General features: G+C 37.6%; 12 protein-coding genes, 1 non-coding gene and 4 pseudogenes across 27 annotated transcripts in view; 6 read left to right on the top strand and 11 right to left on the bottom strand.

Annotated features, from left to right (window-relative positions):
- Positions 1-241, bottom strand: part of LOC137716447 (5'-adenylylsulfate reductase 3, chloroplastic) — a 3,049-nt gene extending 2,808 nt beyond the window's left edge. The window contains exon 1 of the mRNA XM_068455908.2: positions 1-241. This exon is cut by the window's left edge and continues 323 nt beyond it. The gene's annotated coding sequence lies outside the window, so the exon portion shown is untranslated.
- Positions 242-3,790: 3,549 nt separating this feature from the next.
- Positions 3,791-7,277, top strand: LOC137714200 (lactoylglutathione lyase GLX1-like). The gene is made up of 9 exons (XM_068453471.2): positions 3,791-3,893; positions 4,734-4,843; positions 4,958-5,085; positions 5,232-5,296; positions 5,394-5,612; positions 5,718-5,765; positions 6,080-6,190; positions 6,718-6,870; positions 7,124-7,277. The coding sequence occupies exons 1-9, from the start codon at positions 3,828-3,830 to the stop codon at positions 7,187-7,189; spliced, it is 966 nt and encodes a 321-aa protein (XP_068309572.2). The 5' UTR covers positions 3,791-3,827; the 3' UTR covers positions 7,190-7,277.
- Positions 7,278-16,353: 9,076 nt separating this feature from the next.
- LOC137715979 (uncharacterized) lies at positions 16,354-22,819 on the top strand. The gene is made up of 9 exons (XM_068455359.2): positions 16,354-16,968; positions 17,457-17,502; positions 17,647-17,725; positions 17,816-17,861; positions 17,959-18,057; positions 19,289-19,357; positions 19,449-19,782; positions 20,030-20,175; positions 20,278-22,819. Exons 1-9 carry the CDS (start codon positions 16,555-16,557, stop codon positions 22,243-22,245), a joined length of 3,201 nt encoding a protein of 1,066 aa, XP_068311460.2. The 5' UTR covers positions 16,354-16,554; the 3' UTR covers positions 22,246-22,819.
- A 6,451-nt stretch (positions 22,820-29,270) lies between these two features.
- On the bottom strand, positions 29,271-34,067 carry LOC137715127 (autophagy-related protein 8C-like). Of its 3 annotated transcripts, none has more exons than XM_068454356.2 (6): positions 32,022-34,067; positions 31,821-31,890; positions 31,099-31,154; positions 30,613-30,665; positions 29,678-29,796; positions 29,271-29,584 (listed from the first exon to the last, which is right to left on the bottom strand). In XM_068454356.2, the coding sequence occupies exons 2-6, from the start codon at positions 31,855-31,857 to the stop codon at positions 29,496-29,498; spliced, it is 354 nt and encodes a 117-aa protein (XP_068310457.1). In that variant the 5' UTR covers positions 31,858-31,890; positions 32,022-34,067; the 3' UTR covers positions 29,271-29,495. The 3 variants fall into 3 exon arrangements, with proteins under 3 accessions (XP_068310457.1, XP_068310459.1, XP_088546966.1); XM_068454358.2 differs by having other exon boundaries at positions 31,821-31,887; XM_088690840.1 differs by having other exon boundaries at positions 31,821-31,908; positions 32,023-34,067.
- A 5,255-nt stretch (positions 34,068-39,322) lies between these two features.
- On the bottom strand, positions 39,323-40,796 carry LOC137714149 (CASP-like protein 2D1). The gene is made up of 3 exons (XM_068453427.2): positions 40,540-40,796; positions 40,231-40,342; positions 39,323-39,719 (listed from the first exon to the last, which is right to left on the bottom strand). Exons 1-3 carry the CDS (start codon positions 40,677-40,679, stop codon positions 39,456-39,458), a joined length of 516 nt encoding a protein of 171 aa, XP_068309528.1. The 5' UTR covers positions 40,680-40,796; the 3' UTR covers positions 39,323-39,455.
- A 1,636-nt stretch (positions 40,797-42,432) lies between these two features.
- On the bottom strand, positions 42,433-47,710 carry LOC137715333 (putative beta-1,3-galactosyltransferase 2). The gene is made up of 11 exons (XM_068454623.2): positions 46,924-47,710; positions 46,034-46,127; positions 45,889-45,950; positions 45,601-45,812; positions 45,445-45,508; positions 44,778-44,850; positions 44,486-44,606; positions 44,163-44,250; positions 43,955-44,080; positions 43,756-43,865; positions 42,433-42,854 (listed from the first exon to the last, which is right to left on the bottom strand). The coding sequence occupies exons 1-11, from the start codon at positions 47,034-47,036 to the stop codon at positions 42,706-42,708; spliced, it is 1,212 nt and encodes a 403-aa protein (XP_068310724.2). The 5' UTR covers positions 47,037-47,710; the 3' UTR covers positions 42,433-42,705.
- Positions 47,711-52,799: 5,089 nt separating this feature from the next.
- Positions 52,800-54,308, bottom strand: LOC137716215 (protein S40-6). Of its 3 annotated transcripts, none has more exons than XM_068455635.2 (3): positions 54,174-54,308; positions 53,982-54,045; positions 52,800-53,770 (listed from the first exon to the last, which is right to left on the bottom strand). In XM_068455635.2, the coding sequence occupies exon 3, from the start codon at positions 53,751-53,753 to the stop codon at positions 53,139-53,141; it is 615 nt and encodes a 204-aa protein (XP_068311736.2). In that variant the 5' UTR covers positions 53,754-53,770; positions 53,982-54,045; positions 54,174-54,308; the 3' UTR covers positions 52,800-53,138. The 3 variants fall into 3 exon arrangements, with proteins under 3 accessions (XP_068311736.2, XP_068311735.2, XP_088546965.1); XM_068455634.2 differs by having other exon boundaries at positions 52,800-53,774; positions 54,174-54,301; XM_088690839.1 differs by lacking the exon at positions 54,174-54,308 and having other exon boundaries at positions 52,800-53,774; positions 53,982-54,167.
- Positions 54,309-73,590: 19,282 nt separating this feature from the next.
- Positions 73,591-74,658, bottom strand: LOC137714490 (ATP synthase gamma chain 1, chloroplastic-like; annotated as a pseudogene).
- Positions 74,659-81,416: 6,758 nt separating this feature from the next.
- On the top strand, positions 81,417-86,139 carry LOC137714158 (uncharacterized). Of its 5 annotated transcripts, XR_015960583.1 has the most exons (10): positions 81,419-81,833; positions 82,665-82,721; positions 82,960-83,012; positions 83,270-83,321; positions 84,057-84,122; positions 84,204-84,263; positions 84,520-84,560; positions 85,370-85,414; positions 85,643-86,019; positions 86,064-86,139. XR_015960583.1 is itself a non-coding variant. In XM_088690838.1 (9 exons), exons 1-9 carry the CDS (start codon positions 81,698-81,700, stop codon positions 85,704-85,706), a joined length of 576 nt encoding a protein of 191 aa, XP_088546964.1. In that variant the 5' UTR covers positions 81,418-81,697; the 3' UTR covers positions 85,707-86,139. The 5 variants fall into 5 exon arrangements, 4 of the variants coding, with proteins under 4 accessions (XP_088546961.1, XP_088546964.1, XP_088546962.1 ...); XM_088690838.1 differs by having other exon boundaries at positions 81,418-81,833; positions 84,520-84,555; positions 85,363-85,414; positions 85,643-86,139; XM_088690836.1 differs by having other exon boundaries at positions 85,643-86,139.
- Positions 86,140-86,399: 260 nt separating this feature from the next.
- On the top strand, positions 86,400-91,488 carry LOC137714491 (aconitate hydratase, cytoplasmic-like; annotated as a pseudogene). The gene is made up of 17 exons (XR_015960584.1): positions 86,400-86,468; positions 86,660-86,845; positions 87,043-87,204; positions 87,433-87,577; positions 87,665-87,807; positions 87,957-88,013; positions 88,103-88,182; positions 88,264-88,339; positions 88,646-88,831; positions 89,002-89,069; positions 89,143-89,261; positions 89,601-89,720; positions 89,930-90,028; positions 90,131-90,610; positions 90,699-90,797; positions 90,863-91,105; positions 91,264-91,488. The product of XR_015960584.1 is annotated as an aconitate hydratase, cytoplasmic-like (transcript).
- A 158-nt stretch (positions 91,489-91,646) lies between these two features.
- LOC137716184 (syntaxin-61) lies at positions 91,647-96,695 on the bottom strand. 4 transcript variants are annotated; one of them, XM_068455592.2, is made up of 8 exons: positions 96,457-96,695; positions 95,451-95,525; positions 95,041-95,154; positions 93,630-93,743; positions 93,098-93,282; positions 92,514-92,604; positions 92,218-92,283; positions 91,647-92,063 (listed from the first exon to the last, which is right to left on the bottom strand). In XM_068455592.2, exons 2-8 carry the CDS (start codon positions 95,502-95,504, stop codon positions 91,953-91,955), a joined length of 735 nt encoding a protein of 244 aa, XP_068311693.2. In that variant the 5' UTR covers positions 95,505-95,525; positions 96,457-96,695; the 3' UTR covers positions 91,647-91,952. The 4 variants fall into 4 exon arrangements, with proteins under 4 accessions (XP_068311693.2, XP_088546960.1, XP_088546958.1 ...); XM_088690834.1 differs by having other exon boundaries at positions 93,630-93,747; positions 95,451-95,520; positions 96,457-96,612; XM_088690832.1 differs by having other exon boundaries at positions 93,630-93,747; positions 96,457-96,611.
- A 547-nt stretch (positions 96,696-97,242) lies between these two features.
- Positions 97,243-101,948, top strand: LOC137716435 (AUGMIN subunit 4). Of its 2 annotated transcripts, XM_068455894.2 has the most exons (13): positions 97,243-97,593; positions 97,669-97,716; positions 97,826-97,897; positions 98,997-99,320; positions 99,540-99,639; positions 100,266-100,311; positions 100,680-100,773; positions 100,870-100,941; positions 101,093-101,151; positions 101,264-101,332; positions 101,410-101,461; positions 101,555-101,632; positions 101,712-101,948. In XM_068455894.2, the coding sequence occupies exons 1-13, from the start codon at positions 97,246-97,248 to the stop codon at positions 101,787-101,789; spliced, it is 1,440 nt and encodes a 479-aa protein (XP_068311995.2). In that variant the 5' UTR covers positions 97,243-97,245; the 3' UTR covers positions 101,790-101,948. The 2 variants fall into 2 exon arrangements, with proteins under 2 accessions (XP_068311995.2, XP_088546957.1); XM_088690831.1 differs by lacking the exon at positions 98,997-99,320.
- Positions 101,949-102,050: 102 nt separating this feature from the next.
- LOC137716436 (uncharacterized protein At4g14342) lies at positions 102,051-104,673 on the bottom strand. The gene is made up of 4 exons (XM_068455895.2): positions 104,262-104,673; positions 103,272-103,357; positions 103,047-103,170; positions 102,051-102,368 (listed from the first exon to the last, which is right to left on the bottom strand). Exons 1-4 carry the CDS (start codon positions 104,265-104,267, stop codon positions 102,321-102,323), a joined length of 264 nt encoding a protein of 87 aa, XP_068311996.1. The 5' UTR covers positions 104,268-104,673; the 3' UTR covers positions 102,051-102,320.
- Positions 104,674-112,184: 7,511 nt separating this feature from the next.
- Positions 112,185-113,483, top strand: LOC137715024 (protein translation factor SUI1 homolog pseudogene; annotated as a pseudogene). The gene is made up of 2 exons (XR_015960582.1): positions 112,185-112,308; positions 112,972-113,483. The product of XR_015960582.1 is annotated as a protein translation factor SUI1 homolog pseudogene (transcript).
- A 435-nt stretch (positions 113,484-113,918) lies between these two features.
- LOC137715023 (calcium-dependent protein kinase 2) lies at positions 113,919-118,314 on the bottom strand. The gene is made up of 8 exons (XM_068454226.2): positions 117,194-118,314; positions 115,785-115,928; positions 115,519-115,671; positions 115,305-115,420; positions 115,001-115,168; positions 114,788-114,915; positions 114,449-114,548; positions 113,919-114,370 (listed from the first exon to the last, which is right to left on the bottom strand). The coding sequence occupies exons 1-8, from the start codon at positions 117,942-117,944 to the stop codon at positions 114,296-114,298; spliced, it is 1,635 nt and encodes a 544-aa protein (XP_068310327.1). The 5' UTR covers positions 117,945-118,314; the 3' UTR covers positions 113,919-114,295.
- Positions 118,315-123,599: 5,285 nt separating this feature from the next.
- LOC137716541 (uncharacterized) lies at positions 123,600-126,892 on the bottom strand. The gene is made up of 4 exons (XR_015960379.1): positions 126,729-126,892; positions 124,862-125,929; positions 124,155-124,385; positions 123,600-123,984 (listed from the first exon to the last, which is right to left on the bottom strand). It is a non-coding gene; the product is annotated as an uncharacterized LOC137716541 (transcript).
- A 760-nt stretch (positions 126,893-127,652) lies between these two features.
- Positions 127,653-128,454, bottom strand: LOC148697838 (uncharacterized; annotated as a pseudogene).
- Positions 128,455-141,216: the final 12,762 nt, after the last annotated feature.

Here is a 141,216-nt window from a genome sequence, read left to right as displayed (position 1 = left end):
TCCATGGGCCTAGGATTAGCAACACCCAAAATCATAACTTTACAAAATATTTTGTAGACAAATTTTCAGTTATGATTTTGCTACAAATACGATATTCTTCTTCGTTTATAAATAGGAAATTGTACTTTCATTTTTTATATACAATTTAGCAAATCATAAAATGTATATGAAAAAATAGAAGTACAATTTTTAGTTATGAAAACACCCATATGAAAACATCCCTAACTGAAAATATGAGTACACTTTTTGGAATTCAATTTTCTTTCACTAAAACTCATCATGGTAAATTTTCCTAACAAAAACCCTAGTGACTAGGCTTCAACAAAACAATATCCATAATTAAGTTTGACTTGGCAAAATTTGTATCTTTAGATGTCCAAATTACGCCTTTGTTACTTATTATCTATATTTAGTCTACATTATTTAATTAATTACCTATATGAAAACACCCCTATGCTATTTGAAAAAATTTAATTGAATGAAATAATGTAGAATAAATATAGATAATAAGTAAAGGATATAAAGTCAATGTTATTAGGCGTAATTGGGAAATCCAAAGATGCAAATTTTGCCAAGTCAAACTTAATCATATATATGCTATATGAAATTTTCCTTTCTCTCCAAGGTGAGAGATTTTCTCTCAGAAACTGAAAGTCTTTCTCACTGTTTGTATGAGATTTTTACACCTAAGATTTTTCGGTGGCGCTGACCCCAGCTTCGACCGAAGTCAGCTATCGTGTCCTCTTCTCTCCTTTTTCCTTCTTTTTCCTTGCCTCTACTGTTGTTTCTCCCAAATTTTAACTTTGGTATGTCCAATTCCTTTACCCCCAAGGTTATTCCTCTTCCTGACTCTTTCTTGGTTCGATATGCAACCATGTTTCCTGTTAAGATTGTGTGTAGAGTTTTGGTGTTTACACTCGGGTGTTTCCAACACCATCACTTTCTCTTTGTTGTCTACCGGTTCCAGCAGCGTCGCTCATGGGTTTCCATAAAGTTTCATATTGGTAGTTAGCTTATCTCGCTTTGTTGCCGACTATCCCTTGTTTATGGTTGTGCTCAGGTAGCATATCAGGGTTGGAGGTGGCGTATGGTGAGGCAATACTCGGCGGTGGACAGGGAATCGTTTGGATTGACTGGAAATCTAATGGTGGAGATGACAGTGGAAGCTTCTCAACTACTGTGTACTTTTTTGGGTCATATTGTTTGTTGGGCTCTCTTTATGTTTGTCTTTAGTCTTAGGCCCTTTTTTTGTAAGTGTACTTGGGCCTTTGTGTGTTGGTTGTTTAATAAAATCTCCCTTTCAACAAAAAAAAAAAAAAAAAAAAAAAAACTAATTATAGATATTGCTTAGTTGGAGGGTTAGTCATTGAGTTTTTGTCAATAAAATTTACCATGATGGGTTTTAGTCAAGGAATTCCAAGGGGTGTACTTATATGCCTCGTTTAGTACGCCATATTAGACCTCGGATAGGAATAATAGTGCGGGAGACTTGTTTGGTGCAGTTTTGGATTAAATAGCCGAATCCTCTTTGTGAGGATCCCGGGGATCCGTGAATCATATTCGTTCATCATTTATCATGTGGTTAGAAATCATTTTAAATATTTTTATTTAAAATTAAATACAACAATATCTGACAAAAACAAACAGCTTGATGTACAATGAACAAACACGATTTACGAATTCCCAGAATCCTCCCCAAAAAATCCATAAAGGATCATATTGGTAAATAGCCAGCCGATTAAATATCTCGGGCCCACTCATTTAGTCCGGCTCACACCTGCTAAATATTTAATACTCACCAAAAGCTAAGGATATTTAAGCAGGTTCAAAAGCTAAAGCTAATTTGCGTTCTCTCTCCGGGAATCGGATCCTTTCCTAAGCAGGAGATCAGGATCCTTCTGACCCAACAACAAAGACCGTTGGATTTTGATCAAACAGTTACAAATATGCGCCTTTTCCTTTCACTTTTCCTATTCATTGCAAACTCCATTTGATGTGCTTTGTTCTTCTTCCTTCTCACGAATTTCATCTGCTATACTTGGTTTGTCTTCCTCCTATTTCTCCGCTCTCTTTCTGATCTCTATGTTGAAATTAGTTGATCTGTCTTTTTCCTTGCAAATTGATGTCTTTTCTTCATCAATTTATATCTTCAATTTATTTAGTAGTATTGTTTTGGTTGGTGAATCGAGGTGGGTTTTGGGAGATTGAAGAAATGAGGAAGTGGGTTCGCATGGGAGGGTGAGATTTGATGCGGGAGAAAGATGATGAAGAAAGGATGACTTTGAGAGTAGAAATTTTTCATTGTGACAAGAACATGGTGGTACATCACATGTTTTTATATAAGTGGTGAGAAATTTTATTTTTTAAGTTATTAACTTTTTAACACACAAATCCTACCATTTATATAATGATACGTGGTGTAACACCTCGTGTGCTAGTCACACTGAAAAGTCTCTCCTTTGAGAGAACCTGGGTTTCTTTCCTTCTTTTTTTAATGTTTATTTTTTCAATTTTGTTGGTGTAATGATGATCAATTTTTGTTTCTCTTCTGTTTCTTTGATTTTCTTCTTTTTTCCATTTTAACAGGAATAATTTTTTAATTTTCTAGAAATTATTGTTGTTTGACCTATTATTCGATGTACAAATAATTTGATATAGAATTAAATGCCCGACTAATTTAATGAGTATTATTCAATGATTATTTATCATATCCGACTAAAATAGTCAATATAATCTGAGCTAACAAACGGAACCATATTAGACCATATTTTCAGTTATTCTATTAGAGGGCTAAGAAAAAAGAAATTTGACAGACCATAGTTTCAGTTATTCTATTAGAGTGCTTAGAAAAAAGACATTTGGCAGAGAATTCATTGTATGTTGAATTTTTTATTCTCTTTTGATGACGGTACTGAATACTTCATAGTCGAGAAAATTCAAACAGAGAATTAATTAGGTAAAAAGTATACGTAATCTAGGGACAAATCTATGCCATCCTTTTCACTTTATGTAAAATCAATAGTTCTAAATTAAGTGCATCAACCTCAAAATCTCATATATATACATATATATATATATACATATATATATATATATATATATATATATATATAAAAGAGGCCTTTAAAGGAGGATATTTCAATTTTTATATAAAAACGATTAATTGTTGGACGCACATCACATCAAACTTCAACGATTTAAATCGTTTATTTTTTAAGTTACACCTCTAAGATCATCCTTGTAAAATATCAATTAATTCGGAAATATTTGAAACATCTAATTAAGATCAAAAAAATTAAGGAATACTTTGTTTTATAAGAAGCAATGAATTTTATTGTGATAATTAAATAGGCAAATAGTTTCGGATTGAATTGATTTTTTGTAACGATGATTTATGAATCAAGACTTACAAAATGTACGGTTCGAGTCATTGAAATTCGATATAGAGTAAGTCTCACAAGTAATACCTATTTTAGAAAAAAATTAAAGATCCATTTTCTTAAAGAGTAAATAACTAACCGTCTAACATGAATTGTGATCAACCTAGAGACAAATATCTAGCCAAGTCAAAGAGGGTACGAAAGAACCGCTCAACTTTATATTAAGTTTCATAATTTGGCCAAGATAGAATTATATACATAGCCACGATATCGACGGCCGAGGATTATTATATATGCAATATGGTCTACCCATTTTTCAATCGATGAAAAGTCAGAAAAACCCATGAGTTTATATATAGAGGACAAGAACATATCAGAATCTATACAAGTTTTGTAACTATCATCTCTTACATTAATTCTAACATTTTCCTCAGCGTCCAGAAAAATATGAATACGAAGATGGTGATCAAGTACGAGCAGTTGGTCTGTGCTATTCTTTTGTTCCTCTGTTTGGTAAGCTCTCTGTGTTTATGACCTAACTTGTATCTTTGTTTGTAAAATGTACAATGTCAAGATCATCATTTACATTTTTTTTTTCTAGTTTTTTGTAACTAAGCAACTTAATTATCCAGATTATTCATAATCGTCTTCTAATTAGAATCGTTAATCTTGTGGCGTACTTTTAGTCGAATAGGCTTGACGAATGTCGATATTATTGTTTGTTTAAAATTCTATTCTTCTGCGTTCTATAAAAATAATGGAGGAAATTAGAAAAATGGTCTCTGAACTATGATTGAATTGTAACTTTGATTTTTAAACTAGAAGTTCATTAGAATTGGTCCTTGAATTTAACAAAATGTGAAGCATTGGTCCCTCTATACCAACTCTGTGAGATTTTCTGTTAATTTAATGACGTGGTCTTTGTGGGATGCGGGTTCGGGGTTCGGGTCCGTGGGCTACAGATTGGTGTCCTGGGGAGTGGGCATTAGCGATTGGGGGTTGGAAGTGGGAGGTTGGTGGGGAGTACTGTATCAAAGATTGAAGGCGAAGGGTGGGCTACGAGGGTTGGTGGGATGAGGTAGGCCTGCACTTTCTGTTGCAAACACTTTTCACTAACGAGTAAACACTTTTAACTAAAATTTAACGGAATTGGTAACGAAGGACTATTCCTCCACATTTTATCAAGTTTAATGAATTTTTAATTTAGGGATCAAAACTACAATTAGATCATAGTTCAGGGATCATTCCTCCCATTTTCTCAAAATACTGATATCTACAATATTCAAAAATTAAATTATTTGAATTGTCTTGCTGTGTACATGTGTAACTGTGTATATATAATATACGGTTCAGTTTGTAGCTCGGGCAGTAGCCCATGATGATGTGTTAGAATGGATACAAAAAGATAATCATAGTTTCCTCCGTGCCAATATCCGAATTGGTGATCTCGATCGCACCATTAAGTACGTATTTACCTTGGCAAAGTATATTCTTGCATGCATGCAAATTTGTTTTAGTTTACGCTTGTTTAATATATAATTAATTAATTTTTTTTTTCTCATAATATTAATTGTCAGGTTTTACACAGAATTTTTTGGAATGAAAGTACTCAGTAAAAAAAATTTCCCAGCAGAAAAATACTCGAATGCAGTCGTTGGGTTTGGACCTGAAGAATCTCAGTTTGTCATAGGGCTCACAGACCATCGTATGTTAATTTCTTCACTCCAAAACTTTGTCTAATCGCTCAATATATATTTGGTAATTTGATCTTCTGGTAAGGAAGCATTGAACTCGAGAGCAGAAACCCTAATATTTTATGCATGTATGTACTCATACAATCTTAATTCACAGACAATGCAGTGGACAAGCTAGACATTGGGACAGCCTTTAGTCATTTTGGAATTTCAACCCAAGATGTGTGTATCATTTTGTTCATTAAACTTTCGCTTAAGCTTTTGAGGAGTACTAACCGTTGGGTAACATTTTCGTTTCTGCGAATTAATCAACCTGCAGATTTACAACACTGTTGAAAAAGTTCGAGCTAGTGGTGGTGTGATCACTCGTGAACCTGGGCCGCTCGTAGATGGGGGAGAGGGAACCGTTTTCGCCTTCATGAACGATCCCGACGGCTACAGTTTGGAGCTCCTCCAGAGGCCGCCAACTCCACAACCACTTTCTCATATATGTCTTAATGTTCTTGATTTAGATCGCTCTATTGAGTTCTACAACAAGGTTTATTTGCGTACTTTCTCATAAATAAATAAGCCCTTATTTGATCTTAGCTATGACCATCAGAATGCTTACACAATTGCATTTTTATGCTGAAACGCCATGCAGTCCTTGGGCATGAACCTACTACAAACGTTTGACTTCCCTCAAGAGCGGGTAAATATATATTTTTATTTTACCACTATAGTTCATTTGTATACTTTCTTTTATACAATGATATTTTTGGCGAAAATTTAGACCAAGTCACATTATGAACTAATTATAAATTGATTTAAAGTGAAAATTTGGACTAAGTTAAACAATAAGTCAGTCATAAATTGATATCAAATTCGTTACCAAGGACATTAAACCTATGTCTCACATATAAGTTGAGAAAAAAACTACTAAATTACAGTATTGTGATGGAATTATTTTTATACCTTAGAATCTAGGCAAAACAAATGTTATATTAACTATATCTTGTGGTGCAGTATACCGTAGGTATGGTGGGGTACGGATCCAATCTTACTCAAACAGTTGTTATCGAGCTGAAATACAATTATGATGTGACGGCATATAGAAGAGGAAATGGTTATGCACAGGTAAGCTACATATGCATGTATACTTTTCTTTCATTCAAAACACAGTCAAAGAAATTGCAAAGCATGTCGACTTTGACTCTCTTTGACTCTCTAATTCAAAATCCAAGGAATTTGGATTTTCTTGCTTTCTTGCTTTCTTGCTTTATGGCTTGAAGCAAAATCTTGAACCTGTCTTCAATAATATGTGATTACATCTCATTTGAATTGTCAAGTTATAATGTCTAGAAACCGGATCACGTTAACTCTACAAACACAAAAATCATACTTGCCTCGCCCTTTGATTTTCAGGCCCACCAAACCCTGTACTCTCTCTCTCTCTCTCTCTCTATTTGGCCATAATTTGGAAACTGGACTAAAGAATTTCTCTTGATTAAGAGTCATCATCCCGAATGAGATTAAATCGCACCTCTTCTCTTTTTTCCCCTTGTGTCTTGGGTTTTGTTGAGTAACTCCAATTAAAAATTAAGCCCCTGGTCATTGATTTCTATGTTCTAATTTTATTTTTTGTTCAAAAATTGTATTTGAAGGTTGCTATTGGCACTAATGATGTGTACAAGAGCGCAGCAGCTGTAAGACTGGTAATCAAGGAAGTTGGAGGGGAAATAATATTACCACCAGGTCCAATCCCAAAAATCGACACCAAAATCACTGGATTCCTTGATACAGATGGCTTTCAAACGGTAAGGAGCTAGAAAACCACATGAAAACTATGTTCTTTGATAATTTGATTCTGTCATGCTTTCGTTTTGCTATGTACATTGGAAAGAATTGAAACCTGAGTCTATCATAATCCTAACTCATTGCGTCACACTTTCAAATGACTTGAGTTACCCGCAAAGGCGACCTGAATCTCCTTTCATTACATAACTCAAAGATATGTTCTTTTTTATGGGCGCAAGCTTACAGAAACACTCTTCGTTGTTAACCCTGTAGGTGTTGGTAGACAATGAAGACTACCAGAAAAGAATTGAAGAAAGAGAGATGAAGCAAAATCCTTAGCATTTGGTATTGCTCGTGTATTTGTAATTTTTGTGTACTCTGCTCATGTAATTCTAGTTGAATAAAGAAGCCCTGATTCGAATGTGTATTTGTTTCTAGTCAATATTCAACTAACAATCCATCCAAGAAAAGAACCAGTAACTATACCTACTATAAGATCGTATTAACTTTCTCCGATTATAAGTCTCTGCATCCTTATTAGGTTTTCTCTTTTATGTTCTTTATTGTTTTTAGGTTAATGATTCATTTTGCCCTTACTATGACTGAGCAAACTTGGATTTTGTTCCTACCTTGTAAGTTTTCTTTCAAATCCCCTTCAACAGCTTTTTGAAGCTATCCTCAGTGCGTTCACCGCGAGGTATGATCTTTTAATTCAGAACAAAGTGCCAAGACTTCATAAGGATCCATGCGCTTAAAAATTCCCGGGTCGCAGGTTCTTCAATTTATACAAGATTGTTAAGATGGTATCATGAGCTAGATATGCTTGCACGATTGATTTTGGATGGTTCTTTCCGCTGCTCCGTTCAGTGAGAGTTTCTTGATTCTCTCTTTCGATTTCAGATTTATGTTGTGGCGAAAATTTAGGATTTTTTTTTTTTTTTTTTCGGATTTCGATTGTTTGTTTACAATCTTGGATCCATCTATGTTAAAGGCCAATGCCTCGATGAATCATTACATATCTTGCTTTTAGTTGAAGATTTGATTGTTATCTTGAAGGCCAATGCCAATTATTCTTATAGTGGTTGACGAATTAAGGTCGATAATCAATTGTTCATCACGATTGTAGATTCTTATTGTTAATTTCTACGATTTGGGAGATTTTTCTGCAATTTTATATCTAGGTTTTTCTGCTCATATTTCTGTGTTGGGCTCTCTTTGGCCCTATAGCCCTCCAAGAAATTAATATTTTAATGAACAGTGTCAGACCATTTTTACGTCTCAGATTTCGAGTGTCATGTATCTATCTGTGAGTAACTCTCCAGATTTCTTGTCGATATGTAATTTCAATAATTTTTCGAATAGGATTTCGACTGTCACGTGGCGAGATGTAATTGATTGTGGGAATTTTTTTTTATAGGATTTTTGTTTTCTTCCAATGTCCATAAATAGGGTGGATATTGGCCTATAATTCACACATTTTCAGCTTTGCCCTCTCCAATATCTCTTTCAATTCAAGTTTGCAATGAATTCCAACTTTGGATCCTCTTCGGGTTCCAATTGGTGGTCCTTTTCCAATTTTGAATTGGAAGATAAATGGGTGCAGATAAGGCGAGAAGATGAGGAGTCCGATGAAGAAAATGAAGCATGGCGTAATACATCATATATGGCAGCCATGGTTGGGGTCATGGCTTATCAGGCAACTGAAGAACAACCTCAATGCGGTGGCTCTATTGCTGGTCGTGGTTACAAGCCACAAAATAAAGAGATGGCGTATCAAAATCTGATGAACAACTATTTCAACCCTAACTTGATGTACAACGAAGAGGATTTCAGACGTCGCTTCCGGATGATGCGTCATGTCTTGTAGTGTGTACTACATGATGTCTAGCATGTCAATCTATACTTTCGACAGAAAATGGACAAAGCAGGCCACCCTGGTTTTTCACCGCATCAGAAGGTTATTATTGCACTCTGAATGCTGGCCTATGCTTCCCCAGCTGATGCGATGGATGATACATATGGTATGTTTGAGTCTACATGCCTTGATACTCTTGCTGAATTTTGTGAAACAGTTGTTCAGCTTTACAAAGAGGAGTACCTCTGCCAACCAAATCAAGCAGATCTAGAGCGGCTCATTCGCAAAGCTGAAGATCATGGCTTTCCGGGCATGATAGGGTCACTAGATTGCATCCATTGGCAGTGGAAGAATTGTCCCATTTAATGGCAATGAGGCTTTAGCGGAAAGATCGAGAAAGCCAACAATTGTGTTAGAAGTGGTTGCATCATTTGACACATGGATCTGACATGCTTCCTTTGGAGTCCTAGGATCCCAAAATGATATTACAGTTCTTGGTTGTTCACCCCTCTTCAATAACCTAGCGGAGGGTAAATCACCTCAACTTGACTACTACGTCAACATGCGTCAATACAACATGGCGTATTACTTGGCAGATGACATCTACCCAAAGTGGGTGACACTTGTCCAAGCAATTGCAAACCCTGCGAATGATGCTAAAAAGTGATTTACCTTACACCATGAAGCATACTAGAAAGATGTTGAGAGAACTTTCGGTATTCTACAAGCAAGGTGGAAGATCATTAAGGATCCAACAAGGGGGTGAAATCGAGAAAATTTGGACTTCATCCTGATGTCTTGCATCATATTACACAACATGATTGTCGAAGATGAGCGAGATGAGTATATTAATGAAGAGCTTGATGACAACCAAGAGGATCCAAATAGGTCAAGAAGGGTTTATGCAAAAATATATGATGGGCCTAATTTTCCTTTGAATCCAAGAACTGGTAATATCTCTTTGAATTAGTACATGAGGCGCCATAAGATGATACGTTCTCGTGCCACAAATAAGTACCTATAATATGATCTTGTTGTGGGCCAAAAGAAGCATGTAGTAGACGTTTAAGTTTTATGTTGTTAAATATTTTTAAAAATGTTGTTTAAGTTTCATGTTGTTAAATGTTTTTTTATGTTGTTTAATGTTACTTAATGTTATTTAATGTTGTTTAATATTATTTACTATTGTCACATCCCGGCCCGGGGGGATCATTTCCCGGGCCTGCTCTACCACCGTAGCACGATATTGTCCGCTTTGGGCTTACCATTCCCTTACGGTTTTGTTTTTGGGAACTCACGAGCAACTTCCCAGTGGGTCACCCATTATGGGATTGCTCTAGCCCCCTTCTCGCTTAACTTCAGAGTTCCTACGGAACCCGAAGCCAGTAAGCTCCCAAAAGGCCTCGTACTAGGTAGGGATGAGAATATACATTTAAGGATCATTCCCCTGGGCGATGTGGGATGTTACAATCCACCTCTCTTAGGGGCCTGACGTCCTCGTCGGCACACTTCCGGCCAGGGATTGGCTCTAATACCAATTGTCACATCCCAGCCCGGGGGTGGATCATTTCCCCGGCCTGCTCCACCACCGTAACACGATATTGTCCACTTTGGGCTTACCATTCCCTCACAGTTTTGTTTTTGGGAACTCATGAGCAACTTCCCCGTGGGTCACCCATCATGGGATTGCTCTAGCCCCCTTCTCGCTTAACTTCGGAGTTCCTATGGAACCCGAAGCCAGTGAGCTCCCAAAAGGCCTCGTGCTAGGTAGGGATAGGAATATACATTTAAGGATCACTCCCCTGGGCGATGTGGGATGTTACACTATTGTTTCATGTTACTTAATGTTATTTAATGTTGTTTAATGGCTTTGGAAGTTATAGGGAAAAAATAGCATTTAAAAAAAAAACTTAAATAAAAATTCAAATAAAATAGCTAGCTAACGTCAGCAACTAGTCGTTGGTTTCAAACATTTGGCCCGGTCCAGGGTTGGCTGGGTTGGACCAGCCGGTTGGCCATTTTCTCCTTGTTGGCCCGGTGGAGCCCACAAGCCATTTGCCCTAGCCCTCGGTTGGAAACAGCTTTCGTGTCCTTTTGGGCTATTTTCGACCCTATGACCCTCTGGCCAGATCGGTTGGAGATGGCCTTACATATCTTGTTTTTAGTTGAAGATTTAATTGTTATCTTGAAGGCCAATGCCAATTATTCTCATAATGGTTGACGAATTAAGGTCGAGAACCAATTGTTCACCAAGATTGTAGATTCTTATTGTTAATTTCTACGATTTGGGAGATTTTTCTGCAATTTTACAAATAGGTTTTTCTGCTCATATTTCTGTGTTGTGTCAATTTCTACTCAAGCATGATGACTGACTCGGTTAAACTTGAAAATCTTTTGGGAATGTTGACTATTAAGTTGAATGACGACAATGCCATCAAGTGGAATTTTCAATTTTGCTCTGTTTTTTGTGGCTATGATTTGTTTGATCATTTTACTGGTGAGTCTCATTGTTTTCCCAAGTTTGTTCTTACTCCTGAATAAGGGGTTGCCACTGAAATTAGTACTACATATAAAGCATGGATTAAAACTGATAAGTCTCTTTTGAGTATTCTTATTCCCACTTTAAGTGATGATGCCATGGAATATGTTGTTGGTTGTAAAACTACTCATGAATCTTGGACTGCCTTGCAAGATAGGTATATGTTTGTCTCTAGTGCTAGTGTGAATCATTTAAAGGCTAAGTTACACATTATTTAGAAAGGAAGTGATAATGTTGATAAGTATTTGTTGAGGCTAAAGACAATTAAAGACAAACTTATTGCAACTGGTGAAAAGATCACAAATATTGATTTGGTTATTGCTGCATTGAGTGGTTTGCCTATTGATTTTGATATGATTAGAATTGTGGTATTAACCAGAGAAAAACCTATTTCATTGAAAGAATTCATGGCTCAACTCTTAGGGGTTGAAAATACTATATGAACTAGGATGCATTCTCTTGTTCAAAGCATGACCAATATGTACGTTAATGGTTTAGTTCCATCTTCTTCTTATGTTAATTTTAAATATCAGTCAGTTTCACAGGTATTTAGTTCTTCTACTGGTTCTAGTTCTTCTGTGCCATTTCCACCCAACTTTGGCTTTGGTCTTGTTGCTCCTAATTCTTCTAATTTAGGTAGTTTAACTTCTTAGTCTTATCAACAATTTCCTCTTACTAATGCCAATGGTTTTAATGGGTATTTAAATCATTTTGTCAATCAGGCACCTAAGTATTTTTTGTAATAATGGCTATACTTCTTCTGAAAATAACTATGGCAATCAGTTTGGTAATAATTTTGGAGGTAATGGTTACAGAGGTAAAGGTAATGATGGTTATAAACATAAGTTCAATGGTAATAGATCTGGCAATTACTGGTATGTAACACTTCTAGTAAACAAAATGTAGTTCCTGAACGTTAGATTTGTTCAAGGAAGATGCATACTGCAGTGACTTATCTGTACAGAAATGAAACTACTCAGGTTGTGCAAGAATGTCAAATTTGTGGCAAGAGATGCCATATTGTCATTGATTGCAGACACATGGGTAACTATGCTTACCAAGGTGCTCATCCCCCTCATTCACTCAATGCTAACCATGCATTTCAGGATTATTCTTCTCAGTTTCAGTATCCTATTGCTCAATCTCTAGTTCAGTTTTCTTTACAAGGTCAGATATTGCATTTACGGTTAACACCGTGTGCCAATTTATGAATGCCCATACTGATGTTCATCTTGGTTTGGTAAAGAGAATTCTCAGGTTTTTACAAGGCACAATGAAGAATGGATTGACATTTACTTCTGGGAATGAGATTAATATTAAAGGTTATAGTGACTCTGATTGGGATGCAGATATTAATACCAGACGGTCTATCACAGTTTATGTCGCCTATCGTGGTGCCAATCCCATCTCATGGCAATCTAAGAAACCAAGTTCTGTTTCTCGTAGTTCCACTAAAGTAGAATATAAAGCTCTTGCACATGCTGCTAATATGTCATGGATTTGGTTGATTTTGAGTGATTTATGTGCTGTTGTTCCCAATCCACCTCTTTTACTATGTGACAATCAATTTGCCTTTGGCTTGAGCTTGAATCATATTCATCATTCAAGGATCAAGCATTTATAAACATATTTTCACTTTGTTCGAGAGCGTGTTCAAAAAGGAGACACAGATGTGCAGTATGTGCCTACATAAGACCAAATAGCAGATATACTTACAAAGGGTTTACATGGAACTAATTTTCTTCGACATTGTCACAATCTTAATATGGGGTACCCCGGTTAAGATTGAGGGGTATTGGATATACATGTGCCATATAAGGCAATTGTCATGTTAGCATTAGCTTCGGATATAAGCTACCATTGAACTATTGTATAAATAGGCTTTCCCTATCTTTTCATTTAGTTAAGTCAGTCATATTGTAAAACAGAATATTCAGAGAAATACATTTGAGCTCTCTTTTCTTCATCTCACAAGTTCAATTCATACAAGATTTTTAAGAGTATGATCTGCACTCCCCTCCCAACTACCTGATAGTGTTTCAAGCTAAATAGAGGAACGATAATCACCACTCACTACGCAAAACTCTCTTTAAGTTCTCTTTTTCTCTTAAACTGCTTTTCTGACTAGGCATCAGAGGCTCTTTGGTGTGCACCCTCCCCTTTTTTATAGGGTGCTCGTTAATTAAGGTAACAATGTTTATTCTTTTGTAGGTAGAATTTCGTCATATCAACTGTGTATGAAATTTGCATCCACAATAAATGTTACTGGAGTTAAATAATGAAGGAAAAAAAAACCCACCCATGTTCGTCTTCCCCCACCCCCCCCACCCTCTGCAACCCAGAAAGAAAAAAGAAGAAGAAGAAGAAGAAGAAGAAGAAGGAAAAAAAAAACCCATCTTCATCTTCGCTGACCCCCCCATTCCTTGCAACGCACCCCTTTTTTCCCCCTCTCGTCTTCCCTTCCCGTCTTCCCTTTCCCTCCACCTCCGCACCCACCCTCTTCCCTCCTCTACACACCCCACTCCTTAAATCCACACTCATTCCCCCTATTTTCTCCACCCGCGGAATCGGTGGAAGACAGGATCTGGGTTACAGAGAAAGGAGGATCGGGGAAGATGAAGATGGTTTTTTATTTTTGGGTTGCAGGTAGTGGGTGCAAGGGTGGGTGTGGAGGAGGAGGAAGAAATGGGTGGGTTGCAGGAAAAGGGGGTCGAGGAAGATGAAGATGGGTTTTATTTATTTATTTTTCTTCTTCTTTTTTTCTGGGTTGCAGGGGTGGGGGGAAGACGAACATGGGGTGGGTTTTTTATTTTTTTATTTTTTATAATTTTTTTATAATAATTTAATTTTTAATAATTGTTCTTTAATTAATTAATTATTATAATAATTTAAAAATATTAAATGATTTTTTTAGTTTTTAATAATATTTTATTAGTTTTTTTTAATAGAATGTATGCCACCTCACAAGCCACGTCAGCATTTAACTGAGGAATTGACAGACAACTGACGGAAGGTATGACATTGCAATAAATTCGAAGATACAGTATGACATTAAAACTTTTTAAAGACGACGTATGAAACTATTAATGACCTAATAGTTAAGGTAGTTTTATGTAATTTACCGAATAATTAATTATAAAAAAATAACAAAAATTGAACTCACGTCAAAATACATAACACATGAATACATAAATTTTTAAACTCATCTAACCATAAGTAATTCAGATTGTCGTGATCAGCATGGTGGTCAACAGTTGAACAAAGCACTCATTGAAATTCTTAACAAAACAAAATAAAATACGTATCCAACAACTTGTGAGGGCCCATAGCAGAAATTAGCTTCATAATTTCTCAATTATGTGGGACCATGTTACATATGTGGATACATAGTACTAACTCGTTGAATTTCAGGCGGCCTACACCAACTAATTTGTTATTCTTCAGTCTAAACCTATGGCCCACCATAAGTCCTCATCACCGTCTGATCAGTCATAGCAAATATATGAATTGTTATAAAATTACATCGCAGCGGTTGATCACATCAAATGGAAAACCATAATGAAATGACCGATGAATCCAAGCACTACATACAAGAAGAGCGGGAAAATCAAATTTCAATCGTCATTTTAGTTTAAGGATAAAATGGACATTGGGCTGAGGCAAGGTTTCTTTTTCCACATGGCTCATATTTTTTTTATTCTTTTCGATATTTTGAAAATTATGCCATCTCCAACCGAAGGAGGGTTAGATGACTCGTTTTAGCCATATAGCCCTCCAAGAGAATTAATATTTTAATGAATAGTGTTAGGTCATATTTCTTACCATCTCCAACTGAGGGGCCAGAGGACCATAGGCCAAACATAGCTCTGTGACAAAAAGCCATCTCCAAACGAGGAGCCATAATGCCATAAGGCCAAACATAATTTATTATTTTAATTTAATAACTGCTACAACTTAAATTTAAAAACTACAAAAACTTAAATTTAAAGTCTATAATCATCATCATCTTCATCATCCGCTATTATAGGAGTATAGTCAGAGGTAAACAACTGTCGTCGGACCATAATTTTCTTCTTTTTCCTATCAAAATAGGCCTTACTCATTGGAGTGTAATCTAAAGTGTTTCTTTGCATATTCCTATTATTCATCTCTTCTTGTATTTATTTGGTCCGTTCTTCATGTTTACGGTTCCTTTCTTCAACGACAATGACATTTTGTTTCGTCATGAATCGCAAAATAAACCGCCAGTTCCTGTTGGAGGAGTTTTATTGTGCGATGTCAATTTGTTTGCATTAATGTCATGTTTTGACATTGTACTCCTCCAATTACGTGGTCCTGAAGGGAAGGGGCAAATAATCCCTCTAACACCGTAGGTCCACCAACATGTTATTTTACACATAAATTAGCATTCTGAATTAGATTATGTCATCTTGTCATACCACAAGACAGAGAAAGAGGAATAGACAAATTATTTCATTTTTTGAACAAACGCTATTATCTATATTAAGGGAACAGAAGAGTGAGCTAAGTTTCACAATGACTAGCAATAATGTAATTCAAATTCACATTTCCTTTTAGTAAACAAACTCAACAGTAAATTCATCCTCTAATTTAGATCATGCAATTCATTTTTCATTAACTTACTATATTTATAGAAATTTTTTTATTTTTTATTTTTTCAATAAAAAGATACAACTAGCGTTAAGTCATGATTATCCATCCATTAAGAGCTTGTAGTGATTATAAGAAGTTTTACTCTGCTGTAACCACAATCAAACAAACTCATCAACTCGAAACATTAAATCAGAAACCTCTCCCATTTTTCAATTTCTGAAAATATATAATCCTTTTTTCTTCGCCATAATTCAAGTTGGAAACACACGTTTAAATTCCTTTGGTGAGTTCGCGGGGCGTGGAATCTCGCGCCAAAGACGAGCTAACAGTAATTGATAGGAAAGGGGCAAAGTGACAATTGACATAAAGCATCGCGGGTAGCACGCAAGGCCAATCCGGGCAACGGGCAGCACCAAACGCCGTCTTCCTCAGCCACTGACGCCGTTTCGGCCAAAAACTAGCAAAAAAAGGTAATCAATGATTTATTGACCTACTAGCACCCGAACCTGAGGCTCGGAGTCAGGCTCGGACCTCACATTTCGAAAAGTCCAAGCCACTGGCATCGAAAATAATGCAGGCAAAGCAAAAGATAGAGAGAGAAACAGAGCGTATTTTTAGAGAGAGAAAGAGAGAGAGACAGAAAGACAGATAGAGTGAGGGTTTTAGAGAGAGAGTAAGAGAGAGAAAAAGTGGGGGATGGGTCAGATCGTGAGGAGGAAGAAGAAGGGGAGGCCATCGAAGACAGATCTGGCACGCCGGTCCGTCGAGCTGCCGGCGAAGCCGACAAAGAAAGAGTCGGACGTCCGGCGGAGCCTGCGGCGGAGAAATGTTAAGTACAACATAGACTACGACGACTACGTGGACGAGGAAGACGAGGAAGAAGACGAGAGGAGGAGAGAGAAGAAGGTGAAGCTGGTGATGAAGCTCGACCAGGCCGGAAACCGTTCGGCGCGTGATTCCCACGCGCATGATTCTGGCGGCGATGAGGATGAGGAGGACGGCGAGAGTGAGAGGAAGCAGCAGAAGAGGCGCCGGATTAACGGCGGCGATGATTCCGATAAAGATGATGACGGAATTGATGACGACGATGACGGCGATGATGATTGTGAGGTATGTGTTTGTAGATAGGGTTTTAGCACCCATGCACGGATCTGATGATGAAAGAAGGAGAGCTCCTTTGAAATGGGGAGAGGGAGATTGTGTGCGCGCGAGTCCAGCTCAAAGTAGTGTTCTGATTGGTCCAGACTTCAATATTGCACACTCTCTCTCTCTTTCTCTCTCTCTCTCTCTCTCTCTCTAGCTTCTCTCTCACTCTTACACACACTCTCTCTTTCTCTCTCTGTGTCTGTTGATAATAACGGTCGGAGTCAACTGTCAAAAACCAACACGAATCTGATCACGCTCTCCCCACGTTCCTCTCCCTCTCTCTCTCTCTCTCACTCTCTCACACACTCTCTCTAGGTACGCATTGTCTGCTGTGCCTTATGTCTTTGTCTCTGTCACATTAAACCGCAGTCTTTCTTGCTTTTACATTTTAATTTCGTTGGACTGTTTATTTATTTCTTTGGGGTTGTCATGGCGCCTATGGATTTTGACAGGAACGGGGTCGAAAAGCCGACTCGAAGCGGCCTGATTCCCCTCCAGGTTTGTTTTTGGTTCGTTGCATTTCGATTTTTCGGGTTTCTGGGTGAATTGGATGTATGGGTTTTGGTTTTTGGTTTTTCGTTCGGAGTTTCTGATTTGTGAATTTGATATGGGGTTGTTGAATTGTTATTGGGTTTGTTTCAGGAACGCCGTCTGATCCTCATGCTGCGATTCCGTTGCCGGATAAGAAAACGTTGGAGTTGATTCTTGACAAGCTTCAAAAGTATGGATTTGCCCTCTGTTGTTAAATGTTGCTAATTTCAAAGCTAAATGCTTTTTTTTTTTTTCTGACGCTCACATCTCGTTGTGGCAGGAAAGACACTTACGGTGTATATGCAGAACCAGTTGATCCTGAAGAGGTGCGGTTAATTTTACGCCATGAAATTGTTCTGTGTTCGTTCAGAGCTCTTCGCTATTTCAGGGGTTAGAGTTTCATAAGGTGTTTTAATGTTGCAGCTTCCTGATTATCACGAGGTCATTGAGCGTCCAATGGACTTTGCCACGGTGAGAAAGCAGTTAGCAAACGGATTGTATTCTACCCTGGAACAATTTGAGGTGAGTGCTCATATGTTACTAACCACGTACTCTCATTAATCTTCAGGGGATTAAATAGGCTTTGTTGTAGAAACACTGCCTCAATATCCGACAACATTATAGGATCTTCTAAAAGTTAAGGGTGGGGGCTGAGGGGGCAGAATAATTTTTCTTCAACTTTTCCCTCCTTTTTAGTTTTTTGTTACGGTGATCACCTCTGTATATACTATTGTGGTGTTCGTTAATTAGTTCAGGGAATTTGGGTAGCAAAGTGAAAGAGGGAGTACTGAAAAAGTAATTTAGATACTAGTTGAAAACAAGTTGGGCAAACTGTGTTGTGCATATGTTAGAAGGAGGGCGAGAGAGATGGAGGATATTGGATTTAAAGCTCCTAAGTTTTAAGGTCGCAGGATGTGTATTCTGTGCAAATTGTTAGTGATAACACTTCACAATTGACCGGGGAAGTGGAGTCAGACCAGTGTTACTTGGGAATAAATTTTGGCTAAAATTTCACAGTATCTTCAATCTAATATAGGATTGCATTTTGCCTGATTTTTCCTTGGATGTGCAATTGAGGATAGAAATGTTGATATCCTTTTTTCTTTCTCTGTTCAACATAGCTTTTTTTTTTTTTTTTTTTTTTTTTTTTTTTTGGGGAAAGGGGGACACTGTAAAACATCTCACCTTTAGCACTCTCAGGGTTTGGAGCCAAATGTGATAGCTAATGTTTGCTTCAATGTTTGATAGAATTTGATGAAGAATTAGGATCACACCATCTCTTTTGCTAGCCCATTGCGGATTTCAGGCACATCATGCTTTTGGTTTATGTTGATCATTATATCCATTCTATTAGGTCGATGCTCTAGGTACAAAGAGTTGTACAAAATCTTTCGTACAAACTAAGATAACACTTCTCTCCCTCTCTCTCTCTCACACAATCTAAGATGACAACACTTTCTCAAGAGAACTAAAGAAATTTATGGAAGGATTTAATCTATGAAGATATTCTTGCTATATGCTTAAAAGGGGGGCGAGGGAGAGAAAAGTGCATAAATTCACATTTGAAATTGACTATTCTTGTAATTTAATAATTTTCTTACACTACTGTCTCTCTCTCTGTCTATCCTAAACACACATTTTCTCTCTTTAGAATGAATAATTAAATAATCTTCTTACTCTAGCTCATTTCCATGAAATTATGTTAAAAGAGGAGAGAAGTGTCTTGTTGGTAATCTGTTCCTCTTGGCTGCAGGGTGATGTCTTTTTAATATGTTCAAATGCAATGGAATACAATTCATCAGATACGATATACTATAAACAGGTAATTAGCTTTTGCTGTCTTATTATTCAAGTCGTCTTCTTCTGGTTTATCTTTTTTGTTTCTTACCACTGTCTTGTGATATTTTTGAAAGGCATGTTCAATACAAGAGCTGGCAAAGAGAAAATTTGATAGGCTGCGAAGCGAACATGAACGCTCGGAAAAGGAGCTCAAATTAGTGCAGAAAACAAAGTCCAATTCTTTGGTCAAGAAACAAACAAAGAAGCCTTTGTGTCGAACATTACAGGAACCCATTGGCTCTGATTTCTCCTCAGGTGCCACTCTTGCCACTGCTGTAGATGTCCAGAACACTTCCCTTCCAACACAAGGTAGTGGTTGTGAGAGACCTAGCAACATTGATGGACCTGTAGAGGGTAATTCCTCTTTGAATGAAGCTAATGTGGAGAAGCCAGAAGATATGTCATCAGGTGCACAAAACTGTTTGTTTTCCTTTTTGGTAATGTAGAATTACGATTTGACACAAAAATGAACATGTGGATCTCAATGTTCTTGTTAAAATAGTGGATTAATTAGCAAAGTTGGTTTCTTTCCCCTCTCCTTTGATAGACACGCATTATCTTATCTCAAAAAGGATCTGAAAAAACTTGGTCGTCATAATGTTGTAACATAGGAGAGGATTCACCTCTAATTATTTTATTCTTGTACTTTTTCTAGGGAAGGGTCTCCTATCGAAAGTTGGGAGGAAGCCATCCGTGGTTGATGAAAACCGCCGTGCAACCTACAACATATCCACTCAGCCCGTGGTCAGATTAGAATCTGTATTTACTACCTTTGACAGTGAAATCAAGCAATTTGTTGCAGTATGTAACAAGGAATCTAGTCTTCACATTTAATCTTTTATTTCCCTACTAGTTGGCTTTTGTACTAACTTATTTTAATAATATTTATCCATATCGAATCAGGTTGGGCTTCATGCAGAATATTCATACGCTAGGAGCCTTGCTCGGTTTTGTGGAAATCTTGGATCTGTTGCTTGGAAAGTTGCGTCAAAGAGGATCGAACAAGCACTACCTGATGGGTGTAAATTTGGCCGTGGCTGGGTTGGAGAATATGAGCCACTTCCAACCCCTGTATTACTGGTTGACAATAGTACCCAAAATCAATCTGCTTTGGCTTCAAAGTTTTATTCATGCCCGGAATTGAGAAAGGATGACAGAACTTTTAGGACTTCAGTTCCTGCTAAGGAGCACCCTGTTACCAGGCCTGTTACAAAAGAGAGACAGCACTCTGTTAGTGTGCCTACTTCAGGAGGGAGGCCATCTTTTCTTGGTTCTACTACTAGGGGGCATTACTCAGAAGGGAAACCGACTGTGATCCGTCCTATTGGAGCAAAACCTAATTCCACAGTTAATCCACAGAAAAACCTGCAATCTCGGTTTAGGGAGCCTGAGAAAAAGGTTCAAAAGGAAGTTGAGTTGAACTCCATACCCTCAGTTCATCCACAGAAAAACCCGCAATCCCGGTTTATGGAGCCCGAGAAGAAGGTTCAAAAGGCAGTGGAGTTGAACTCTATACCCTCAGTTAATCCACAGAATAAACTGCAATCCCGGTTTATCGAACCTGAGAAAAAGTTTCAAAAGGAAGTTGAGTTGAACTCCATATCCTCAGTTCATCCACAGAAAAACCTGCAATCCTGGTCTATCGAGCCTGAGAAGAAGGTTCAAAAGGCAGTTGAGTTGAACTCTATACCCTCAGTTAATCCACAGAATAAACTGCAATCCCGGTTTATTGAGCCTGAGAAGGAGGTTCAAAAGGAAGTTGAGTTGAACTCCATACCCTCAGTTCATCCACAGAAAAACCTGCAATCCCGGTTTATCGAGCCTGAGAAGAAGGTTCAAAAGGCAGTTGAGTTGAACTCTATACCCTCAGTTAAGCCACAGAAAAAACTGCAATCCCGGTTTGTCGAGCCTGAGAAGAAGGTTCAAAAGGAAGTTGAGTTGAACTCTATACCCTCAGTCAATCACAATAATGCCAATCTTGTTGCAGAAAAGCAATCATCAAGAAAATCGGAGGCAGAAGCTTCTAGGCCCAGAGATACAGTATCAAGGAACATGAATCTTCCACAACCTGCACCTTTTAAGATGCCGGATTCTAATGGAAATGTTAACCGAGGGTTGCCTAATGGGAAAAATGTGAGTGCTTCTCTGGACAACCGGATTAGTCCATCTGATAGTGCTCATAGTCAAATGGATAGGACAGCAGCTTTCTTTCCTCATGGACAGGTGCAGGGTCGTAGCGACTCTGTACAGTATTTGAAAAACTTGGCAGAAAAGAATCAAAAGCAACATAAATCGTCAAGTCAAAAGCAACATAAATCGTCAAGTCAATCATCAGTTGATACTCAACCTATTGGGTCATCGGTTCCATCAATAAGAAGAGATGATTCTGGCAATGCTGCAGCTGCTGCTGCCCGGGCTTGGATGTCTATAGGTGCTGGAGCATTTAATCAGCCTACAGAGGATCTCACTAAACCCAAAAGTCAGATATCTGCAGATTCATTATACAACCCAGCTAGGGATTTTCAGTCACAAATTTCACGAGTTCGTGGGGAGTTTCCAACGCAATTTCAAACTCAGAACAGTTTTTCATTTCCAACCTTTTTACAACAACCTGTTCGTATGGCGAATGAAGCACATTTTCAAGGCCGACCTACAGTTTTTCCTCAGTTACCATCAGCTGACTTATCTAGATTTCAGGCGCAATCACCTTGGCGGGGTCTCAGTCCAAATGCTCAGCCAAGACCAAAACAGAAACGGGAAAGCCTTCCTCCAGACTTGAATATTGGTTTCCAGTCCCCTGGGTCTCCGGTAAAACAGTCCTCTAGTCTTCTGGCCGACTCTCAGCAGCCAGACCTGGCGTTGCAACTCTGAGTCTAGATACGTATTCAGAGGAATTAAACAAAAGAGTAAAAGGATGAGATGTCTCTGGCTTCTGGCATCCGTCTCAGGGATTCACCTCATGTCTCTGGTGCCATGGTTGCATCCAGTGTGAGAATGCCAAGGATCTTGTTATGACAGAATGATTTTAGAGGTGATGTTTATCCATTTTTTACTTCAACAAGGAGTTGTCCACACGTAACGAAGGATTGTCTCTGGTTAGATTAGCTTGCTCGACCTGATATGATCAGCTCAAACTTAAGAAGCTATAGGTTTAACAGAACTTCATTTTCTGGCCCAGATAAGGAATAGAGACTTGCCGACGCAGGTGTTCGTCTTGGCAGGAGGAGGATCCATTTGAAGATTTATATCAAATCGCTTAGGAGCTGTTATATATCTGGTTGAGGCCTTGTACATTGTTACGGGTTGATGGGTAGAATTACTTTTGTAGAATTTAGTCATTTTATGTATGTAATTGCATTGAAAATTCCACTTTATACTACTGCTACGCTTATAATGTACATGTGAACTATTGTCTCTAAAATTCAATGTTTCTGTTTTATGTTCACGGTCAAGGGTTCTGCCAATAATCTCTCTCCACAACCGGCAAACTAATGAAATTTTGCGATCGGTGGTGTCACTGGGAGAGCATCTTGGTTTCAAGAGTCTTTGGGTTGATTTGGTATTGTTGTGTTTTGAAAAAAAATTGTTTTTGTTGTGCTGTGAGAATAAGATTATTTTTGCTGTTTCATGTTTTTAGCTTTTTTTCATCCAAAACTGTGAAAATAAACTATTTTTAAGTGTTTACCAAACATCTTTTTGAGGTCAGTTTTTTTTTTTATACGCATTTTTTATAATAGCATCTCAGTACCAAACCAGTACTTCTTATGTACACCATCGCTTTCATCTTACATATATATTAATACTAAATTTCGAAGGAAAGACCAATAAGTCGTTTGGGGAGCTCCAAATGAGGTATGCCGACTTATTTTTCAAGTACTACACATCTTATCGCAGTTATAAAATCTTTTGAGGTTTTGAGAAAGATTCGGTAGTACCTACCCGAAATAAAATTTTGGAAGAGATTCGACAAATCCCTAACAAACTTCAAGAAGAAGGTCCGGCAACTCTCTACTGAACGGCAAGAACATTCAGCATACCAGTGACAAACATTTTGCGCGACAAGCCATGATTTTCTCATAAAAAACTCGAAAATTTTCTGCTTTACGCATTACATAATAATCCATCACTCAGTACTAGAGTTTGGTGATATTCCTCTTCACTTATAAGGAGGTTTGAATCTCGTGGACGGTGAATTCGATACCAAATTAGATTGTCCATTATGTGACTTAGCTGAATTTTCCCCTCCCTTTAGTGTAAAATATATCGTTGTACTAAAAAAAAAAACATTACATGATAATCCAAATCTATAATTAGTCACAATCCAATCTCAAAATCAAATAGTACGAATTTAATTTAGTTATATCTCGATGTGCTTAATTGTGCTCGGCCATTAAGGGTGATTGATCCCCAATTTGATTTGGAATTAAAATTCTAAAATTATGTTTAAATGAGAAGAAGTTGTTGGATAGAAAGAGAGAAAAGTGGAAGTGTGAATAGAAACTCCCTTTACGTTTCAACATATGCAGTTTCTTTGGATTTTGCTTGAGCTATGTTATGAACAGAGTCATTGTCGTTTGACCAAAACAAATACTGAGATATTGACGAGGACAAAAAGATGGAGAAACATATTATTCTCTATGCCGACATGCAGACATTTTAGTCCACATCATTTTTTGAGCACTACGTAGTGTTTACATCAATATTTTAAAAGGTAAAGGTATAGGTAAGGTGTTTTATGGGTAGTTCTATCTAGGTGAAAGTCTTGAGGCATGAAGCGAAGCCTTACGGAATCTAGATTTTTTAATAAATATTATACATGTAATTGTATGTAGAATATAATACTTTATAGAACAAATTAATCAACAATCAAACAAGCAATCAAGACCAAATTGATATTAGAATACTAAAAAACTTACTTGAATTTTGAAACAAATTGTGGGGGTGTGGAGAATTTTGAAACAAATTGAAGTATGAGATTGTGGTTAAATTGAAATATGGTATTGGGGATTGGGAATTTGATTTTAAGATCTTTAATTTAAAAATAAATAAAAAATTTAAATCACTCTCCCTCCCTCCGCTCACACATTTTCTCTCACTCTTTCCCTCTCTCCTTCAATTTTAAAGACAAAAGTAAAACATTTCACACATTTCGTGTGTGGGCATATACTAGTATTTTAAGAAGGAAAAAAAAAAAAAAAAAAAAAGGTTGATCTATACAATGTCGTTTTGGGTCGAGTCTTTAAAAAAACCTTTCTTTTTCTTCTTTGCAGCTGTCTTCTTCATGAAGACGCAGCCACTACAACAGAAAGAAAATCAGATGACAATCACTGCAGCAGGAGAAAAAAAAAAAAAAAAAAAAAGACCAGAGGGCAGAGCCTTAGAGGCCAAGCCTTTGATTTCAAGGGGTGCCAGCAAATTTCAGGCAAGGATTTTGGGCACCTCAAGATGCCCTAAGGCGTGCCTCGACCATGTCTAGGTAAGTTTTCGCCTACTCCTACCACTGGGCAGTTGCGATTTTACTCCCACCCCACCTCCAAAGTTGATTAGGCGTACCTCGGGGTGCGTTTTTTAAAACAGTGTTTACGTATAAAACTTGATCACTTTTTTTTATTTTTTTTTATTTTATGAAAAATGTATTTTAAATAAACCAATTTTTGTTTAATGGTACATAACATTCAAACGTACCAAAAATTCATATAGTTGAGCATCAAAATAAAAAATTAATAATTGCGGAAATTAAATCTAACAGTTAAAACAGTCATGACATTCATATATAGCATTGAAACATGCTGAGAATTGTGCAGCATGAGAAGTCGGGGGATGTTCATACACATTCACATGATACCAGTCTGACTTTTCATTTCCTACTGCCTGACCTTGAATCTGCAAAACCAAACCCGCCATGTGCGATTTCACGGCAGAAATAAATGGATAATACATGCAGAATTGCTGGAGCATGGAATGATAAATTATACAAGAAATTTACAAATTAACCAAGTTATTATATTTTAGAATTTTAATCACCGGAAGGAGTTCGAGCGTTGCTCGAGGAGCTCTAACGAGAAGCCGACAATAGGAAAAACGGAAAAAATAAATATAATGATTCATACAGTTGGGGGAAAAAATGATGACATAGATCCTTAGAAACTAAATAAAAGTACTTAACAGTTAAGTACTTGAGCTGATTCTTCTGGTTCAAACAAACGAGACAAGAAGTTTTCCTGGATATACAAATTAATCCTTTTGCCATTAGAGGCTCTCCGTACTTGTACGGTACATTAGCTTGAGTTGTTGTGCCTATAAACTTTTAACCTTCTGAAAGAAAGGCGGGCGAACGAAATCCTCACGCTCGGTTTTCGCTTGTTCTTCATCGATCTATTGTTTCTGAGAACACAAACATCGCCATTGCATACGTAACGTTTGTTTCGGTGAGAGGCTTCTGAAAAGCAGCTGAAGATGTTTGGGAGAAAATGCAGAGTCATTGAATATACAGATAAGACTGCTAAAATTTAAACAACAGAGACTGATAAAGTTCTCTCTTTATTTTCTGAATGAATACAGACGGACTTATATACATGAATAGATTATAGTATTGGTCCCTCTGTGCACATATTACATGTCCTAATTAATATAATTAGGTATGAAAAATAATAAATAAATAATTAGGTCAATGTTGGATGGCTCTTCATCTAATTTTAGCAACACGCCACACGGCACGCGGTTGATTGCCATCCTCAAAATTCAAACAAATTGTTTTCCACAGACGTGTTGGTCTCATCTCCTCTCAAACTCTCTCAAGTATTGGGTGTCTTGCACATTGCTATTATTATTATTATTATTATTATTATTATTATATTATTTATTACAACCATAATTAGAAAAATAAATTGGTATTGAACTCGTTATTCATGATATTCAAGTTTAAAATCTCTCTCAAAAAAAATATATATAACACCATTGTATTAAGTGACTCACCTATTACTAATTGGTTTTGAGTGTCTGTAATGAGTTTTGAGTATGTTTTATTCTAAACCACTGTTCTAAAAATCCCCGCATAGCGCCGTCTAGGCGCTAGGCGGCTGGCCACCATCCCGATTTATGCCTGACGTTTGAAAATAAAGAAAGGGCACTTAGCTTGCTGAGGAGCCCACCTAGACCACCTAGGCAACCCGCCTAGACCGCCCAGACCAGTCTAGGTTGCGACTCACTTAAACAAAAAATAGATAACTTTCATTTTGCATTTTATTTTTTTAATAAATTGTAAAAGACTTGTTGAATACTTAAATGAACAGACATTATATGCTTGTTCTCCATGTTTTCACTATGTTCCAATACTTCATAATATATATGTCATTCTATTTTGTAGTTTATGATGTAATTATGTATATTTTAAGTATAAAGAGACACTTATTTACACAAAATATAATAGATTTACTTAAATCCGCTTAGTTCGCCTAGGCCCCACCTAGCCGCCTAGGCGCTAGGCCCCAGCCCACCGCCCGATTAGTGCCTAGCGCCTTTTAGAACTTTGTTCTAAACTCTCAAGACGTGATTTTTACGTCATATGTATTTATATATTTCATGTGATAGCACATGTATTAAACAATCTTAATTTTCTGTATTGTGTTTCTAGTATGCAGAAAATGAACTCTTTATATATTGGCTCTCTTGGTTTTTGCTAATGTTTATTTATATTAAAATATCACCGATCGACTTTGTCCTTTTTCTCTTAACTGCATAACCGGAATGGTAGAGTGTTGATAATGAATATCATAATGATGAGAGGAGGGATTTTTTTTTATTTTTTATTTTTTATTTTTATTTTATTTTTTTGGGAACAAAGGCAACATATATTCAACCACAAACATTACAGCATAAAGGGCCAAAATATACAACACAAAGGCCCAAAAATGAAACACGTAAACAAAGAACAGCAGCCCAACCAAAAGTTCAGACCAAAACAAAAGAAAACCCAGAAACTTCCGCTTCCGCTGCATCATCCACCACCACCGCCACTGCAACCACCAAAAAAGCAGATGTGCGTGTCGATCCATCCAAAATCTTGCCCCAAAATAAACCACGCCTCATCTATACCTGCAACCAAATCCAAGCTTCACCCTGAACATAGCTATAGACCACCAAGAACCTGCAGCCAACTGAAAGAAGCTCGTGGGAGTCCACGAGCAACACTGCCAACAAAGGCAGACAACAATGAGAGGGTGACGGTGCAAGGAACACCCAACCCAGTGGAAGCACCAAATCGATACACACCCACTCAAAACACCGCAACAAATCGTGGTCAAAGGTGACTGAAGCTCGAAAATTGGATGAAGATGGATGAGAGACAGCAGAGGGGAGAAAGGAAGGCAGATCAGCCAAAAAACCCAAGGAAGAAAACAGCGGATGGAAGAAGAGAAAGAGAGGAAGAAAAAAAACAAAAGAAAACCCATTGATCCCAGCTGTAGGTAGGATCGACAGCAATAGAAAGGGACTTGATTGGGAACCACTCACATAGAACGGTGAGAATCACCCTCAACCAGAGGGAAGGTCTCTCACAGGGAGCACCTCCACACGTTGTTAGCTTATTGGCTAAAGTTATGTAGAGGAGGAATTCTACATGAACTTATAAGTAAATTGGGTTACTCTTGGAGCAATAAAACTATTCCAATTAAAATACTCGTGAAGAAAGAGTCGTAATAAATGTAAAGAAGAGAGATCTACCACCCAATAGCAAAGGGTTTGAACCAAGAGATTTCAATATGAATGGGCTTATATTGCCAATTGATTTTTATGGTCGAACCTCAATTTCACGTCACCTAATTTATGTTGTTCATATGTGGCGTTTAAAAATACACCATATGTAAAGTATTCATTCTCAACATGTTTCTCATGCTCCTCTCGCAATGTCTCTTCTCTCATGTATTTATCACGTTTGAATTGTCTGCGACTTTTAATTTGTCTGTGTCACCCTAGTCTTTAAGACATGGTATTCTTCTCACCTGGCAAGTCTGTTAAGTTTTTCGTTTAAATTAAAACAACTTATATATTACGAGGGTAAATTATTACGTGACATTTCGTACTAATAAAATAAGGATATATTGATAAAACTCAAACATAGTTTAATTTTATTAGCGCGAGAAAGCTATCGTGACTATATATCTTCATATACCGTATAAGCTGTTGTCATAATGAGAGTTATGAGTCATGACCCAATGCCCACCCTGCAGGAACGTTTGCCCCCACATCTTCCAACCACCCAATTTCTAATATCCCAAAGCTTCACAAAATTCAACCACCCCATTGATCAACTCTTCTGAAGGAATCGTATCGTATTCTAATTATTTGTCTTTTACAATTTTAAGAGTATTTTTTTGTCGATCAAAGTAAATTTCATTAAAAGAAAAAACAAGTACAGAATAACGACAACTTAAAGGAGTCCAAGGTGGCCCAAAAAAAGCTCAACTCCACAAAATAAAAATTATAATGAAATAGGCTGAGACATGGCAAAGATCGCGGTAGAATGAGCCATGGCAACTTGCAAGGTCTGATGCCTTCCAAGTTCCGAGTTCAACTTTGTTATTGCTGCGCTTCGAAGAATCAGCCGTTACGGCATGTTTAATATTTTCAAGCACTTAAAAGAACATATTGAACATCTATCAGTAACTGGCTCGTAACTCAGATGGTTCAAAGCATTCAACAACTCTGTTCAATTCTCTAAACCGTCAGCATCCAACACAGTAACTAAAGCCCTGGGTTTCAGCAATGAACATTACAACAGAATTTTGAACACAAAATAGGCGGAACAAAAAACAACTCGTGCCATCGCTTCCTTCGGCATCCAAAACAAAATTCAATAGAAAAGTCAATCATATCATCAAACACAATTGAAACGATGATAATTTACTAGCTGAATTCATTGAAGGATTAACCATATAACATTTTCCAGAATAAAGTCATAGACTCAACAACAGTTAATAGTTATCATACGAAAAGCAACCACAAATTTGGGGCTACTTTGAGCCGCAGTATGCAGTAGCCGAATTTGAAATCCAAGAAGAATATACACCTTTCTTGCTTCTTAAAAGTCTTATTTACATAATGCCGAATTGACAGCATCAGAATTAACCGAATGTGTTTTCACCGCTGTAGGTCATGTAGAGGAAACCATCTTCGTCTTTGTTTTCCTCGTAGATAGCAGACATCATAGCAGCTGTAATACCACAAACCCAACTATGCGTTCAGGTATAGGGACCGACATGTTATTTACAGTATACATAAAACATTTTTGGAGTATTATTCTCACCAGTGGGTGGCAAAATGTTCTTCACAAATATAAATATGGCCTTCTCGGCACTGAGCTTAATCCTCTTCCGGACCACATAAACAAACTGCCCAACAGTCAAATCAGCAGGAACCAGATACCTGTTTCCATCATTTGACCATTACAAATAACCAATTCAATGAGATGACACAAATTACAAAGAATGTTTTACAGATAGTGAAAGAATACAAATCAAGTTAACAATATTTCAGCTTCAATCAAGCGTAGTTCTTCTTAATCGTATTGCTAGCATTATGATTTTAATTCATTTTCCCATTAACTACTTTAACCGTATGGTATAACTCGGGAAAAAAAATATTATCAAGCTATCAGGCGAGAATCTGAGAGGGCAAGGAATGGTATGTACGGTTAAGTTTAAGATCAACGATGCATTGCCGGTGGTCTACAGGAATCTCACACAGAATGAAAGAAAATCTCAGCAGCCACACAATAATATAAAGATTATAACTTCTCAGTTTGGTCACATCAGTAACTGAAGATAAACCAACTGTAAATACATATACTCAACACATACAAGTGCACAGACGTGTATTCTTATGACATAATGAATTTACAAAAGTATGTCCACACAGTCCCAAGTGTTAAAAGACAGATGTTTTCGAAACAATAACATTCTGAAAAATTGCAGGGTGCCTGAAAGCAAGGCACACAAACACATACACTTATGTACTTCAAAATGACAACCTTCTAAACATTGCAGAATGCTAGGAAGTACACCACACATAAGAAACTGAGTATGAAGCCTTGACCTTACCAAAGAAGTGTGTGCAATTGAAAACCTTATGGAAAATTGCATAACACAATCCAGCAAGCCTCACAGAGTAATTCAAATAACAGGAAAAAACACAATCAAGAACAAAGTATAGAGTGACTATGAAATATAAACAGAGACTGACTTTTTCTTGTCAATGTCTGGTATGTCACTTCTTTCAGCCTTCTCCACAATAACCTACACACACACACAATTAAAGAAGAATACAAATGTTACATAATTAAATAAGAACCATATACGACATAAATCACAGGAAAAAGGATCTTAAGAGTGTGATTATTTACAAGGCACAGCAGTTCAAGTCCAGAGCTAAATGAGTTTTACATGGAGAACTTATGACCCTTGATGAAGCTCCTTGAGAGAGGCACAACTCAAACACAAAAGCATGTGCTATTTTGGTAACGTTCAAGGCTAAAAATAGCTTTTTGGAATTGGATCTGATTTTTGTATTAATTAATATCTTCAGAAGTTAAATTTGATAATTTTCGAGAAAGAAGTTGAATTTGACAATCACATTGAGTTTAGGCTCTACAAGGCCTTAGCTTTAACTGCCTTCAGCATTGATAACACTGGTTCTTGATGGACTAGAAATGATACTCAATATTCATACCGGAATTCTGTCAGGATACTTCTCCCTGATCCGAGCAGCTTCTGCCTGCCGCCTTTCTGGTACCAAAATGAAGATAAAATGAAAACGTAACAAACAAATGAATAACTTGCAGAACTAGACAGTTTGATGCTGTCGTTCCATGACCATTCCTACGCATCCAAAGATAAATAGCTAAGCAAGCGACACTCTGCGTGGTTTGTTACTTCATACGCTTACATTTTCGTTCCCAGACTCCAATGACCATTCGTTTTCACCTGCTCAAAATTCTCACTTTTCATGCATACTCACCCTACAACTAATTGAATAAATTTATGACAAAGGAACGTCACACACGTATAATTTACAGATTCACATTCAAAATAGAAAGGCCTACGGCAATTTAATCACATAACCAAAGGTAATATTCGTACCATCTCAACTAAATCTTAAAACACCAGTAACCCAGATCATATAACTCATGATTATACACAGGAAGGACCAAGAATTGGGGAAAATAACTAAATTTCACATAAACCCCAAATCAAAGAGTTTTTTTTTTAACCTAATTGAATAAAGAACACAAATTTTCAATTAATGGTTCCTCTTGGCGAAATTGCAAGATACATATCGATCAACAAAATTCAGGGTCACTCAATCAAGCTCAATCACAATCACATCACTGCACATAACATCAGTACTTATTTGTGTGTGTGAGGGGAGAGAGAAAGAGAGAGAGAGAGAACCGAGCGGGTGTTCGAGCTTGAAGGAGCTTTTGGCCATGGAGGATTAGGTTTGACTGTTTCTGTAGCACTCCTTGAGTTCCGGTCAACCCAAAAAAAAAAAAAAAAAAAAAAAAAAAAAACCAAATTAGGGTTTCAGATCCAAAACGAGGGTAATAATAAAAATCACAACAAAAGCCCCTTTCTTTAATATAAGCTTCTTACCAGAAGATCTGAATGAGAAAGGAACAAAATTTGGGAAGGAGAGAAGGAAGGAGAGAGAGAGAGAGAAAGTGGAGAGGAGAGAGAAGCTTTGTGAATTGGGAAAGTGAGATGACAATACTCAAAGAACCAGAGCGTGACTCCACAACCACCCTTACCGACATCGCCCTGCGGCCCAGGATCAAAATGGTTGAGTTCTATTTGAACTGGGCTACACCGTGGTGGCCCAAGTTTCGTTTTGACCGAAATTACGGATTGGAATTAACTTGCTCCATAAGACCTTCTGTTCCTTTCCATCAAGTTCTTGGACAAAAGCGCTTTTGTTTGGATGTGGTAGGTGAGATGGGCACCGGGCGCTAGTGCGCTTAAGCGCTTTACATTTTTAAAAGCCTTCACTTTTTTTTTTTTTAAAAAAAGATGATTTCTATTAAAAGCATAGGCTTAAACTTTTATTTTAAGCTGGACATATGAGATCCGACCTACTTTACAACAAGAACAGAAAATATACTTATTATAGATTGACATACATCAATTCTTTCTTTTGGATTTATAAGTATATAATTTAACATTTCTGCATGGAATTTTTTTTTTAGTAATTAGGACCACTAATTCATAAGTTCGCATAACATTTAATATATGTTATTTCTAAATTTCTATGAGTGAGAATTTCAAAATAAAAAATACATAAAAAAACCTCAATCATGAGTGGCCACAAGAGTCATCATCACTATCGCGGATCCTGTCACCACCACATGCCCTTATGGCCCCTATCACTGCCACAGCCATCATCGCCGCTGCCATCACCCACCAACATTATCGTCGTCACCACCTCCACTACTATATGCATTTCATAACTGTTATCTTTCATTTATATGTTAATGAGTCTTATACACACATTAAATATTGTATTCAAATTTCATTGTTCTTTTAGGTTAATCAAACAAGAAAAATCACAAATTATGGAAAATAAATTTTTTTTTTTTTTTTATTTCCGTCACTTTGGAATTCCTTAATAATTCTAAATTTCCTCATCCAAACACTATATTAAGGAATTGAGACCAAATTAATAAGGAACAAACTAAAATGTTAGATAAGGAGGATTAGAAATGTCTTTTATGAGTGTTACAAAGGTATTTGAGAGGGATTTGCAAATTCCTATTTAAGTGTCATATATTAATCTATCTCACATGCTTTTGTAATACTCGTGAAGGGCATTTCCAATCCTCTCTATATAATTTTTTATGGTCTATTCCTTACGAAGTTGGCCTTAGTCTTTTGGGACTTGGAAATCCCTCACCAAACATACCTTAACAAAAATACTTGATTCCTTACATGTAAAGAGTCATTCCTACTGACATGACGACAAGACATCATTTCATCGTACAAACTTCATTATAGAAGTCATTCATTCTCCTTATCTTCAAATAAAGATCATGTTTATAAAAATTGATATAACTTGGAGACCAATTAGTCATCCATATATATTGAACAAATCTACAGTTATTGTAACCAATAATATCCTCATGATTAAGCATCAACTTGATTGATTCATAACTACACTGAATGATCACCAAGTCGAATAAAATTTTCCCGAGAAATAGCTTGGATTGAACATACAACAATTAGCATTTCACCAAACATATAACCTCCAAATGTGTTTTTCACAATCCAATGACCAAATATGTGTTTAATTAAAAGCCGAATCATATGTATACCACAAGAGACATCTAAATCAATTAACAAAAACACAAAGAAAACCCATCTGATGACTCGAATCTAAGTCCTCTCTTCTTCCACCTCCTTATCAGAAACAGAAGGTGGCTCAAACATGCTAAACACCCTATAAGCTGAGATCACAGCCAATACAAGAAAGCAGCAAAGAGCCAGGGCATGGAGAACCAATGCCACCTTCATTCTGTTTCAAAAGCGCTTTTGTTTGGGTATGGACGTGTGGTAGGTGAGATGGGCACTGGGCAGTAGTGCGCTTAGTGCTTTACATTTTTAGAAGCCCTTCACTTTTTTCTTCTTTTTTAAAAAAAAAAAAAAAAAAAAAAGGGTGATTTCTGTTAGAAACATAGGCTTAAACTTTTATTTTAGGGGTGTGATATTCACACACCCCATTTTACACTTTACATACCTTTTTAATTTTCAGCTATCGGATCAGATAAATTGAAGAAGATCAACGGACATAAATTATCAAGAGGTGTATGAGAAGTAACATGGGATGTGTGGATAGCACACCCCTTATTTTAACCTGGACACATGAGATCCGACCTACTTTAAAACAAGAAGCGAAAAATAAACTCATTATAGATTGACATACATCAATTCTTTTGTTTAGATTTATAAATATAGAATTTAACATTTATGCATGATTTTTTTTTTTTTTTTTTTAATTTAGAACCTCTAATTCACAAGTTCACATAACATTTAATATGTGTTATTTCTAAATTTCTATAAGTGAGAGTTTCTAATAATTAAAAAAAAAAAAAAAAATCAACCATGAGTGGCATAAGCGTCATCATCACCATCACGGATGCCGTCACCACCACATGCCTTTATGGTCCTTGCCGCTGCCACATCCATCACCACCGCTGCCACAACCCACCATCATTATCGTCGTTGCCACCTCCACTACTAATACATTTCATAACTGTTATCTTTCATTTATATGTTAATGAGTCTTATACACACATTAAATTCTATATTCAAATTTCATTGTTTTTTTTAGGTTAACCAAACAAGAAAAATCACAAATTATGGAAAATATATACTTTTTTGGGTAAAGTACAAAAAACTACCTCAACTATTGGTGTCACAACACTTTCATACCTCATCTTTTAAAATTGACAATGTCATACCTCATCTTACGAATTTGTGTCAATGTTATACCTTCCGTTAGCTTGGCGTGAATTTCTCAGTTAAATGTTGACGTGGCATGATTCAGGACCCATTTTCTATTAAAAAAATTAATAAAATACTATTAAAAACTAAAAAAAAAATATTTAATATTTTTTAAATATTAAAATAATAATAAAAAGTTAAAAAAAAAAAAAAAAAAAAAACCCTTCATCCCCTCCCACCCTCCCTCCCCCCCCCCCCCCCCCCCCCCGCGCATCCTTCTTTCTTCTCCCCCATCCCCCCCAACCCCTTGCTGCAAGCCTGCAACCCAAAAAACAAAAGAAGAAAAAGAAAAAAAAAAGAAAAAAAACTTTATCCCTTCCTTAGTAATTCTAAATTTCCTCATCCAAACACTATATTAAGGAATTGAGACCAAATTAATAAGGAATGGACTAAAATGTTAGATAAAGAGGATTAGAAATGTCTTTTATGAGTATTACAAAGGTAATTGAGAGGGATTTGCAAATTCCTATCTGGGAGGTGTTATTTATTAATCTATCTCAGATGTCTTTGTAATGCTCGTGAAGAGCATTTCTAATCCTCTATTGCTAATTTTTTTATGGTCTATTCTTTACAAAGTTGGCCTTAGTCTTTTGGGACTTGGAAATCCCTCACCAAACATACCTTAACAAAAATACTTGGTTCCTTACATGTAAAGAATCATTCATCCTAACTTGACGATGTGACATTATTTCATCGTACAAACTTCATAATATAAGTTATTCATTCTCTTTATCTTCATATAAAGATCATGTCTATAAAAATTGATATAACTTGGAGACCAATTAGTCATCTATATATATCGAACAAATCTATAGTTATTGTAACCAATAATATCCTCATGATTAATCATCAACTTGTTTGATTCATAACAACAACTAAGTGATCACCAAGTTGAATAAAATTTTCCCGAGAAATAGCTTGGATTGAACATACAACAATTAGCATTTCACCAAGCATATAACCTCCAAGTGTGTTTTTCACAATCCAATTATCAAATCCATGTTTAATTAAAAGTCGAATCATATGTGACACATCGACTCGGAATGTCCACTAGGACTTTGAATCGAGCTGTGCTGGCCGACACCTGGAAGGTGACGAAGCCATAAAGTGTAGTAATATGGAAAATGTGAATAAATTTAAAACTAAAAGTGCCTAAATACAAGAGTGCACTGTGAGTAGGAATGAACTCATTACACACGTGATGTCAAAGCATAAGTAAAGTATAGTAAGATAGAATAAGGATTATACCTTAAGGAGGCGTTTGTTTGCCCTCACTAACTGGGACTGGACTGGACTGGACTAGCTATTAGTCCAATACTGTGTTTGTTCCATGTTGGGACTAACATTAATGAGACTAAAGGGGACTAGCATGGACAAAACCCTTCACTAAGAGGTCTTAGTGAGACCCCCCAATAACCATGGGACTAGCTAAGACTATCCTCTATTTCTCGTCCTTGTCATGCTCAACGACCACTCCCGACAGACTCCTCATCATCGCCGGTCACCTAGATCAATCATTAACTTCCCGACTCTCTTTCAGATCCATTTCACAACCAATTTTCATATAAAATATACCAAATTGAAGCTGGGAGTGACAAGATTACGATTTTACTTGAATCGAGGCCAAAATGTGGTCGAATGTGGCCGGAAAATGGCCTGGAAGTCTCGGCTTGTTTGGGCTTCTTCAAATCCATGACAAATTCGAGCATGCAAAGCTAAGATCTCGGTCCAGGGATGGTGATGAATTTTTTGGCGGTGCTAACTTCATCCAATTTAATGAGGGTTGGCCAAAAAACACATCGGGAAACCTGCAACTCGTCGGGAAAATTGGAGCCATGAGGTTCCGTTCGAACAACGCATAGCTAGAGAGGGGGGGAGGACAGAGAAATAGAGACTGAAATCAATAAGGAGTTTGACCATGAATGAGAAAGAGACATGAATTGAGAGGTCTGAGAGGAAAAAAAGAGGGATAGGGTGGGACGATGAGAGAAGAGGAAAAGAGTGGGACGGAAATGGTAGGAAAAGATGGAGAAAAAGATAAGATCATAATAAAATATTAATAATTTATATATTAAATAAAATAATATTAGAATTTGTTATTATCCAACTTCTTAGTCCAATACTACACCAAACGCTTCATTAAGTTAGTCCAGTTTAGTCTAGTCTAAGCCAGTCCAGCTTAGTCCTTTAAGCTAATCCAGTCCGAGATAGTCCGGCGCAACAAACGCCCCCTAAAGGTACTGAGATTTGCCAAGAATCCTTGTTGATAAGATAGTTCAGCTGCTAAAACCTGGAGAGGCGAAAAATAAGGGTGAGTAGGCCTAAAAATAAAGTTTTATAAAAACCCTTCTGAAAACATTGTAACCCTTCGTCGTAAAACAAGTATAGTTTCCCGAAAATCATACTAAGTATAAGTATGAAATCAAATGCATGCCGACAATAAATCCAAAAATATGCCACAATAAAATATTTCAATGGCAATATGAATAAAATCATGTGCTCAACAATCTATATTAGCACGCAGTCAGAGTCACCTAATGTGACCTGTACGACAGGACTAAGTGTAATAATATACGCTCTAGTTCTACGATCATGTGAAGACTAGCGCTATGCATGTCACCTACTAGTCGAAGTCGCCTAATGTGACATGTACGATATGACTAGCACCTACTTGGATCCAAGGTGAGCATGGAGTGCGAGGTGAACATCACGTGAAGGATTGGCCTTGGCCTGGGGCGAGCACTAACACCGGTGCAACAATAATGAGCGAACTATATGAATATGAGTATGCCATAATGATGAAATAATTCCAATCAACATAATAAACTTACTGAACTTACATGCGCATCCCTTAGGATCATCTTGGTATTTCACAACAGTGCAACATTTCTCATAACATAATTTAATCATGGCATGAAGTGCATGAATCAATTCAAAAGCATTTGTGAAAACTATCAATCATACACACACACACACACATATATAAGAAGGAAAATACCCATTCACCTGAGGTCCGCGCTACAACTCCCTAGCACAAATATCTACAACTCCCTAGCACAAATATCGAGACGTCATGAACGATCGGCGCCTAGAACAATTATCAAATCATGTCTCAAAATTCTTACCGATAGAACACGCAACTTACATAAAACACATCCCCAAGGACGTTCTAGAATGATTTGAAACCTATTGACCAAAAGTCAACCGTTAGTCAAAGGTCTACGGTAGGGTCCACAACCTTACGTAACTCGATTCAAAAGGTCCACACCTCGGATTTCTAATCCATAACTTCCCAAGACTTTCAATAAGCTCCTAGAACAACATCCTAAAGTTTCGAAACGATCCAATGGTCGGATCTCAGCCAAACACAATTCAAATGGCAGTCCACGTTTTATTTTACGAACTTACAAATCCAATTCAGGAAGCTTCGTATTTCGGATTCCTGATCCGTAAGTTCCTATGATCCTTAAATATTACGTACTATAGTATATTAAAGTTTAGTGATGATCCAATGGTCAGATCGTCGATTGTTATAATATTTGAGTGGCAGAACTTAACGAAATTATACTCAAACAATGGAATTTTGTCAATCAGGTGTCAAATATGGAATGAGGCCATCCAAATTAACCTAGGATGGGTAGGTCGGGTCTTGACCCACGCGCCGGTTTCCAGTGATTGGAAACCCACTTTTTCAACTAACTCCAAATTCTGCCAAAATTTACAGGAAGATAGAGTTCAACAAGAGGAACAAGTTTTATACCTGCCACGAAATCCAAAAGTGGACGGAAGATGATCAATTTCACCAATAAAGCCGGCGGGTGCCCAAAGCTTCCCAGCGTCGATTCGTTGCCTACGGTGGTCCAACGGGGTCAAGGCTGGTCGGGATTTACTCCTGAGATGATGGGCTACAAAACCCAAGTGGTGGTGTAGGCCATCGCTTTGCCAATTCACCGAAAAAATGAAAAGGGTAGCCGGAGCACCATTGGTTAATCAAGGTGGTTGTTGGTTGAGTTTTGTAGAGGGGAGTGAAAGCTTCAAGAGGGTGGTGGTGGTGGCATCGAAAAATTCCACCGGAGTTGGTTGGAATTGGCAACGGAAAATGGGAGGTCACGCGAATGGGTAGACGGGAAGAAAAGGGCTACACTCTCTCTTCATCTGATTGGCTCTCTCTCTCCCCCTCTATTTAATTTGATTGGTTACAATTCCCACATGATGGGAGTTTAATTAGTTTATAAACTAAAATTTGAGTAAACAACTTCAAACGTCCGTAACTATACCATTATAATTCGGACTCGCAAATAGCTTTCGCCTATGCATTCGTAGCTTCAAGATCTATTCGGAAACATTAATTGTGACTTCGAACGGTCAACGAAAGTCAAACAACCTCACCTCTAAGGGCATTTTCGTAAAATCACTATTTTAAATTTTATAAAACTTAAAATTAAGAACGTGTTGTCACATATGTATACCACAAGAGACCTCTAAATTAATTAACAAAAATCACTTAAAGAAAACCCATCTAATGATTCGAATCTAAATCCTCTCTTCTTCCACCTCCTTCTCAGAAATAGAAGGCGGCTCAAACATGCTAAACACTCTATAAGCTGAGATCACAGCCAATACAAGAAAGCAGCAAAGAGCCAGGGCATGGAGAACCAATGCCACCTTCATTCTGCTGCAGAATTTCCCATAGGAAGTGCAGGCTTCACTCCAAGAGACTGTCCTGTCCCCTTTGTAAGCTAAAGACACTATCTCCATCACCGCTGCCCCAGATGTGACCATTAGATAAGCTACAATCTGCACCCAAAATTTGAAACGAGAAAGAAATATATTACACAAAATGATCGATGAGACATTTTTGGTCAAATTTGAGACGTGTGAGCTTGTTATTAGCATTTCAAAATAAAACTAAAGATTATACATTTATCAAATATAGAACCAGTATTGTGCTTAATTAGTGGGCTAAAACATTCTGATTATGCCTTCAACACAAAGCAAGACAACAAAAAGAAACAAGCACAAATTTATCTTTAAAAAACTCTATTGTGTGTGTATCTATTTTTCTGTTCCCCAAAACTTTCAAGAGAAATGAGCACAAATAAAAACTTTTAAACAGACAACAAAAGGCACTAAACTAGGGCTACTTGTTTGTTTAGTGTCTATCCAGTTCTATTTTCCTTGAACGTTTGCAACCGGTTTTATCTATGCATGTCTGTCAATTGTCAAACACACCTCCTATTTTTTGTCTAAAAGCCAAATGAAAAAGAAAAGAAATTGAATGGGGCCAAAAGGAAAAATGAAAATGAACCTGGTCAGAGACAAAGAAAAGCCAAGCTTTAGTCGCAAAGCATCTGATCCATGAGGACAAAGCTGCAAGAAAAGCATACACACCAGAAATGGTACTGATGAAAACGATGTACCTGCAGAAACAAAGACACTTCAAACGTCAATCAATAACTTAAAAATATAAACATCAACGCAACGAGCTTCCAGCTTAGTTGTTCAAGAACATTCACTCATGCACCCGAAGTTCTAAGTTTGAATCCCCGGATTTCAGTATCGCTTGTATCAAAAAACAGAAACAGTAATTATCCAAGTAAATGAATGGAGTTGTTACTTGAGGCCTGTGAAATTGGAGAATTTTAGGTTGCCATAGCTAGGGTTGTCTTGGTGGTTGGTGACAGTGAGCCAAATGGTTGCAATACTGAGAGGAATTACAGAGATCCTGAGGGAGGAGTCTATGAGCTTCAGCAACATGTTTGCAGGTAATGCAAGAGCAGCAGCAACATGAAACCCTTGGCAGGCTTGGCTGGTCTTATATTATACGAGTGTGTGGGAGAGTGAGATGAAGATGTTGGTGAGACTAGGACTAAAATGGTAATGTGGTAATAAATTCAAAACAATTAAGGAAGAAGCTAGATATGACTAATGTACCATTACTTTACTTTCCCTTTGTTTTGGAAAAATCATCAATGTGGATTTATTGGTCTTGTTATTATGAATTTTTTTTTTATTAATTAAGTAAATAAATAAATAAAATGTTTGGCTGACAAATTAGAGGTTTAGTTCTTGAATTAAAGATATGAGACTATTCATTTATGAACTTGTCATAATGTGAAGCAGAGATTCTTTTAAGTAATGCTGTTAAAACTTTCGTCCAAACTGAAAGGTTTCAAATAGAAAACGGAAGTTCTAATAATCACTCAAAACAACTAATATTCCATGTTGTGACAATTTCAAAGACCAACGTTCACTAACTTTTTATTTTTTATTTTTGATAAAGCTAGAACTCCAATTGAATCAAATTTTAGGAACTAATGCTCCAAATTTTCGGTGCGGATGGTGTCCTTGTCAGTGGAGAGAGGAAAGATAGTGGGGGCATTGCTTTTTCAGTGCAGCCGCAGCAAATCATGTCATCACGTTATGATGAATATCTAGAACAGATGGCGTGGCGGATTAAAAGTAGATTTGGCTGTGCTTTTCAAGCAAATGTTAACCCTTATTATAAGTGGACAGCAGAACAATTTTGATCATCATCTTTCCTTGTAATGGAGTATTACTATCTTATCGTATATAGTTTATGTGAGTAGAGAAATACAAAACGTTGTTTTTGACATTTCAACAACTACAAATCCACCCTAAACATGATCTCACCATGACATGTTTGATCTTTAAACTCTTCTCTGCTTCTTTTCCTTTTTCTATTAACTATCTTTTGCAGTGGAAAACATGATTTCCCACCAAGAATGCTCCAATTGATGGTGAAAAGAACTTATATGCAACGTGTTCACAATCACTGTAGCGTTCCAAGTGATTTATACAAGGTTACATAGTCTTGTATTAATGGCCAAAAACGCTACGAAAACAGTAAACTCATTTCATGAAAGTTTCAATTAATAATAACTTATTGACTTCTCCTACATTTTTTTTCTTTTGGAAAATTTCTCTGACCAATATGGTTGAGTTTTGTCACTTAATAAGTTAATATGCCTTTGGTCACTTTATTCACATGGTTCACCTACTCAAATTCACTGCAGTCTGGGGGAGTGGATGGGATATAAATATGGTGAGTTGCATTTGGTACAGAATGTAATTGCATATGAGCGCATCAACTAAGCCTAGTTTGGTAAACATACTTCAACTTTTTTTTCACATTTTTGGGTGAAAAAAAAAAACCAAAAACACAAAGCTGCAAAACCCAACTTTGAAAAACCAGTTTTTTTTCACATCTGTTTTACATAAAAGTTTCTCAAACACTATAATACTGCTTTTTTTTTTTTTTTTTTTTTTTTCAAAAGCACTTTTACAAAAAAATTTACCAAACAGTCTGCTACTTTATTTCACAGCTGCTTATTCTTACAGCACAGCAAAAACAGTTTTTTTTCAAATCATAGCAATACCAAACCGGCCCTCAACTAGTCAGTGGTCAGAGATGCCACATTGAAGCTTCATCACCAAGGAAAAAGATCGTAAACATTTCTTCTACAACATGAAAAAAAGATGGAAAAAATTCCAACAGGCACTTATTCTGGAACTTCATTAACATTGGAAGACTTACAATACAAATGTTCCCGGAAGCAATCAAAGAATGATTTTAACGACAATCTATCACCTCTTTCAAGTTTCGATATTGGGTATCTCACTCCTCGTCTAAAATGGAGCAGAATCCAGGAAATTGGACAGCTACTATCGTCGTGTTGAAAAAATTTTCTGTGTGGATTTTTATGATACAAGCTCACGCCATTTACATGTTCCTCCCGAGTTTGGAAGAACTTTTTGTCAATTAGAAAGCTGCATTCCACAAAGCATTCTCACCTTCTCCACAGCGCCTGTGGACCTCCTTGATCCTCTCCGAAGACTTGCAAATCCCACTGCAACTCCAATCAAATGAAGCAACACAGACGTTGCCTGCCTGAGCCTTCCACTCACAATCTGTGGTAACAATTAACAGCATTAAACTTGTAACTATGCGCTATGTCATGATAATATTTACTCCTGGCTTGAACTACCATTAACCTTTCTTCCAATTTTGTTTTCTTTGTAATTCTGGACATGAAAAGTTATCACGCATGAATGCGTAAACCCACACAAAACACACTGAACCACACTAGTAACATTGAAATAGCACCACAGGAATTAACACAGGCATCTCTCACCCACGTTATTTCGTGCATCATCAACCCTGACCTTGAAGTCTTAGACGTAAGTCATATGAGAATATACATCATAAATGTAAGTGAACTCTCATGGTAAGAAATGCTCAAACAATCGCAGGATCCAAACTAAGATCTCATGATATCTTAGATGAGCTGCTCGTCACCATGATCAGGTGTGTATTGCAACTGGTATCAGCTAAACATTAAGTGTAGCAATTAAGGGGCAGTAATCAAACCATGAAACAATTCTAAATGCTCTGGAAGTTAAAGTTAATCTGACATTACAATGAACAATAAAATGACTGATAACTCCCCATGGGGGCATACACAGCTACGCCTGATAGCATGTAACCCAGTTTATGTCACGACCACCAAACTATGCCCGTTCCCGGTGTGCTACATAGTTAAAATGTGTAACCAAAATAAATAATTCAACTTGTTTACTATAGGTGACAAAAATAAACACGACCATATAAAGAAAAGAATATCTTGGTCATCTATTGCCACTCTTAAGTAACAGAAACACAATGTTGGAGCTATGGAACATGTAACAGCCTATATAAAGCAGATGTTTGGCACCCGAACTTTTTGTCTCCAAAACTATTGCCATTGGAACCTCATTAAGACCAAGCAAGTTAAAAAGAAAAGGGGGAAAAAACAGATGGATATGAGATTACCAGGTGGTGTTCCACAACATAATCTCCGGTCATCAACCTGCTCGACATCCAATCCAATGAACCACGATCCCAAAGAAACATCCTCATTCACATACTTGTGTAGCACATGCCTAGATGATTAGCATAACATTAGAAATAAGTAAAGGGTAGACATAATTTGAGCAGCAGGACTTCTACCATATAGAATACAGAAACATACTGGTTGATTGATATGTAAGTAGCCAAGTCTTTTGAGATAGCATAGAGCTGGCCTGTGGCATGACGGAAATACTTGTTCCCTTCCTCACCAAATTTCCAATACTCGGGCTCATGATACCTTACTCCCCTGTCAATAAAAAAAATAAGGTAAGGGAGAGATTGCCAAAAATGTCCAGCTGGAAGAAATAAATTAAGCGTGCACAGCTCACTTTTGAGCAAGGACGGGACCAGATTTCATGCAACCAATATACACCCTCGGCTTTGGTCGATGCCTAGCTAAAGTTGCTCCAAGTGTTCCTGTAATTATATATGATGAATGAAATCAACATTGAGAGAAAAAAGGGAGAATGATAACAGCAAAAATTATTACACACTAGCTGGAGATCAGAATGTGCCAGTAAAAATGCCAACACAAGTGACTCCTTAAACAGGACTGATTTCGCCATTTCAGATGAGTTCTAGAATAGCCAATTTCCAGTTTGTAAACATTGAAAAGACATATTTTGAACAGAGAAGCCTGATGATTATATACCTATATTTACGTGTACATCATCGTCAACTTTAACATAGAAATCTGCATCCCATGAAGCAACAGCAGTGGCAAAAAATATTTTTGTCTTCGCTGACAATTCAAGGTAGCCCTCAACATGATCCTGCTTTCATCAAATTTATGAAGACAAAATCGATTAGCTTTTTCTCAGACCAACACATTATGAAGATACCTCATATGAAGACAAAATCGATTAGCTTTTTCATCAAATATATGCGTTCCTCTGCCAGATGAAAAAGATTAACTAAACTAGCTGAAAAGACAAAGGCTTTACCAGCCGCATAATGTCACCATGCCTATTCTCCTCTGCTTCAATAGCTCTATCAAGGATACCACCTGATGTAGCACTAGCAATCGATAAAAGAAAAACAAATCAGGCTTTATTTGTTAAAGGTTTTTATTTGTTTAAGAAAAGGAAAATATTTCAACGTTGAGGTGACTATGTATGATAAAATAAAAACGTAGACAATTGAGCGTAAATCCTGCGAACAACATTAACTTTGAAAGACAGAATAAATGTAGGTTTTTATTTGTTTAAGAAATGCAGGAGTCAAAATAAAATGCGTACGTATGCATATAAAGACCTATAACAGAAACATTGGAGCTGACAGTAATCTGGCATTACTATTGCTTTACATGATGGAGAGTAGGATTATAATGCAGGTGGTGGAGGGGAGGGGAAAATAAATTCACAATTCTAAGACACCAAACAATCAGAGAACAAAAAATATTGAACTCTATCAAAATAATTTCCAAAATGTTTCTAACAAAAAGTGCTCCAAGTAGATTGTTGTTTATCCCATGATAAAGATCCCAATGGGATAGAATCAAATTCCAGGATATTCTACTGAAAGACTGACACTTTCATGAAATTCATATCAGTAAAAACTTAAAACACCAAATCAAAAGTAAAACCAATATATTTGAGCTCAAATACCCACCTGTGACCTATTACAAAGCGAACTACAATGCCCTTTTCTTCCTCAAGCTTCTTTCTTTTATCGGCTATATAGTAAAGACAAAGTAGAAAGGAAATGTCAGAGGCATTCACATATAGTTAGAAAATATAAAGAAAGCAGGTTATCGATAAAAAAAACCTTGAGGCATCCAAGTAGAACGGACTGAATCCCTGCGCTTTCGACTGCTAAAAGCAGTATTTATTCCTACAACCATCAAATATTTTCTTTTCTTTCTTGTCTCAGGAATTTTTAAATTTTCTGCAACTGGTGAACCACTTAGAATAGATTCCTGCGCAGCCCTTGCAGCAGCTAATTCCATCTCCAAATTTGAAATTTTTTTATCCAGCATGCTGCAAATTTTACAAGTCATAAGACAGAACATCGAGTCAACTTCAACAAAAAGAGATGAGCTCCAGCATGGCTTACTGTATAGCACGATGAGTCTTTGAAACTTCCCCGTAAACATCCTTTGGTTCATTTTCTATATCCTTTTAAACAAAAAGAAAAGTAAAGATGAATAAACAAATAACAAAAAGGTAAAGAACCGGCTGTTTAGATAAATTGTACTTACGATTGTTGGATCACAACCAGAACCTAACTTCGGTGTTTCATCGTCAACCCTTGTTGTACTCGATATGTCTTCAATTTCAGGCACTGACCACATTCTGTTAGCAGAATTCATTTATTTTTTATCAGTATACACGTGCCATACTCACTTCTGGTAAAGTTCAAAGGAATAACATGTTTTGATGGGAATGTATGCACACTTTAGTAATCAGAATATGAAGAGTAAGCAGATAAACGACGTTAAAAACCAATATCCTAATTTAGAATTCATGTAGGACTCGCCCCATCACTACGTTTTCCGGCAATGAGAAGCAAAGGGAGGGAAAGAGAAGGACTAGGGAAGGAGGGCGGGCGGTGCAGTAGGTGATGTCGTAGTACTTAAGGAGGAAGGGACAACAGATTAATCTCTTGAACAAAACAATTAAGGCAAAACCTGATTACTAGAATGATGTCTGAATTGAAGCATTGGATCTGTTATATGAAATTCAGATCTATCCCAACCTCATCATTGTAAGGGACACAACAAACTTACCAATTCTGCCAAAAAAATAAGGGAACTCAACCAGGAAGCAGTTAATAATACTAATTAAATTTTAAACGAGTCTGTCATCATCATTAATCTCCACTTTGAAGATACTAACTAAACATTTAAAAAAATACAGCAATGATGCATTAATTACAAAAACCCAGAAAACGCTCAAAAATCCATCATCACTCATCAAATTCAAAACCCACCAAACCCCACATCCAGATTACAAAAATAATCCCAAATCCCAAATCTTTGAGCAAATTTAAGGGGGGAAGAGAGCTACCCACTTCACCAAACCAATCATTTTCTCTGGGATTTCAAAGAATAATCGAAGCTTTAAATATGTGGAAATTTAAATTATTTACCTATCAGAGAAGAGCATCCCAGCACAAAAGCAACCAATGCAAAACAAAAGGGTCCATTTCCGAGACACAAAAGCACTCTTCGATGCCTCTCCTTCTCTGCTCTTCCAAGACATTCTTCTCTCAAATCCGACCAATCAAGCTAAATCATTTACCAATCCCAAGTCAATGAAGTCAACGCACTCGTTTGACCCAAAATTCAGATCCAGAAATCCACGTTCCTTAAAAAACAGGAACACCCAAGTGGCTCCTCCGAGTGCTCAAACAATGGAGGTTCTGGTTTTGTCGGTGGGTTTCTGGGTGTTATGTTTGTAAATGCAGTTATAGAGAAGGTGGAGGTGGGAGAAAGGACCCAACAACCATGGCGTTTTCCGACTCAAAATTACGTAACTGACCTTAACACACCTTTCATATTCAATTTTATGTCCCAAGTTGTACGCTTGGTTTTCCATACTTTGATACGACTTCTTACCTACCCAATGATCTATGGAAGCATTTCTGCCTCAAAATATGGCAGACCAATTCCATTTGAGACTCAAGAGTCTTGAGTCATTTTTTGGCCTGATACAGAAGGTCTATGAGTCTACGTCTATGTGCATGAGCAGAACATTAGTAAGTTTGCCAATGACGAGAAAAACTTATATGAAACCGAGTGAGTACAATATTTTTCTCTGTCTCGCTTGGCTAGGGTTCGAGATGGCTGCATTTATTCTTGGAGAAAGGGAGAAGGGGATTTTATTCTTTAGAGCCCTGTTGAGACCCTATGAAAATTTCTTTCAATTGTGTTAGCGTTTTGGTAGGAAAGGTCTTTACTCTTAGTTTATGTGATAAGTCAATTGGGAAGAAGACTTGCGTAATATGTCATGTGATGATAGAGAAAAGAAAAAAAATATATTTATCCTTGATAAGTAGGTGATTAATATTATTAATATGTCGATGACACGAGACATAAATAAATTTTCAATGAAGTTACTCATTTTAAGTTAAAGCACACTAGCAATAGTAAACTTTTCAGGTCAATTAAATTGCTCATTGTCTAAGCCTCAGACTTCCTGACATCACAAGAACATTGCGCAAACCTTAAGAAAACATATATAAGAAAAGGTCGGCACGGTACACATAGCAATGGAAACAAAATTTGAATTGGGTTAAAACCGTGTTGTAAATTATTTTATGTCATCATACGTGACAATGTCTAAACAAATAGCATACTTTTTAAACTCGTAACAAATAATTACTAAATAATAACACTAATGAGACTAAAATTTAATTGCATACGAAATAATCTCACGTTCTAAAACCCAACTACCATTACACACCAGAAGGTGGCACGCACACGTGGAGGACGTGTAAAGAACATCATGATTCAAATAATGGATTGTACAGATCAACAGACCCCAACAAATGAATTGCCAGTACCTGCAACTATGCGAGTGCGTTTGTGTAGGGTTGTAACCTTCGTTTTAGGGTCGTAATGATTAATCGGAACCTCGAACTTTTGTTTAGATTCATAAATCATAAGTCCTAATCCTGGATGCATGTCTCTAAGACAAAGACAAGTTCATAGAAAGCTACGTACCTTCTATTTCTAAATTTCTATTTTGCCCTTTCCATTCTTCTCATTTGGTAATTGCAACGCTGTTGCGATATGATAAGCGTTGATGATGGATTATCTCTGCAAAAGATTAGCCAAATTGAAGTGATGAGATATAGGTCGATGAGAATGACTACAAACTTGGGAGTTGAGTATGGAAGATTGGAGCGTACTTGAGTTAGGCATCGGTCCATCTAATCTTCTAGACTATATCGATCAAAGTATGTCACACGCTAATTATCTAGTAGATAGTGATTATTTAATATTCGTGAATGCTTCAAATTTATTCTTTTCACAATTAAAAAAGCCAATTGAACAATGGCTTCTTCTTCATATGTGGCAGCATCGGTAAGCGACGACAACAGTTGTTTTTCTCTCTTTTGTGTTTTTTTTTTTTTTTTTTTTTTGTCGTTTTGATTTCTAACCGAGGCTCGTGATGCCAACTTAGAATTCATGAATGCTGCACTATTATTCTTCTCATCACTTGAAGGAAATGTGAATAGTTTTACGACCCTAGTCACAATTAATACAGAAAACTTATTATAAAAAGAAATCTCGATAGAATTAATTACAATATTTACATTCCTATTCTAACATTATTATCCATTTTGTGTTTAGATTGACCAGTCACATGTCACAATCATTCATTTCATTACAAACACAACCCTTCTTACCCCCCTCAGGTTAGGTGACAGGGAAACAAAAGGAACCACACAAAACTCAGTGACAAAGTAGGCAGAGTATGCCATGTACTTATAAATTGTGAGGCCTCCGCTCTCAGTCTTTGAGCCCATGCATGCCGCCCTGCCAACCACCGCGCCAGCCTTGTGCCGGGCCATGTGTGAGCTGAGCTCGTAGGCGGCCACCCCACCGCTACTAAGTAAACAAGCCATAAAGCTGCCGCAGCTGCTGCCTTGCACCGTAAGCATGCTGTTAGCTTTCATAGTTCCATTCATGAGTACATCTGCCCACCTGTCCGTCCATCTAGCCCAAGACAAGGTCCAGCCCCATAGTTCTGGTTAAACCGTTACGTCAATGGATCCGGCCTAAGCCGGTTCGGATCATTTTTGTGCTACACGCGTGTGTAGCTGTAGTGAGCAGCAAATAAAGAAGTTGAGAAGTTTGTGAGAATGATACAAGCATTTTTAAATAGTTGAAGAAAAAGAGATGGAAACAAATGATGAAGGAATGAGAAGTTTGGCACTCAAGAAATTAGAAATTTTCCAATGAAGAAAAGCTTAGCAAGGCTGATGCAATATCTTGTTTTCTTCATGTTTCAAACTCTTGATGTTGATACATATAAAAAGGCGAAAATTGTTTATTCTGTTGATTCATAATTATCAATTTATATGAATCGTATAATAATTTCATTGTACTGTACGCGTGTATCTATCGTGACAAAACCGCAACATATAAGGACATTGAAATAGTCATTCATTAATCTTTTGTGAATATGCAATCCAGCCCCAATGTTTCTTACGTTTCTTTTGATCTTTTTAAACCAAAGTGGTCAAGTTGTTTGACGAATGCAATAATAAATTACAAAAAGTAAAAGTAAGGGCACACACTTGTCTATATTTTAATATTTTAATTCCAAAAGTATGTCAATCATACTGTTACAGTAGCAAATTTCTGATTCCGTTTTTTTATATGTGCATGAACGATTGTGTTTGAAAATACTTCATCAGCAAAGATTTGAACTAAGAAAAGAAAGTTAATTTTCCTATCCTTACATAAGCAAATATGTCGACAGACCAGTGCTGTAAAGTGCAGGCAACAAGTAATAGATTAAAGAGGATTAAAGGGGGGAAGATCGCACTAAACATTAGAGCCATGCATGTGAATGTGATAGAGTCCTATTGCTAGTCCATATAAGGCTGCTAAGTTTGTTTTTATGTAATGTCCTATGAAATATTATAAATATTGTTCTCCAAGTGACCTGTAAAGCTTTATTTATTTCGTTATTTGTTTATTTCTCTCAAATATTTAGGGTTGAGTCCAAAATGATTATTCTTATTTTCCTCTCCCAGACATCCTTAGAGCTGTTATTTAAAGTAAAATAAGTAATCTCAATTACTGTTGTTCTAAATTATAACATAGGAGTTTTAAAAGGTTTACCTAAACATTCTTTAAAACTCAACTCAAGTCTCATTTAATTTATTGAAACTTAAAATTTGTTTAATTATCTGAAACTCAACTCGTCTCACTTCCCCTCTTATTATCAAAACTCTTTAACAAATCCGTTACAAGTTTGGTGGCGCTAATTGAACCTTTTGAATGTGTCCCTGAAAAATGTTGTAGAATTTCATTTTTCTTATTTTGAAATGAAAATTTTGAATGAAAATTCTTATTTTTACTAATTGTTTAACCATATGGCACTTATATGACACAAATCAACAACAATGGGTCTCATTTGTGCTACCTAAACGTTTTGACAAACTTATTAACTATTTTTGCAAAATTGGGAGTGAGACAAGAGTTGTATTTAAGATGATTAAGTAAGACTTAAGTTGAGTTTCAAAAGATGTATAATGATAGGATGTGTTGCACAATTGCTGAATTATAATAATAAAAAGAATAACGCTAGGATGTGTTGGGAAAATGACAAATATGAACACACAAAATCAATTCTCGCTCGGGTGTACGATTGATCATAGCATTTCTAATCTACCCTTGAGATGATCGTGATTTACTCATCAGAATTTGCCATATTGTAAAGAATGAAAGCAATATATTTTTGATCAATAAAGTGCAATCACTCATTGCCCAATAAACTAAGAATAAGTGACCAGTTGGCATGCTTATATAATAAGAGTGGAGATTTTAAATTTAGGAGACAAAATGTAACTCTTGGTCATAGGCCAAATGCCAAAAAGAGGTACGATGGTTAAACAGTTAAAAAACAAGACTAACGTTAAGAGCAGAGAGATTAAAAAAGCTCATTGAAACTTGTTTTCTAGCTTAACCAGTCAGAGATTGCACCATTTTTATTCATTTTTTAAGAAATAAAACAAAAAGAAACATAAAGAATTAGATTAAATTAAATAATTAATACCATGAATTTGGTAACAGGTCTCTTTCAATTCTCAGATTTATATGTGGTGAGGTCCTTCCTCCATATACTTTAGGAGCCAAGGACATAGAGTAACAATATTTGGATGCATTAAAAGGGTAGAAGGCAACTTGCTTTGGAGAGATTACAGAATGGATTTACTGTGCTAAGACAGCACATTAATTCTTTTAGGGCTTAATTAGATTAATAGTATTTGTGGTGATAGAGTAGTCAAAAGATAACTTATGTAGTAAAAAAATTAGGTTTAAACTTGTGTGGTGAAGTCAGTTAGGATTTGGGCCCAAAATTAAAGTTTCGTCAACTCTCCGTTAATTGTTAGCATGCGAGTCTCACACATGAGGCTAAAAATATAAAGTTAACCTCACATGTGTTGTTCCCGTGCCAACAATTAACAAAGAGTTAGTAAAACTTTTAATTTTAGACCTAAATCATAACAGATTTCACCATAGAGGTCGTAATTTTTTTACTACATAAACTATGTTCCAACTATCCTATTATCACATGAACTAATAATCCAATTAAGCTTTTTTATCACTAAATAGAGGGTTGATGTATATTGATGTCACGCAATTATGGAGTAAGAGAAATTTTTAAGTTGCAATTATGGAGTAAGAGAAATCATTTTTGAGTGTGGCCAGTGTACAAGGAGTATTCTAATACGGCTTTGCCCACCTAACCTTATTACTTCTTTTTTTTTTTTTTTGGAAAAACCTAACCTTATTACTTAAATAAAGATGAGATGGGGCCAAACCACGAAAATGTTTATATAATTTGAGCCAGTTTTGACCACATTCATAAAGGGAGAACGAGAAACTAAAGAGTTTACAAGATAATGTTAGTAGCATTATGATATAATACTCAGGATAATCATTTTAATTCTGACATAGTGATTTCATGATTTGTTGGTAAATTAATGAAACTCTTTCAATGGTCCAATTTTTACTCGACCAGAAAACGTAAATTAGTAATATCATGTTGTTTCTTGATCTACTTGGTGCTGTGCTTATGGCGTTTTGACCACAATTTTATATTGTTATTCAATGATAGTCTTCTTTTGGCCCAATCGAGATTTCCTAGTAGAGTCTGAGTATACATCTTACAATGATGACTCATACACAAGTAATAACCGCCTATAAATGAGGGAATACAAACGAGACGCTATTGATACCTACATCGAATAAGTAAACGTCATATTATGATGGTCAAAACCTATGAAAAATGGGAATTATGTGCAATTAAATTCATGGGGAAAGGGGAGATGAATTCCATGACAATTCTACAAACTTAAATTGGATTTTTTGCTCCCCTAAAACATGAACTACATGAAATTATCTGACAAAAAAACACCCTATACAATGACATGAAAATTAGAACATGGGAAAGGGGAGATGAATTCCGTGACAATTCTACAAACTTAAATTGGACTTCTTGCTCCCATAAAACATGAACTACATGAAATTATCTGACAAAAAAAACCCTATACAATGACACGAAAATGATAACATGACCTTCATAATTTGCATTGGATGAGAGAAGAAGGCCTATAAAATATCATAGTGACTCAAGAAATCCAGTTTTTGATAAAACAGCATTCCTCACTTTGCTGAGATCCCTCCCTTTGAGGGTCCTCCCTGCACCTTCACAAACAGAAAAAGAAGAAATCTGACTCCTTGCAAGCCTCCTAGCAAAAAACTCATGAGGGGGTTCCTTTGGATCATACTCCTCCTCCTCCACCACCTCATAATCATCACTGCTATCTCTGCCGCCATCATCCCTGCCTTCATCATCATCGTCACCGCCCTCATATTTTCGCCAAGAAACATTCTTGGAGGCCTTGTTTGGTTTCTGACCGTACAACTTGGACCAATCAGGAATGTTGACAGGTGCTGATTGCTGCACAATTTTGGCTTCATGATTGGTAGTATTGCTGCTGCTGCAGCTGCTGCCACTGGCGTAATTGTGGCTGCTGGGTTTTGGAATCATTCTTGCAGCAGTTGGGAGGTGCCTTGCTACAGAAACATTGGAACTTTTGGATCCAGCAGCCATGTCTTTACTATTGTTCCCATCTTTTAGAACCTCCCAAACATCTTCTTCCTCAAAGTCTCCATCTCTCAAGGCCCTCCAAACTCCACTGCCCTGCCTTAATAGGCCATACCTATTGTCCATTGCTTATTATTCCCTGCCTACCTATCCACAGAAATTGAAATACCAAAAAAATGAATAAAACTTGGAAACACAGAGATTACTTTCTATGCGAGCGATATTTGAATCTAGTCAAAACTATGGAGAGGGAGATTCGAACTCGGGTTCAGAAGAAGATTATGTAGAGAGATCCTCAAAGATTACTTCAGAGGGTTTAAAAATGTGTCTCAGTTGAGGGAAATAAGAATCTACCTTTCTATGATTGAGAACCGCCAGGCACCACAACTTTCCCAAGATTCCAATCAAAGGGGTATCTCTGCAACATGGGAAAGCAAACATCAAGTTAAAGAGAGAGTTTCTGAAGATGATTTTCTTTTCTTTTCTTTTCTTTCCCCAGAAAAATGAAAAGCTCAAGGAAGAAAATGGTTTTGACAAGAATCTTACCCGAGGGATGATTGAAAGAGTCCCACTTGGAAGGGGTAGAATTTATGGAGAAGTGAAGCAGCAGCCACAGGCCCACAGGTGCAAAAGGGCGGTGAAAAAGTGGCATGAATAAGACAGACCTCCTTTTGTAGGACTCCCAGTTGATGGTTTTCCATGAATTTACTTTTGGTTCCCAAGAACTTTTGACTTTGAATTCAAGAAGAAAGGGAAATAAAAACACAAAAAAAAAGATATTCCTCGTTAAGGGTGCGTGGTAACAAAGGTCTTTGAACTTTACTTGATATTTAGTGTTTGTCGCTCTTATATTAGTTTTTTTCATCCTCCAACTTAAATATGCGTTGCATGAATGGTCATTTCGTCAAATCCTTCTTTTCCGTCAAATTTAAGGCTATAGTGCTCTTTTTCACACAAAAACAAAACTAATTTATTTTAAAAAGAGAACTACTTGGCTCCTTAAGGTTAAAGATGAGTTGACTTTGTGGCAGCATTCACAAAATTTTGTGTTTATGATCATAATTGTTCATGTTATAAATCATTATGTAAAGATCATCTCGGCAAAAAACCCTTTAAAACTAAGATCATTTAGTCAATTCTTAAAGAGTTTCGATCATAAGTATAAAGTTCTGTGAATAAGTCACAAGATATTTTAAGGAGGAGTTTTTCTTCAGGAACCAAGTCTTTCTCTTTAAAAAAAATTCTTATTTTGTGAATGAAATTCCTATTTTAACCCCCAAGCTTAACTTAATATGAAAATTGACGAAGTTAACGAAAAGATTAAACTTTGTGGTATAGATTAGGGACTTTGCTACAATGTAGCCTTCCTTGGTGAATATAATTTGGGCAGGAGGGATCTTCCCGGGTGATGCTATTTATTTATTATTTGGAGAAAAAGAAGCAAACAATTAAGTTAATCTCCAAAGAACATGTCAAATTTTAAACATAAAATTTAAATTTGAAGGCTAAATGTGGCACGTTGATCTTTTTAAAATTTTGTTTCCTACACGATATGTTAAATTTAAACTATTATTAATTACAAATTTACTTTTCATAATTGTGATAAGTATTTTCAAAACAAAAGATAATAATTAAAAGAGAGCTTTAAGGATAAAGACTTGAGTAAAGTTTATTTTAACAAAAAAAAAATAGGGAACTTTAACGAAAAACTCCCGGTACAGTTCACTTTAACGAAAAATCACATTTTTACACTAAAAAGTCAATTCTTGTACTATTCACTTTACCTTTTATTTTGTCTTTATCGTTAAAACTCAAAGTTTTCAAGTCATTTTCATTAGTTTTCTTAAAAAAGTATCATATAACTTTATTAAGTGAAAAAGACTTAAACTTTAATGAAAAATTTTAACGAAAAAAATCATCTAATAACTTTATTTAATGAAAAATGCTTAAACTTTAATGAAAATGACAAAAGTTTAATATAACAAAAATAAAATAGAAAAAGTAATAAAAACTTGACGTGCAGGTACCTGCGCGTCTATCACATATATATTTTTTTTTAAACTGCACGGTACTACACTATTTCAGAAAATTAAACACTAATTATTTTCGAAACTAAACACAAGTACTACAACTATTTCTAAAATTCAACACGAGCACTACACTATTTCTGAAACTGAACCCAAATAACTCCAATCTCATATGTTCTTAGCACTTGTTTTTTTTTTGTTAGCATAACAAGATCAGTTCACATATATGATTTGTGTGTATACTTTAATTACTCATGTTTGAGTTTATAAAATCACACTTGGGACCTCTAAAGTCTTTCTTTGCTGCTTCCAAATGATTAGAGATTCATGTTGCTGCTTTCAAACGAGAAGCCTACAAGCATTTGGAACCTCTAAAGTCTTTCTTGCCACTTTTATTGACAGAGCTTTAATTCTTTAGGGATGGATTATATACACCATCGTACAGCAAGCTTTCTTCTTCATTTATATATCTAGGATTGTTATGCTCACTGACTTCTTTGAATTTAAAAATACTGGGACGCTACGATGATTTGTGGTTCATGATCCCCCTTCACATGTTCAGCTATCTTGTTCTGATTCTTCTGAAGGACAACTGGAGCAAGAGAGCAACGGGAGGAGATGGGACAGACGAACGGCGGAACGAGAGCAAGAAGAGCCAAGGATAAATGCTTCTTCCACGCGCTTGAAGACTACTATTTTATTTTTATTTTTATTGTCCTTATCATTAAATAAAAAGAAAACTAATGAAAAGAGCTTGAAAATTTTGAGTTTTAATGATAAGAACAAAATAAAGGGTAAAAGGAATAGCACTAGAATTGACTTTTTAGTGTAAAAATGTGGTTTTTCGTTAAAGTGAACAGTACTGTGAGCTTTTTGTTAAAACTCCCCTTAATTAAAATTATAAGATGACTTTTGGTGAAAATTCAAAATTTTGAAATTCTTTTCATTAGTTTTTCTTAAGGGGCGTTTTGATATAGGCACCTTGTTTTTTAATTTTTTTAGATTAAACAAACTCCTTTTGAAAATTTGATCAAACATTTTCCTAAAATTTTGGTTATTAATTTCAGTTTTTCACATAAGCTCAATTTTGTTTAGAATTTTAGTTTTTCACAGCTTTTCCTGGAAATTTCGTTTTTTTTTTTCTTTCTTTTCCTCTTATCCCTATATTTATGCATTTATTATCCATCTCTATGCATTTTTTTTATTGTTTGTCATAATTTTACTTTTTTTTTTTTTTGTGAATATAGTAGAATATGTATAAAAAAAAATTGTTAGATTTTATTATTTAGAAGACCAACACATAATAAAGATTTGTTTGATTATATAGCTACGTCTAGTTACCTATAATATGGACACATTTAGTTTTGTAGTGGATCTTGACACACCCCGACCGAGATCAGGGCGTGCTGCCCGTCACACGGAGGTGACGTAACCATGTGCACGTGCGGAAGCTAAATAAAATAGTAATATAAGTGGTATGAATAATTAAAAACTAGCATACAAAGTACTAAGAACGAGTGCTAGCGTAAGTGAGACGCTAAGTTCAGAGCAATAAGTCTACAGCAGTCCAAAAGAAAAGGATGCGACAACAGTACACCCGAAGGTGACCCTATGCTGATGAGTGTCTGTCAGAAAAGCCGGAAGGACCCTCTGGGAAACCACCGAACCTGCTAAGCAACTAGAACCTGGAGGGGCGCAAAACAAAAGCGTGAGTGGGCAAAAACAAAGCTTTTTGAAAACCATTTAGTAAAATACATTCTAACCCCTCGCCGTAAAACCTGTATACTTCCCAGAAAATAACATATATACGTATGTATAGATATGCCAACCATGCTCAAGAATATGCCATGTCAGAATCTCATAATGAAATGTAAGTGCTCAGTATAAATCATAACGATAATATAATCTGGCAGCCGGAGTCACCTAACGTGACCTGTACGGCTGCATGTAGAGCTCAAATCTCAAACTCAACAACTGAACCTGCCCACGAGTCGGAACCACCTAAAGTGGTCTGTACGACAGGCCTGGGTGTAACATATATACGCTCTAGTGCTACGATCACGTGAAGGCTGTGCGAATAATCGCGGGTCACCTACGAGTCGGAACCACCTAAAGTGGTCTGTACGACAGGACTGTACACCTAACTTGGATCCAAGCTGAGCGTGTGGTGCGGGAGGTGAACATCACATGAAGGACTGTGCCCTACTCTGGGCGGGAGCACTAACACCAGGGGTGTAGGTTATGAGCTCTCTAAGCATCTCAAACCACTACTGAAAGTAAATATGAATAACGCTTACCTGGCATTTACCTGTGCATCCACAGCATCAAATATGCATATATATATGTATGCCACTACTAATGCATGTAATGATGCACAAACGATAATAATATGGTGCATGGCATAAAACAATTAACCCTTTTTAAACAATTTATGGGAAAAAATGTATATAGGTATATACGAAAAATCAAAAGCCCACTCACTGGTAAGTGGAAAGGTCGTAGCCCCCTGCCTCGAGTGACCACGCTCGTTCTCGGGATATGTATCACCTATATGCGAAATAACTACAAAAACGTTAATTTTAAAGCACATAACCAACTTCTCGTAATAACTTCTCATACATTGCTCAAATTGGACAAATGAATATACCAACGTGCTCTACACAACCTCAGGATCACACCCAAATTTTTAGAAAAATTTTCCACCGCCGCACGCGCCCCCACGCGCCGGCCAAGGCACGTGCCTGGCACGCTGACGGCGTCAACTGACGCCGTAAGGAATATTCCATTAGTTCTAACGGATTCCGTTAACGGCGTCAGGAATATTCCGTCAGATTTGACGGAATATTCCGTCTCCTTCTCCGGCGAACCTCCGGCGCCGGAAAACTGGAAAAACTTCAACCTTCGATTTCTCTCTCGTTTTTCAACCATTTTTCACGATTTTTGTACCAAAATGACGCCTAGAACTAGGAGAACATAAATATACAACTTTCAAGAGTCAAAAACTACGAGATCTTACCTGTCCAAACCACCCAACTCCGGTCAACTCCAAACACAGTGATTTCGACGTCAAAATTCTTCAAACGAAGTACTTCGAGACTCCTTGGAACCTCACTAAGTCACCTACGAGCTTCAAAATCTCAAAAACTTGCTAAATTATTTTTCCATGAATAGTACTCAAAACGGACATCGTCGAATCGACGGAGTTCTCACCTGAAAATGGTACGACTGGACTCCCACGAACTTCACGATCTCAACTGTGACCTTGGTTTCCTCGATCTGTAGAGGTTTGAGGGGTTTTGGGTTTGTCCGTACGTTTTCAAAGAGAAGGGAAGGAATGGAGCTTGGGAGAGGGACAGGGAAAAAGACAGAGGGTGAGGGAAAGTGACAGTGTGTGTGTGTGGCCCAACACATGCCAACACCACACAAAACAACCAATGACGTAAAAGAAACTAACTAGGGGCAAAGTAGTCATTTCACAAGTGAGTTTTCGATAATTTCGGGACGGGATGTTACAACCTACCCACCTTAATAGAATTTCGTTTCGAAATTCAAAACAACCAATAACAACCCCTAGTGGTCAAAGAACAACCGAGGATACAAATCCCTCATCCGATCTTCTGTCTCCCACGTAGCTTCCTCGACTGAATGATTCCTCCACAAAACTTTCACTAAGTTCACCATCTTGTTCCTCAGAACATTCTCCTTCCAATCGATGATCGTCACCGGTTCCTCGTCATAAGTCAAATCTGGATTAATTTCCAACGGTTGAGGAGGTATCACGTGAGATGGATCAGCAACATAATGTCGGAGCATAGACACGTGAAAAACGTTGTGCACTCTGGCTAACTCCGGAGGCAACTCCAACCCGTAAGCTACCTCACCAACTCGCTCCGTGACCATGTATGGTCCGATGTACCTGGGACTCAACTTACCCTTTTTTCCAAACCGCACGACACCTCTCCACGGTGAAAGCTTCAGAAATACCCAATCTCCGACTTCATACATTCTGTCCGTAGCATGCTGATCTGCTAAACTCTTCTGCCTGTCCTAGGCTGCTTTCAGGTTAGACTTAATTACCTGAACATTCTGAGTAGTCTCCTCAACAATCTCTGGACCCACTAAAACTCTTTCTCCAACCTCTGACCAACACAACGGTGTGCGACAGGATCTACCATACAAGGCCTCAAATGGCGCCATGCCAATACTCGAATGAAAGCTGTTGTTGTAAGCAAATTCCATCAAATCCAACCACTGGTGCCAAGCATCACCAAACTGTAGCACCGAAGCTCGCAACATATCCTCCAAGGTCTGAATAGTTCTCTCTGACGGTCCGTCCGTCTGAGGATGATACGCCGTACTATAAAGTAGTCTCGTGCCCAACGCTTCCTGAAAAGCCACCCAAAACTTTGATGTAAATCGTGGATCACGATCCGAGACAATACTCACAGGGACACCATGATACTTCACAATCTTCGAGATAAACAACTCTGCTAAGTGGCCCAAAGAATACTTCTCTCTCACTGGAATAAAATGTGCCGACTTAGTGAGCCGATCAACGATCACCCAAATGCCGTCATAACCATTATGTGTACGCGGTAGCTTGTACACAAAATTCATAGTAATATTTTTCTATTTCCACTCTGGAACGGGAAGCGGCTGCAACAACCCAAACGGCTTCTTCCTTTCCGCTTTAACCTGCTGACAAACGGCACACCTACTCACATACTCAGCTATCTCCCTCTTCATACCCGGCCAATAATAAAATGGTCGAATGGTATGATACATTTTAGTAGCTCCTGGATGCATGACATAAGCCGAAATATGTGCTTCATCGAGGATTTCTTTCTTCAAATCTACATTATTAGGCACGAACATTCTACCCTCTTGCATCAACATGCCATCCGAATCGCGAACTCGAGGTCTCTCCTCCTTCCTTGATCTCGAGCTTGAATTAGTTCTTGAGTCTCCCTATCAGCTACCTGAGCTTCAAGCACCCGATTAACTAGAATTGGTCTAACTTGGAAATTAGCAAGTAACGCCACTTCTCGATCTTCTGCTTCTAACCTCACTCCCGTAGCACGCAAGTCCACCAAAAGAGGAATACGACTAGTGTACAACGCATTAATACAACCCTGAGACTTCCTGCTAAGTGCATCAGCCACCACGTTTGCACGAGGGTGATAATCAATCGTGCAGTCGTAATCGCTGAGCAACTTCATCCACCTCCGTTGACGAAGATTAAGTTCCTTCTGAGTAAAAAGATACTGAAGGCCGTGGTGTGCAGACGAGGACGTCGAGCCCCTAAGGGGGGTGGATTGTGACATTCCACATCGCCCAGGGGAGTGGATTATGAGATCCTTATATGTATATTCTCATCCTTACCTAGCACGAGGCCTTTTGGGAGCTCACTGGCTTCGGGTTCCATGGGAACTTTGAAGTTAAGCGAGTTGCGCACGAGAGCTCTCCCAGGATGGGTGACCTATCGGGAAGTTCTTGTGTAAGTTCCCAGAAACAAAACTGTGAGGGTCATGTGATCCTTATATGTATATTCTCATCCCTACCTAGCACGAGACCTTTTGGGAACTCACTGGCTTCGGGTTCCATGGGAACTTTGAAGTTAAGTGAGTCGCGCACGAGAGCACTCCCAGGATGGGTGACCCATCGAGAAGTTCTTGTGTAAGTTCCCAGAAACAAAACCGTGAGGGTCATGTGCTCCTTATATGTATATTCTCATCCCTATCTAGCACGAGGCCTTTTGGGAGCTCACTGGCTTCGGGTTCCATGGGAACTTTGAAGTTAAGCGAGTCGCGCACGAGAGCACTCGCAATATGGGTGACCCATTGGGAAGTTCTTGTGTAAGTTCCCAGAAACAAAACCGTGAGGGCGCGGTCGGTGCCCAAAATGGACAATATCATGCTACGGTGGAGTCGGGCCCGGAAAGTGGTCCCGCCCGGGCCGGGATGTGACATGAAAGTTGAAGGCTTGCTTTGTGGAAAATTTAGTGATTTTTCAATATTTATCAGAATTTAAATATTTTTAGATTAAAATGTTCATAAAATTAATTTACGATAGTCTACATATTTATTTATTTTTTAAAATTTAATTTCAGAAAAAAAAATAGTCTAAGTTCATTCTTTAATAATTCCGAGCTAAAATTTTAGCCCAAAACAGTTGGAGCAGAAAAGCTATTTCTGGGCTAAAAGCTAAATTTTCCGGGCTAAAAAATTTGACTTTTAGCCCAACCATTGGAGTTGGTCTAAACTTTTTATAATTAAAAAGAAAAATAAACTAGGAGTGCAAAATGAGATTTTTTAAGTGCTAATAACAGTTCTCAAAAATATTTATTAATTATTTAAAATATATTTGAAATTGTTGTCGAATTTGATAGCAACCACTTTTGTTGTCAATCCATATCATGACACACAGATATTGACATTTCAGTTGAAAATCATTAATGCTGTCTTTTTTTTACTGTTATGGCTGATGTAGATTATTTTACTCCTCATTTGGAAATGCTCAAATGAGTGGCTAAAGTACTGAGGACGCTGAATTGATTGATTACTTCAAATTCGCAGTTGTTGGTGGGATGCCTTCCTTTCAACACCCACTTGGATTTGTTGAGTTATTTATCGTTTCATTTTTTTTAGATATTATAATAAATAATACAGCAATATTCCGATGCACAATTAATTAATAAATTTTTCTTTGCCTTCCGTTGCTGTGTCTACTTCCTCAGATTTGATTCCTCATTTTTCTTTAGGCAGCAGATGTGCACATGTTAAATTAGGGAAAAGAGTAATGATATTCATATCATATTTTTATACCACATTTTTATACCAACTTAGTAATATCTGATGTGAACAGCCACATCATTTGAAAAATTTGCAAAACTCAAAGAAATGAAGGAGAAAGACTCCTCGTATACTATAATAATCATTTAATTAACTAATTTTTCTTAATTATTAATTTATTAAATAATGAACTAAATTTAAAAATCTGATTAATTCAAATGATGTGGATGTTCACATCAAATGTCACCTAAGATGGTATAAAAATATGGTACAAAAACATGATATGAATAACATTACTGTTTGGAAAATGTTTACTTCCCCAATTGTTAGATTCTATAATTATATATTTATATGCAATGAATCAGAGTCAACAGCTATGACTTAAGCAATTGTTGTAAGTTGTAACCAAATATTTACATAAATACTAAGGAAAGGAAAATGGTTTTAAGAGAAAGGAGAAATCGAGAGTGAAAATTGTTACCCGGAAAGAAAAAAATGTTAGAAATGGTACTTAGGTAATTATAATGAATGGAAAGACTTAGGGAGTTATATTTAGTTACAAGTTTAAAAGATTTTATAAGAGATGATAAATTCAAGGGTATTTAATCAAGATTTTAAATGAATCTATGGAAGTTTATGGTTATTGAACCAAAATTTTGAAGTAGTTCATAAAATTTCGTGCATATTCAGATATTCAATTAGGAATTGATTTTAAAGTATTTTAAAAATTAAAATTTTTGATGAATTTAGAAAGATTTTATAGTGTATTTAGGAAATTAGGCCTCTCCCCTAAGATTTTGAATGAATTCATATGGAGCCTATGAAACTCCATTAGAATTCCATCGAACTTCAGGTATTTATAATTCTTTTAAAAACCTTCAAAATCTTAATTGATACATCCCCTAAATGTAAAAAAAAAAGTAAGGAAAACTAATGAAAATGACTTGAAAACTTTGAGATTTAACGATAAGGACAAAATAAAGGGTAAAGTGAATAGTACCAGTGTAACATCCCGTCCCGAAACTAACGAAGCGTACGTGTGAATTTACGATTTTACCCCCTAGTTCGTTTTTATCACATTAGTGTTGTGTTGTGTGGTGTTGTAGGACCACACACACACACCTGTCATTTTCCCTTTCCCTCTACCTTTCCCTGATTCCCTCTCCCGTGTCTCTTCTCTCTTCTCTCTTCTCTCTCTCTCGAACTCTATCATTCTTCTTCTTCTTCCTTCAACATACGGACCACACACAAACGTACTCAAACCTTCACAAATCAAGAAACCAAGACCACCCTCGTGCTCGTGGGGCTGAGAGGAGTCTAGTGGTGCCATTTTCAGGTAAGAACTTCGATGTTTTCACGTCAATATCGCCATGGCCGATTTGAGCACTATTCATGCAAACCTAATCTAGCAGGTTTTTGGACTTTTTAAGTTTATAGTTGTGTTTGTGAGGTTCCCAGGAGCTTGGGAGTAGCTCGTTGGGTGGATTTGGTCGTCGGGAAAGCTTGGTACGAGGTTGGCCGAACTTGGATCGTTGTTGCAGGTATAATTCCTTAATTTTTAGGCCTTAAAACTTGTTGGGACATGTTCTACTAGCTCTAGGGTTGATTTTGGTGCAAGAAACGTGGAAAAAGGTGGAAAAAACGAGCAAGAAATCGTGATTTGCAGGTTTTCCGGCGACGGTGCCGGCGACGGCGCCGGCGTCGGGGACTGATCGGAGAAGAAAGGAGAATATTCCGTTAACTTTTAACGGAATATTCCTAACGGCAGTGACGGCGTCAGTTAAGTTTAACGGAATATTCCGTCAGTTTAACGGAATATTCCTGACGGCGTCAGTTGACGCCGTCAGTGTGCATGGCACGTGGCCGCGCGTGGGGGGCGCGTAGGTCCGTGCCTTGGACGGCGCGTGGGGGCGCGTGCGGGGTCCAAAAATTATTTTAAAAATATGGGTGTGATCCTGAGGTTGTGTAGAGCACGTTGGTATATTCATTTGTCCAATTTGAGCAATGTATGAGAAGTTATTACGAGAAGTTGGTTATGTGCTTTTAAATTAACGTTTTCGTAGCTTTTTCGCGTATAGGTGATTCGTATTCCGAGGACGAGCGTACACACTCGAGGCAGGGGGCTACGACCCTTCCACTTATCAGTGAGTGGGCTTTTGTTTTCCGTATATACCTATATACATTTAAATTCCCAGAAATAGATTAAAAAGGGTTAATTGATTTATGTCATGCACTTTATTATTATCGCTTATGCATCATCACATGCATTAGTAGCGGCATACATTTATATATGTGTATTTGGTGCTGTGGACGCACAGGTAAGTGTCAGGTAAGTGGTATTCATGTTGTTATGCAGTAGTAGTTTGAGATGTTTAGAGAGCTCATAATCTGCACCCCCGGTGTTAGTGCTCCCGCCCGTGGCCAGGGTACACTCCTTCACGTGATGTTCACCCGCACCACACGCTCAGCTTGGATCCAAGTTAGGTGCATAGTCTTGTCGTACAGACCACATTAGGTGGTTCCGACTCGTAGGTGACCCGCGATTATTCGCACAGTCTTCACGTGATCGTAGCATTAGAGCGTATATATTACACCCAGTCCTGTCGTACAGACCACGTTAGGTGGTTCCGACTCGTGTGCAGATTCAGTTATTGAGTTGAGATTGGAGCTCTATATGCAGCCGTACATATCACGTTAGGTGACTCCCGGCTGCCAGATTATATGTTATTGATGTGAATTACGCTTGAGCATTTACATTTTATTATGAGATTCCGTTGTGGCATATTCTCGAGCATGAATGGCATATTTTGGAACATGATTGGCATAACTATACATACGTATATATGTTTACTTTCTAGGAAGTATACAGGTTGTCAGGGGTATCTAGCTCATGTGGTGCTAGATGAGACCGTTCCTAGCAGAATTGAGGATGTGAGAGTGGTTAGACACTTCCCTGATGTTTTTCCTGAGGATTTACCTGGTTTACCCCCAGATCGAGACGTGGATTTCACTATTGAGTTGCTTCCAGGTACTAATCCTATTTCTTTGACTCCTTATCGTATGGCTCCCGCTGAGTTAAGGGAATTAAAAATGCAGTTACAGGAATTAGTGGATAAGGGGTTCATTCCGCCTAGTACTTCGCCTTGGGGCGCTCCAGTGTTGTTTGTGAGGAAGAAAGATGGGACTTTGAGGTTATGTATCGACTACAGACAATTGAATCGGGTGACGATTAAAAACCGTTATCCATTGCCTCGTATCGACGATTTGTTTGATCAGCTGAGAGGTGCTTGTGTATTTTCTAAAATAGACTTGAGGTCTGGGTACTATCAGCTGAAGATTAATAGGGATTATGTTCCTAAGACGGCGTTCAGGACTCGTTACGGTCATTACAAGTTTCTGGTTATGCCGTTTGGGTTGACGAATGCACCAACAGCTTTTATGGATTTAATGAACCGGGTATTCTAGCCTTACTTGGATAGATTTGTTATTGTCTTCATTGACGATATTCTGGTGTATTCTAAGTCCAAAGCGGAGCATGTTCGACATCTTACTTTGGTGTTGAAGAGGTTGAGGGAACACCAATTGTATGCTAAGTTTAACAAGTGCCAGTTCTGGTTAGATCAAGTCGCGTTTTTGGGGCACATCATTTCTGCTCAAGGTATTCTGGTTGATCCTCAGAAGGTTGCAGCTGTGGAGAGTTGGGAGCAACCACGAACCGTCACTGAGGTGAGAAGTTTCATTGGTTTGGCGGGATATTATCGGAGATTCGTTAAGGATTTTTCGGTAATTGCCTTGCCACTGACAAGGTTAACAAGGAAAGACGTTAAGTTTGAGTGGAATGATAAGTGTGAGCAAAGTTTCCAGCAGTTGAAGCATTGTCTTACTAATGCACCTGTTTTGGCACTCCCGGACGATAGTGGTGATTTCGAGGTTTATAGCGATGCTTCCTTGAATGGTCTGGGATGTGTATTGATGCAGCATGATAGGGTGATTGCTTATGCTTCGCGGCAGTTGAAACCCCATGAGATGAATTACCCTACACATGATTTGGAGTTGGCTGCTATTATCTTTGCGTTAAAGTTGTGGAGACATTATCTTTACGGAGAGAAGTGTAGGATCTTTACAGATCACAAGAGTCTTCAGTATCTCTTCACTCAGAAGGAACTTAATCTTCGTCAACGAAGGTGGTTGGAGTTGCTCAGCGATTACGATTGCACGATTGATTATCACCCTGGTCGTGCGAACGTAGTAGCCGATGCACTTAGCAGGAAGTCACAGGGCCGTATTAATGCGTTGTACGCTAGTCGTATTCCTCTTTTGGTGGACCTGCGTGCTACGGGAGTAAGGTTAGAAGCAGAAGATCAAGAAGTGGCGTTACTTGCTAATTTTCAAGTTAGGCCAATCTTGGTTGATCGGGTGCTTGAAGCTCAAGTAGCTGATGAGCAGATTCAAGAACTAATTCGAGCTCGAGATCAAGGAAGAAGGCGAGATCTCAGAGTTCGTGATTCTGATGGCATGTTGATGTTAGAGGGTAGAATGTTCGTGCCTAGTAATGCGGATTTGAAGAAGGAAATTCTCGATGAAGCACATATCTCGGCTTATGCCATGCATCCAGGAGCGACTAAAATGTATCATACCATTCGACCATTTTATTATTGGCCGGGTATAAAAAGGGAGATAGCCGAGTATGTGAGCAGTTGTGCTGTTTGTCAGCAGGTTAAAGCAGAAAGAAAGAAGCCGTTTGGATTGTTGCAGCCGTTTCCCATTCCAGAGTGGAAATGGGAAAATATCACTATGGATTTTGTGTACAAGTTGCTGCGTACACATAATGGCTTTGATGGCATTTGGGTGATCGTTGATCGGCTCACTAAGTCGGCACATTTTATTCCAGTGAGAGAGAAGTACCCTTTAAGCCGGTTAGCGGAATTGTTTATCTCAAAGGTTGTGAAGTACCACGGTGTTCCTGTAAGTATTGTCTCGGATCGTGACCCACGATTCACATCGAAGTTTTGGGTAGCTTTTCAGGAAGCTTTGGGTACGAGACTACTTTACAGTACAGCGTATCATCCACAGACAGACGGACAGTCCGAGAGAACTATTCAGACCTTGGAAGATATGCTGCGAGCTTCGATGTTACAGTTCAGTGATGCTTGGCATCAGCGGTTAGATTTGATGGAATTTGCTTACAACAACAGTTTCCATTCGAGCATTGGCATGGCGCCATTTGAAGCCTTGTATGGTAGATCTTGTCGCACTCCGTTATGTTGGTCAGAGGTTAGAGAAAGAGTTTTAGTGGGTCCGGAGATTGTCGAGGAGACTACTCAAAATGTTCAGGTAATTAGGTCTAACCTGAAAGCAGCTCAGGACAGGCAGAAAAGTTTAGCAGATCGGCATGCTACGGACAGAGTGTATGAGGTCGGAGATTGGGTGTTTTTGAAGCTTTCACCGTGGAGAGGTGTTGTGCGGTTTGGAAAGAAGGGAAAGTTGAGTCCCAGGTACATTGGACCATACATGGTCACAGAACGAGTTGGTGAGGTAGCTTACAGGTTGGAGTTGCCTCCGGAGTTGGCTAAAGTGCATAACGTTTTTCACGTGTCTATGCTCCGACATTATGTTGCTGATCCGTTGCATGTGATACCTCCTCAACCGTTAGAGATAAATCCAGATTTGACGTATGACGAGGAACCGTTAACAATCTTAGATTGGAAAGAGAAGGTTCTGAGGAACAAGACGGTGAATTTAGTGAAAGTTCTGTGGAGGAATCATTCAGTCGAGGAAGCGACATGGGAGACAAAAAATAGGATGAGGGATTTGTATCCTAGATTGTTCTTCGACCACTAGGGGTTGTTATTTAGTTATTTTGAATTTCGGGACGAAATTCTATTAAGGTGGGTAGGTTGTAACATCCCGTCCCGAAACTAACGAAGCGTACGTGTGAATTTACGATTTTACCCCCTAGTTCGTTTTTATCACATTAGTGTTGTGTTGTGTGGTGTTGTAGGACCACACACACACACCTGTCATTTTCCCTTTCCCTCTACCTTTCCCTGATTCCCTCTCCCGTGTCTCTTCTCTCTTCTCTTTTCTCTCTCTTTCGAACTCTATCATTCTTCTTCTTCTTCCTTCAACATACGGACCACACACAAACGTACTCAAACCTTCACAAATCAAGAAACCGAGACCACCCTCGTGCTCGTGGGGCTGAGAGGAGTCCAGTGGTGCCATTTTCAGGTAAGAACTTCGATGTTTTCACGTCAATATCGCCATGGCCGATTTGAGCACTATTCATGCAAACCTAATCTAGCAGGTTTTTGGACTTTTTAAGTTTATAGTTGTGTTTGTGAGGTTCCCAGGAGCTTGGGAGTAGCTCGTTGGGTGGATTTGGTCGTCGGGAAAGCTTGGTACGAGGTTGGCCGAACTTGGATCGTTGTTGCAGGTATAATTCCTTAATTTTTAGGCCTTAAAACTTGTTGGGACATGTTCTACTAGCTCTAGGGTTGATTTTGGTGCAAGAAACATGGAAAAAGGTGGAAAAAACGAGCAAGAAATCGTGATTTGCAGGTTTTCCGGCGACGGTGCCGGCGACGGCGCCGGCGTCGGGGACTGATCGGAGAAGAAAGGAGAATATTCCGTTAACTTTTAACGGAATATTCCTAACGGCAGTGACGGCGTCAGTTAAGTTTAACGGAATATTCCGTCAGTTTAACGGAATATTCCTGACGGCGTCAGTTGACGCCGTCAGTGTGCATGGCACGTGGCCGCGCGTGGGGGGCGCGTAGGTCCGTGCCTTGGACGGCGCGTGGGGGCGCGTGCGAGGTCCAAAAATTATTTTAAAAATATGGGTGTGATCCTGAGGTTGTGTAGAGCACGTTGGTATATTCATTTGTCCAATTTGAGCAATGTATGAGAAGTTATTACGAGAAGTTGGTTATGTGCTTTTAAATTAACGTTTTCGTAGCTTTTTCGCGTATAGGTGATTCGTATTCCGAGGACGAGCGTACACACTCGAGGCAGGGGGCTACGACCCTTCCACTTATCAGTGAGTGGGCTTTTGTTTTCCGTATATACCTATATACATTTAAATTCCCAGAAATAGATTAAAAAGGGTTAATTGATTTATGTCATGCACTTTATTATTATCGCTTATGCATCATCACATGCATTAGTAGCGGCATACATTTATATATGTGTATTTGGTGCTGTGGACGCACAGGTAAGTGTCAGGTAAGTGGTATTCATGTTGTTATGCAGTAGTAGTTTGAGATGTTTAGAGAGCTCATAATCTGCACCCCCGGTGTTAGTGCTCCCGCCCGTGGCCAGGGTACACTCCTTCACGTGATGTTCACCCGCACCACACGCTCAGCTTGGATCCAAGTTAGGTGCATAGTCTTGTCGTACAGACCACATTAGGTGGTTCCGACTCGTAGGTGACCCGCGATTATTCGCACAGTCTTCACGTGATCGTAGCATTAGAGCGTATATATTACACCCAGTCCTGTCGTACAGACCACGTTAGGTGGTTCCGACTCGTGTGCAGATTCAGTTATTGAGTTGAGATTGGAGCTCTATATGCAGCCGTACAGGTCACGTTAGGTGACTCCCGGCTGCCAGATTATATGTTATTGATGTGAATTACGCTTGAGCATTTACATTTTATTATGAGATTCTGTTGTGGCATATTCTCGAGCATGAATGGCATATTTTGGAACATGATTGGCATAACTATACATACGTATATATGTTTACTTTCTGGGAAGTATACAGGTTTTACGGCGAGGGGTTAGAATGTATTTTACTAAAGAGTTTTCTAAGAGCTTTGTTTTTGCCCACTCACGCTTTTGTTTTTGCGCCCCTCCAGGTTCTAGTGGTCTAGCAGGTTCGGTGGTTTTTCCCAGAGGGCGTCCCGGCATTTCTGACAGACACTCACCATTGTAGGGTCACCTTCGGGTGTATTTATGTCGCATCTTTCCTTTTTGACTGCTGTAGACTTGCTCTGAAATTGTGTCTCACATACGCTAGCATTTGTTTTAGTACTTTGTATGCTAGTTTTTAATTATTCGTACTTTTATATTACTATCTTCATAGCTTCCACACGCGCACATGGCTACGTCACCTTCGTGTGACGGCCAGCACGCCCTGATTTCGGTCGAGGTGTGTCAACCAGGATTGACTTTTCAGTGTAAACATATGATTTTTCGTTAAAGTGAACAGTACTAGAAGTTTTTTTGGTTAAAATTCCCAAAAAAGTAAACATAGAAGTTAAAACAAAAAAATCGACAAAAAATTTAAAATGAAAGAGAAAAGAGAACTACCCATCAGCTAAAAAAAAAAAAAAAACACAAAGCATGCAAATCATATTTAATTTATGAGCAAATGTTAAGTAGACCAAATTTACAAATCATATAACATGTCACCAATATAAAATAAGCATGTTAGTCAATATTTAAGTAATGATTCAATTATCAACAACTGCATCATGTGATTTATAAAATTTAATTCAAATATTTGATGTTCATAACATACCTTTAATTTATAAACACATATATAAGAGAGAGAGATATCAAAAGAAGAATTTTGAGAATTTTGGGGAAATTTTGAGCCGTTGAGGACATTTTAAGAAGGACAAAAACGAAAGAAAAGTGATGCAAGCATGTGTAAATTGTAACGAAGAAGTGATGAGTCGAATCAAGACAAAAACAAAATAAAATTGTGTGATTGAAAGGGAAATCTAGATGGAGATAGATTCTCTGCCTTTCATTTTTTGTATCATTTTGTTTGTGTGGTCACGGTTAAGTTAATATTTTATATTACTATTCTTTTTTATCTTATTATCTTTATAAAAAAATAATATAAAATATTGACGAAATTTAATCGTGATCATACAAAATAGAAGAGCACAAGAGAGCAGAGAATCTATCTCCAATCTAGATTTTGGAATGTCCTGTTGTAAACATCAATGTGAGTCCCCACATGTAATGTCGAGAGCCGTCATTCACCGTATTTGGACGTACCAAGTTGCATCTTTCGTGCATGCCAAAAGTAAAAAAAGTACGAGCAAATACCGTCATTTTCTTGTCATTATTTGATCGGAAGATATAATACAAAATTGAACATAGCGATATTCTATGATTTATATAATGAATCTTATTTAGTGAGATAAAATTTTGTTGTTGTATTCGATTGGGATGTTGACAGATCCTAATGGATTTATAAATTGATGAATTTTGATGAATGTATATTCAATTGAGATTTTGAGAGATTTTAATTCTTTTAATGAATCTAAGGGTATTCAATCAGGATTTTAAGCGATTATCTGAAATTCAATGTGTATTCAATCAGGATTTTAAGATAGTTTATTAAAATCCTTAAAAATTCAGATGTATTGAATTATAAATTTAAAGAAGTTTATAACATTATAGATGTATTTAATTAGAATTTGATATAAAGAATTTGGAAAAGTTGAGGAATGAGAGGGAATTGGAGAGATTTTGTAATATATTTTAAACATCCAGAAATCTCACATCTCTCCATGAAATTTCGAGGGAATTGAATCAAAATTTTACATGGAATCTCTACAAACCAGTTAAACTCCATAAAAATCCATTAAAATTTCTCAATTTCCTAATTGAATACACCGGGAATTAATTTCTAGTAAAATTTTGAGAGAATTTCCTCAAATTCGTAGGGGTAGAGGTGCTATTTGTAAATGTTTAAAATACATTCTCAAATTTTCTCGAATTCCCCAACTTTTAAAAATCTTTTAAATCAATTCTTGCTGGATACACACCTGCATTGTTAAAAACTCTTTTAAAATCTTGAATGAATATACTTAGACTTTCAAATAATCACTTAAAATTCTGAGTACTCCTAAATTTGTAAAAAAAAAAAAAAAAAAAAAAAATTAAAAACTCTCAAAATTCCAATTAAATTCACCCCTAAGATTACTTGAAAAAGAAGCAAAAGAATCTTAGGGAAAAGGGGTCCTTAAAACTTAATAATTATCAACAAACATCAGAATCAAGTTGTTGAATCTGATTGCTAATGTGGTGCAATGATGTGCATTAGACGGCTGCGGCCGTGACCGTCATCTAAAAGTGGGGTCGCGACATATTGACACCATAAATTTATATCATGGGAAAATTGAGAATCGAAGAAGTCATAAATTCGGAAGAGAAAATGACAAAAGGATCAATTACCCCTTTTAATCAAATCTAGACCAGAGGATCAATTGCCCCTCTGAATCAAATCTAGTTCTTGACTTTTATAAGCACTGAATTACTGATTGTATTGTGGGATTCACATACTGTTTTATTTTGTGTGCGTTGATAAACACATAAAGAGTCAAGGATCAAAATAATTTCAATACTCGTTCCGCCCAAGTAAACATCCTTATTCATGGCGGCTTTCTTCTGCTGGAATTTGGAAATTTTCAATCGGCAAAGCAGGATAATGTAAATGCAGGCAGAGAGCAAGAGTTCGGTTTCCACCAGGAAAAGGATTAGCAACTTTGTTCTGAGATTATAAGTTTATATTACTCGCTAATCACTATTATGATATATCCTAATCAATGGGAGCGTGTTATATTAGGAGGAGAAGATCTTCATTTTGGACAAGGTCGTAGATTCTTGAAAGCTGCATATGAATTAAATTATTTCCCCAAAAACAGACAACTCCTTCAGTACAAAATATACAGCGGAGTCACAATCAACAGTGTCGAGCTAATAAGAACCATAACTTTGTCTTGTTTTTTTCCTAGGAAATGAGAAATTACCGTCCAAATGATAAGTTCCTGATCGAGTTCTTTCCCAGGCATGACAAAGTTCTATCCAAATTTCCCCATCAGTGTCTCGAGACAGTCTTTCTAACTACGATTATGCATACAACAAAAGAAACCGAAACATCTACGAAAGAACCAGATTTCAAGAATCTAGGTGATATCATCTGTAACTCCACATAATCTGATCTATGGACACAATCAATTGAGCAAGTTTAATCAGAGAAGTAGAAGATGAAAATATCTGATTCACATTTGAAGCTCCAATCCTGAAAACAATACAAAATCGCAAATAACAGGATCTGCTATTGTTTTACTTTCTGTGTTTGTGTGAGAGTAGGGTGAATTCAATAACTAGCAATGCACTATACTGTTAGGACTGAACAAGAATGAGATATATTTCTCCGTGTTATTAATCTCGTTGTCAATGTGAGAGCTCCGATGATCATTACAATTAAGAAACTCTCTAGCTATTCTGATGGTTTTCGTCTAGAAAATTGCCTAATGAATTCAATCACAAAACTTTCATCATGAACAATAGCACAAATATGGACAAAGAACAAGGAGAGGAAGATCCTGAGATTACTCAAACTCCTTTAGTGCTTCGGCTCCAGCACCAATCTCCAATATCTCCCCTGTAATCTTTGCATGTCGTTGCCGATTGTAAACATCTTCAAGTCAAATGCATTGTCCGTGGCATTCCTGCAATGCCCTCAAAATCTAACCGTTCAAGTAGAGGGATCATGGCATCAAGAATCTGAACAGGGTCTTGTTCAAATTCCATAACCGGCGAAAGCCCTTCCCTCTTTACCTTCACACTCTCCCCTCCACACTCAGTTTGCCTTCCTTAGTTGTCAGCCTAAAGAACTCATCCTCCATTGCATCAACGCTATGCACATTCACATCAACAACCTCTCCCTTCGGCCACAATGAAAGCAATGTATGAATAATCAGTTCAGATTTCACCAACAAAACGAATTTAGTCTACACAAGCTCAAATTTATCAACTTCTTCGCCAACGAACAGCGAAAAAATGTCATCGGCAATGACCTGAGCCTCTTTTGTTGCTGCAAATAACCCACTTTCAATAAACCTATCAACACAAATCTCAGGCCTACGTAAAAAATACGAGTTACCCTTTTTTCCAACACTGATCAGAGTGATATCGAACCCAAATTTCTTCAGTTCCGCGATTCGAGCCTCGGCCTTTTTACCACAGAGTTGTTGAAACTGCCGCAGAGGCATCGGTCGGCGGTGATCACAACAATGGCAACTTCCTTACAGGCCTAACATTTGCGAGAGGGACATCCACACTGAAGCCGCTCATTGATGTCGTATAGGACCTCCACAAGCGTCTCAGCAAAGGGTCGGCCATTGATGACTGCTTCCTGGGCCTTTGGAACCCTGGCAGCCGCCACGAGCTTCATGGCTTCGGTGATTTTTTATGGAATCAATTCGGACCGGAGCTCACGCAGACCGCAGTGGATTGCTGAAGATTGAGAACGGAGACGTTAGGGCGACTGGGTAGATTTAGGGCAAACAGGGGTTTAGGGTTTCTAATGTGTTAGAAATTGGGGGGTTTGCAGTAGTATTTATCAAATATAGTCAAAAATTAATTTTTAATTTTAAAAATGTCAATTTTTATAAAAAATTTCAGCTATATTCAAAATTTTATTTAAATAGAAACAAATACTTTTAAATTTAATAATTAAATAAATTAAAGGTTTTTTAGCTAAAATGGTTGGTGAGATTGACATAACTCCTTAGTCTAATCCTTAACAATGAAAATCAATAGTAGTATCCTTCAATTTATTTATTGTGAATCATTTTAGTCTTTCTTTGAATTTATCCATCGTGATCATTTTAGTCCTTTCATAAAAAAAACTGCCAATTGCCTTGTTATTGCGATGATGTGGTGCCACATGGGTCTCACAAATACAATCATATAACGACATGTGAATTAACTTTAAAAACTATTTTTATATTTAAAACTAAAAATGATATTAGTAAGAAAAATTAAAATTATAAATAAAAAATAAAAAAAGGTTAAAGCAAGAAGTCGTCTTCTTCATTTGGTGGGTAAATCTAACAGGCATGCCCAAATCAAAACCCTAACCTATCTAAACCCTTATCCTCTCACAATCCAAACCCTTCACCTTCCAATCCAAATTTCCTCACCCTGAGATAATTTTAGTGGTTATTTCTTAAAATTTTCCTTTTCCAATTGGGTTCGAAGATTATAAAGAATTGATGCAATTCGGAAAGAGTTTATGCATTCATGAATTGGCGATGGGGGCAGAGACTCGGGTCGTGAGAAGAAAGAATGCGTTGAAGGCATAATTGAAATTTTAGTGCTCCCATTTGCGGTAACCGCAACAACGCTCAATGTCGGTGATGAGGGGGTCGAAGGGGATAAGGTTAAAATGGTGGAGTGTAGAAGTGAAGGTGAAGTCGGACTGAAGCTTGGGGCGATTGTGGCTAAAAAACCTTTAATTTATTTGATTGTTAAATTTGAGGGCATTTGTGTCTATTTAAGTGAAATTTTGAATATATTTGAAAGTTTTTATAAAAAATGGCATTTTTGAAAGGGAAGTATTATTGGCACTCCAAAAATCTCATTCCACACTCCTCACAAATGTATTTTTCTTTCCAAATATAGAAAGTTTGAAGTGTAAAATGAGATTTTTAGAGTGCTAATAACAATTCCTTTTTGAAATTAAGAGTTAATTTTTTTGTTATATTTGATATATACTCATTTTGCAGAGACCCACATGATTGAATTGGACACAGCCAAGGACCAGGCTTCTTTGCCCTCCCAGTTCCCATACACTCTCATCCCCTCCTATTTGTGCGGTTACGGTTAAGTTACGTCAACATTTTATATCACTATTGCTTTTAGTTTTATTATTTCTATAACAAAAATCAATATAAAATGTTGACATGGCTTAATCGTGACCGCATAAAATAGGAAGGAATGAGAGTGTATGGGAATTGGGAGGGCAGAGAAGCCAAGTCCCACAGCCATTGGGTTATGGTTCTACTTTTGCATAGATTGAAGAAATTCAAATCTCCGCAAAAGCCTTATCGGATTGAATTGAACTTTACGAAAGCATCACAATCGAAACCTTTTTTTTTTCCCCCTCTGAAAATCGTATCTTTGCTGGTGGGAAATTTACTCCTGAGATTTGTGGACTCAGAAGTCAATTTTCCCGTGGAGCTGAGCATATATTTTTATTTATTTTTTTGGATAGTTTTGTATAACAAAAATGTTACTCTCATCACCTATTTGTATTATAATTGGAGAGATTTTTAGTGTGTCGGGAAAAAGACCAGTACACCAAGTGTCATAATACAAGTGGTAGAAGATTTTTTTTTTTTTTCCAGTTTCCAACCACTTGAATTATGACACTTGTTGTACTGAGTCATGTTCCCATTACATTGAAAAATTTCTCCATTAATTGTATTATATCTCTAATAGAAATGGGATCCACATTCATTGACGGACTCTACCTTTATTAGAACAATATTACAAATAATATAAATAGGTGATAAGTCCAGCATTACTCATTGTACGATACACTTGCATGCGTGGGTTTTCCAGTCTTCAATGTCGTTGAAAAGGATAATGCTAAATAAACTAAATTAGAGACAAAATTTGTAAATGATGTATCATCAATATGAATAAACACGTTTATCAAATCTTAAGTAATAAACTAATCGTTAAATTCTATGTTTTTTTTTTTTTTTCTTTTGACAAAAAAAAAAAAAAAAAACAAAAAAAACCAAAACTTCTATATCTTTTAATTTTTAAACTTTACTGATCAATCAATACCCAATTTGCTGACCCTTTGATGCGGCCCACTGGTATTTCAACATGTCTTTTATTTTTTTTTTTTTTCTCAATATTTGCTATCAAACCAAACACCAGCCATTACTTTAAACGCATAGCCAAACACTACCTTTCTTTTTCATTATGGTTGATTCATCGACACCGACCACTCTGGTCACTCCTCTAACCTTTCTCCTCTGTCAACCAACCCCACTATCTCCAATAGTCGTCCCATCCCGACTCCTTCCCAACCCATCGTCCCACCCGCTTCCACCTCCCTCGTCGAGACCAACGCACATTCCTCTTCCAGATCGGAAAGGATAATGAGTTTGAAACATTGAACAGGTAGGAAAGGAGAGGTTTTATCTAATGAAGTTTATTTTTTTATTATTATTTTTTTTCCGAACAAACAATATTATCTACACTAAATGATGAGTGGATTCGACCTTACAATGAGTTAGCAATAATGTGGTTCAAATTCATTTTTGGCAACAATCGAACCTAAGGTACCGTTTGATATGTGGGACGGGATAGAACGCAGTGGGATGAGGCGTTTCGTCCCACGTTTGATGAGCCAAAAACAGCGGAACGGGTTTTGACTGAAGTTTTGTTTCACCTCACCCCCTAGAACTACTCGTTCCACATCCGTGGAACACAAAATTAAAACATTTTAAGACAAAAATGACCCTTATCTTTTTCAATATTTACCATCCAAATCATAAAACAAACCCTAATCATTCTCTACCGCTGCCTCTCTTCCCGTAGCCTTCCTCCTCATCCTCATCTCTTCCTCATCCTCTCTCGTAGCTGCTGACTACACCCAGCTAGCATGCAGCAGCATGGAGCCACTACTGTCGCGTTGCAGATTAACCTAGGTATGCGATTGATAGCTTGTTGAATCTGAGTTTTTGACTTTAATCGATGAATGTTTTATGATTCAAATTTTTTTGTACTCGTTTTCTTTCGTTGTTTTGCATTTTAGTTGAAAGTTTTCTGGGTTTTAATTAATTGGGTATTGTCAATCTTGCAGCTGTCTCACATTTCGTATAATAGAAGAATCTCATTTCTAGCTAACAGTGAAACTTGTGATATATGTTAATCTATCTGTTATCTATCTATTGGTGTGAATAACTGAATTTATTAACTTTCATGCCTACAAGTTAGCATGCTGATTCTTGTGTTGGAATCCTAGACTTCAAGGAGATGGCAAACAACCAAGAATTCCATCGCCAATCAAAGTCCATTTCGTTTCGCCGTTGTTTTCGTCATCACCATTGTTGTGAAATCACAGCTCTGTCTGTCAAGCCACAATCGAACTCGAACGCTTTAATGGCATCCTGCACCAATAATAGCAAGCCATTTTTGAGCAACTCCAACAAGTGTGCAATGTTTGGGTTTAACTCTCAGTAATGAAGGAGCCAAAGCTTCAGGCCCTTTTCAATGGTTACTACATGACGCCAGTGATAACATCAACATTAAGGGCTATGGAGATCACATAAGCGTCAAATTACAGATTCTTTGCCTCTGCAAGCAGCCGTCAACGAATACAAACACCACCAAACGTAGATATGAGGTATTGAGATCTTTGATTTACAAGTTTAAAAACGGAAGGCCATGTGGCATTGGTTTTTCCATAGTTTCTTTGCGTGTTATACCGATGGCAGGGTGGTCAGAATGAAGCTTATTTGAATGAGATAAATGGTTGGGTCAGCATGTATGAGGTTGGCAAGTTTGTGATGGTTTTGAATGCGGACAAAGTGTTCGATGAAATAGCTAAGATACAAAATGAGGTTGGCAAATTTGTGATGGTTGGTAGCTGATGAGTGAAGCAAAGAATACTTGTATAAATAACAAACACCTCTCTTTTTCTGTAATTCATTCATTGTTCAAGGAATACAATTTTTAGTCATCCACTTTCTCTCTCTAAATTCTCTGCCATTGTTTTTCGTTTTGGTTCTTCTGCAATCTCCAAAGGCTAATCATGGTATTGTTATAAAAATGATGAAATTCATGGCATAACATATCTTCAACCATGTGCTAGTGTAAAAAAATATATCATAGATAAACATATATGTGTTCAAATATGAACAAGTTCAAAAAAAAAAAAAAAAAAAAAAAAAAAAAAATGTCGTGTCCCATCCCACGCATAAACATTGTATCAAACAACTGATGGAACAGGGGTAAGTTACTCATTTAATCCTTTGGTTCCGTTCCGTCCTGTGCATACTAAAAGCAGAACCGAACAATCGTCCCGTTCCGTCCTGTGCGTACCAAACATAACACGGAACCTCCGTTCCGTTCCATTCTGTCCCGTCCCATCCCGTTCCGTTCCGTCTTGTCTGCGTACCAAACGGTACATAAGATCTCTTACTTTTAAGTGAAGTAGAGGAAAAATGTAAATCTCATTAAAAACATGAGAATAAATAAAGTAAATTGTAGCAATGGTCCCTCAACTTATCAAAATGTGTAGTTATGATCCTTTTTGTCAACTTCATCAGAATTTTGTCAAAACAAGTTATGTTGAAAGGACCATTGCTACAATTGGAGTCTCTCAACTAATCAAAACGTGTAGCTATGATTTTTTTCAACTTCATCAAAATTTTATCAAAATGAGTTATTTTAGAATGACTTTTGCTACAATTGGGTTAACATTTGAGGGACCATTGCTCCAAGGGACTATTTCTCCAGTTAGATTAAAGTTGAGGGACTAATGGTAATGAATTTTTAGTTGAGGGACCATAACTGTATGTTTTGGTGAGTTGAGATACCAATGATAGATTTTAATTAAGAGATCATTGCTTAAATTAAGTTAAAATTAAAGGAAAACTAATGAAAATAATTTGAAAACTTTAAGTTTTAATAATAAGGACAAAACAAAGGGTAAAGTGAATTGTAACATCCCACATCGCCCAGGAGAGTGATCCTTAAATGTATATTCACATCCCTACCTAGCACGAGGCCTTTTGGGAGCTCACTGGCTTCGGGTTCCGTAGGAACTCCGAAGTTAAGCGAGAAGGTGGCTAGAGCAATCCCATGATGGGTGACCCACTGGGAAGTTGCTCGTGAGTTCCCAAAAACAAAACCGTGAGGGAATGGTAAGCCCAAAGCGGACAATATCGTGCTACGGTGGTGGAGCGGGCCCGGGAAGTGGTCCCACCCGGGCAGGGATGTGACAAATTGGTATCAGAGCCTAATCCCTGGCCGAAAATGTGCCGACGAGGACGTTGGGCCCCTAAGGGGGGTGGATTGTAACATCCCACATCGCCCAGGGGAGTGATCCTTAAATGTATATTCACATCCCTACCTAGCACGAGGCCTTTTGGGAGCTCACTGGCTTCGGGTTCCGTAGGAACTCCGAAGTTAAGCGAGAAGATGGCTAGAGCAATCCCATGATGGGTGACCCACTGGGAAGTTGCTCGTGAGTTCCCAAAAACAAAACCGTGAGGGAATGGTAAGCCCAAAGCGGACAATATCGTGCTACGGTGGTGGAGCGGGCCCGGGAAGTGGTCCCACCCACCAATTTGTCACATCCCGGGTCGGGGCGGATCATTTCCCGGGTCCGACTCCACTACCGTAGCACGATATTGTCCGCTTTGGGCTTACCATTCCCTCACGGTTTTGTTTTTGGGAACTCACGAGCAACTTCCCAGTGGGTCACCCATCATATGATTGCTCTAGCCCCCTTCTCGCTTAACTTCGGAGTTCCTACGGAACCCGAAGCCAGTGAGCTCCAAAAAGGCCTGGTGCTAGGTAGAGATGTGAATATACATTTAAGGATCACTCCCCTGGGCGATGTGGGATGTTACAATCCACCCCCCTTAGGGGCCCGACGTCCTCGTCGGCACATTTCCGGCCAGGGATTGGCTCTGATACCAATTTGTCACATCCCGGGCCGGGGCGGATCATTTCCCGGGCCCGACTCCACTACCGTAGCACGATATTGTCCGCTTTGGGCTTATTATTCCCTCACGGTTTTGTTTTTTGGAACTCACGAGCAACTTCCCAGTGGGTCACCCATCATAGGATTGCTCTAGCCCCCTTCTCGCTTAACTTCGGAGTTCCTACGGAATCCGAAGCCAGTGAGCTCCCAAAAGGCCTGGTGCTAGGTAGAGATGTGAATATACATTTAAGGATCACTCCCCTGGGCGATGTGGGATGTTACATGAATAGTACCATGATTGACTTTTTTAGTGTAAAAATGTGGTTTTTTTTTTTTTTTTTTTTGTTAAAATGAACAGTACTGTGGATTTTTCGTTAAAACTCTCTCAAATTAATGGACAATTGCTAAAATTTACTCGAATAAATAAATTAAAAATATAAGAAGAGTAAAAATGTGAATCTCATTAAGATTTTAGGACTGCAAATAATTACAAGGATTGTAGAAGCAAAAGAATTTACATTTTTGAACCGTACAAGCTGCACCCCGAAACACCAACGAGCAACCACCGCGACAAGGAGGCCTATGCGGTGTTATATGGACCGCCGACGAGTACTGGCTTTGGAGGGACTAATTACTGACTGCAGGACGATTCTGTAGCACATTCTCCTGCAAACGACGACTGCCGTAGAAACACAAACCAAACATTGGACTGCAATTCTTGGGCATCGAACACAATGCTGGTAATGTTTCAGTGAATCCCTTTTGAAATATGATTTGGAATTGGGGGAGAGAAATGTCGAAGCTGTTTCAGAAGGTTGCTGGGTTCTTTACCAATCGGACTATGGTGGGAATGGACCGAGCTGGCAACCGTTACTTCGCCAGAAAAGAGGAGGTCGATGGCATCAGTAAGTCTCTCTCTCCCTCCCTACTGTTTTTTGCTTTCGTTTATGCTGCATTATGGCTCATGGGTTTTGTTCAGTTTGAGTTTTTGTGATTGAATCTCTTGAATTTGCCAATTGGGCTGTCATTATTGTGCTTCAAAATTTGCTACACTGGGATAAGGGAATTGCATTGACTTTTTTTAGGTGTGAAACGAACTCTGTTTTGATTTATGATTGCATTTCTTAATTTGGTAATTGCATTGTTCCTATATTTTGTTTTGGATTCAAACAAACACATTAGATAAAGGTTTTTTCACTCTAGGAACTGTAGTTAGAGAAGTGGAGTTCACCTTCCCTTGTGAGTTGTGAGTTTGCTGGACCAGGGAAAGATTTAATAGCAGCCTTTCCCTCATTTCCACCGTATGCCAAAGTTAGAGTGAAGAAAAGATCAGTGTTACAGTTTGCGCCTGGAGCGTTGTCGTTTTTCATTGAAACAGTTGTGAATTAATTTTTTGTGCTCTTACTTTGGTTGCTGGCAGAGGCCTTTTCCCGCTTGGATTGATACTGCAAGTATGCAACTCAATCTACAATATTCTTAATTCTGTCTGATTCATGAAATGGAAGCCACCATAGCTATTATCTCCTGTTAACCGATCATTAGTTTCTAAGGCATGTGTTCTCATTAGTTGAGCTGAGTGTTTCTTCTCTATGAAAAAGAAATACTAAAGTTTGCATTGAGTTGTTTGTCGAAGGTGAGATAATCGATTACAATGTGGTATAGCATGAAGAATATGAATCTGTACTAGTACACCTAATGCTCTTTTTTCTTTTTGTCCATTCTCGTTGACACACTAGTGAAAGAGACAAGATGGATGGCATTCAAGGGCGAGGACGATCCGACCTCAATTCTAGGTACTTTCTTTGGACCTAATACAACTTTTGTTCAGTTTCAAATCCTTGGTTCACTTGCTTCAGAAATATTTTTCTTTGAGTTATCATATCAACAAAAAGGTACTCTATTTTGGGCTGTTGAAATATGGCTACCTATCCATATATACACTTTTGATATACAATGTCATTTGGAATGCATTGTTTCTGTGGCCTTATTTTTTCCTCTATCCTTTTTATGTTTACTCTTTGGTCATTGTAGTTGGGTGGATATGTTGGCTCAACGGGCAGCGGAAAAGGGCTCCAACACTGGAGGTAATCTTGACACATGTTACTCTAATTCCTTGGTGTGATAAAGAAGAGAAATTTGTTTGGAATTTGTTGGTAAAAAGCTGGAATATTTTTATGTTATTGTTTATTTTTATTGGTAAAAAAGCTGAAATATTTTCTTTTTAATCACCATCTTATCTTCCTAGATGGTCCTGATATCATTTCCTCTGTCTAATTCTTGTCTAAGAGACATTTTCTTATTGTCGTTTCATTTCTTCTGTTTGAACTTTTCTGAACTTCAGGAACTGGCAGAATTGGAAGCAAGACGTGAACGTGTCCAGCAGAATGTTGCTCGTATGTGTCATTGCTACCATTAGTTTCTGGTTTCTTCTGCTACCATTGAGTTGTAGGTTTACTAAGAAGCTTTTATTACAAGATCATCTTCTGTTGGAATTTTAATCCAAATGTATGATAAGTGAATCGAGGGATGCAATAGTTGCATATTAAGGTGGTATATCTTTGTCATGAATTTCTGAAATAAGAGAAGAGATATAGAGAATGAGAGTGACAGACGTCCACACATCCAAAGATAATGGCTAGTATTGCAAGATTAGCCTCACCAGCCTTAACATAGGCCTCTTAGTGGTAAATACTTGAATGCTGGCAACTGTGGCAAAAAAGAAGTTATCATACTTTCATTTCTTATGTGTCAATTTTAAGCCAGTTAGCTGGTAACTATTTTGTTTTAATCTCAGTCAACAGATTACTCTTAATGCACTGTTCTCCATATCTTTGAAAGGGTTATGCAGATCCAAATTGGGATCCGCCGTATAATTTTGATAAGTTGATGGAAATCAGTTTTAAGTGCTTTCTGGATTTTACTCAATGAATCCCATTGTTGATAATTTTCTGAAAATTCCCTCCAACTCCCTCACCAAGTTTGTCTCCTTATCATGACATCTTTAAAGTTTCAGTGGGAAATTGGTGTCACATACTTATAAGTAGGATTTGCATTACTTTCGGTTTTCTGTTTGATACAGAGATTTTAAGAAACATATATTTAACTATTATGCCTTTTATTTCTCAGAGTTCTAAAGAAAGAAGAAGAGGAAAGGAAAGCAAGAGAATGCAGTACGCACAAAATCATCAACACCGGTCAGCTTCTTACTGGAATCTTTATGATATCTGTACCCTTGTGCTCATACAATTATTCATTATTATGAGCTATGCTTATAGATAAAGTCGGAGGTCCAGATTTGAAAAGTTTCATTCGGCAATTTCCTGGGTCTTCTGAAGGTAACTTGTCTTTTGCATCCTACCCACCTCACACATGTTGTTTAGGATGATAATTTATATAGTTAGCCAGTTTATATGGATTTTTTCACAGAAAGGTTTTGCAGAATGAGGACTTTTATTTAAAGGCTATCTTTTAAGATTGTGGAGTCTTTGTTCCTAATTGATTCTATGGAGCATTAAAAAATTTTGCCTTAATTATTGTATTTTCGAGGTAGAATATGGCATATTAATTTGTTTTCCTTGTTTCTTCTCAAAGATGGTGTAAATCAGGAAGAATCTGTTGCCACAGGAGTAGGGGTGGGTTCAAAAAACCGAAAACCGAAAAAAACCGAAAACCGAACCGGACCGAGACCGAAAAAACCGAACCGAAAAAAAAACCGAACCGAAATTGTCAAACCGAACCGAACCGAATCTGACCGGTTCGGTTTCGGTTTTTGAGGCTCGGAAACCGAACCGAACCGAACCGAACCGATATATATATATATAATTTTTTTGAATATTTATAAATAGTTTAGTCATACAATCATAACAAAACAGAACCTGTTGCCAAGTTGGTTTCAGTGAAACTTTACAAGCATGGAGGCATGGGTTCGAACCCTCATGCCTCCAGGATTTGTGAGATTTTTTTTAATTTTTTAATCTTTTTAACAAAACCCTTAAGTGTAACCCTAACCCTCCTCCTCCTTATTTTTCATTCCGCCTAGCCTATTAATATGAATGTGAACTTTCATATTTCCTTTTTTTTTTTTTAATAATTTTGGAGGGAGGGAGAAAAAAAAAAAAAAAAAAAAAAAAAAAAAACCGAAAAAAACCGAAACCGAACCGAAAAAAACCGAACCGAAAAAAAACCGAACCGAAAAAAACCGAAAAAAATTTGAACCGAACCGAACCGAACCGAAATTTCGGTTCGGTTTCGGTTTTGAGAAAAAACCGAACCGAAAAAAACCGAACCCAGCCCTACACAGGAGTGAGGTAGGTCTGTTAACATGAGTAACAACACCACCACCGCTATATCCTGCTCAAGTTTGTTTTATCACCCATATTTCATATTTCTTTATGGCCATGTCATGTCTTTATGCTTACATTGTTGTGTTAATATGTCACAGGAACTCCAAAGAGAAAGAGGCAAAGAAAGCAAAAGAAGTTCCAGAGTATGTTCCATATTCCTCATCTGCAAGTTTGCGCAAGCATCGCTAATTACATCTTGAAATCATAAATAACATGATAATGACTGGAATTTGTGAATTCCCTTGTTCTCAAATCTATAAACAAAGAATCCCAAAATCTTCAAGTTTAAAGCGACATATATTAAATGAATGTCATTTTCCCTAAAAATGAGTACTGGATTGATGATACTACATGTTGAACTTTTTTTCCAGGTCTCCAGAGCCAACAGGATCCGGTCAAACATTCAGGCCAGGGACATGGCAGCCACCAACATGAAGTCGAGTTGATAATGCCGTAATGCATAATTAAGGGTCTGACCACGCTAACCCTTGTGTCGAAGCATAATGCACGGATTTGTTCTGCCGGTGCCAGAGTATAGCTGAGTTGTTAGAATATTGGCGAAGCTCCGTATCATTGTAGCCTTGTAGGGAGCTTCTTTTGTGGCACAATGCAGTGCATTTGATTTTTGCTTTCCCTCTGAGATCCAAATAAAAGAAAAAACAAGCACAATACATCCTTCATTTTTAGTTTTTTGACAAGTGAATACAGAGTTGTACACCAAATTTTGGTTACATTTATGTACATCGAAGTCGCTATGACTTGCAATTTTGGTTACATTTATGTACCTCGAAGTCGCTATGACTTGCGTAAGAATTTTGTTGTGTGATCAAGGTCTTGAGAAATAAATTTAAGGTTGTATGCCATATCATTCCAAGTGCCTGCAGTTATGTAAATAAACACTCGGTTTATAGAAACACTTTGGAACATTTGACTATAACATGCTCCGCCTAACACTAACTAGTTCTGACCAGCTATATTAAAATAACAAATCTGGACACAAAATTGCCCAAAATATAATCAAAATTACCACAAAGTAGGGTTTGTTCTTAATATTAATGTTGTGCAAACTACTTATGTTGTTTATTACTAAAATTTAAACTTACATGTACTTCATTTAAACTACTTTTCTTTGCGTCTCAATGTATCCGGGATGCCTTGAAGAAGCTAGGAAAGGATCCTAACAAGATAAATCCATTGGTTTGTAATTTCTCTCAATCATGCACATCACAAACTTCTTGAGTAGTTCAATATCGATAGATAGCTAAAATCGTGAAAGGAGATGCAGTGTACTACATTACTTTTTTCAGTTGTCTTTTGAGGTTACAATTTGTGATTTTGAAATTATTTAGTGGTTAGTTTCATGGGATTTGACATAACATCTTCATCAGGTTCCGGTAGATGTTGTCGTTGATCATTCAGTCCAGGTTGATGTAGCAAGAACTGAAAATGCACTAAGGGAAAATATGGAACTTGAATTTGAGAGGAATAAAGAGAGATTTGCTTTCCTCAAATGGGGAGCATCTGCTTTTCATAACATGCTCGTTGTACCTCCCGGTTGTGGAATTGTCCATCAGGTAAAGAAATTGGTTGTATGGCATGAATAGTTGGTCATTTGGCTTACCCACTAGCTGATGTTATTAATCTTTAACCTCTTAGGTTAGTTGTTGAGGTGCGATTATTAGGGCTTTCTAGTTGCTGAATGTAAATTTCTGGCAAAATTCACTTATGGGAGGTATAACATGCCAATTTTCACTTTATTATGATTTTGCAGGTTAATCTGGAATTCCTTGGAAGGGTTGTTTTTAACACCAATGGAATTCTATACCCTGACAGTGTGTTTGGTACTGATTCCCACACAACCATGATTGATGGATTAGGAGTTGCGGGCTGGGGTGTCGGTGGGATTGAAGCTGAGGCAGCCATGCTTGGTCAGGTAAAGTGTCCTAATTATGCTTTGTCTTTCCATCGCAGGTGTGTTGTCATAGATAAGTGTCTAATTTAACACATCTATCTAAAGGGTAGTGTATCTAGAACCGAACAGCGTTAAGTCTCGTATTCTTATAAAATGCATTCACCTTCACTTTTTGGTTAGAATGTTTAATGTGAAAGTTAAATTGCTCTCCTGGCTATGTCTTTCACACTGAAATTTCATATTTTCCAGCCCATATGCATGTTGTTGTCTGGTGTTGTTGAGTTCAAGCTTACTGGGAAACTGCGTGACGGTGTCACTGCTACAGATTTGGTTGTAACTGTCACACAAATGTTAAAGAAACATGGTGTTTTTGGCAAGTTTGTTGTGTTCTACGGTAAGTCCAGTAATCATTAAGCTGAAGATTATAGTTTTAGTTTCCATACATTGACATACACAGTAACTCATTTGCATATGCATGTAGGTGAAGGGATGGGTGAGTTATCACTTGTTGATAGGGCCACTATTGCAAACATGTCTCCTGAATATGGAGCAACCATGGGCTTCTTCCCAGTAGATAATGTTACATTGCAGTATCTTGAATTAACAGGGAGAAGTAATGAGACAGCGAAGCTCCTTCATGTTTCTTCTGTTTATTATTTTTGTATATTTATTTTCATTCGTTTTTTAGTGCAAAAGTGATGGAAGTAGTTTGTTTTTGGATTGAACTAGTATGATATAATGTGACCCTCGGCAATGGTACTCTTATGTATTAGATAGCGATGATAGAAGCATATTTGCGCGCAAACAAAATGTTTGTAGACTACAATGATGTAAAGTTTCTGTTTCCTGTCAGTTTTGTCACCATGTATCCGATTTGAGATGGCTGCTTGGATCTAACTTCTAGGGGATTTGTAGCCAGCCTCGACAAGAAAGGGCATACACATCCTATCTGCAGTTGGACCTTGCAGATGTTGAACCCTGTGTTTCCAGACCAAAGCGGTATCTATTGCATTCCACATATGTGTTCCATGAAATGAGACTTTGTATTCTGTAATTTTAATCCATTCCACTTATATATAGACCTCATGACCGAGTACCTTTGAAAGACGTGAAGGCAGACTGGCATGCATGTTTAGATAAAAAAGTTGGATTCAAGGTGAGTCCTGGCAACGTATCATGTAACATACTCTGACTTTTTTGGGTTTCGAGTCAGATTCTTTTTCTATCTTCAAGTAGGCTGATTATTTGATCATTGTGGTTTATATATACCCAATCAAAGAGTTGGTTCGTACAAAAGTTGGCCTTGTAGTTCAGTCTATCCACTTTAATATAGCTAATTAGTTTCAAGTTCGTAGTTCTGGTCCTTGAATCTAAAATATACTACCTTAGGTTCTAAATATATAGCTTAGCTTGGCTGTTTACTGATCCACGCTGTTGTTTGTGTTCTTCCTGTCCATTGCAGGGGTTTGCTGTACCAAAGGAAGAACAAGGTAAAGTGGAAAAGTTTTCATTCCACGGACAACCTGCTGAGCTCAGGCATGGCAGCGTCGTCATTGCAGCAATTACAAGTTGCACAATCAAATCCAATCCCACTGTCATGGTTGGGGCTGGACTTGTAGCAAAGAAAGCTAGTGAACTAGGTTTGGAGGTTGGTTTTGACTTTGATATGTCGTTTCATTTGATGCCACTGGTAGAATTACAAAATCTTGATGCAGGACGAGTAATTTTATCTTACTTTTGCCCTTAAGTATTAAGGTTGTGGTGCATTATACATATGGATTTCTAACACAGTAATACGATAATGCGATTTTATACCAGGTACAGCCATGGATTAAAACAAGTCTTGCTCCTGGTTCTAGGGTTGTGACAGAATATCTGCTTCAGAGGTATGCCATAAAATGGTTGATCGTTTGGTTGCCTAATAGTGTATGAAAGCCTAAACGTTGTGTCTGCTTGCAGTGGCCTGCTGAAGTACTTGAACCAGCTGGGTTTCAATGTTGTTGGCTACGGCTGCACCACATGTATTGGGAATTCTGGAGAACTTGATGAATCCGTTGCTTCAGCAATTTCTGAGAATGGTATTAAGAATCTTAACTTACGCTTAAAGTTTCACTTATTCAGTGACTATTACTGCAAGTAGTCTGCAAGGAGCTAGTGAATTTTAATTATATGTTGGCATATATAATAATGTTTTGACAAAATATTTTATGATCTCAGCAGATTTTCAACCCCATGTTTTCCTCCAATAAATTGTATTGATGTACTATTTTTGATCTTTTGTTTCTGTCCGTGATTTTGTCGAGGATGGGATTTGATTCCTCTGGTTTCAGAGAACTTTGAGGCCCTTGATATCACCTTTTAGAGTCCTGTTTTCATTTTTTTTCCCCTGATTTTCACTGCATGGTTGCCTTCTGCAGACATTGTTGCTGTAGCTGTTCTATCTGGAAACAGAAATTTCGAAGGCCATATTCACTGGCTGACGAGCTTATTATCTTGCTTCCCCTCCTTTGGTTGTTTCCTATGCGCTTGATGGCACGGTATGTGAAGAGCCTTTTTTGGGTACATACTAATATGGAAACAGCTTTATATATTATGTTTGTTGAGTACATTTTTCTCTTCGGGCAAACAGCTGTATACGCTCCCCACTACCCCACATCTCGGGAGAAAAGGTAAAATTAATGTCCTGTTCTTGTTAGTTTGTGGTAGAGGTTCTTAATTAACTCTAAATTCTTTCTACTCCCTCCAGGTTGACATTGATTTTGATACAGAGCCAGTTGGAATAGGGAAGGATGGGAAGACTGTATACTTCAAGGATATATGGCCTAGTAATGAAGAAATTGCACAGGTGGATCGATTTACACTTAGATTTTGTATCACCGATACAAAGTTTTGAACAATTGTCTAATGATTTGATCCAGTTGAAATGTTGACGTATGCGCATTTGTAGGTCGTTCAATCTAGTGTCTTACCTGACATGTTCAAGAGCACGTATGAGGGCATTACGAAGGGCAATCCTTTGTGGAACCAGCTCTCCGTCCCTTCTTCGACTCTTTATCCTTGGGATGTGAACTCGACATACATTCATGAGCCCCCATACTTCAAGGACATGAGCAAGGACCCGCCAGGTCCTCATGGCGTAAAGGATGCCTATTGTTTGCTAAACCTCGGTGACAGTATAATCACGGACCATATTTCACCATGTGGGAACATCCACAAGGACAGCCCTACTGCAAAGTATCTCCTTAAGGTTGGGGTGGGACGCAAAGATTTCAATTCCTACGGGAGTTGCCGAGGCAATGATGAGGTAATGACACGAGGAACGTTTGCCAACATCCACTTTGTGAACAAACTTTTGAATGGTGAAGTCGGTCCAAAGACAATCCACATTCCAACAGGGGAGAAACTTCATGTTTACGACGCAGCAATGGTGAGCTCCATGATGTTTTGAATTCTCTACATCTTTTTATTTTTATCTTTTCTTATTGCCGAAGACTCAGGTCGGCATTCATATGCAGAAGTACAAGGCTGCTGAGCAGAGCACCATTGTGTCGGCTGGAGCAGATTATGGAAGCGGCAGCGCTCGAGATTGGGCTGCCAAGGGTCCAATGCTACAGGTGAGTTTCTCTTCCCTCCCTCCTCCCTCCTCCCTCTGAATGCTGTATTCCTTCTTCTGCATCAGGGAGTGAAAGCAGTCATTGCGAAAAGCTTTGAAAGAATTCATCGTAGTAATCTGTTAGGGATGGGAATCATTCCGCTTTCTTTCAAGCCAGGTGAGGATGCAGACACGCTTGGTCTAACCGGTCACGAGCGCTGCACAATAGAGCTTCCTCGTGACATTAGTGAGATAAAGCCTGGCCAGGATGTTAAGGTCACAACTGACAATGCAAAATCGTTTACATGCACACTCCGCTTCGACACAAAGGTACTTCACATGCTTCTGTGAATCCAGTTCATGTATAATCCCACTGAGAGTCATGTATCCGTGCCATCGGCTTTAGAACAATTGTAGAGGGCCGACCTTAAGGTTCAGTTGATCGTCGTTTGAGCGGCGTTTGAGGTTTGATGTCTCTGGTTGTGCAGGTTGAGTTAGCATATTTTGACCACGGCGGCATTCTTCCATACGTCATTCGAAACATGATTAAATAGCAAGCTTTTGAGCTTTTGGATCTGCAGCCTCTCTCGCCTATGAACTTGTCTCAGTTCAACTTTGGTTTTTTCTTTTTTGTTGGATACCATATTAACAGAATGTATGAATATTTATGTATTAGTAACAGAATAAAGGCCAGAAATGTCAATTAGTCATTAGCACTGTTAATTTATTTATTTATTTTTTTTTCAAGTTTAGGGTGCTTTCAGAAGCATGTCTGAAAACCAATAATTTTTTGTCAGACGCTTGTCATGTGGTGAATTGGTTACACGAGATGTGGACAAAACAGAGAAAATTTTGTGATGAAACACAAGCACACGAGAACGAGACGAGTTTTGACATAAAACAAGTCCCATGTAAGAAACAAATGTGACGAACATAAAGCTCCTGTGTTTCACACTCCAGGTTGTTGAACATCAAATTCTGATCAGCCTCAAAACTTCTAAACAACCTTAAAAGATTGCAGACTCTTCCGGTTCAGAATTTCCGGGGAAAAGCTTTTACGAAGAAACCTAGACACATCCAGTAAAAATAATCTGTACTTGAGAGTTCTACAGTTGTATCTGGAACGCAGATCCCTCCTGCCATGGTCGATGACGGAAGACGCGTTCCATTCTTCAGACTAGGTGAGGAAGACCAATACAAAAAGGATGATGAACAGAACCAGCAAAAATAGTATCATCATCAACTGGCCTTTCACACCAGCCTTCTTCATCACTGCAGCCACCTTCTTCTGCAAAAATCAGAAAAATGAAAAATCTTTTCATCTCGTGTGGGATCATTAATTATATATTGCAGTCAATTAGCAAGCTGAAGAAAAAGCTAAACTCATTCCAGCGGACAGAATCTCTTTGGTAGGACAATCTATCAAGGAAACACAAACTCACCTGAACAAAATCAAGACGATTTGATGTACCATCCATTTCCGTGCCCAATTCTTCTATAATCTTCTCCTGAAGCACCAACAGGCTTCCAAGTTAGCAAATGAACGAAGCAAGAATAACCCAGAAGTTCACCGGGGGGTGGGGCAGAAAGAGCTCATTTGTAAATAATAGATACAGGTTCAAGAAAAATGAATCAAAATGCTCATCTGTTTTCCCTTGCCCCCTTTCCATCATACTATCCTAAGTTCATATGCAGTTGTCACAATACCAGGAAGGACAGTGACACACAAAATTCTTACCTGTGCGAGGAGCTCTTCATGAATAGTAAGTCCAACACCGCCAATTCTCTCCACACTTGCACTAAGTTCGTCCAACTCCTCATCCTGTTGCCTACAAGCATCAATTGATAGACATAAGATCAAAAGAAAGAGTTATACAGAAAACTGGCCAAAGGATTCGGGAAAGAAAAAAATTAAGCCCGTAGATGTAAGCATTTTTCACAACCCAGTGAAAGGGTGAAAAAGGAACAGGGGGAATTCGGATTTCACTTAGCAACATTTCATAATAGGTGCATAGAACTCCGTATAATAACAACAAAAAAGGTTTACAATCAAATTACAAGCTCGGATGGTTTGACCCAGAGAGAATCTTTATTCTTTCCTTTTAGAATATAAGTGTTCCATAATTTCAGTTATTCGATTCAATAAGACAATTCATTCCAGCTTATATAAAGAATGAAGAAGCACCTGCCAAACATTGAATTTTAACTGAGACTTCCCTAAGAATAGAATGATATCACGTATGTTTTCCACATAAGTGTCAATTGGATGCGGGTTGTGTGTGTGAGTTTGCAAAAAACAATAAATAGAAGTAAAAATCTTACTTTATGAGAAGCAATTGTCTATCTGATTCTGAGGTTATGAAGTCGTCGTTATGGTGCGCACCATATGGGTTGGACCTTTCTGTCTCCTGAGAATTCGCCACCCTCATTAGTTCTCGACGCATCCCATTCACACTAGTTCCAGAAGACTCCTTTCCAGCTTCGACTGCTTTCTTTAAAGAGCCCACCTGATAAACTATTTGATTAATCGAGGAGCTGCTATACAGTCATCCAAAGGCAAAAAGCAACCATGTAATATGCTGTATAAATACATAGCAGAAAATACCAAATAAAGGATCATTATGCAACAAAATATCCAAAAAACAAAGAAAAACTGAAACTACATTTCTGTTACAAAACCGCACACTCAGACTGCCGTCATGTAAAAGATGTAGGTAATCATTGTAAATCATAAAGACAAGGTTTGTTATGAACTTATGACAACACCACAGGTGACAAGGATTACAGATATGAGATCTTCACTGTCACTAAAATGTTCTAAAAGAGTACAGCTTAACAGATTATACATTTATACCTGAGCACGAGCAGTGCTTGTCCATCTCCTTCGTTTTTCAAGTTCTACTTCATCAATGCCATACCATGTAGGATCTCTAGCTGCTACGGAAATCGCTTTGTCCAACTCATCTACCTTCCTATCAAGAAAGCATCCTTTTAGTAGTTGCAAACAGAAGTTGAATTTCAAATTATTCTCAAAGTTTCGGGTTAGGTGATAAAAGAAAGGAATGAAAATACAAAACAAGAAAATTATTTAATTGTAAGCCCCAAGTCACCTTCTCTCTGACAAGGATAAAATATTGGTCTGCAAAACTATTATTGGTTTACAGAGTTTTTAACGAATGCATAGAGATCAATAAAAATTGACAGAATAAAATATTTTTCTTAAAAACATGAAAATTTAAAGGAAACTTGAAGATTTGCTAAACCGATCTTTGATGCATCAAGTATATGACATGTAAAGTTAATTTAGCACGCACAACTAACCAGTATGAACCTAATGCTTCTACTACAATGTATAAACTATCTGAAGTCATTTAGTCCTCAATATTTAGCACATACAAACATAAAGAATGCATTGGATGTTTCGTCCCTTTGTGCACCAACCATGGAAATGATTTTTATTTTAACATATTTGATTAATGGATGGATACAGTAAAATAACCATTAGTTGCTAATATATCCTCATCTTCTATCTTTTCCGTTTTTTCTTTTTAAATGAGTATTTGCAGCCTTGTTAACAAAGTAAAATATGATCAATTCTTGGGCTCAATACCATAAAATCCCAATGACATACAGGTGTGAGGTGGTCAAGGGCAATTTTCTACAATAACAGATATTTTCATTTGAGCTATGGAAATTGAAAACTACTCCATTTCTTTAATGATTTTGAGAAGCTATCTTGCTGACAAACCCATATTAGATGGTCGTAAGCCAGCCTATTTCAAAGCAGTAAATCATCCTTTCTTTTGTTTAACTGATCATAGTTTCAAGAGCACCAGCCCATTAAAAAGCAAATGATCCTCTTGACACCCACATCAACTTCCAATCTTCTATAGCACAAAATAACCAGTTTTTTTTAGAGAGAATGTAAATCAAAACCATGACCTATGGCCATTACAAAAAAATAAACTATTGTCATCACCAATCTACAACAGGCCACCCACATTGAGAATAAATTTTTAGCACACTGAAACTCAGTTGCAACATTTCAGTTGTTATTGATATGTTTATGGAAATTCAACAAATACCACTAAAACTATAGTATTACCAGCTATTTCTATTGGTTCATTCAGACATTCATGTGGTCACAATCCCAACTCCTGTGTCACAACTTTCTAATAATTATACCATGACAAACACCTACAATCTAATCTTTATAATAAAGACACACAGATAAAATTAAATCAAATGTGGTAATATTGGCGCACCTGCCATTCAATGCTTCCACAAGAAGCAAACAGCTCCTTTGTGAGACGTACTTGCTCTCCATTATCAGATGAAATACGCTCCCATTGGTGAAAAGAAGACTGTAACTTATCAATCTATTCAAGCAGGAAATGTCACAGGCTGGATTAATTTGTACTCCCAAGCATAATGCCATGAAAACAAATTCCGCACATATAATGACTACCAAATTCATCCGGGTTTGTGTGCGCGCGTGTGTGAGAGAAAGAGAGAGAAAGAGAGAGTGAGTCAAAAGCAGAAAGGTAATACTCCAAAGAAAGTATAAGAGCCAACTAAAGGGGCACATTGAGCTGAAAACATGTATCAAACGAATTATATAAACTATACACCATTCCAGAAGCTTCCAAATGATTGAAGTGATTTGACAACTTACAGATTCTTGAATCTCCTCTTTCACAACATAGAATGGATCTTGAGCTGAAGGCATTGTGAACGAAACTAGTCTATCCTATGAGCATCCGAAAAAGAAACTTCCATTAGAAAAACCATATCCCTAACTGCAGCCTACGATGCATGGACATGGAGACAGGGATACGTCAAATTAACAAGAAGAATTGTTGTATGACCACAAGGGAATACGACACGACATGGGGATCGAAGGATACCACCGTGTCCATGCATCATAGACTGCAGCTAAACATGAGAATACATGTATATAGAAGCAACAAATTCAATTCTACTGAAAGATCCACTAAACAAATCAACTGAAAACAGAACATTCAGCAAGAGTTACTGAAAACGGTTTGGTCGGCCTTAGCTCCACTTCATTTTGATTAGCGTGAAATGAAATTCGATTTCTAGATATCCAAATGAGTTTTAAGTAAAACCCACCTGCACCTTTTTCTTCATTTTAAGTTTCAAGTTCACAAATATTTGTAATTTGGCAACTGAGTAATCCTTAATGTCATGAAAAATGAACAATCATCAATTACCATCAATGCCACACTAATATTCCCACTAAATTACAATTACAAGTTAATCATACATGAACATAATCAAGTCCTACCACAAGCAGATTTAAACACGGAATTTTCTGACATCTCATCGTAATCTACGGAATTGGAAAATGAAAGTACAAATTACTTGGATAATTAGCTGAACTAGATCTACATAAGCATATCATATGGATACTACTTGCTTAATCACATTGACAACTGATCACATCATCGAATTCAATTTTCACTTAAAATCAGTAACGAATCAGACCGAATTTCAGATTAAAATCACCCAAAAATTGAATAACCCGACTGATTTGCCGCATACCGAACACCTTATACAAATCAAAACTCTAGTCCGATACACCAAAATTCCGATTTGAAACAACATAGAGACATAAGTATACATATGTATCAATGTAATGGGGTGAGGGAGAGGCTTACCTGTACGGACTGAACGGAGGAGCAGAGGGACCTGATCTGTGAGATCCTCGTCTGGACTAATGCACGGAAGCAGACGAAGAAGTTTCAGAAGACGAAGTTGAAGAGAGAGACCGTATGGGCTCTGGTTTTGGACATGCAATGGAACCGCTTTAATTTTTAATAAGCCCATATAGTTGGACATTCAAATAACCTATAATATATTAATATATGTGTCATTGGAGCCATATTCGCGTAGCCGCAAGAGGTGGAGATGCACAAATCTAAGTAAATATAAATGAATAAATAACCGTGAGTAATCCCAAGATTGGGAGTGTACCGGTCAAAGACTCTGACTGTCAACCAAGAAAATAAGTATGCAATAATTGTATTACCAGAAATGAAGCTAGAAGGATGTATTTACTCCGATCGAGCAGAGACATTTTAGAATAGTAGAATTCTTATTAAATCTGGAGAATCCCAGAGAATATATTGGAAATAGATATTGTTTTTTTTCTTCTTAAAGTATGATTACTTGTGGCGCACACCAATCTTTTGATAGTTAGGACTCCAAGATTATAGAAAACATGATGATTCCTTGCTGAATTAGGTTTTCGTATTTTGCGGAACAAGTATAATCAATCTTCGACTATTGCAATGGAAGTTAATGAATTCATGACCAAACTTCTAAAGTACGTATATTCTGATTAGTTTTATTTTGCCGCTGAAAATCATGGCTCCACACGTGTAAAATAAATAAATTTAGAATTAAATGATATATGTCGGTTTGGTTAGGTCTGGTTTGATATGGTTATGGTTGGTTTTAAAATCAGTTTAGTTGCTTTTAAAATCTATGACATTTTCTTGGTCAAAACCAAACCGAACAAGGGTACGGCAAACCACGCTGAATCCGTGGTGGTAACTGATTTGAATTCCTGCGTGAGAGTGGCAAATGCGGCATCTTTATCGTTAGGAAGGAAGAAGGAGGAAGACGACGGCATTTTGGTGATCGAGAGGGGAGAAATGGCGAAGGGCCTGCAACAACTACGGGGACAAAACCTGCCACCGGATGTGGCCCATGTTGTCGATCAGCTGGAACGCCACTGCTTGGCTCCCGATGGTTCCCGCGGCTCCAAATCCGCATATTACGACCTCCAACTCGTACTCTCTCTCTCTCGCTCTCTCTCTAAATTTCCCTGCCCTTATTGGATTCTGAGAAAATGTCGAATTTTACAGGCCAGGGAGGAAATGTGCAGGGAAAGAATCCGTTACTTGGAAGCCATGGTAATTGAATTCTGCTTATTTCGGGGTTTGTCTTCTTTTCGAATTGTCGAAATTCAACTGGTTATTCTAATTTTTGACAGTGAATTTAAATTTAAGAGCTCTGATGTAGGCAATTTATGGTGAGGCAATTGCAATGGTGGAGGAGTATCAACAGGGATTGAAGCATTCTTCTGAGGCTGAGGTTCTATATTTCACACACTGAATTATCTTTATCTGTTAAGTTTTTTTTATTTTTTTCAAATATGAGAGACATTCAAAGCGAATCATCGATATCTTAAGCGTACGGTTAACTTGTTGGAGACTCCACACTACAGTGTTTGGTGTGTAGAATCTGTTCACCCCCTAAATTCGCCATGGGCATGGCGGGCATGCCGGGAATTTACTCGAACAAGGGAACTGGCGGGTGTGTGCGTGCCACTACTAGATGCCGCTAGTAAACGGGATCTGAATGGTTGAGGTTGTGCCTGAGTTCAACTTCTAACCAAGAAATTGTGTCATTGAGTGGGAGTGGCTCAAATCAAGGTTTTATAGAGATGTGAGAGAGCCCTTTGCTAAGAACAATGAACTCGCCCAAAAGAAACTTCACTGCCAGCTTGCATGTGAAATGATATTAAAAAGGGCAACTTGTACTTCCACCACATGTCTCCACCACTTGCAATAAACTAATAATTAAAAGAAGCAAGTTGGCTTCTTTCACCGGATGCCCACTTTCATGTCCTTATTTGGCCTTTCAATCCATTTGCAATGAGAAAGCATGCAATTCTTTTGATTAAACAAAGCTCTTGGCAAACCTCCACCACCCAAACAAAAGGGAAAAACAATATTATAACGTCAAACTACCTCACTTGCAGCCAAATATCTTTCCAAGTTAGTCTTTTTGCACAATCATCCTTCAAATCCCATATTTAGCCGGAATGGGCACATTTTAGGTGCAAACAGAATCAAAGGGTGAATAATATGGTTCCCAATTTGACACCTTGCATAGGACTTAGGAGTTGTATGTTTCTCTTCTACTTGTTCAATTTGAAGGAGAAACTGGTAGAATATAAAAGCATGGTTAATTTAAAATGGGAACGATAGGCAATATTTAAGTAACTATGCAATGTTACCACTTGAGAATTAGTATTCTGTGGAAGGTGTTTGTTCTTTTATTTATCCATTATCTGAACAGAACATACGACGATGATACTCAAATCTAGTGTGCCCTTAGTATTTATTCTGCATATAAGCCATTTAAGTTGTCTGAAACTGATGAGTGTGGGATCTTCATGAGGTGTCAGCTGTACGAGACATTAGAGCATCGAATGACCGTTGCAGAAGCGGCCCAAAGGTCTAGGCTTCCTCTTGTCTCAAAAGATGGTGAAGTTCATGAGGAAGAGATTGAAAAATGCAGTATAATGTCACGGAGTTCCCTTGATAGTACTTGTACCGGTGTTACAATCAGCTCAAGTTCCAACTCCACAAATTATACTGCAAGCAACAGTCTTTCTTTTAGTGCTACTGATATTGTGGAACCTGGACTTGGTGGTGTACCCAATCGCTTTCTTGGAATTACACCTGCTTATTTATGGCAAACACAGCTCCAGCAATCTCCCTTTTGTGTGGTATGGTCACCATGGTTCTAGCATGCAAACAGTTGTCGTTCTATTTTCATTATTCATTTATATCTACGCTTTTCTTTCTATGGCTGCAACTTAACATCTTTTCTTGTTGAATCTGTTAATTTTGCTATATATAATTCGTTAATACGAAGAAATAACCTTGGTAGATCTGCCCCTTATTAATGGAATCATTGAGATTCATCTGTGATGTCTCAACTACAGGATATGAAAGAATACCAGTTGTGTCTTTCCCGTGAGATTGAGGCTCGGTTGGAAGAAAAATGTGACAAGTTAGCTGATGCATTAGTAATTGATGACATTGGTCTCTCTCTCCCTCTCTCTCTCTCTCAAATGTAATTTTGTCAATCTGTTGTTCCAAGTTCCAAGTCATTTTCATTTCCACCTTATTCATTATGGGAAAGGATACCCACATTGAATCTTACTAATGCAATCTTTGATCACATGATAGGGGTCCATGGGCTGATCAAGCTTGCTAATATCTTGAAAATATAATACACTAAGGCTCATTTGGTAACTAGGATTGCATTGGAGAGGATAACTCATAAAATTCAAGGTACGTTGAAGGTGGAGGTAAATGATTTCTTTTATTTTGGAGGGCATTAGAAGCGAGAATAGACATGAAGGAAACTTATCCACTCTAATTTTACCATTTGTCGGGATTGGAAGGGATAAGTTCCCCTTATGACTAATCCCCTCAAAATGAAAAATCATTCAGCTCTACCTCCAACATACCATGAATTTTTATGAGTTATCCACTCCAATCCAATCCTAGTCAGTAAACGAGCCCTGAACAATTTTTTTTGAAGTGGATAATGCATACTGATATACTTAGCCCGTAATTATGACAAATGCTATAACCATTATGCAATTCATATATAGTACACAATGGTTATACACATAATTCATTCCACTGCTTGATTGCTGCAGATTCATCACCCCTGCATGAAACTTCAAGTTCTCAGCTTCCAGAAAGGTTTGGATTACTCTCCTTAAGTAGGTTTTATCTTGATACATCCCCTTTCACATGGAGCAAGATTCTTTCTACCGATGTTTGGCAGTTTTATTTGACATGTAATCTGGTAGATAACAGTGACTAGTTGTCATCAAACATGAAGGATTGTCCATTTCTTAAGATCATTGACAGCCTCATTTTTGACACCGCTAACTCTAATTATTGCAAGTGATTAGAATTTTCAATTATTTTCTGCACCCCTCTCAAGTGTAGTGCACCCATAAACCACTGTTTTTTGGTGCTTATATAAATTTCTGGAACTACTGTTCTAAATGATTATGTGACGCTGTGATCTAATATTAATTCCACTTTTCTCATGATTGTATCAGGGTAAAGTTGATAACCGAGGAGATAGAAAGGGAGGAAGAGGCTTTGCAGGAAGATCTATATTTTGCAGATAGAAAATTTTCTGAATACTATAACGTATGAAAATAAAATATATATGTTTTCGTTCCTGAAATCTATACTGGCTAATTTTGTCTGTGAGGTTTTGTGACAAAGTGTTTTTGCGCGCACTAGGTATTAGAGCAGATACTGGGAGTTCTCGTCAAGTTGATCAAAGATTTGAAGTTGCACCATCAACACAATTATGTAAGCTTCTAACGTTTGTGATGGTTAATGTGATTTCAGCAATTAGATTTCCTGATACGCACTTAACATTTTTGTAAGTATCCTTTATGTACGTTCTGCTTTTCTTGTTGTTGAGCTTTCTGCAACGTTTATTGTAAACAACGCTTTATAGGATGAACTACAAAAAACATGGCTGTGCAAAAGGTGTGTGACCATGAGCGCAAAACTGAGGTTCGTGGTTTTCTGTTTATTGTTTCCAAAGAGAGAAACTAAAGTAGTGACTGCTGACTGGATATATTAGTCGATCTACATGATGAGTATAATATACCCAATCATATTTCAGGAAACTGGAGTATGCTATCGTTGGTCAAACGTATACTAAGGAATCTGTACCAGCCCTACATAAAATTAGGTACTTATCGATTACATTGTAGAAAGTATGTGCGGCTTACTAGTTCAAGTTTCTTTGAATCATTTTGTTCATTACAGGAAGTATCTTACTGATGCTACGGAAGAGGCTTCGGTTACATATAATAAAGCGGTCTGTTCTTCTAATTCTCATCTGTTTCTCTTTTGTATCATCCTCCAACATGGTTCTTAATCATGAACTGATGTTTCTTCCTTTTTTTACCAGGTTACGCGCCTTCATGAGTATCAGGGTGTCGATCCTCACTTCGATCAAATTGCAAGGCAGTACCGTGATATTGTAAAGGTAAAAAATAGCAATGCTCTGAGCTGTACATTTATCTGGTTCCTCTGATAAAATCTCTGAGAACATCATTGCCATGCAGAAACTGGAAAACATGAATTGGACGATCCACCAAGTTGAAATGGACCTGAAACGCCTCCCGGATCATCCGAACGCCTAGAACTGGCATGTTTCTTTCGCGGTTTTATTAACTTGAATTTTTCTATTTGTTGAAATCGGTTCAAACCCGATTTGTTCCAATAAAATTTGCCTGATTGGCGTACAAATGTAACTAGTACTCGGTGTTTTTTTTCCCCAAATAATTATATTTTCACCCAAAGATCCCTCCAACCCGAATCTTTTTTTGGATTCATAAACAGCTTTAGTGAATTAAATGAATGAATTGTGGCAATGACAAAAAATTAACATGAACGAATACGGATAGGTAAAAGGGCCACAAGAAGGCATTAGATTCATGAATCGAAAAGATCAAGTACATACAAAGTCATATATGATCTCTTTTTTCAACAAACGGTATAGAACGGGTTTGCTGTCACGTGGGATCTCGATCCAATAATACATTGTCATGTTGAAAAGCTCACGCATGCCACCGTTTCATTGGAATGGGACAACAAAGTGGCGGTGCACCCATTCCATATAAGTCTTTCTCGATAAACATTATAAAGCGGTAAGTTCTTATGACAATATAGAATCAATCGTCTTCTCTTTCCGGAGGAGGACCGCATGGCAAAAGCATTTTCTGCACAACAAAGAAAAAAAATCAATTTAAAAATCATAAAGACAAGTATAACGGTTCGAAAATTTACAACAAAACATGCACACGCAAGTGCCACATAAACCAAATAGTCGAGTGGGATCAACTTGGCTTCTCGTTAGCACAAACCAACAAGGTCCAATTCATTAACTCAGGCATACATTATACATACCGTGAGCCTTAGCAGGCGTATCCGGCACCAATTTTTGACGTCATTTGATTTTCTTGAAGTTCAATACAAATTTGATGAGAAAGTTTAACATATAATTAATACTATATGTTTCGCTCTAGTTAGCCAAACTAGTTGATTAAATGCTCATTCCAAAGAACTATTAGGACTGACTCCTTCAAGAGTTCTATATCATGATCTCACAGATAACACATGATTCAATAAAAGGTTGCGATCATTTCTGCCATGAAATCAGTGAAGGACAACCCTCGAATAAAAATCCTCACTCGATAAGCAAATACATGAAAGTACACAACAATGACAATGTCACATGCATACAGATTACAGAGGCAAACCAGACATGGGACATTAATACTAGGAAGAAGTAACAATCCGATAAAACATAACCAGACTAACTGCAGGTAAAAAATAAGTACAGAGAAACACCCAATTTATGTCCTCAAAGTCATAAAAGCGGCAAAGCAAGAGAGAACCTGCATAAAGTTGTAGCGTTCTCTTCCAATGGACTCATTCTCGGCAAGAGCAAAGTAAGCAAGCATTGGATAATGGCCAACATAGGATGCGTAGCTATCGCGTTGGATATTCACGGCCCATTCACTAGACATTCCAAAGGAAAAAGAATTTCAAAATTAACACATAACCCAATTAGAAATACAAAAGATTATTGCAATTTTTTAAAAGAGGAAAGATATACTCACTATCTATTCATATCGGCATGCCCGGTCCCAACATATTTAGCTTGAAGATGTTCAAGCTGGGAATTGATGTTGAACCTATCACTGGCCTGAGTCCAATACAAGAAAAACAAACAATTGGCATGCTCATTACTCCTTTCAAGTATTAGAGCATCTCCAAGAGACTCTTTAAAACAACATTAGCTAACTATAGCAAAAACCCAACAAAACCTTACTTCAAGAGACTCTTTAAATGGCACTCTAACATAGTGAATAGTCACTCCATAAGAGAAGAACAACAACAAAGCCCTTTTCCACTAATTGGGGTCGGCTATATGAATCCTAGAACGCCATTACACTCGGTTCTATGTCACGTCATCTCACTCCATAAGAGAAATAGAAAGAATTTTAGCTAAACATCAAAAAACTTTTAAAACTCTCAAACCATTCAACTCTCTCTCTTGAAAAGTAACAAAATATCCGGGCTTGTTTGGTATCCTTCTTGGATCCCTTTTTTTTTTATTTAAAAAATGACGAATGTAGCTAAATTACTTAAAACTTATCGGTTTCAAAAACGAGTCCAAGAAGGTTATCAAACAACCCCTAAGTTTTTTTTTTAGCACAAGCACAAACTACACTAAGGGGGAGGGGGAGCGTTCGAGCCCAGGATGCAGCGGGTTAAAAGAGGAATGCCCTAACCTAACCACATGGCAACCCACCACTTGCAAAACTAGGGGTTTTAAGATTGGAGAGTTGGAGAGTTAAGTTAAACTGGATAGCTAAAAATGTTTTACAACAGAGCAGCCAAACTAACAAAAAAATTGAATAGGCTATTGGATATGCTTAATACTGAAAATTAGAGTTCTATGTGATGAAATTAGGGTTCTATGCTGATTTCTTTCTCTTCTATATCAGGAAACTAACAGAAAATTAGGGGTTTAACCAACTACTTAGGCAAGAACTGGACCATAATATCGCTATTGAGATGAGAAATTAAAGTTTACATGTAGTTACCTGCATATTGGCAAACGAGAAGAAGCAACCACCTCAACTGAATCACGCTCACCGTTATGAAGACGACTCTGCAACTCCAAATGTGAACCCGCAAAACGTTGGGAAGTACACTTCGTTGTTTAAGTTTAACTTTGGTTGCCTTTATTGGCACCCAACTTTTAAATAAGTACAACCAACTAAACTTTTTATTCACCTAAACTTCCAAATTTACCCTTTTCACCCACAGAAAAACTGGCCGTAAACACCCACTGACCTCCTCAACCCGTCTACCCAACCCACCACTCCACCGCCACTCGCGGGCGACGGCTCTAAGTTGCTGGCCAAAACCAATGAGTGAGAGATAGGTGTGACGAGGACTGGGAGAGAGAACAAAAGAGCATCCAATTGGGTGATAGTTTAGGGGCTCAAATTATAGATTACTCGTATTAAACTAATCAATTCAATATATTGATATCACACTTAAATTTTCCTACCCACTATAAGAGTGTGATTCCTATATGAGTCTAATATATAAGTGTCAAACTCACTTTTCGAACCTACTCTAAGAGCAACTACAGCGTTGCTGGGTGCTCGGTGGACAGGCCAGAGAAAAGGGGCTCGAGGCCCTGTGTACCGGCTCCAGCGTGAAGGAGCCCAAGTGGAGGTGGAGGCCCGAGCTCCGAGCCCGTGAAGAATTGCCAGCCCGAGAGCTTGAGTGGATGTGACGCCATGCCTGACGTCAGCCTGGCGTCAGGCCTTTTTAAATTTTTTTTCTATCAGGCGTGTGCACCCCACTTGTGTGCAGGGGCGCGTCGCCGACACAAAATCAGAAAAAAAAAACAGTCACTTTTCAGTTACCATTGGGAAGCCACGTGGCTTCCCACGGTCCGTTCGATCTCAACGGATCTTTAACTTGGACCGTTCGATCTCAACGGTAAAAAAAATAAAAAAAGTCTTATTTAATATCCACCGTTCGATCTGAGATTAACGGTGGATATTAATATGCTTTATAAATAAATAAAATAAAAGAAAAAATAGTTTTAAAATTAAGAAAAGTTACCGTTGTGACACGTGGCATAGTCTGAAGTGTTGGAATTCAAATTTTTTTATATCCAACGGCAGAGATTAATTAGTTGAATAAAAATTTAAAAAAAATTGTAAAAAATTGTAAAAAATTCGAAAAAAAATCTGAAATTTTTGTAAAAAAAAATTGTTTTTACTTTTCTATAAATACCTTCTCATTATCATCTACCTTACACCACAATTTCATATTTTATCAACTACTTTCAATCACATTCCTTTCTTTCTCTCAAAGTTTCAATCCATTTTTTTTCAACAAAATGACTACTGATGCAGGTACGAATTGGTTGCTTCTTGAAGATGTTGCGTTGTGTACTAGCTGGGTTGAAGTTACTCATAGTTCGCTTACGGGTAATGAGATGTAGTTGCGAGAAATGTGGAGTCTTATTCATACCAATTATCTTGAGAAAATTGGTGGGAAAAGAACCAAAGAATCGATGTCCAGTCCTTGAAAATTACTTAGCCAATCGTTTAGTACGTGGAGAGACGCCTTGGCACAAGCTAGTAGTAATATTCGAAGTGGGGAAAATTACTCGGATTAGGTAACAATATATTATTTATTTGTTTGTACTATACCCAAATTTACATTATAATTATTTGTTTGTATTATTTATTTGTTACCTACTTACATTATAATTATTTGTTTGTATTATTTATTTGTTACCTATTTTCATTATAATTATTCCTTCTCCCGCATTGTGTAGGAACTTCAAGCACAAGCTTGGTACGCTGCCAAAACCAAAAACAAAAATAAATCATTCAACCGGTGGGAATGTTGGAATATTGTCAAAGATTGTTCTAAATTTAGAGTTGTGCCTGTCGGTCCAAAAGTTTTCATGAACATCACCCCTTTACACTCTACACCCGATCATGTCTCGCATGTTCATGAAGATGATGCAGAAGAAGTGCCCAAAACGCCCCTCCCTGAACAAGCGTCGGGTTTGACCCGTTATCCAATTAGGCCTCAAGGTAAGAAGGCTTCAAAGAGAAAAGGGAGTGCTTCCAAGAATGATTATGCAAAGTTCATGGAAGAACTTACTCGCCAAGGTGAATTGACTTTGGCGAGGGAACTGGTGAAATATGAGGCTGATAAGGCTACAGAGGACGCAAAAGCTGCAGCTATTGAGAGAGAATTTCAGGCTAATGAGAGAGAAAGAGAGCTACTTAGGCAAGAAAGGGAACATATTAGAGAAGAAAGACAGGCTCAACGAGATCGTGAGATTATGAACACGCCTTTAGAAGGGAAGTCTCTAAATTCTAAATTTTTTTGGAAGTCAGAGAAAGCGGAGGTGGTGCGAAGGAGGCGTGCAAGAGAAGCAAGAGCAAGCCAAGATGATCCTAGCACCACAAAAGAAGATCATCCTAGCACCACAAATTGGTTAAGTGATGATGAATAGAGTAGTTTTTGTAATCGGAGCCCATAATTTTCCCATCACTTTGGGTTGTAATTTATTATTTATTGAATATAGTACTTTATGTTGTTTCCAATGTATTGAATATTTATTCAAATAAATTTGGTAAGTTATTTATAATAAGAGAATATTTATTGAAATGACAAAAACACACCAAATAAAATTACATAAGCATACTGAATAATAAAAAACTCACTAAAAAAATTACATAAACATACCAAATAATAAAACACACCAAATAAAATTACATAAACATACCAAATTCAAAAAAACACACTAAATGAACTTAATTATCTTCAGCTTGTTTCAATGCCCATTGGTGCTCTATCAAGTCAATTTGCCGAGCATTGTGCATGTCTGGCATTTGAAATGCAGTATATCGTTGAATGAGCCTTTCATTGTAACGTCCATCCCTTTGTAATGCCTCATGTTGCACGGGCTCATCGGTGGCGTCATGAGCACAATATATACGTGTTCTTGAATTGTTCATCGTGTCTGGCTCATATTCATCAACTGCTTCATAATCATACTCATCTTCCACAATCATGTTGTGAAGAATGATGCACGTCATCATGATAGATCGAAGCGACTCTACATCAAACAATCTGGCAGCATCCTTGACGATCACCCAACGAGCTTGGAGGATACCGAAACAACATTCCACATCTTTCCTGCACCCCTCTTGACAGCTTGCAAAGTGTTTTTCCTTTGCACTTCGCGGACGTGGCACTGTTTTGACAAATGTTGACCATCGCGAGTAAATGCCATCAGCTAGGTAGTATGGCCCGTCGTACATACGTCCGTTGACCTCATACGTGACTTTTGGTGCATTTCCTTGCAGGACATCGTTGAACACTGGGGATTGGGTAAGGACGTTGATGTCATTTTAAGCTCCCGGAACCCCGAAAAAAGGCGTGCCAAATCCATATATCAAAAGATGTCGTCGCTTCCAGAATGATACTTTTTGCTTCTTTTCTATCCCCATAAGCGCATTGCCATGCACTTGGACAGTTTTTCCACGTCCAGTGCATACAATCAATGTTTCCAATCATCCCAAGAAAACCACGCATCTCAGCCTTCTTCAGAAGCCGTTCTAAGTCTATGTTTGTAGGTTTGCGGAGGTACTCAGCGGTGTAGATAGATTCGATTGCTCCGCAAAACCTCATCAGGGACTCAAGAATGGTTGATTTCCCCATCCTCATTATCTCATCCACTTGATCTGCAGATGCTCCATATACAAGCATCCGCAAGGCAGCAATAATTTTTTGCTAAGGAAGGAGACTCATAACACCAAAAGCATCTTTCTTTTGCACAAAGTAAGAATCATGGTTGCAAACATCAATCATGATTTTGTTGAACAAATGTCGTTCCATTCTAAAACGACGTCTAAAGTACGTATCAGGGAATGCACTATTAGGGACAAAATAATTGTCCAAGAGTTTCATACCTCGTCGTTGCCTGCTTCTATCAAGGTTTCCGGAACGGCTGGGCCTGCAGATTTGAGCCACAACTTGGATGACTCGACGGGAATATGAGGCTCTGCCCATTCTTACTTCGTCATCTCTCATTTTACGCTCCTCATCCTATTCCCTCTCATTTTTTGCCACCTGGTGATTGAACATTCCTTCTGATTGGTTAAACAATTCTTCCTCTTCCTAATCGAGTTCCCACATTATCCTTGAGGAAGAATAAGACATTGTAAGAAAGAAGCAGAAACTATGAATAATGATACAGATTTTTGTGAAGAAGGAAGCATAAACTATGAATAATGATAGAGATCTTGAGAAAATTGGTGTGAAATTTGTGAGGATGGATGGTGGATTATATGGAGGATTCATAAAGGATTAGGTTGTAGATAATGTCACGTGGCATGCCGTCATTCGTTAAAAATATGATGGAAATCTATCCTCAAAGATTGTAAACAGATTATGACACGTGGCGCGACGAGATTGGTTAATAATCTTATCAGAAATTCATCACCAATAATTGTATTTTCGGATAATGACACGTGGCATAACGAGTACGATTAAAAATTTTATCGAAAATCCATCCCCAATAATTGTCTTTTCAGATTCTATGACAAGTAGCGCAACGAGAACGATTAAAAATCTTATCCGAAATTACAAATAAAATTATTTTGTATTATTTAATAATACTTTGGATAATAACACATGGTGCAACGAGAACGATTAAAAATCTTATCCGAAATTACAATTAAAATTATTTTGTATTATTTTATAAATAAAAAAAATATTAATATTTTATTACCTATTGCCAGGGCTATTGAAGTGTAATGGTGGAGATGCAAAAGGCGATTACTGTTCATTAAGGGTAGTTACTGTTCATCAGGTGGATTGAATAGTGAATAGCCTGGGGGGAGAGCTCCAACGCTGGAGTTGCTCCAAAAGGCCTTATAAACTATTTAATTTATTTTTTTTCAAACAAAAACTAGGAACCCACTCATATACGAACAAACAAAGCTCCATCACCTCATTGGATATCCAAAGTTTAAATTTTTTTTCATGGTTGCTATTGTAGAGAACAAATTATACACAAGCGTAAAACTACTTTGATGTCTCTGCAACCAAGAAAGAAACAATAAGTGAGGCCTTATCACATCCATACCCGTGTGTGTGAGCCAAATACTATACGATACGTAAGTTAGATTTAATTGTAGGAGAATGATTCTCAAGCACTAATTTTCTTGGTTAGGAACAATTACATTTTATTGTGTGTATGCATGCCTTTATATAGATTTAGGCATGAATTTGAAGGTGAGTCATTAGGGCACATGTAGAGCTCTCTAAATGGTTGGCTTTAACGCCGCATTGTTCTGCTCATTTAGCCAACAAGGGATGATGAATACGAAAGACATGAGTCCATTTAGACCCCTTACTTGGCCCGCTAAGCCTTCCAACTCTGCCAAGTGGGGTGACTTATCGGATTGTTTTACGTGAGTCTATCACGTGAGGCGATGTGCGCACGCTAGGCCACGTCAAAGTACAATTTTACCCATGCATTTAGCGAATATTTATCAAAATTTTATTTTTTGTCTCAAATTTATGAAGATGTAAAGATAAAAAAGTTTCACATCCTCACAAAATTACCCCCTTTCATAATAGCGTTTGAATAATTTTATCAATTGTGGTGCAGAAAGATCCTCCTAATTTGATTCATGTTATTTCTATGATACTAAATTTCTCGAGTTTTAAAGAACAACATTCCAAGATTAGTCACATGAATCCCATTAGGCAAAATATGCCCGATTTAGATCATAGATGGCTATCTAACTAGCCAGCTACCAAGATTTACACGCTGCTTTCCTCTCTCTCTGCTTGAGTCTTTCTCACTGTCTCGTGTGAGTGTTCAAAATTTCATCACTTTTCGTTGTCGCTAATCCTAGCTCTTTTCTTTTCTGTTCCTTCTGTTTTTCCCTTTGTGATTTTCTACCGTGTTTTCCCTTTCCTACCAACGCTTTTCCAGTCTGTTCTCCACAATTCTTTGGCATCCCTTTTTCTGGGTCATTTCCAATTCAATCTGTAGCAACTTTTCATCGCGATTCGTCGCGATTTATCAAGTCAGTGTATCGAATTCCAGTGTTCTTACTGGTTCGGGTGTTATCCACATCACCACCTTCTCTCTCTGCCTTTGGCAGCGTTGCATGTGGATCTCCACAGGCTTCATGGCTGGTTTTTTCCAGCTTGTGGTTGCGATTGAAGAGCTGTTCTCAGCTAATAAAGGTGATCGAAGTGGGGATGCTTTGTCGGAAGCGTGGAAGCGGGCTGCTGGATGGGATTTTCTGATGTGGAAACGGCTGCAGCAGAGATCTAGGGTGTTCTTTTCTGGTTTGAGCTCAACCTTTGGTTGGGCTTTTTCTGTTTTTTGGGATGGTCCTTTTTTTGTATATTTTGTACGTGGTCCAGTGGTTTGTAAATTTATATTGTGTGTTTAATAAAAAATTTTGCCTTTAGACCAACTTCATCACGCTAAAAGTCAAATTACTCTCCAAAATTTGCCTCCAAACTCACTCCAACCCAAGAGAAAAATTTGAGCTAAATACTAAATGCTAAACCAAGGCCAAATTCCCCCCAAAATTTAGCCCAGAAATCGAAGTGGACTACGCCCAATATTTATCGGAATTTAATTTTTTTTAGATTAAAATGTTCACAAAATTAATTTACGATAGTCTACATTTTTATTTAAAAAAAAAATTTAATTTAACAAAAAAAAATAACCTAAGTTCATTCTTTAATAATCCGAAGCTAAAATTTTAAGCTAAAATGGTTGGAGCAGAAAAGCTGTTTCTGAGTTAAAAACTAAATTTTTCGGACTAAAATATTTAACTTTTAGTCTAACCATTAAAGATGGTCTTAGTTGACAAAAAGAAAATGCCCGATTTAGACAGTCTTTGCTTCTTATCCAATTGTGTAGGTACCACCAAACCAATAGGTTCAATTATTCACACGTATCTTGATATGCCGATTGGATGGACCCTCTTGTTCCCATTTTATTATATCAACTCAAACGTTCTGGATTCTTCGTCGTGGCCCCCCACTCGCTTTACCCTCCTTTCTTTCTTCCCACCGAATGTCTTCCTTTTCTCACGAGAACAATTTACGTGAACGCTTACCGGTATTTGAATTTTAACTAATAATATATTATTAAACAGAATGCTAAGACAATAGTGAATAAATTTCTCTTACTTTTTATTAACAACAACTTACATGAAATAATCGCATGATATTCCAATTTCAAATAACAATGTGGTGTTGACCCGATGACACAATAACATAGAAACATGTTGCATATAAGAACCTCTTCAAAAGAGATGTCAAGGTTTAAATACAAAATTTAAATTTGAAGGCTTATGTGATACATTGATTTTTTTATAAATTTTGTTCTTCAACCGATATGTCAAATTTAAACTATTATTTATTATATTATTTACTTTGTATAGTTGTAATTAGTATTTTGAAACAAAAGATAACTATAAAAATTATGAAAAATATTTATTAATTACTAAAAATAGATTTGAAGCTACTATCAAATTTGACAACAACTTCCTCCGTTGCCTTTCCATGTCATGGCACATAAGAATTGATATTTCAGTTGGAAAAGACTAATAATATCTTTTATTACCGTTATTACTGATATGAACTTTTTGATATCTTCTTTAAAGATGCTCTAAAGTTGCTTTCCTTGCACTTGCATGGTTGCATGGATTATGCCAGCCTGGGTGCGTTCATTGTAAGCGTTACCCGGAAAGATTAACTAATTAAAAAATATATTTTAATCCACTAATCAGTAATCACACACGTCAGGTTGATCTCACCGTTCAAGTCAACAGACACTCGATCTCGTCCGTCCAGTTGCTACAGCCAACGGCTCAGGTTAACCGTGTTTTGTTGAATATGCGGTGCTGGTGCTACAGCCAACGGCTCTCGAGACCTATATATATAGACCCCAGGACTCCAAGTTTCTTCATATTGTCTCCTCCAAAGCTTGTTCGTCGAGTAAGGGTTCCCGAGCAGAAAAAAGAAAAGAAGCCGTACTCCTTCCAGCTTTCTGTTATTCTGGTACGATCCAATTCCAATGATTTGTTTTTCTTTCTTTAATTTCTTTGTCGAGTGATGTTTTAGGATGTTGATGCTATATGTTTTTGTGTGTCTGTAAATATTGATGCTTCTGTGAATCTGTCATATGGTGTTTGGGATGTCATATCATGCATGAACAAATTAAGTTATGTTCTTCCATGTGCTTGGGATGTGATTTGTCCACACTTTTTTTTTCTTCCCCTGCACACCTTTGGTTATTCCGGCCCTTGGATTGAATGAATGATGGGACAATTCAAGAACATAATCATGTCTACACGGTGTGCCGAAGGAGAAAATCAGTGTGCAAAATTGGATCTTGGAGGATTTAAACAAAGCCCATGTGCTTTGTTGTGGGTTGATATTGGCGCCCCAAGATGAGCACGATGCATTTATTTCCACGAGTGCTAAATTTTCTTCTTTTTGATTCGGGAAAGTTTACGATTTTATGAATTGATAAATAAACAAAAACTGTCGTTATAATTTGTGGCATAGATGGAGGTAATCATGGTTTTATAAATTGAATTTCATGTGTCCATAATCTGAGTTAGTTGGATGATTGTTGGTAACTTGGTATTGAAGCAATATTTGTGGAGGTTATGACATGGCAGGAGGGCTAACAATGTTTTGTTTGTTGTGCGTGTGCAGCTGAATTTGCAGTAGATTTCTCAAGTCAAAGCAAAGTACATATATGGTTGAACTAGACGTTCAGATCCCAACTGCTTTTGACCCGTTGGCCGAAGCCAAAGACGTGGATGCCCCCGGAGCCAAGGAGTATGTGCATATCCGGGTGCAGCAGAGAAATGGAAAGAAGTGCTTGACGACAGTTCAAGGGCTGAAGAAGGACTTCAGCTACGACAAGATCCTCAAGGACCTTAAGAAAGAGTTCTGCTGCAACGGGAATGTCGTTCAGGACAAAGAGCTCGGCAAGATAATTCAGCTCCAAGGCGATCAGCGCAAGAACGTGCTGCAGTTTCTCGTTCAGGCCAAGATTGTCAAGAAGGATCAGATCAAGATTCATGGTTTCTGAGGACTTGGAGTCGTAGTCGAGTTTGTTACCGTTGTATTAAGTTTGCTACTACCTCCCAGAACCTCCTGGCTTGTTTGGACGTTCTGGGGTTGTAATAACTGAATTGTTTATATAATGTGGAATTTATGGACTTCTGATGCATGATGCTGGTCTTTGTTAATTTGCTTCCATTTTTGTTGGTTGATGAGGATTTCAGTTCAATTTTATGGGATTTCATTGTTAATCAACTCTAATGTTTTTTCTGTTAATATTAATGGTTTGCTTGGGATTTCTGAATGTCGTCTGTTATATGTTATTAGGTGGAGGACTCCAGCTCGAGTCGAGAGAGATAGACTGGCTAAACCAACTAATAAACCCACTACGTGACGAGAGACGGAGATCTGATGGTGCAAATTATTTCGACACGGGTTGAGTTGCCAACATTAAAACTATAGCATTTCTTACAAGAGAAATTTACACATCCTGTTTAATCTTGTTAATTTTTCACAGCCTTCTCAATTCTGACACTTGATTCTCCATCGATTTGTTTAATCCAAAATAACGTGTGTAGAGGTGAAAAAAGATGTGCAAAAATTATTTCTCATCATTTATTAATGTGAAAAAGAATGTACGGAGCCAAACATGAGAGCTAAATTGATTTACCTTGCTCTTCAGTGATTATCTCAAAATATCGACACGCCAGAATGTAGACAAGACAACAAAGATAAATACAAGATAAAATAGAGATGATGACTTGTTATGCACAATTTGTGCAGCACAAACTGTTGCACTTGTAACTCAGAACCAATCCGAACTAAAACGTTCATTTCTCCGGCAAGCAATCGGCAGCAAGCATGAAGTACCACTCATGCGACTCGGAGTCCTCCCTCAGTTCACACATATATATTCTACGAGCAGAACTCATGGCTTGCAACAGTCGGAGAATGGCAACAAAACGAAACTTTAGAATAGCTTGGCCTGTGGTTGCATTCCACTTCTCATCATCGTGGAGAACTCTTCATAGTTGATCCGACCATCCTGTAATCCCAATGGAATTGAGTACTAATTTGCATGATAATGGAGAAATTCAAAAATGTTGTGTGGATGTTGACTTACATTATCTGTATCAACTTCCGATATTATTTCCCTAATTGTAGCTTCGTCACCCATTCCATACTCTTTCATTGCTGATTCTAGCTCGTCTCTTGTGATAAACCTGTAATAAACACACACAAAAAAAGCATTAGGTAATCGATCATTCATGCTTACCCATAAGCCTAATCTTATCTAATTTAGCGGTTAAGAATATGAGAACTGGATCCAGAGCGACTAGGAGCTGAGGTCAGTTATCACAGAATTGTAATTAACTGCAGCATCCTACAACTTTCTAGTTCTTTGAAAATGAACGTCCAAGAAAGCGTGCGCAATTCTTAGAGATTGGAAGAAAAAGCTTACCCGCTATTATCTTTGTCAAAATATTGAAAGGCTTTGTAAAGATGTTCGTCCCTCTCTAGCCTGTGTCTATGCATTGTAGCAGTGATGAATTCAAGGTAGTCAATTGATCCACTCCCATCCACATCAGCCTGAAATGCAAATGCAGAATATGAGTTGGGTGCGATGCGAAAGGTAAAAGAAAATTTGGATATTTTAAATTGAATGATAATGTACAGCTTCCATTAGCTGCTTGACTTCAGCCTCTGTGAGCTTAGAACCAAGTCGAGCCAATCCTGACTTGAGTTCATCATAAGTGATGGTTCCACTATTGTCAGTGTCCAAGTTTGTAAACATTGCCTTCAGCCCATGTATTTCTTCTTCAGAAAGATTTTCGGCAATAACCTATAACCATATTCATAAATTATACACAGTTAGAATCGAAGCACAATCAGATCCAATCTACAGAGTATATAGTACCATCACAGCACTATTCAAAATTCAAAGTTGTCTATGTCCGAAAACCTCTCGACAAACATACCTTCAATGCAAGTTTTTTCAGTTTGTTCATAGCTCTGAACTGCTTCATCCTAGAAAGCACTGCACTGTCTATGGGTTTGTCTGAAGCTTCTCCGCCATCTCTGATCCATGGATGTTCTGGTTGACCACCCAAATTCAAAAGTTTTAGTTACAAGATATATCTGCTAGACACAATAAGCCAAGTAAAGTATCAAGTAAAAGGAAGAGATCTATACCTAGAACCTGAGTCGAGGTGATACGTTTTTTAGGGTCCTGTGTTAGCATCTTCCGGACTAGGTCCTTGGCACTGTTTGATATAGATGGCCACGGTGAACTTGAAAAGTCAATCTCTCCCTCCATTATGGCATCAAATATCCCCTTCTCCGTTTCTAAATCAGTCATTGGAAACTATTAATTGTTTAAACCAACACGAAAAATACAGAACCTGTAACTAGTACACAAAGATATTATGTTAAGCAAAACAAATATACTGTGTCTTTACCTGCCCAAAATGGAGGCACTCCACTTAGTAAAATATACAATATAACTCCTGCACTCCAAATGTCTATTTCCTTCCCATATCTGCGTCGCAATACTTCTGGAGCAACATAGTAAGCACTCCCAACTATATCACGATACACCTTTCCTGACAAGAGTTTATCATAAAAGATAATGAATAGCTATGCTACAAGCGGAAGCATAACATACACAATAAAGAAAAATATTCACCAAATGCTAACAGTTGTCGAGCATAGTACATATATTTGTGGTAAATTAGTAAATTACAAAGAAAATACAGAATCTACTCATCTCTAGTTTTAAAAGACGAGAAACACCAAAATCATAAGCAAATTTGACAAAAGAAAATCTTAAGCAAACAATCTAGTGACGTTATGATGCCATCTTAAGGATAACTGTGAAACCCATGAAAGTAGAGAACATATTAAGAAGGTCCAAAAGACGAAAACAATATATTTGGCCTGTTCCAGAAAAACCAAGTTTGATAAAAGTGTTAAAATACATGTTTCTAATTATGGTGCTAAAAGTAAACACAATTTATAGTTATGGGAAACTTTAATGCTGGCAAATTACAGGTCTGGACTCCATCTCACAGAGATATGCGAAAATAGGATGCAAACATAATATGCCTTTTTTTACTGTGGGTCACTGAGGGTAAGAGAGTGTTCCGTTGCTGTTCTCAGTCTTAGTGTGACCTTGCTTGACAGAGATGTGACCTTACTACCAGAGTTTTAAAAACGATGAAGCTGCATAATTGAAGACCATCTCTCCCCACCCCCCAAGCAATTAAAGATGTTGTTAACTTGCCATTAATACAACTACATCAGACATTTACAGTATAGCTCTTTTCTTTTCCTTCCATCTCACTTCCATGAAAAGAATGGAGGCCATTATGGAAATATGACAGCGAAACATGTTTGGTGTAGCTTGCATCATCATCTATCAAACATGGCAAAATAAATGAAATTACCAAAGCAGTGATTTCTAAACTGATGAAATTCAATTCGTCTTCGTTCCCTAACATGAGGTTCAGTTTATCTACCAGTGTTAAAGGTAATAAATTCAACATTTATAATTCGGTTTTGATAAGGTGCTTATCTACCATCTGAATTGCCAGCTAACATGTCCTGGTTACCCTTACTTATTTTCTAAAACAAAATGGCGTAGTCTTCTGTCAACTTACAGTATATTATGAAATCCAGCTAGGTTCTGCATTGACTTTGGGCATGAATTTAGTACCATTATCACTAGAAACATCATTTCCAGATAAAGACAATTCCGCGATCGAAGCATATGCGCACAATTCACCTAATCCCTTATATCTATCATATCAATTGTGAAGGATACTGAATTTCCAAGCAACTAACTACGAAAAATGATATCTAAATTTACCTTCTTCAATGAAGACGGACAACCCGAAATCGGTAGCCTTGAGAAGGGCATTCTCATCCTTGCTAGAGAGCAAGAAATTCTCCGGTTTCAGGTCCCGATGCATCACCCCCATAAAATGACAGATGTGGACAACATTAACAATCGCCCGGCATATTGAAGAAGCCGCTCTCTCGCTGTAATGTCCCTTGGCAAGGATCCTATCAAACAGCTCTCCACCTGCACACAGCTCCATACAAACATGGACAGACTGCTTGTCCTCGTAACAACCTTTGAACTCCACAATGTTGGGCTGCCCGCTCAAATCCTGCATGATCTGAATCTCCCTCTTGATGTCCTCCTTGTCGTTCTTGGTGACAAGCTTCCGCTTCGAAATCGACTTGCAGGCGTACTTCTTGCCGGTCGAAATCTCAGTGCAGAGATAGATCACGCCGAATTGGCCTCTGCCCAGTTCTTTCCCAATGGTGTAGTGCACCCTGACATCCTCAAACGGTTTTCCGAGGATTGTGTTGTCTGCCGGCCTTTGAGCTGCTGCTTTGGGGGTTCTAGCCGGGACTGTCGGCTTCCATGCTGGTTGGGGTTCTTGGTTGACTGGCAGACCGCGTTTTTCGGGTCGTTGTTGATGAACAGCAGCAGCTTCATGGCTATGGGGTTTCTGCTGGTGGACCCCACCTCCTCCTTCTCCGCCTCCTACTGATCTGTAGCCATTATGTTGTCGCTCTGAATCTTTGCTTTTGCTTAGACACTTGCCCATTTGTTGTTTTTGCTCAAGTAATACCTCTTATGCTGGAATTGCAGAGGGGAGAGAGGGGGAGAGAGAGAGAGAGAGAGAGAGAGAGAAACAAAAGACGTTTGGATCAGAAAGGTAAGGGAGAGAGAACCCAGATGAGGATTTGGAGAGAAAGTGATAAAGAAGGTAACTTGGAAAAGGGTTTGAGAAAAGTAGGCTGGAATTGCAAGGTAAATTTGAAGAAAGAAGATGGCCAAACTTTTCAATCAAGTGGAATTGTTGAATGTTTCAGGTCTACCAATTCAACTCAAGGGACAGAGACAATGACAGAGACACGGATTTCTGTAGCTATAGCCTTCACCGGGACTGCTTAATAATCCAACAAATTACATATGGAACGGATTTTACCAACTACATTAATGTATATTTTTGGTTGTAGTATCTAAACCGTCTATTTTTAAAAAAATATTATTTATAGATCATTCTTTTAAGATTGGTCAAAGCCAAAATCATACATTTAGTGAGCTATATAGGATAGATTGTGACCAATTAAAATGAATTTGAGTCTCGTCCGTTGTTTATTGTGTCAAATGTGAAATGGACAAGATGAGTTATGAATCCACAATAAGGTGAGTTATCTAACTCATCCTTACACATGAGTTACAAGTACTGTCTTACAAATTCCTACCAATTCAATCATGTCCCTAAAATCCAGTCTCATCCAGCCCACCAAACCAGCATTTGTAGTAAATAACATGGACGAAACGGTTATACAAAAAAACATAAACCCTTAATCCAACTGTCATGGTTTTAGATTTAGATGATTTTTGGTAGACATAAACTTTGGGGAAATACCTAAAAATTAAACGGTTTGAATTGTTGAACTATATTACTAAGTGGACCTCACAAAAACGTGTAAAAATTGTATAAAAAAAGTGATGTCATGAATACGTCTGCTTTTTTAAATAAAAAATTTAGAGTCCACGGTAAAAAATTTGTAGTGTCCATCATAACACAAGGTAATAGTATATTAATTAAATTAAAATCATATGGTGATGAAATTGTTTTATATAAAATTGCTCTCATAAACCGAGCTGTTGAATCAAACTTTGTTTTATGTTTTTCTCATCATTTATATGGTATAGTTTAAGGAATCCGAGTTGACTAATTTATTATCGTAGTTTCTTTCTTCATATTCAAGTAATTTATACCTCCAACAAGAAGAAAAAGTAATTTATAAGCTGATATTTTTTATTAAATGATAGCTGTAACATTTTTATTGGAAAAAATAAAAAATAAAAGATACGTGTACTATGTTTTTTTATTATTAATACGTGTAACATGTTTATTGTTTATTGTTTTGCAAAACATCTACCATGGTTTTTGATGTATCGCCCCCGTCATAACCTAGTAGCGGTGAACAGGTAGACGTCGAGGACTAATGTAGGAAGACTTACCTTGTTGTAGGACTTTTATAGTAAATCCATTTGCGCATGGATAAAACATCTAGAATTTCTTTTGGATATTAAGCATAAAATTAGTACTTATGTTTGGATTATGAACATGCTTGTAGTGGAGGGTTTGAGACCCATTAGGATTGTGAACTACTCTCTATGGGCTGGTTTGATATTACTGTGCTTTAAAAAAAAACTGCTTCTGATGTGTTGTGAGAATAAGCAGCTGTGAAATAAAGCAGTAGAGTGTTTGATAAATTTTTTTGTAAAAGTGCTTTTGAAAAAAAAAAAAAAGCAGTATTATAGTGTTTGGTAAACTTTTATGTAAAACAGATGTGAAAAAAGCCGGTTTTTCAAAGCTGGGTTTTGCAGCTTCTTGTTTTTGGCTTTTTTTCACCCAAAACTGTGAAAAAAAGCTGAAGCTGAATTTATACCAAACACAAAAACAACTCCTAGTTTTTTTTTATACCAGTTTTTTTCAGAATCACCTCAGTTCCAAATCAGGCATGTGCAGATTGATTTTAATCACATTTTAAGGCTAGTCATCCCAACTTTTTAGTAGGCCCCACGTATAGAACCTATAGTTTCATATCATTTATGTATGTTTTAACTTGTGTCATTTTCCATATATCGACCAACACGATTTGATCTAAATTTTCATCTGAATATTTAGGCCCCACGTATAGAACCTATAGTTTCATATCATTGATGTATGTTTTAACTTGTGTCATTTTCCAGATATCGACCAACACGATTTGATCTAAATTTTCATCTGAATATTCAGATTGTGCATGTCAGATCTACTTTGAGAACATGATTTAAACCCAATTTTACAATGTAAACATTTTAATAAATTGAACTCTGCACATGAATTATAAAAAGTCATAATGATTGAACAACTATGAATAAAAAAAATATTGTAATCATTTCACAAAACGCAATGACTTCCCGAGGAAAAAAAAAAAAAAAAAAAGACTTGAATTATTACAAAGAGACTATACTTTTGCAGAGTCTATGGTGAACAATGATCAAGTGCCGATGGAACTTTCTTTTTCTTTCTAATTTAATTATTGTTGCCCCTTTTGGTCATTGTTTAATACTTTTCTCATATTAGAATGAGAGCTTTGAAGTTGATATCTCTTAAGAAAATTAAGAAAAATATTGTCACATTAATATTTTGTTAGTATGGCGGATAATTTAAATTAGTTTTGATAAGTCGTTCATACATGTGTACCAAAATTTGAGTGTTTTAAAAGTAATGTGTGAAAAAAGAAATGGTGGGAAAATTTGAGTGGATGATTTTGTTACATCTTGAGTTGTGAGTGTGAACTCAAGTACTAGTCGAATAAATTGCTTGATAATTTTACCTTACCTAAAGTAAAAACATAGTTTATAGTAACACTTGATAAGTATATCTTTTTTCATATATAACACGAGTAGATGTGCTCTTATCAAACCATATGGGGACTCAAGATATACTTAAATTACAAATATAGTTATTCTATTAGATTAAATCTGATTCATTATTTGAATGATTATTTTCTTAAACGTGTGATTCAAATAGTCTTGTAAACAAATAATTTGTCCGACAACAAGTCCGATGAGAAAATGTTACATAACTTTGTAATATGAGGAAAATTTATAATATCACGTGACATTCAGTACGAAGTAAATAAAATTTTGAGATTTAAAAATTAAATCATACCTTCATCTACTCCATTAATATTCTAGTGCCCTTTAAACCACATAATATTTTAGCCACACTGAAGAATATAAGCTTTATTTCTATCATAATATGATACTAGACCTCCGCATATATCGTTGTTAAACAACACACGATGTACCGACTTGTGTCTCAAAACGCTAATAATTTCACATTATCGTGAAAAGTTGTGCATCAAAGGTTTGAATGTGATCATCCAACATGGGGATCCCAAAAGTCGCGTTCGATCAACACAGGGACTCATATTGTGGGACCCAAAACTTCCACCAAAATAGTGGATAATACAAACGGGACACTTGGGTATTCTATTTGTCGTGGCTATTGAAAAAGGAAAGAGAATCTTCTTCTAACTCTTTTTTTTTTAGCATTTTAAGAATTCTTAAATTATGTTTATTTATTGATATTGTATGATCAGAAATTATTTTAAATATTTTTATTTAAAATTAAATATAAACAGTATCAGAAGAAAATTGACGATACGATGTACGATGAAAAAACATAATTTGAGGATCATTAGAATTCTCAACAAAGAGGAACCGGAGAAGATCCTTATTCTTGAGAGAAGCTGGAACGTGGAACGTGGAACGTGTAACATCAATAAGTACGTATGGGACCCCATTAGGGATTACCAAACTTTTGTTTGCCAGAAAATGGAAATGCAATTTTACCTTCACAACTAGGCGTTTTTGGTTTTGATTGTGTTGTGTGCTCGTGCTTCCATCCACATGCTTTGAAGCCCAAACATGAAGGAAAAGACCTTGTGTTGTCAGCATCACCAAACTACAAACAAAATCCACAAAATAATAAGAGAAGTGTTGTTGGTATTTCAAAAATCTCATTCTACACTTCTCACAAATGTATTTTTCTTTCATAATATAAAAAGTTTGGAGTGTAGAATGAGATTTTTGTAGTGTTAATAACAATTCCCAATAATAATACTAAAAATATGAATGGGGATTGCTAGGATTAGTCGAACAAGCATTAGTTAATATCAGCTCACAATAAGACATTAAGACAAGTCACGTGAGTAACTACTTTAGCATTTTTCTTGTGCAATTATATCATGAACGAAGTGTTATAGGAATAGTTACGTATACATATGTGCAGAGATCTGATCATTCATACTTTTGTAAGTGAGGATCATGCCAACCCACGAAGCAAAAAGGGCCAGAATCAACTAACAAAGTAGATGAGGCTAGGGTGGTTAGCGCACTCACACGTGTACTGCTGATAATAGCATGCATTTTCATGTGGCAATAGATTATGTCCGGAAAAAGTTATTGGGTGTGTTGGGCGTATTATTGCGCTTAGATGATATAATATGGCATTTTAGTTTTAGAAGCAACAAAAACTGACATGTATGAAGCTTGCAAGCAAGGATTGTGTAGCGATCGGCAGCCTCATGCCCTCAGCATAACTCTGTGCTTATCATGCAACTTTATTACATCATTTTTCATTATCCTTGTCTTGTACAAGTTATGTGAACGCTTTGGAATAAAAAATAAAAAAAAGGTAAATTACACAGAATACCTTAATAGCTTCATACCTCGTCTTTAAAAAATTTCAATGTCATACCGTATCTTCGAATTTGTTGCAATGTCATACCGTATTTTTGAATTTGTTGCAATGTCATACCTTCCGTCAGTTGTCTGTTAATTCCTCCGTTAAATGCTGACATAGCTTGTGACGTGGCACAATTTATATTAAAAAACTAATAAAATATTATTAAAAACTAAAAAAAAAAAAATCATTTAATATTTTTTAAATATTAAAATAATTAATTAAAGAAAAGTTATTAAAAATTAGAAAAATTATAATTAAAAAAAAAAACCATCTTCCCCGATCCCCTTTCCCTGCAACCTAGATCCCGTCTTCTGCCGATTTCGTGGGTGGAGAAATTGGGCATGGAGAAAATGGGGGAAATGGGTGTGGATTTAAGGATTGGGGTATGTAGAGGAGGGAAGAAGGTGGGTGCAAGGGTGGGTGCAGAGGAGGAGGGAAGGGGAAGACGAGAGGGGGAAAAAAGGGGTGGGTTGTGGGGAAGATGAGGTATGACATTGAATTTTTTTAAAGATGAGGTATGAAACTGTTCATGACCAATAGTTTAGGTAGTTCTGTGTAATTTACCCATGAAAAAAAATATGAGAGCAAGAAAGTCAGTTATGCTTGTTATAAATAAACACACAAAGTGGTGAGAAACTACGTCATACAAATTTTTTAACTCTCTTTTCTTTCTTTCTCCTTGTGTCGCACCTTCTTCCTATTCCCTCACTAAAATAGGCCTATAACACGTTATCAGCATGCTCATGACGTTGCACTACGGAAGAGATAGATCTTCACCACCAAGTTCAAAGGCCTCCCTAGTTTCTCAATCAAGTACCTCCCAAAACACACTTTCAATTTCGTTATTTTAATCGACCTTAATAACATGATGCATTCACCATAATGCATGAATCCCAAATTTAATTTTTGTATTATTTGTTATGTACAAACGTCGAATCAGATTGATCAATTACCATCTCTGTATTATTTGAATATCTGACAGACCCAACAACTTACAGAGGAGATGACTGATGAGATCTACTCATTCAAATAAATACAGAAAAATGAAGAGAGGGAATCCCTTATGATGTGATATATAATATGTACTCATTTTTTATACAACACTGGTGGGCAGTACTAACTTCAGAAAACAAAATTACACGACTGAAAAAAATATTTCAATGGCTAGTTGTGATCAAGGTGAGTCTCAAGCCCTCAACTTTTGGATTTTTCGACAAGAATAATCCGACCATTCCACTCAGTCTCATCTAGAGCTCTGATAGCCGCATCAGCATCTTCATCCGTTTCCAGCGTCAAAAATCCAAATCCACGCGAATCTCCCGACCTTAGAAGAAACAAATTTGCAACAAAAATAAAAACTCAACTCAAAGAAGATTCTAACAAGTACGTATCACAAGGAAAACGCATGCACAAGGTAATAGCTAAGCAAAGCAGATGTTTCACTGACAGAGAACGCATCAATATATGCAAGTATACTGTAAACTGCACAATTACCTCTTGTCTCTAACAATCCGAACATGTTGTACTTTGCCATACCTAGAAAACTTCCTTTCCAGATCTCTCTCTGTAGTCGCGAAGCTAAAACCTGCAACAAATAAATTTCTCCCAGGTTTCCCTAATCCAGTTTTCCTATTAGGCGGTGGTGACCAAGGTCTCCTTCTAGGAGATCGGTGATGAGAATGATATTCTGGAAAAGGGGACCTTCGCCTTGGAGAATGCCTTTCCCTAATACGAATTAAGGGACAAAACATTAGGAACCGAACTATATGTTTTGGAGGGTAGAGAGATCTTTGACATAACCAATGTGTGAAAGTTCCGCTCATTAAGTAATCCATTTTACTTCAAAAATCTTGGACTATTCAATTTACATAATCATAACTTTATGGTAATGCATATGAATTAGAAGTCAAGAATATTTTTTGTATAATTTGAGATAAAGAAAAGCATGATTGATGATAGAAAGCTAGTTACGTCTAAGGTATCAATATTATATATAAATGTTGATGAAGGTTTGAGAGATTACAATCCAAAATTCAATCAGATAACAGTGGTTGATTGAGAAATGCAATTTTTGAGGTGGTCATGGCTCATGGATAGGAGTACCAAATGAAAGAGATAAGCCAAATCTTATAATAAAGTTGTTGCCATGTGAAACTGATAGAATTTTAACATATGATAATGGAGAGACTATAGAAGTTAACCTTGTGGACCTATGATGGACTCTTGAATATGGGGACCGTGACCGGGTTCGGTCACGATAATCCCTCTGGTAACCATAGGAATCTCTGTGTCAAATGGATGATCGTGACTCTGATCTATCCCTTCTCCGGTACTTTGGTGGTGAAAGATGAGACCTTGGGGGTGAGCGGTGGGACCTTGGTGGTGAGCGATGGGACCATGGGGGCGAAGTTATATGCTTGTGAGAAGAGCTATCCTTATGCTGGGACTGACGCTGAATGCCCTGTGTTGAAGCAGAACTTTGCCCGGCCAGAGATAATTGATCAAGTGAAATTCCTTTATGCAATTCAGGGGAAGAAATTTTCCGACAATGAGATATTCGTGCTTGAGAACCTTGATGAGAAGGTGAGCCTTCAGGTGAACTTGACATTTGTCTCTTTGTCTTAGGAGATACTGATCCTCCGGCAGTGCTTTTGGGAGAATGAAGATCAGAATGATATATGCCAGGGTGCCTGTTCTCACATAGGGAGTCATCTTCCTTGGGTTCACTATATTCATATTGTGATCTCTCTGAATAAAATCTGTTCTCTCCTCCACCATGTGGAGCATCAATTGGCCTACCCATGTCAGATTCGCTCTGCTCTCCAGCTCCCCGGTTTGCATTTGCTGTTAGTGGAGACTCCAGTGCATGAGCAGAATCTTCAGCTCCCGTTTCATTATGGAATGTTTGTGACTTAGAATGAGAGAAGGGGTTAAGAAAATTATTTCCATGCAACTCATCCATCTCACCTTGGTATTGGTTATTGTCCTTGAATGGAGACTGAGTCCCCTCTGGATCATGGGCAAATTTTGTTTCAACGACACTGTCATGACCAGACTCAGTTGCCACAACGTAAGAATATTCCGAATTTAGTGAGGGGGAACTACGTTGCTCATGTTGGTTCTGATCCTGATTGAAGTCACCTCCTCTTTCAAAGTTTTCTTCATCGCCATCAACTGCAAAGTTAAGGTCCGATTCTCTAGCCAATGTTGAATCATCTTTAACACAATTATCTAAATCTCCCATTGTTCTCCCTAGAGAACCAATATCCCTGCAATGTATTCAATCATAATAAGTAAACAGAACGGAGTTCTGAACATACAACTGATAGATATCATATTCAAGTTCCATATACAAATTTTGAACAATATTGCACACATAGATCTCCGTTTGCCTGCTAGTCATACATTACTTATACATGAGTATCTTTTATTGAAATCCATGTAATGAGACCAACGGTATTGATGCCAACTTTGGTCTTTCTACTGCAAAACAATCAATAATTTCTATGTCAAATTGCAACCTATTTCGATGTCAAACCTCCGAAACCAGCAAACCATTTTCAGCATACTAGAGGATAATGGATACCACAGATATAGCCAAGTTCCACAATATAACCTTTTCACATCATTCTACGGGAGCCCAAAACAATCCATTACAAGTGACACCATCACAAAACCAAAATAATAACGATAAAATAAAAAATAAACAGATGAAAGCAACTTGCTTTCAATTTAAGCCCCAGGGCTAAGGTACCCAAATACCATACCATCTCAAATTTGTGTAACACAGCTATGGCCACCCTAAAAAACCCTAAAAACTAAACTTTAATTTAATTAACAGTTTGTCCCATGAGTACCAAGAACAAAACAGCATTCCAATTTCTAAATGTCAAATTTTAATTCTCTACAAACATTAAGAAACAAATACCCTTTAAATTTCAAGAGAAAATCACACCTGCACTGCTACACACTCACACTATGCTAAATATTACGAATACAAATCTAATTCGATGGGAAGATTCCATAAAATCAAGTATTGCTCATGGTATAAGAGTTCGAATTACATACCTTTTACAGATACTTTTTTTTTTTTTTTTTTCTTTTTTATGGGAAATTTGGTTTTGGAAGAGCGTCCAAAGAAAAGAGATTGAGCTTCAGACCGGTCGCTAATGGCAGGAACAAGAATATGGGAAGAAGAAAGGAAGTTTATGATTTCCGTCGGATCTATGGAGTGCAATCAATTCTGTCTAAAAACTTGTTTTGGAGTCCGTTTCGGGTTTTGTGGACTTTTATGGGCTTATGTAGGTATCAGAATGGGCTCTAACTCGAATTTGAATCGAGCTTGGTGTCAGTTTGGTGCTTATTCAAATTCGGGTTGTAATAGAATTAAAATAAACGAGTTTTAACGAAAAACTCACGGTACTGTTCATTTTAACGAAAAACCACATTTTTACACTAAAATGTCAATCCTGGTACTATTCACTTTACCCTTTATTTTGTTCTTATCATTAAAACTCAAAGTTTTCAAGCCATTTTCATTAGTCTTTCTTTAAAATAAATAGAGTTTTAAGGAAAAGTACGACTGGATTAAAGGAGAATACCATCTTGTTCCCAAAATAATTTTTCCTTTTAGAACTTTTTAGAAGGTCTGTTGGGCTCTGGGGATGATTTTTTGAGGGTTTAGAGTTTTCATTAGTTCATCAAGCCGTCAAGGTATGAAGTTGACAAAGTCGTCTCTGAGATTTTGGGGCCTCTGTGCAAAATTCATAAAAGGGGCTCTTCTTATAAGACATTTAAAAAAAAAAAAATTGAACAACGTATTGATGCTAAAAAGCAATATTGAAATAAACTTTAAAACTAACTAACCATCTATTTCTAAATATTATTAAATGTAAAGAAAGCTACAAAATAACCATAATACTAATAACTAACAATAATTTCAATTTAAAGAAACCAAATAAACAAAACTTAAAAAAGTCTAGCACTGAAGCTTCACTTAAAGATGGCTCTTCGTGCATTTTTTGCTGCAAAATCATCAATTAAACCTTCATAATCAATTTTGTCTAAAAAAGCACTTTCAATCGATATCAAAGCTAGTCCATTTAACCTTTCCTGCAACATGGTTGACCACAAGTATAATTTTAATAACTTTAACTTTGAGAAACTCCTTTCTGCAGATGCAACGGTAACAGGTATAGTCAACAAAATTCTGTATGCAATGCTTGCAGTCGGGAAACAACGCATTCTCTTCAAGAAGTTCAATATGTCAATGGATGCTCTTATTTCTTTTGGCAAACGCTCCCGTAAAAGCTTCAACTCTACTAATAATGCATCCCAATCAACATCAAAGAGCTCATCTTTCTTAAAGCCGATCACAACAATCTTTCAATTTATCATTGTCTATCGAATTCAACCGTTCCGAAGTGAACAAAAACCCAAATATATCATCATACGCTTGATATTCTTCAAACATTCTCTTCAGTGAACCAATAGCTTGATCTATTATATACAAGAAGTGATGAACCCTAAAAGATTCCTCTGCTGATTGTTCAGTTGGTTGGGATGATTCACCTTTATTCTCATCAAAATGTCTTTTTCAACGAACTTGACACTTTTCTGGAAACACGGGATCAATTTCCATTTCAATAGCAAGTTTTTTAGCATTAATCATAGCTTCCGCAAACCCAATTTCTCTGTACTTTTCAAAATTAACGACATTAATAAGTATGTCTTTAGATTGCAAATCTTTGCTAACCTCATTAACAGTAGCCAATATTTCATACCAAATAGTCATACCCAATAAAAACTCAAAATTCCTAATGTCATATGTTGCCAAAGATTTAGCTCCACTTCTTGTTACTGAGTCATTGTCACTTTCCGCTAATTGGAGTAAAGTTTTTTTTTATTTGTAGAGGTTGGTATTAAATTGCTTTAACACTTGCAACACGGTTTTCCCATCGTGTGGCCAACAATGATTTGAGAGTCAGTCATTTTATATTTTCTTTCAAAATCAGCCATCGTTCTGTAGAATTTGCAAACAAGTTGTAAATACATTGTATTGTTCCAAAGAAGTCTTTCGTTTTGCCACAAGAATTTGCCATATCACAAAGCGTTAAGTTAAGACTATGACAACCACATGGAGTGTACATTGCCCTAAGATTTATATCCAATAGCCTCTTTTGTACACCTTGGTGTCTCCCTCTCATCTTTGATCCATTATCATAACCTTGCCCTTTTACATCATCAATATCAAGATCAAGAACGTTTAATGCATTTTGCAACTCTTCAAATGGTCATTCTCCTGATGTGTTATTCACAATCAGATATTGCAAAAAATGTTCTTCTACTTTTACTGGAGTACTGTTCATATATACACATCTTATGATCAAGGTCATATGTTCTTGGTAGCTAAAATCAGGAGTACAATCAAGTATCACGGTAAAATATTTAGCTTCTTTGACTTTTTAAATGATTACAACTTTGATTTCACAAGATATCAACAATATCAACTCATTCTGGATGGTATGACTAAGATAATGATAACGAATCTCATTATTTTGGAAGCGTTGAAGATGATTCTTTATCAATGGATCAAATTCAACCATCATTTGAACTAGGCCCATAAAATTTCCATTACTTCCTTGATAAAGCGTATCGTTATTTCCACGAAAAGCCAGTGTATGTTTAGCTAAATATTTCACAATGGAAATCAATCTTCGTAATAACTCCCTCCAATGCTCTTTTTCTTTCTTGATCTGGTCTTGCACAACTTTGTCAATTGTTTCATTTTTCTGCAATCTAAGATGCAAATCAATCCAAATGGTCATGTTCAAGATGTGATCAAAATTGTTTTCATGCTCTTTAAGCCTCACATTGAGATGTGTCCAATCTTTGTAGCCCTCATTTGCTAATTGACCTTTGAGAGGCCCTTTCTTGAACAATTTACAACAAAAGCATAACACTTTATCAACATTCCTTGAATAGACTAGCCAATCTTTATCATGTTTCTCTCCATTGGATAAGTATTGAGTGTAAAATTCTGCATTAAAATGCTTATTAAACTGATCTTTAAGCGCCTATTAAACTGATATTTAGGACCTTTCTCAATTGATAGATCTCTTGTAGGACCTTTTTCTGCCAACAAATCAATACATTTAGGATCAAAACTATCCCAAATTTGAGGATCATAAATGTTTGAGGGAATGGACTCACTCGGTTGATCAGTGACAATAGGAGAATCATCATGATTATCATTCTCATCAAGGTCATCATCAATTTCATCATTGGCCAAATCATCAACTAATTTCTCATTGTCATCCTGTTGTTCCGTAATTAAATCATCCACTGAACTTTGTGGTTCTTTTTCTTTCAGAAAGAACCTATCAATAGCTCATTTTTGAGACTGAATCAATTGTTCAACTTTTCTTTTTCTTTGACGCTTCTAGGGGTGAGCATAAAAACCGCCAAACCGCATCGAACCGTAAGAAAAAAAACCGAAAAAAACCGAACCGAACCGTTCAAACCGGTTCCGGTTCCGGTTTCGAATGACCAAGAACCGGCCGAACCGAACCGAACCGTTTTATTAATAATAAATAAATAAATTATATATACACACACATGTCATGGTATAATAGGTTGAAAAATTGTGTACAGGAGCTGCTGCTTCTTGCTTGCTCTCTGAAGTCTGAAAACTTGCAATTTGTTTCATCATTTTTTTGTTTGTTGACTGATTGACCAGTGCATATGTATTTTAGTTGTCTCTTTTTGTTGACTTGGTGCCACTACCAAAGACATTTGCATTAAAAAAGATGTGTTGTATGCAACTTTATGTAATCAGTTTTAGAAGATGTATTTGAATGCATAATGATTTGGTGTTCAAATAATTTATTATTAGGAACCGTAAACCGGCAAGAACCGAATCGGAACCGGTGTAGACCGAACCGTAATGTTCTAGTCATAAATTTAAGTGGAATCGCACCGAATCGAACCGTTAATATATTTCGGTTCCGGTTCCAATTTAGGGGTGAAACCGCACCGAACCGCACTGTGCCCACCCCTAGACGCTTCAAGTAGACAGATGGATATTTTCTAGTAGGTGCTATCTTTTATATCTCAAATAAGATCACAATAAAATTATAGTAAGTATGAACAATGAAACCTGATAGTCCATAATACGTGTGCGTCTAACAATTTTTTGTGACTACTCTTCTCTTGATTTTGTCCTGAAAGGTACAAAAGAAAAAAAAATCATTATAGATAAGAAATACCCAAATCTTCAAGTTTCGAGTCAATATACTTAAATTAGTAAATATCTTATTTTGATCTAAGTCTACATCACTCTGATCAGTTGAACTGTCTTCATGATTTCGAAGTTTTTCTTTAATTTCATAAATTTATAAATTAGGGTTTAATAATTTGTGGGAAATATAATAATAGGACGAAGAGAAAAAAGAATTACACTGGGAGTCTGGGACACTCACACTGGCACAGGGTTCTAGTGCTCTGCGCTGAATTATTTGACTCTGTAGTGACGATAATCTGGTGTGAAAAGAAGAAAAGTGAACAATGGATTTTGGCGTGAGAGAGAGAAGTAGTCTGAATTGTTTGCCTCAGTAGTGGGGTTCTCCAATTGATTAACTTTGCCGTTTATTAGTTATTATTTTATATATTTTCATATAGATAGTACTAGTAGTCTGATGACTTTTAACCTTTTAGCCTTTTAGGTAGTTGTTTGACTGATGGTTTTTAGGTAGTAGACTAGTATTCTGATGGCTTTTGGCCCATCAGATTTTTATATGTATATATTTTGATTTGATTAGTATTTCTATATATTATTTTTATATAGTATTATTTTATATATATATATATTATCATATTCAATAAAAAATAATTTTGGGGCCCCCAAAATTTTGGGGCCCTGTGCCATGGAACTGGTCGCACTCCCCTAAAGCCAGCTCTGGAAGTTAATCTCGCCCAAATTTTGTACGAGTGTTTGGTACGCATATTAGTCAATTTCATGTGGAAACTAAAGCCGGCTCTGGAAGTTAATCTCACCCAAATTTTGTACGAGTGTTTGGTACGCATATTAGTCAATTTCGTGTGGAAACTAATGGCTTATATAGTACCAGTTTGGTACTGTTTAAATTTATAAAAATAAAAAAATAAAAAAAATAAAACAAGCGGGCTTCTTGCTTTTTTGTATTTGATAAACATCCAAAAATCAAATCTTTTTTTTCACAATTTTGGGGTGAAAAAAGAAAAAAGCCAAAAAACCAAAGTAGCAAAAGCTAGCTTTAAAAAAATCGGCTTTTGGTGCTTCCATGTGACAACTCGTTCCAAATTTTACGTTTTTATTTTATTCAAAAAGCGTGAATTTACGAAATTGCCCTAGAGGTAAGGACTTTGACTTCCGTTGACCATCAACTTGAGAGAAGTGGGACTTATTCTTTTAGCATATCCTCGTAGTACTCATTGGTACGAACGTATAGGTGAAAGCCGTTTGCGAGTCCGGATTATAACGGTATAGTTACAGACGTTCGAAATTGGTTATTCAAGGTTTAGTGTTTATTTAAATTAAATCCCCACTTTGTGGTGGAAGCCCAACCAGAAATGGAGGGAGGAAAGAAGAAAAAAAAAAAAAAAAAAAACAGAAGAAAAGGAAGTGGTTCCCGTCCACCCGCACCCACCGCGGGTCCATTTTCCAAGGCCGATTTCGGCCAACTCCGGTGGAGTTTTTCGATGCTACCACCACCATCTTCAAGCTCTCATTCCCTCTACAAAACCCACCCAAGAACCACCTTGATTAACCATGGTATGGGGCGGTTTGAGGCCACGAAAGTTGACGAAAATAAATGGTGCTTCGGCCACCCTTTTCGATTTTCCGGAAAATCGGCAAAGCGATGGCCGATGCCACCACTTGGGCTTTGTAGCCCATCATCCCAGGAGCAAAACCCAACCAACCTTGACCCCGTTGGACCACTGTAGACGACGAATCGACGTCGGGAAGTTTTAGGCACCCGCCGGCTTTGTGGGCAAAATTGACCATCTTCCGTCCACTTTTGGACTTCGTGGCAAGTATTAAAGTTGCTCCACTCACTGAGATCTTCATTTCTGTGAAGTTTGGAAATTTTTGGAAATAGTTGGATTTTCCGGCGAGTCGGGGCGACCGACCGCCACCCTCGGCGACGCGTGCGGCGGCGCGTGGCCAGTGGGCCGCCAATGCTATTTTTAGGCTATGTCAAATGTCTTGAATTCAGTTTTGTCATTTGAATGACGTAGGTTGATAGTTGGAACCTAAATTCGTTACTATACGTTACTTGATAAAAATGTGAATCGATGATCCGACCGTTGGATCGTCACCAAAATTGGATACATTATAATACGTAATATTTAAAGATCATAGGAATTTATGGATCGGGAATGCGACTTACAGATCCTCTTGAATTGGATTTGTAAGTTAGTAAAATAAATGTTCACGGCCACTTGTTTTAGGCAATTGGCGGAGATCTGACCGTTGGATCGTAATGAAATTTTAATATGTTATTCTAGAAACATATTGTGGATCGTTGGGAGTTGCGGATAGGAAATCTGATTTGCGAATCTTTCGAGTCAAGTTATACAGGGTTGTAAACCCTACCGTCGATCTTTGATCGACGGTTGACTTGTGGTCAATGGGTCTCAAACTATTTTAGAATGTCGTTGAGGTTGTGTTTTATGTGAATTACGTATTCTTCGAATAAGAGTTCTGAGATGTGATTTGATAATTGGTCACAGGGACCAATAATTCAGGGCGCCTCAATGTGTGCGCTAGAGAATCATAACGTGGACTCCAGGTGAGTGGATATTTTCCTTTTTATCGTACATATTGTTGAGAGTTCTATCGACACTTTTAAATTGATTAGGTGTATTACCTTCGTATAATTATTGTGAATGCTTGAAGTACCTATATGAACTACGAATGGCTTGATCCCTGTCTAGGGTACGTAGGCAGTCTAACGAGACGTTAGATGCAGCCATAAAATATTTGAGACAAAAGCCTTGCTTGAGAAATTGAGTAATGCGAAGGAAATTGGTAAAGGCAAGTTTTAGTTTTATGAATTAGTTTGTTAAATTAGTGTTAATTGGGTTGTCATGGATAATTATCCCTGAAAATAAGTAGTTTGGGAGTAGGGCGTTATTGATTGTACACTTCTCACTGTATTATTTATAATTGAAAATGCTACGACATGGTTGAGTATTAGATTGCATCATGGTATATCCATATGTATATTACTTGCATATAATTATTGGGAATGCTTTCAAGTGCAAATGTGAACTCAGGACACCCAGGTAAGTTCAGGTGAGTTTATGGTATTAGTTGAATCGATTAAGTTATAGCATGACTACAGTTATGTGTTAGGCAACTTCGATACTGTCATACTGGTTGCCATGAGTTCCACATGTTATATTGAGATGCATTAAGAGCTCATAAACCTGCACCTCGGTGTTAGTGCTCCTGCCCGTGGCCAGGGCACAGTCCTTCACGTGATGTTCACCTCTCGCACCTTACGCTCACTGATAGGAGCATATTCATGCGACTTAAATGGCTTGTTCTCGTACATTTACGTTATGATTCTTTAGTTATTTTAGTTCTTTATGCTTCTTTTGTGTGTTTTCAGGTTCTAAGGGCTTAGGGAGCAAGAAAGTGCATTTTGAGGCTATTTGGAGCATTTTTGGGCATGGATTGGATAGCTTATCCATGGAGCCAAAGTTTGGACGAAATTGAAGACTTGAAGTAGGAAAGTTAAATCCTAAAAAGACCTCATGTTTGAGCATCATTGAAAACTCCTACGCATTTTAGAACACAAAAACAACATTCCTAGCAACCTTAGGACATTGTCGTGTGTTTCCTTGTGTCTCCCTTCCTTGCCATGCAAGGAAGGGCTTTGTTCCCTATTTTAAATACTTAAACACTACCACATATCATTCACCACTTATCATATCATACATTCATTTATCACTTATCATAATCATTCACTTATCACTTAACATATCATACACTTATCACTTATCACTCATAATCACCTACAACATCCACCTACTCACCTACAACATCCACCTACTTCACCTACAACATCCACCTACTTCACCTACACCTACTTCACCTACAACATCCACTTACTTCACCTACAACATCCACCTACTCACCTACAACATCCACCTACTTCACCTACAACATCCACCTACTTCACCTACAAATGACATAGCCATATGTTCCCTCCACTACTCCTATAAATACCCTTGCATTCATTCATTCAAGTCATCATCTCATTTTCATACACAACACACCACAAACACTTCCATTCCTTCTTTGCCGTGAGTCCCACTTCATTTCCAGCATCATTCCCTTCTATTTCCACCACTTCCCAACCCTCCAAACCACTCCTCATCCATTTCCATAATCCCCCAAACCTCACCTTAGACCTTGTGCTACAACAACGAGGAAGATAAGAGGGCCTAAACGTTCATACAATTCAAGTTGAGTTGTTGGAATGTTTGGGTGTTTCTTTGATTTCAAAGTTTAAATTCAATTCTCTTTGTTTTGTACGTATAAGGATTGGAAGAGAAGAGTGCCTAAACGTTCATACAATTCAAGTTGAATTGTTGGAATGTTTAGGTGTTTCTTTGATTTCAAAGTTATGAGGAACTAAACCCTTTTTGGCTAGGGGTGATTTCAATACCATGATTATTTATGTGATATGAATTGATGAATTCCGGTTATGAACTCTTGATTCGTGAATGCAATTGGCTTAACTATTTGATGATTAACTTATTTGTGTTTGTTGATTGAGGGTCGACACTTAATTAGCATGCATGAATATGTGGCTAAAGTTTAAGAAGGTTTCACATAATTGTTACTAACTTATACTTGAAAGTAGTGAAGGTCGCTTGTCACGATCGCGTTAAGTTTAATTCTTAGCATGAGTAACATGATGTCATAGTTGCAAATGTTTTGTCAATGCTTATGGTTTTCATTATTCTTAATGATCTTCGATTGTATCTCTATTATGATGACATGTAGGGAACTTTTGAGAATGTTTTGGGTTGTCGAATGATGCCATCCAATCCAATAATATAAGGAAAATCTGAGGGTTAACTAGTGATGTCACGGTTAATTTGGGGCATTGTCGTTCATAATTCAATGAAGGAATAACTGGAAATTGATTCATATGCATAAATATCATGTGTGGAGAAAGAACCTCTAGCTAATTCACCAACCATCTTGTTTCACAACACTTGTTTACAATCTGTCCATTTTTGCATTTTGTTTGTTTATTTCAACTTCGTCAAAACTAAAACCCCCTTTTTTATTTTTCCTTGTTCCCAAGTGTCTTAAATCTGTTTTAATTTAGTTTTTATGTTTTTAAGTCAATTTAGAAGGTTTTAGCAAGCCCTCCTAATCCCCGGTCTAGAACGATCCCTCACTTATCCATTCTACTACAATTGTCAAACGAGGGTTTAATTTATGCCCGTATAATTCTCGCATCAAATTTTGGCGCCGTTGCCGGGGATTAGCAACTTTGCTAATCCTTTGTCTTTATTTTTATTTTTATTTTTTTTTGTTTTTCGTGCATTCTTATTTTAGATTCTTAGTTTGTTTGTTTCCTTGTTTTTTAGGTACTGTGTATGACTCGTAGCTCTCGGCCTATTATAGAGAACATCTCCGACTTTGACGGTGATTTTGAACGCACTTTGAGGAGAACGAGGAGTCAACAAGAGCCACCACAACCTCCACCACAACCTGGGCTTAAAGAAGACGAAGTAGGTGTAGAAGAAAAGCCCACGGATCAGATTTTTGAAGAAGAACAAGCCATGGCAGCAGATAATAGAACCATCAAGGAGCTTTCGGCCTCGGGTTTGGATAATGCATTGCCTCTTTGTATCCAATACCCCACGGCTGCCTAAGGCAAGACCGATGAATTTGAACTCAAATCCAGTTTGTTACACCATATTCCGAAGTTCCATGGATTGTCTATGGAAGACCCCAACAAACACTTGAAGGAGTTCGAGGTGGTTTGTTCGAGCATGACCCCCGTCAATGTGGATGAGAGTATATTGAAGATGAAGGCCTTTCCATTTTCACTTATGGACAAGGCCAAAGATTGGCTCTACGAACTAGCCCCGGGAACTGTGACTTCGTGGGAGAGTATGAAGCGTGCTTTCTTGGAGAAATTCTTCCCTACTTCGAGAGTGATTCTCCTACGGAAGAAAATTAGTGGTGTTCAACAGAATCATGGTGAGACATTCTCGGCTTATTATGAGCGCTTCAAGGGCCTTGTAGCTTCATGTCCTCAACATCAAATGAAGGAGGAACTTCTCCTTCAATATTTCTATGAGGGCCTCCTTCCTATCGAACGTCAAATGCTTGATGCATCAGCGGGAGGAGCATTGGTGGACAAAACACCAAGGGATGCCAAGGTTCTCATAGCCAACCGAGCGCTCAACGCTCAACAATATGAAGGAGTGGGCCAAAGGGAAGCCCCACGGCAACAAAGTGTAAATGAGGTGAGTGCTATTTCTGAAATTCAATCACAACTTGCTAATCTTACTTCTCTTGTTTCTCAGGTTGTGATTGGTCCAAAAGCACAAGAACACCAAGTCTGTGGCGTGTGCTCAATTCAAGGGCATCCATCCGACAAGTGCCCTCAACTAATCGAGAATGGTGGGTGGGAATCTGCCAATGCAATTGGTTTCCAAGGACAAAATCAAAACAACCCATACTCGAACACTTACAATGCCGGATGGAGGGACCATCCAAACTTCAAATGGAGGGAGCCACAACAAGCTGCCCAACAAGGAGGATTTAGGCCAAACCCCCCTGGTTTTTATTCCAAGCCGTATGCACCCCAACAATCCCAACAACCTTCGGCATCATCTCATTCAGGTACGTCTTTGGAAAGTAATCAAGCTATGCAATTACTAACCTCTATTTCGCAGGGGTTGCAAAATCAAAACAACCGGATAGAAAATAACGAGAAGGAGATGATGGATATGAAGAAACAAATAGGGCAGATTTCTGAGTTCCTTGGACAGATTAGAGAGCAAGGAAAGCTTCCTAGCTCAACCACAGTCAATCCAAAGGGAGGATTCGAATCCGCCAAGGCCATCACCCTAAGGGGTGGAAAAGAAGTTGGGACCGAGCCAAACAATCCCAAATCTGCCCAGAAAGTAGATGAAGAGACGACACAACCTGAGGAAGTGTCTAGCTCACCCACGGTAAGGGTGAAAAACCCAATGCCGCAAGCCCCCAATCACCCTAACTCGGCCAAATCAGGTAATTTAAGTTCAAATTCATGTACTTCACGTCCTAATCTGCCCAATGTACCTTTTCCTCGCAGGTTCATGCAAGAAAAAAAGGAAGAAAGCGAGAAGGACATTCTTGAAACGTTCCGGAAGGTGCAAGTGAACATACCGCTTCTCGATGCAATCAAACAGGTTCCAAAGTATGCTAAATTCCTCAAGGACCTATGCAATACAAAGAGAAGAAGGGCAAACAAAGAGGTAGTGAAGGTAAGCGAGAATGTGTCCGCTGTTTTGCAACGTAAACTGCCTACCAAGTGCAAAGACCCCAGTAGTTTCACGATTCCTTGTGTGATTGGACATAATCGTTTTGAACATGCCATGCTTGATTTAGGTGCATCCATAAATGTCATGCCTTATTCTATTTATGCATCTATGAATTTGGGTGAATTAAAGCAAGATGGTGTAATTATACAATTGGCCGATCGTTCTAACGCGTATCCAAAAGGAGTTTTGGAAGATGTGCTTGTGCAGGTGAACCATTTAATTTTTCCGGCTGATTTCTACGTCTTAGAAATGGAGGATTCAGCCCATTCTACATCTTTGCCGATTCTCCTTGGTAGACCATTCATGAAGACGGCCCGAACGAAGATTGATGTATACAAAGGCACCTTGACAATGGAATTCGATGGGGAAGTGATTGATTTTAATATTTCTGAAACTATGAGATATCCCGTTGATGACCATTCTTGTTTTTCCATTGATGTTATCGATTCTTTGGCGCAGGTATACCTTGAAGAATTGAACGAGGACGCCCTGGAAACAACCATCACTAAGGCCATAGAGTGCAAAAATGAAGGATTTTGGCCAATGCAAGGCCACGGCAAGGAGGAGGAATTCTTTGCCATGGGTTCTAGTGAAGAAATAATTGAGGTTGTGGCAGCCCTTGAGTCATTGCCACAACAATATGGTAAGGTTCCACTCTCACTTTCAAATTCAGTTTCCACTAAGATGCTACCTTCTGTTGTTCAGGCACCATCGCTTGAACTTAAGCCGTTGCCGGACCATTTGAAGTATGTGTTTTTGGGAGAAGGTGAAACATTGCCCGTCATCATTTCATCAAGTCTCACGGCAATGGAGGAGGAGAAGCTTGTGAGGGTGCTGCGAGAACACAAAACGGCCATAGGGTGGACTTTGGCCGACATTAAAGGAATAAGCCCTACCACATGCATGCACCGTATACTTCTTGAGGAGGGGACTAAGCCATCCCGAGAGGCTCAACGCCGTCTCAACCCTCCGATGATGGAAGTAGTGAAGAAGGAAATAATCAAGCTTTTGGATTGCGGAGTGATCTACCCTATCTCCGATAGCCGTTGGGTCTCTCCAGTTCAAGTCGTTCCCAAGAAGTCCGGAGTAACTGTTATCAAGAATGATGAGAATGAGCTCGTACCTACACGCATTCAGACTGGATGGCGAGTATGTATCGATTACCGGAAGCTAAATGCCATGACTAGGAAAGATCACTTTCCTTTGAAACTAACCTTGTCTTGAATTGGGAGAAATGTCACTTTATGGTGAAACAAGGTATAGTTTTAGGACATATTGTTTCAGAAAAAGGAATTGAAGTAGATAAATCGAAAATAGACCTTGTACGTCACTTACCCTCTCCTACTTCGGTTAGAGAGGTACGTTCGTTTCTTGGCCATGCAGGGTTCTATAGGCGTTTTATCAAGGACTTCTCCAAGATGTCCAACCCTCTTTGCCGATTGCTTCAAAAAGATGTGCCATTCAAGTTTGATGAAGAGTGTAATTCGGCATTTAACCAACTCAAGGAGAAGCTAGTCTCGGCCCCCATTATTGTACCTCCAGATTGGAGCCTTCCGTTCGAGCTCATGTGCGATGCATCCGACTATGCATTAGGAGCTGTTCTAGGACAAAGAAGAGACAAGCGGCCGCATGTCATATATTATGCCTCTCGGACTCTCAATGATGCCCAATTGAACTACTCCACGACGGAAAAAGAACTTCTAGCTGTGGTTTTTGCTTTAGATAAATTCCGTTCATATTTAATTGGTACTAAAGTAATCGTTTATTCTGATCATGCAGCTTTGAGGTACTTGATCACGAAAAAGGAGGCAAAGCCGAGGCTTATCCGTTGGATTCTTCTTCTTCAAGAATTTGATATTGAAATCCGGGATAAGAAAGGAAGCGAGAATGTAGTGGCTGACCATTTAAGCCGAATGATCCACGAGGAGCATGAACATGCCGTACCTATCCCTGAAACTTTTCCCGATGAGCAGCTGCTATCCATTGAGGTAAGTGAACCATGGTATGCAGATTTAGTGAATTACTTGGTGGCTAAACAATTTCCAAATGAACTAAACAAGCACCAACGTGATAAGCTTAAAAATGATGCACGTTTCTATGTTTGGGATGACCCTTATTTGTGGAAGTATTGCTCAGATCAAATTGTACGTAGATGTGTGCATGATTCTGAATTTCACTCAATTCTAAGCTTTTGTCACACATATGCATGTGGTGGTCATTTTGGCACACAACGCACTGCCCTCAAGGTTCTAGAGTGTGGTTTTTATTGGCCGACTATATTTAGGGATGCTAGAACCTTTTGTATGTCTTGTGATCGTTGCCAACGAATGGGTAACATAGGTACCAAGGACCAAATGCCGCAAACCCCTGTCTTTAATGTTGAAATTTTTGATGTTTGGGGCATTGATTTCATGGGCCCTTTCCCTCCATCTTATGGTTTCACTTATATCTTGCTAGCCGTTGATTATGTTTCTAAATGGGTGGAAGCAAAAGCCACCCGTACTAACGATTCTAAGGTGGTTGCAGATTTCGTGAAAACTAACATTTTTGCTAGGTTTGGGATGCCGAGAGTAATCATAAGTGATGGAGGGTCTCACTTTTGCAATCGGACCATTAAGGCGTTGCTAAGAAAGTACCATGTCAACCATAAGGTCTCCACACCTTACCATCCTCAAACAAATGGCCAAGCCGAGGTGTCTAACCGAGAAATCAAACAAATTTTGGAGAAGACCGTTGGACCAACAAGGAGGGATTGGAGCTTACGTTTAGATGATGCACTGTGGGCATATCGTACGGCGTACAAAACACCCATTGGGATGTCACCTTTTCAGCTCGTCTATGGTAAGCCATGTCATTTGCCCGTAGAGTTAGAGCACAAGGCACATTGGGCCGTGAAGACTTTCAACATGGACATAGATGCAGCGGGAGTTCATAGGAAGCTCCAATTGAA

The sequence above is a fragment of the Pyrus communis genome, chromosome 3 (genome assembly GCF_041283825.1).
Source record: "Pyrus communis isolate YQ-2024b chromosome 3, ASM4128382v1, whole genome shotgun sequence".
NCBI classification, from domain to species: domain Eukaryota; kingdom Viridiplantae; phylum Streptophyta; class Magnoliopsida; order Rosales; family Rosaceae; genus Pyrus; species Pyrus communis.
The sequence above is the reverse complement of the archived record's forward strand: the minus strand, read 5'-3'. Positions and strand labels throughout refer to the sequence as shown.

Coding starts and splice junctions, on each gene's coding strand:
- LOC137714200 (XM_068453471.2), top strand. CDS start 3,828: ATGAATACGAAGATGGTGATCAAGTACGAGCAGTTGGTCTGTGCTATT. Junction 4,844..4,957: donor GATCTCGATCGCACCATTAA/GTACGTATTTAC, acceptor ATTAATTGTCAG/GTTTTACACAGAATTTTTTG. Junction 5,613..5,717: donor CTATTGAGTTCTACAACAAG/GTTTATTTGCGT, acceptor AACGCCATGCAG/TCCTTGGGCATGAACCTACT.
- LOC137715979 (XM_068455359.2), top strand. CDS start 16,555: ATGGGTCAGATCGTGAGGAGGAAGAAGAAGGGGAGGCCATCGAAGACA. Junction 16,969..17,456: donor ACGGCGATGATGATTGTGAG/GTATGTGTTTGT, acceptor GGATTTTGACAG/GAACGGGGTCGAAAAGCCGA. Junction 19,358..19,448: donor ATACGATATACTATAAACAG/GTAATTAGCTTT, acceptor TATTTTTGAAAG/GCATGTTCAATACAAGAGCT.
- LOC137715127 (XM_068454356.2), bottom strand. CDS start 31,857: ATGGCCAAAAGCTCCTTCAAGCTCGAACACCCGCTCG. Junction 30,666..31,098: donor AGTATCCTGACAGAATTCCG/GTATGAATATTG, acceptor GTGTGTGTGTAG/GTTATTGTGGAGAAGGCTGA. Junction 29,585..29,677: donor GAACATTTTGCCACCCACTG/GTGAGAATAATA, acceptor GTGGTATTACAG/CTGCTATGATGTCTGCTATC.
- LOC137714149 (XM_068453427.2), bottom strand. CDS start 40,679: ATGTTGCTGAAGCTCATAGACTCCTCCCTCAGGATCTCTGTAATTCCT. Junction 40,343..40,539: donor TCCAATTTCACAGGCCTCAA/GTAACAACTCCA, acceptor TTGTTTCTGCAG/GTACATCGTTTTCATCAGTA. Junction 39,720..40,230: donor TTTTCTTTGTCTCTGACCAG/GTTCATTTTCAT, acceptor TTTTGGGTGCAG/ATTGTAGCTTATCTAATGGT.
- LOC137715333 (XM_068454623.2), bottom strand. CDS start 47,036: ATGTCTTGGAAGAGCAGAGAAGGAGAGGCATCGAAGAGTGCTTTTGTG. Junction 45,509..45,600: donor TTCTACTTGGATGCCTCAAG/GTTTTTTTTATC, acceptor TTTACTATATAG/CCGATAAAAGAAAGAAGCTT. Junction 44,251..44,485: donor TGATGTACACGTAAATATAG/GTATATAATCAT, acceptor ATATAATTACAG/GAACACTTGGAGCAACTTTA.
- LOC137716215 (XM_068455635.2), bottom strand. CDS start 53,753: ATGGACAATAGGTATGGCCTATTAAGGCAGGGCAGTGGAGTTTGGAGG.
- LOC137714158 (XM_088690835.1), top strand. CDS start 81,698: ATGATTTGGAATTGGGGGAGAGAAATGTCGAAGCTGTTTCAGAAGGTT. Junction 82,722..82,959: donor CGATCCGACCTCAATTCTAG/GTACTTTCTTTG, acceptor TGGTCATTGTAG/TTGGGTGGATATGTTGGCTC. Junction 83,013..83,269: donor AAAGGGCTCCAACACTGGAG/GTAATCTTGACA, acceptor TCTGAACTTCAG/GAACTGGCAGAATTGGAAGC.
- LOC137716184 (XM_068455592.2), bottom strand. CDS start 95,504: ATGCCTTCAGCTCAAGATCCATTCTATGTTGTGAAAGAGGAGATTCAA. Junction 93,283..93,629: donor CAAGCACTGCTCGTGCTCAG/GTATAAATGTAT, acceptor ATAGTTTATCAG/GTGGGCTCTTTAAAGAAAGC. Junction 92,064..92,217: donor ATCGTCTTGATTTTGTTCAG/GTGAGTTTGTGT, acceptor TGATTTTTGCAG/AAGAAGGTGGCTGCAGTGAT.
- LOC137716435 (XM_068455894.2), top strand. CDS start 97,246: ATGGTTGGTTTTAAAATCAGTTTAGTTGCTTTTAAAATCTATGACATT. Junction 97,898..98,996: donor AGCATTCTTCTGAGGCTGAG/GTTCTATATTTC, acceptor ATGAGGTGTCAG/CTGTACGAGACATTAGAGCA. Junction 101,152..101,263: donor ACCATGAGCGCAAAACTGAG/GTTCGTGGTTTT, acceptor ATCATATTTCAG/GAAACTGGAGTATGCTATCG.
- LOC137716436 (XM_068455895.2), bottom strand. Junction 103,171..103,271: donor CATGCCGATATGAATAGATA/GTGAGTATATCT, acceptor TGGAATGTCTAG/TGAATGGGCCGTGAATATCC. Junction 102,369..103,046: donor AACGCTACAACTTTATGCAG/GTTCTCTCTTGC, acceptor TTTGTTGTGCAG/AAAATGCTTTTGCCATGCGG.
- LOC137715023 (XM_068454226.2), bottom strand. CDS start 117,944: ATGGGCAAGTGTCTAAGCAAAAGCAAAGATTCAGAGCGACAACATAAT. Junction 115,672..115,784: donor AGTGCCTCCATTTTGGGCAG/GTAAAGACACAG, acceptor TGACTGATTTAG/AAACGGAGAAGGGGATATTT. Junction 114,549..114,787: donor TTTGACAAAGATAATAGCGG/GTAAGCTTTTTC, acceptor TGTTTATTACAG/GTTTATCACAAGAGACGAGC.